Source organism: Archocentrus centrarchus, chromosome 15 (genome assembly GCF_007364275.1).
Source record: "Archocentrus centrarchus isolate MPI-CPG fArcCen1 chromosome 15, fArcCen1, whole genome shotgun sequence".
NCBI classification, from domain to species: domain Eukaryota; kingdom Metazoa; phylum Chordata; class Actinopteri; order Cichliformes; family Cichlidae; genus Archocentrus; species Archocentrus centrarchus.
Window position 1 is genome coordinate 9,815,821 of NC_044360.1, and position 130,165 is coordinate 9,945,985.

Below are 130,165 nucleotides of genomic sequence, written 5' to 3' on the forward strand. Positions count from 1 at the left end.
CTAATCAATAAACTCACTAGCAGCAAAAAATAAAAAAAAATGACTCATGAATAAATTTGTCTGACTGTACTTGGTGAGCTTGTTGAATGAAACTGTGTAGTCATTGCAGCCGCTGGCTGCAGATTAGAAGAAATGCATCCAGTTGTATTAAGCACACAACAGTTCTTTTTAGCTGCATCAGCAGCAAGGTTGCGGCTGAAAGATAAGTCCAGACACCTAATCAACAAATGATGAATGACCCTGATGGTGTGCAGAGGGAGCATGCAGCCAAATAGCCAATTAAAACACAATCACTGGTTTGGGAACCGGGTGGATCTGGATCACCTCCCAGGAACAGGTTAATGAATGAATGAATAGATTATTGTATATATATTCCCCTAAAACTTTCACTCAGCATATTACAGCAGCTGTCTTGGATAAGCAGAGGTTATAATTTGCATTTAGAATAACAGTTGCTGTTGTTGGTGCTTTAGCTTGAGGCTATCCAGTATGAGATCATGACTGGACCTGCTGTCTCTTGTTTCCTGCAGAACATATTTAACTGAGGGGATGTATGCTGGTTAAAGCACAAACTGTAACTGGAAAATACAGTGTTTAAAAAAAGACTATAGTCTGTTACATACACAGAAGATGGCATCTTTATGTGGATATATAATAATTTAAATCAGGCTCTGCTGTTAACAGATGGGCTCTGTGTAGTGTACAACAAAATGCTCATTAGATCTAGTTGTGAGCAGAATCTCACAAATGTTTCAAAATGTTATGTTTGATTGTGTCTTTGCTCATATTTGTACTGTAAAAATGCCACTTGGAGACTTTTCTTTTAAACCAAATGTGCAATTACGCTAGAAATCCCTTCTAGTCCTAGATCCTAGATCTGAAGTGCTAATGCGGTCGCATACCTGTTTTATATTCAAATGTATTTAAGATCTAAGATTTAAAAGTTTGCTGTCCTTGAGCTAAGGAGCATTTTTAGTGGCATAGCTGCATTTTTCTGCATGATGCTTGGAGAACCATGATTTTATGTGGGTAAACATTCAGAAGCATGATCAGTGAGAAGAGCAGATTTAAATAAGTACAGGAAGTTTTTTTTTAATGAAAAATAACTAAATATTGACCAAATTCAGTAGAAAACTTCAATCTTGTTGATCATATTCCTCAGAATTTTAAACTGACTGATAAATGAAGCTCACCAATATTGAGAAAATTGGTTTAATTACCATTATCTTTTCTTAATCGCATTAAAATGAAAAAGGGGATTTGCTTCAGAATCTGTGCAAATCAAATCTTTTCAAATTAAACCCAACTCTTTCATTTGGCAGCCCACACACATTGCTGCTAACCCTGTCACCTCAACCGACAATTAAACACTAACGCAGATAATGAAAACCTTTCATGGTTCATGCAGCGCCTGCTTACTCACACTTTTTTACGCACTCATTTACTGTGTGGGATTAGACCTGTGGAGGATTGGATATTTTGTAAAGCTCAGTGTGTTTGTGATTGTGTGTTTGCATTTATTTCCATTAGAGTAGCTTCATTAACCTCAGACTGAAAAGTGCGCTCCTGGCTGTTTCATTAAAATCTATTATTCATGAGGCTTTTAAGAAGTTTTGTCACAAAGCAGCATCCACCTCCACCTAATGACTCAGTGATTTAACAGCACTTCTCACACACGCTCAGCGATGAAAGCCGGAAAAACTACCCAGTGGAAACCCACCAAATGCTGCAGAGCCACATGGAGACTTCTCCTGTAGCTGGTGTGAATCTAGCCAAGGAATTTTAAAAAAAGTAATAATTATGCTCAAAGACTGCCTGGCAGCTCCTCTCTCAGGAAATTCTCTTTGACGACTGTAGTTTCCTGTTAGTTATTCCACAGGAATTTACAAGACACCACAAACATTTTGATTTGGAGCTGGGCTGATTGCTTGTGGCCTTGAATGCTTGGAATGACGAATGCTGCACAGAATTTCCTCTTTCTTCAAGTAAGATGACATATAATTAGAAAAAAAGGATTATTACTATAGCTAGAAAGTGTAGTTAAGTTTTCACTGATGAGCAGAGTTGAGTATTAAATTCTGGTACAACAGGCCAGATAAATAAAAATGGGCCACCGAATGGAATATTCTGAGTTTATGGTCAACAAACTTGAAAAACATGACACTGCAAACATCAGGATTATGCTAAACTAAATGGAAATCTGGCCTGCATTTTCCATAATTCACATTTACACAATGATTGAGCATGGGACAAAAATCATTAGAAACTACACTCACCGTCCATTTATTAGTTATAACTGTTCAAATGCCAATTGATGCAAATATCATATCAGCCAGGCACAAGGAAGCAATTCAATGCATTTAGAAATGGAGACATGGTCAGAATAACCTGCTGAAGTTCAAACCGAGCATCAGAATGGGGAAGAAAGGTGATTTAAGTGCCTTTGAATGTGGCACGGTTGTTAGCACCATGAGCTGCTCTGAGTATTTAACTCTAGATTTACTGGGATTTTCCCACACAACCTCTAGCGTTTACAGAGAATTGTCCAAAAAAAGAGAAAATATCCAATGAGCGCCAGTTCTCTGGGTGACAATGGCTGGCTGATGCCAGAGGTCAGAGGATAATGGCCAGACTACTTTGAGCTGATAGTAAGGCTGGCAACAATAACTTGTTAAAGAAGTGCATCTCTGAACACACAACACACTGAACCTTGAAGGAGATGGGCTAGAAGAGCACACTGGGTGCCATTCCTGTCAAGAACAGGAAACTTAGGTTACAGTTCACAGGGGCTCATCAAAATTGGACAATAGAAAACTAGAAAAAAGTTATGGTCTGGTGAATCTCAATTTCTACAGTGACATTACAGCAAATTCTGTTGAGTAGAAATCTGGTGTAAACATCATGAAAAAAAGTTATCCATCCTGCCTTGTATCACTTGTGTTGATGTAAAGGTGTAGGGGATATTCTCTTGGCACACTTTGGACCCCTCAGTACCAACTGAACATCATTTAAACTTCAGAGCCTATCTGAGTATTGTTGCTGACCCTGTCCATCACTTTATGACCACAGAGTATCACCTCCTAATGGCTGCTTCCAGCAGGATAACATGACATGTCACAAAGTTCAAATAATCACCAGAACACAATCCATTAGAGCACCTCTGGGATGTGGTGGAAGGGGAAATTCACATCCTGGATGTACAGCCACCAAATCTGAAGCAACTGTGTGATGCTAGAATGTCAACATGGACCAAAATGTATGAGAGCTGTTCCAGCGCATATCTACAAGGAATTAAGACAATTCAGAGGGCAAAAGGGGGGTCTAACCTGATGCTAGAAGGTGTACTTAATAAAGTTTCCAGTGAGTGTTTATAGTTATCATTCATTTTCAGAATCAATTTAATGGTAATCTGCTGAGTAGTACCACTAAAAGTTAAACAAGTGTATTTGTATTTATTCCCTGTTTTGTGTCTTTGTTGTCAGATGTAGGGAAGTAAGATAGAGCCTGTTTCTATAAATGTGTGAGAATAAAGAGAATGTTTCCCCCCATTTTGTTATATGGGTATCATTAACATATCTCCATTTGATTTTTGTCAATGATAAATACTAATATACACAGCACCCCTAAAGGTTAAAAAAACACACCAGCATATCTAGCAGAGGGATACTGTAAATGTAATTCTTGTATTGTTGATAAAGTTTCTTTTATTTGGTCAAGTGGACTTTTTTCAAACCATATCAAGTATATTAAGGCATTTTGGATAAGGGTATTAAGCCACAGGAATGTGCGCATATAAAACACATATAAAACATATCATGATGGGAACAACAGCACAAAATGCATGTTTCACAATATTACTTCAGCCTTTCTAGATTAAGTAATTCAAAGATTTGACCTATATCATTATAGTGGAGGTCACTCTGGGCATCTTCTCTTTCTCTGTCTCATCATTCCACAGGAAATCAATGCCAAGTGCTCAAATCTCCAATTTGAATGATTAAGAGCCCTGTGGCACAGTCAAAAGCCTAATTGGATAACATTATATTCATAAAGATGAGTGGCTCCCAACCCTTTGCATAATGCGAATATGTTGTAAGATGCTAATGCATGTTATAGCTGTGAGAAATAAAGTATTTTTATTTTATTGAGACATTGAAGTATCACTACTGTATATCATCATATGTAGTAGTTTAATTTTTAAACTTTTGGATTTGTATTAGTTGGTTTTGCTACTTTATCTGAATAATTTACCCCACCACAGGCACAGCACAATCTGATGTTCTCATGATGAGCTTTAATGACTGCCCATAATAGGCTTGAGATCAAAAAGTATTCAGCTCTATGCGGTCCTGGCCCTGAAGCTTTATATCACATGTGTGTTTGAGAGGCTTTTGAACTCAATAGTACTGCAGGGAACCATTATTTAGGAAATCGGGATTAAAATGTAATTGAAAAAAGTTTAGTTACATTTTATCACATAAAAACAAATAAACACTGATTTTGCTGATTTAGATAGTAAGATGGAGATAAGAGGAATTGATCCCTGTAGGGAAGCTCAAAGCCTGTCCTAGACTTTGAGCTTCCCTAGGTCTCCATGTGCTGCAGAGGGCAGCACATGGAGACCTACTCTTGCTGTAAAACAGAGCCTTTGTCTTGGAGCACAGTAATGGGAGAATTCATCTAGCATGTTTATAATAGTTATAGAAATGAGAGTTCCTGAAAGTACCAGTGCAAGGACTGAAAGAACAACAGTGTTAGCCACTAACAACATCGAGCTGAACACTTCCTAATGCATGCCCTTGTAACTGTTTTTAACCTTTTTTTTTTTTTTAATTAAAACTGTTGTTCACCATCTTCATTTATCTCTGAAACTAGTCGGTGAGATGCTGAGTCAAACTTTGGTTTGACTGATCGCATCAGCATCTTGTGTATGTGTCACGCAGAGACTTTTCCCGGTCTTCTGTGAATCATCATTCATATCCAGTAAACACACACACACACACACAAGTGTGTTTTGCTATCTTTGTGGGGAATTTCCATTGACTTCCATTCATTTCTACAGCCTAAACCTAACCTTTACCCTTTTCCTAACCCTAACCATCACATACCTAACCCTAACCCTAACCTAAACTCAATTCATACCTTAGCCCTAACTCTGACCCCTGACCCAAAAACAGGGTTTCCCCTTGTGGGGACAAGGTTCCAGTCCCCACAAGGAGCAATTGGTCCCCACAACGTAGTATATGTCAGGAAAATTGTCCCCACAAGGTATTATAAACATACGCACACACACACACACACACACACACACACACACACACACACACAGAGAGAGAGAGAGAGAGAGAGGTTTTCTAATCTGCATCCAATCAATAAATTGATCCAAAAAGGACTCAAAGTGCCTTATACGACATGCTTCGTTCATCTATATTCATACAAGCACTTCTTTCTACAGCTAAGTGCTTTCTATCTAACATTCACACTTCAACGGTTGGAGAGCACCGAGGGGTTCAGTATCTTGCCTAAGGATACTTGGGCAAGCAGACTGGAGCAGTCAGGGTTTGAACCCCCAACCTTCTGTTTAGTAGGTGACCTTACCTCCTGAGCTACAGCTACAGTTAATCAGGGGCCATAACACTGACAAAGCTAACGTGCCACTGAACTGTATGCATACGTAAGTCAAAATGAATTTCTTTAGGTGTTATACATAGAAGCCATACACTGGACAAATAAGTGTTGATCTTCTATAAGGGATTTTAATACTACAAAGTCATTTAAGGAGCCAGATTGTATTTGTCCACAGTCATCTGTAATGTAGCTGCAACAGTGCAGTGTAACTATGCGCAACTGAACCATTCAAGGTGTATGCCAGGAGTGAACAAGACATCGATTCACTGACCCACACCACTAGGATCTACAGCAATGACATCAGAATGTCATTCAGACTGGAGAATTGCAGTCAGTTGGTAACAAAGAAAGGGATGGTAGTCAGAACCGAGGGGACTACACTACCAGAAGGCAAAATTGAGGACAGCTATAGGCACCTTGGAATCCCATAGGTAAATGGAGACAATGAAGAAGCTGCTAGGAAAGCTGCAGAGAGTAAGGCAAGTCCTGAATGGGAAGAATAAGATCTGGACAATCAACACCTACGCTCTGTCGATCACCAGATACCCTCCTGGGATGATAAGCTGGACAAATAAGAAGATGGAAGCCACTGACATTAAGACAAGGAAGCTCCTTACCATGCATTGGGGGTTTCACCCCAAATCCAGCACTCTGAGACTGTATGCTAAATGGAAGGAAGGAGGCCAAGAGCTAATGAGTGTCTGAACCCCTAACTGGAAGATGGGAAGAACACTGCGAGAGTGGCAATCTCTCTCTCTCTCTCTCTCTCTCATATATTTGTGCGCGGGGGTGGGTGGGGGTGTGTGTGTGTGTGTGTGTGTGTGTAGCAGTTAAATACAGTCATATAAGAGCAATGTTTACACAGTGATGATTATTAAAAATAAGTGCTCTAAGTTATAGTTAGGATAGGTTAAAACTCGCACAGGGTATTTTTCTGCATTGAGTACTTTCACTTTTACATGTAACTATTCTTTTTTGTTTTCAAATTAAGAACTCCAACATGTAATTAAGCATTTTTTCAAGCATGGTATTCATACTTTTATTTAGGTAAATGATCTAAATGAATCACAACCATCAAGCATAAAGCAACGAGCTTCCATGAGCTGCAGTTCTTCCCTGCTTTGTTCGAAGAAAGTGGGATTTCATTATGTGGATCCTTGCCATGTGCCATAATGTAATTATCACGCTTGTGACAAAGAAAATCATGCCTTGTCAGCTCAAGTACCCAAAAGCTGTCTATACATGGCTCCTGCAAGCTTATGCGTGTCCATATCAGTCAAATCAATTATTGGCTTTTCACTTACACAAAGAATAAACGCTGAGATGTTTTTAAACACAAAGGAAGGACTGCAAGTAACCACCACTTCTCTCATGGTGAAAAATAGAAAAAAAATGTTGCAGTATTTTAAAAGCAGTGACAGTGAATTAAAAGATTTCACGTGACAATAAAGATCCTTTCAGTGAAGGTGTGCAGGTTTTTAGGATGACTCAAAATGATTGCCAAGGAGCCAGAAAAACCTCAGTTCTCACCCCTGCTGAAGCTCCTGTTGATTCTGCATGTGTGTTCATGTGTGTAACAGAGTTCAGTATGGAGTTAATGCAGGCTGTTCTGTTGTCCCCTCCTGATACAACGCAGCATGAAAATCACAAACCCACATAATCCTCTTGTGTCCTGAAGTGATTGAGAGACAAATACACACTAGCACATGCTCAAAAAAACCTGTTTGTATTTTTATCATTTACATGATCACCACGCATGAAGACCAGATACTGTGTCTTAAAGTAGTTTTCCAATTTTCTTGAAATGTATGACTGATATTATGCTTTGACTTTTTTTTTATCTTGTCAGTTACAACCATAGATCAATCAAATGGATTATCTTTATACAGTTCTGGGGCCACAGAGGTCCCTGCAGGATGGATGATTTAATGACTGATTAATATAGACTGGCAGTTAACAGATATCCAACTTGTTTGTCAATAGACATTTACATTTCTCCAAAAAGTAAAGCCTCTTCAAGGCAAACAGCACACCATCTTCCTCTCAGTTATTTATGACCCATGTAGTCCTCCAGAAAACACTAACTGGTCCATTACACAGCAATAGTTTGTAGCTCTGCGTGGTATAAATGTGATCTGGAGCCATGGAAACAAGATAACACTGGTAGAAACCTTAGTAATAATGGGAATGAGAGCTTATGTGTTTCAGTGTGTGTGTGCCTGTGTGAAATCCTGCTGCTCAGTCCTGCAATTAGCTGCTGTGTGTGCGTGTGCGCGTATGTGTGAAAGTAATGCCTAGAGATGCTGTTAATACTTCATCTGTTGCCATAACAACTGCAGCAGGCTCAGTGTTGGCAAGCTGTCTCACTGACTGACTGGAAGGCTGTTGGCTGGTAAACAAACTTCAGGACTGATCGTGTGATCTGGAGGCGAGGTCATTGATTTATTGCTTGATGTACTGACTGATGACCAGACAGGCTGTATGAATCTTTTACTGCAAGATTTCAGATTTCCAGAAGTTACTCTTCCTGAGCAAAGACAACTTTCTGAGTGTGCAAGAGAAACAGATGCAAGCATTTTTTTCTCATCTGCTGTGAAATATGATTTAGTAATATAGACCTGTTTCACAGTGACGTGGTTGGTGGTTGAGCAAAAGAAAATGTCTGCACAATTTGTTAAAAAAAACCCAACATCTTTCTACGGTGACTACATATTCCTTAACATGGAAAAAACAAAGGAGATGGTGATGGATTTCAGAAAACCCAGGCCTACAGTCCACTGACCATCAACGTGGCCACTGTAGAGAGGGTCAGCAGTGTCAAGTTTTTTGGAGTCCACCTGGCAGAGGACTTGACCTTCACCACCAGTCCTGCAGCCATGGTCAAGAAGGTCCGACAGCGGCTCCACCCACTTAGGAGACTCAGGAAGGCAGGTCTTCCCACCATCCAACTGACCACCTTCTATAGGGGCACCATCTAGAGCACTATGACCTACAGCCTCACCTCCTGGTTTGGCAGCTGGAAAAACTATGAGAAACATCAGCTGACTAGGTTGGTGAAGATGGCCAGAAGGATCATAGTTGCCCCCCTCCCCTTGCTGCTTGACATCTACAGTGAGCGCTGCATCCATAGACCCTTACCACCCATCTCTCAGCCTGTTCTCCCTCCTACCACCTGGGAGAAGGTTCAGGACCATCAGCTGTGGATCCAGCAGCCTTTTCATTAGCTTATTTCCACAGGCTGTAAGAACACTAAACAAACTATGCCAACCATGTCGTTTTTGTTGTACCTCGGAACTGCAGAAATGACAATAAAGAATATTGTATTAGACTTGTTATCATTTTAATCCTGACATCTAGTGGTAAGAATTTAAAATTGCATTTTAGTGACGCAACAAAAATAAAACTGAGGATGGATTATCACCCTGAAAAAAAATACGACTTTTTCAGATATCTCCAGATTCTCTCCACAATCACTTTGAACATAACAGTAGAAATAAAACAGACCTTCATAACCCAATATTGAACATATTTGTTGGTGCTTGCGGGAGCCATCTCTAACAAGATGGCAAAAAACAAACAAACAAAAAATAAATACATTAAAATAATAACAATAAAAAAACTTCGGAATACATTAAACTTTGACAAACTCTTCATTATTTTGTATGTGCAATTTATCTCTCCCCAAATATACAACGTTCCCATATTCTGTAAAACCCGATAGAAGAAGATATGCCATTGTGCCTGTCTTGATGTTTGCCTTGTAACATAAACCGCGGACTGAAAATAAAGAATTTTTGAAACAAAGTAATCAAGCATCAAGGAGATAAAAGTAGGAAAAAAACCTATAAAAATGCACCACTCACATCAAACCTATGAGCTTTCTTAAGATTATTACTCATTAAAAATAAACAAGCAACTTATTAATGACTTAAACAGATTTGAACGCACGTAGATAAAATAATAATAATAATAATAAATTGACAAGGATAACTGCTTTCTGAACCAGATCAAGCGGAACTGTTTTTCACCGGATGGTAGGACACTTGGATGTGACACACTCGCTTCGCTCGGTCCAATCAGAAGACGCGGCTTCCTCACGTAATTCCGTACATGTGACGAGCTGTCATGGACGCCTCCTCGCTCGCATCCCAACTGTAAAGCCTCTGACTGAGCGCGGGTATTTTTGTTGTTTGCTGGTTAAATATGAGGTACCTGCTCCGGCTGGGGCGCTCGTTCGCCCGCCTTCATGTCCGTTTATGTCACCAGAGTATTTACAGCCGCCATACCAACCTATGCAGAGTGGGAGTGGAACTCGGAGAGAAGTGAGTGGACTTTCCCAGCTTCAATTCTCTTCCATGAACTGTGAACTAGAGCGAGGGGAGATGGTTCCTCTACCTGCTGTCACTGTGCTTTTAGTCCCTTTCACTCGTGTAGGCTTTAACAAAGAGAAAGAACAGACAGCTGCAGGTGCATTATTACATGCAGCGGGCAACTAATGCACTGACAGCAACGACAGTAGTTCAATATCATTGAAAATGTAATGTGTTCTGTTCTTGTTGTTTTTGTAGGAAACTTGAAATCTCTTCAGGGAGGTTTGCCAGATTTGCTGATGGATCTGCTGTAGTACAGGTACAGAAGTATTCTCTGATTTCCTTTTGCCTTATCTTTTTGCTTCTTTGTGTATTTTTTCTACTGCTGCTTCTGTCTACTTCTCCTCTTGTTGTGGAAAATAATTATACAGCAGACACAGCTTTCTTAGCAGAAGATCTTTATTACAGAATAGCAAAGCACGAGTCATCAGCATACAGAGAATCATCACTTTTATACAGGAATCCTACCAAGAAAACATCCTTCCAGCTGGTAACAACCAGTCTGTTGGATACATTGTGGAGCCTTCCAGGAAGAATACTGGACCTGTATTTGTGCTAGTTTAATTAAATATTAGTTTATTTAGTATTACAAATCATCTGCATGTTGAGAACTTTTTAAAAACACATAGAAAAGACGGAATAATGCAGAACCTATACGGAGGCCTGTATTGCTTGAGGTCATGTGTTCACCTCATAATCCACTTCTGTGGCTGCTTATTTAAACTGAATGAAGAAGACTTATGAATAAAAAGAAAAAGTTGTTCTGTAGATTTAAATGGTGACCTCTCCTACCTTTTCCTTTGCCTGTAGCTGGGAGATACCTCTGTGATGGTAACCGCTGTGAGCAAAACCAAACCTTCTCCTTCTCAGTTCATGCCGCTTGTGGTACGTCAGTTTTTTTACAACCATGTTCTAAGTGAATTTGGTTAAAGTTTCAGACCTTACGAATCCTCAATGTAAGGAGTGATTTCTTGGTTTTCTATTGATTTAATATCCTCTTCAATTTACAGGTGGACTACAGACAGAAAGCGGCAGCTGCTGGTCGGATTCCCACCAACTACCTGAGGCGAGAACTGGGCACCACCGACAATGAGATCCTCACCAGCAGACTTATCGGTGAGTTGATGAGATATGCATTGTTATACGGTGTGTGTAGCATTGTAGCAGGTCTGCATTGTAGGTTTACTTTAAGTAGATTTAACTTCAGTACTTGGACTAACTTTCACGTTTGTTTGGCTCAGATCGTTCGATTAGACCACTTTTCCCTCCTGGTTATTTCTACGATACTCAGGTAAGTTCAGTTTTAAACACTTTTCACTATTATGTGGTGACATTGTTGCCACATTTTCCTTTTGCTTGCACAACGGTGATGTTCTTGTGAGGCTGCCTTCCATGTTAATGTATGTTCACTCCTGAAGATCCTCTGTAACCTGCTAGCAGTTGATGGCGTCAATGATCCAGATGTGCTGGCTATTAATGCAGGTGAGGTAAATCTAAGCTACAGAGATTTTTTTTTATATATATATAGAGCATAGCTTTTTTTGTTTTATATCCTTGGGTAAATAATTATATTCTGCCATTAAAGCTTCTGCTGCCTTGGCCCTGTCTGACATCCCCTGGCATGGACCAGTAGGTGAGAAATATTTTGATTTATTGACCCTCACTTCACTTTCAGTTTCTGGGACATTATTGTTTACCTCCAGCTTGGAGCTACTTATGTTATTGTGTGTGCAGGTGCTGTGCGTGTGGGCATGGTAAATGGAGAGTTGCTGGTCAACCCCACGAGGGCAGAGATGGCTTCTAGCAGTCTTAACCTGATAGTGGCCGGAGCTCCCAGCAGTCAAGTGGGTAAGTTAGTAACTGGTGTGTGATAACCAGCAGAATCTGGTGCTTACAGCTGCGTGTAGATAAGTTGCTAAGTTTAGGATTCAAGCAATAATTAATGAGATTGATAACATAGTAACATGTCAGACTGTGGATTTAAAAAAAAAAAAATCTAAATCAGTTAAAATGTAATAAAACATGTTCATGAGACCAGAGTCAGAGGCTTTGGAATGATCTTCCCGAGGAGATAAGGCTTGCAGAATCATTGACTTCCTTTATTTATTAAGTTGATTTTATGTAAATTGTCTTGTTCCTGTCTCTTATTGTTATTCCTTTATGGACATTTATATTGACATTTCTTTTCTTTTTTTTTTCTTTTTTCTTTTTGCATCTTTCACTGAATTTTACCTTGGTTTCATTTAGCTCTTTTTGGCCTAAGTGTTTGGCTTTTTGTATTAATTCAGCTTCTGGGTGTCATGTTTTTGCTGACTGCTACTTCATAAACGTTAGTCTTTAAAGGTGCTGTATGAAATGAGGTTATTACAGTTTCTTTATTCAGCCTCCCCGATTCCTGTCTTGGATACCTTCATATAGCTCGTGTTTCTCTGTCTGCCAGTTATGATTGAAGCATCAGCCGAGAACGTGCTGCAGCAGGACTTCCTCCATGCTGTGAAGGTGGGAGTCAAACACACTCAGCAAATCATACATGCCATCCAGCAGCTGGCACGAGAGCAGAAGGTGACCAAGCGCGCTCCGGTCAAGATATTCTCAGCCCCAGCGGACATGGTGGAACATGTTCGGAAGTAAGAACAGAGCTCAAACTGAGAGTGATGGAGGGAAGGGATGCTGGGAATTTAGCTGTGGATTTTGACGTGATTTATTTAATAACAAGAAGCACTCCAAGAGCACAGATCTCTGTCAAGGCAGCTCACTCTCTGGGCAGTATTTACTTTTAATCGAATAATACTGTATTTTGTATTTATTCATTTTGGTTTCTTTGTTCTTTTTAAAGGTACTTTGAGAAGTTTGTAGTGCAGTAAACATCAGATAAGGGTAGCATAACAGATGTTTTCTTTGATTACACAAACATTGTGTTAGGAGTAGGTAATAGGTAGTGATTTGTAAGTAACTGGACATTAATAAATTGAGCTTATTATATAATTTTATACTGCAGTATATTTCTAACGTTGGATGCAATCTATAATATGATATTTAGAATCCCCATATACAGCATCACTTCCTAAATTTTGCCAATGCAAACAAAGGCAGTAGAATTTTAATTTTAAGCATAGTTTTAAAGATAAAAGAATGAAAGTCTGACCTTATTAGAACATAATGCTCATATGTTATCAATACAAAAAAAAGGCAGTGAGAAACATAGTTTTTAAATAGCTCTATTTAGCATTATCAGCTCAATCTATTGACCTTGAAGGAAAGGTCAGAGGTCAAATGTGACATGATAATTTAAATCTTTATGCGGTACTTTCTGTATGTTGATAACACACACACCACACTTATAAGAATTGTAGTTTGTATTATAAGACTTTTTGTCAATTTTTGATGAACAAATCATTAAGTTGACCTTGAAGACCTTGGGGACCTTGGGGGGGGCTGTAAGCCAGATTTTAATGGATTGTTAACGTGACCCCGCTGCTGAGAAAAATAGGACTCATGTTGTTATAGCGCTCAATAATTTCTGGCTTTTCCTTTTTTCCTGTTGCAGATTAGCTTCTGAGAGAATCTATGCTGTTTTTACTGATTATTCACACGACAAGGTAAAGCCTACTATCTTTATTCAGCATTCTGCTTCAGTTTATGTGTCACAGAGGTTTACTGTTATTTGTAAAGAGATAATAATCTCATCATAATCTTAGATTTCAAGAGATGAAGCGATCAACAAAATTCGTCTGGAAACTGAAGAGGAATTAAAAGGTATCACACCTTCAAAGTTGTGGTGCACAAAGAATTTTAAACTATGCTTCAGATGTTGCAAATATTTTTATTTGCTATGTTTCAGTTCAATCAATGTCAATTGATGTCTTTGATTTATAGAAAAATTCCCTCAGGCTGAGCCCTTTGAAGTCGTTGAATCCTTTAACACCGTGAGCAAAGAAATCTTCCGTAATTTAGTGCTCAATGAGTACAGGAGGTAAGCACTTTCTGTAGTGGGTGTATATTCTGATGTCTTATTATCTTGGTTTATAAGTTATGCAAACATTGTCTGTTTTCCATTTTGTGTATTTAGGTGTGATGGAAGAGAGCTGACTGGTTTAAGAAACATTTCTTGTGGCATAGACCTGTTTAAGCCGCTGCATGGCTCAGCTCTGTTTCAAAGAGGACAAACACAGGTATGCTTAAAGCACAAAAAGTCAATAGAAATCATAGTTCATTTGGAAAATAAGTTTTGTTTAGAGTGCCACTGTGGTCAAAATTCATTTAAGGGACTGAAGATGTTTGTGATTGTTCCTAGAGTTTTGAAAGGAAAAATATTGCAGGTTTGACAATAAATGTAACAACAGAAAGAAGAACACTGAAGTAGGTTTGATTCCATAGTCAAAATAAGTGGGTATAACAGTAAAATGGCTGTTATACAGGAGCACTGAAGCATGATGAGTTTACATAAAGTAAAGACTATGATTCTGGGTTACCAGGTACCAGTCTGTGTTTAGAATTCCTCTAAAGTCCTGATAACGTTAGCCGTAACAAACTCATTCTCCTCTGCTCCGTGTAGGTTCTGTGCAGCGTCACGTTTGATTCCCTTGAATCCAGCATCAAAGCAGATATTATCACTACAGCTTTGAGGTAAAACAGTCACAACACATGGAATCACACGATCATGGATTTGTTTGTTCGGTGGCAGTGCACATTTTTCCGTCATTGCTGTTAATGCGTCAATGTTAGTCAAAAGGCTAATTTTCAGCTGTTGTCCCTCGGTTAGATGTTGCGTTAGTCATGTAAACAAAGTAAAACCAACAATATGTGAAAGTGGAATAGGACAAATGGTGTCTACATCCTGTGAATATTTTCAGGAGAGTTCCCAGTGTTGGCTCTTATTTCTTCAAGGTTATTAAATTACATTTCAGCACTCCCATGTCATTTCTGAATACTATGAGCTTCAGAGCAGTGTTTTGTGGGGAAAAGCCTAAATTATACACAGATACATGTAGTATGTAGTATTGAAAAAGGAAACTGGTGGGGTCATTGTTCAGTAACTTTCGAGGCATGTATTTCACAAGATAGTTATGAATTGTGAAGACACTGCCGGACTTCACCAACATCTGCACTCCTGTGATGCATACTTTAACTCCTCATTTCTTTTTGCAGTGGAATCAAAGACAAAAACTTCATGCTTCATTATGAAGTAAGTAAAATCCCGTTTTGGTCTCATAGTTAATCAAATATGTGATTCTTGTTGTTTTGAAATGGATCTTTAAAATTAACTTTCCCTTTCTTTCAGTTCCCTCCATATGCAACCAATGAGACTGGAAAGATAGGAGGCCTCAACAGGAGAGAGCTTGGGCATGGTTTGTTTACCTTTTACAACCTCTGCTTGTATTCAGTGTCTGCTAATCCCGCATTTCCATCAAGAATCTTTTGTGCATTGTTTGCTTTTTTCCAGGGGCTCTGGCTGAGAAAGCTCTGAGACCAGTCATTCCTAAAGACTTCCCTTTCACCATCAGGGTCACAGCTGAGGTGCTGGAGTCTAACGGTGAGTGTGGGGGCACACTTTCGTAAGTTGCGAAATAAAAGCAATCAAAATCCATTCGTTGTCTTGCCAGTTTAAGACAGAAATCCAGGGTTACAGTGACTGTGAGCTCTTATTTCTCCATATCTTCTCAGGATCCTCCTCAATGGCTTCAGCATGTGCAGGCAGCCTCGCTCTTATGGATGCAGGTACTGTTTATAATTCTGAGTTAAAAAAAACTTTATTACCCAAATTATGTAATAAATACTCACCAAACCATAAAAGAAACAGTAAAGAATTTTTATAAGGTGTGATCAGGAAGTTACTGGAAGTGGAAGGGCCTCTTTAAAAGTAACCTGTATGGAGGGTCATCCCTGGCAAGTATGGGATTTCTTTCGGAGCAATTTAAAAATAGCAGCAGTTCTGGAAGTGGTCAGGAGGTGCACAAAGAGGTGACCTTGAATGGGAGATTGGCCAGATTTAAAGCAGGTACAGTTTTTATTTTTATGGGCCTGTTCATTGTAACTTCTTCGTCACACCTTGTAGATTTTCTCCAAAAAAAAAAAAAATGTTATTAGGGATTTTAAAGTAAACAAACACAACTATTTAAACATGGTTAGCATAGGATTAATTTTACCTCAGTGTTTCTGGTCACATAATATGTGATGTGATAATATTTAGCTAGTATGTCTAAATCTGTGTTGCCAGGTGTGCCCATCTCTTCTGCTGTGGCAGGTGTAGCCATTGGCCTCATCTCCAAGCCCAACCCAGAGAAACCTGCTGAGATAGAAGACTACAGATTACTAACAGACATTCTGGTATGTACAGTACAATTATTGCTTGTTTGTGGCCAGTTATTATCACTAACAATTGGAAGAAAGACTGTAGTTGAATCCTCAAAATGCTATAACAGATGTTACTGCTGGTTTATATGACAGATGTTGAATATGAGCTTGTAACTGTTTCATAAACAGGGAATAGAGGATTACCTGGGAGATATGGACTTCAAACTGGCGGGAACAAACAAGGGCATCACTGCTTTACAGGTACTTGGGAAGAAAAATTAAATAAATATAACTGAAGGGACATCACTTTTTTATAGAAATATAACTATAGTTGGTGTTATGTAAAACATTAAAGAAGAGAGCAGTATAGATTTAGAGCTTTATTTCAAAAGCTGTTTGTTTTTAAATACATGAAGCAATTTCTTATTTATTATAAGACAATGCTGTCACTTTAACAGCCAGTCAAACAGGAATTTTTTTAGTACAAACATTGTTCTGCTATGAAATAAAAGGTCAAAAGTAAGCTGAAGATGAACTCTTTATTTTACCTCCAGGCTGATGTGAAGATTCCTGGGTTGCCTCTGAGGGTGGTCATGGAGGCCATCCAACAGGCTACAGGTAGACCCAAAATTGAAAAATATACTTTTTTTAAAATGTATTTATTGTGATTTTTTTTTTTTTTTTGCGGCATTTGCTTCAGTGTTTTTGTGTTCCAGTGGCAAAGAAGGAAATCTTGGGCATCATGAACAAGTGCATCACAAAACCCAGAGAGAACAGAAAAGAGAATGGACCTATTGTTGGTAGGTTATGTTTGAATATATGCAGAAAGAAGTGTATTTAAAGAAAATTTCAAACATGACATGTTCCGATATGCGATGTGGTTTCTGCCTTCAGAAAATGTCCGGGTGCCTGTCTCAAGACGGGCTCGCTTTGTCGGTCCCGGAGGCTATAACCTCCGCAGGCTTCAAGCTCAAACAGGTAATGTATAAGTAATAAAAAAGTAATAAAAAAATGTGATGTCGTTGGCGGTGACCTGATGCTAACCAAGCAGCACACAGAAAATTTTTTTCTCTCTCTCTCTCTTTTTTTTCTTTTTTCATAATAGAAACTGTTGTGCAGAATATAAAGACATCACCATATTTTCTTCTTTTTCTTAAGGTGTGACAATAAGTCAGGTAGACGAAGAGACTTTTTCTGTGTTCGCTCCAACACCAGGAGCCATGAATGAAGCCCAACACTTCATCAGTGAGATCTGCAAAGATGATGTGAGTCTCCCCCACTTTTAATAATCTTGATAGTAACAGTCTTTCTTTATTCAGCACGTTTTGAAACTTGTGCTTTACAAAGAACCCAAGACAAATGAAAGAGCAATATAGTACAGAGTTTATGCCAGATAGCATTTAAACAGAGAAATAAAAGCTGATCAGTGCAATCAAGTAAAACCAGGAAGACTCTCAGACAGAAGTGTGTCTTAAGAGTAGATGGAAAAGCTGTCCCTAGCTTTGGGGCTCTGACAGCAAATATAGAGGATGCTGCATGTTTTGATGCACATTTGTAAACTCATGGCTGCAACAGTAGTTTATATCAGAATGCAAATACATTATCTACATAAACAAATTGAAACATTAAGGCCATGTAGTTATATACACTCATACTGTATGTACATGAAACTGTGTGTATTTCTTTGTTTTGCAGCAAGAGCAGCAGCTGGAGTTTGGTGCTATCTATACTGCCACCATCACAGAAATAAGGTAACCTAAACTGTTTGCTTTGGTTATTTCCCCACATTTGGAAACTGATTCCAAGCATTCATATAGCTCCGATATTCTTCTGCTCTTCTGCTTTAGGGACATTGGTGTGATGGTGAAACTTTATCCCAACATGACTCCTGTCCTGCTGCACAACTCGCAGCTGGATCACAAACGGGTTTGTAAACTTGTCTGCGTAAACGGGTTCACTTTGAGCCTGTGTTTGATGGTAGAATTTCTACTTAAGTCACTACTTTTTATGTTCCTTTTAGATCAAACATCCAAGTGCTTTGGGCTTAGAGGTGGGACAAGAGATACAGGTGTGTCTCAGTTACTGCAGTCATGGCATTGTTTATTTCAGTCTGAACTGCTTGTATCTAAATCGTATTGTGCTAACAGGTCAAGTATTTTGGACGGGACCCAACAGACGGCAGAATGAGGCTTTCGCGGAAGGTTCTCCAGTCTCCTGCTGCAAGTGTCGTTAAGACACTAAGTGAGAAACAGAGCATCTCCATGGGTTCAAGCAACAGCCACACAACCAGTACAGATTCATGACACTCCTCCACGACAGCCTAACTTCTGGCTTTTCTGTCAGAGTAGACTTGGACTGAGAAGATCCTTTCCTTCCTTTTTCAAGCAACAGTTATGAACTGAAAAAGTGCTGTACATAAAGAAGGTTACTCAGCTGCTGTGAGTATGGATGTGGCTAAAATGCTGCTTGTCCCGCTGACATCGTGCCTCAGAGAAATTGCACAAACTGAGTGATGGATAACAAAGATGAGGAGGCAAACGTTTTCAAATAAATTCATGTGTACCCTTTTCATGTTCTGTTTTCTGACTGTATGAAGCAGTAAATGGTAAGACATTTCTGGCATTACACAGCAACAATGCATCTGTTATTTACGTGTAATAATGTTGCCTCTTGAGGAATGAGATCAAGATATGGACAAAGAAAGGCAAGTGGGTGAAGTGTAAGAGAGAAGTGTTTTGTTAAATTTATCTTTATATGATGTCATATTTATATTATATGTGAGTAACTAATATGTAAATAAAAACCCAGCCACAAGCGGGCCACAAGCCACTGTAGTCCTAGTGCCTTCTCCAAGCTCAGATACACTATATTGCCAAAAGTATTCACTCACCCATTCAAATTATTGAAATCAGGTGTTCCAATCACTTCCGTGGCCACAGGTGTATAAAAGCAAGCATGCAGACTGCTTCTACAAACATTTGTAAAAGAATAGGTCACTGTCAGGAGCTCAGTGAATTCCAGTGTGCCACTGTGATGCAGTTGTGAAATTTCCTCACTATTAAATATTTCACAGTCAAGTGATAGTGGGATTATAATGAAGTGGAAGTGATTGGGAACAACAAGAACTCATCCACAAAGTGGTAGGCCACGTAAAATGACAGAGCGGGGTCAGGGGATGCTGAGGTGCATAGTGCAAAGAGGTCACCAACTCTCTACAGGTCAATCGCTGCAGACCTCCAAACTTCATGTGGCCTTCAGATTAGCTCAGGAACAGTGCGTACAGAGGTTCAGGGAATGGGCTTCCATGGCAGAGCAGCTGCACCTAAGCCTTACATCACCAAGCACAATGCAAAGCGTCAGATGCAGTGGCGTAAAGCACACCACCATTGGACTCTAGAGCAGTGGAGACATGTTCTCCGATGGATGAGTCTGGGTATGGCGGTTGCCAGGAGCACAGTACTTGTCTGACTGCATTGTGCCAAATGTAAAGTTTGGTGGAGGGGGAGATGGTGTGGGGTTGTTTTTCAGGAGTTGGGTTCAGCCACTTAGGTCCAGTGAAAAGAACTCTTAATGCTTCAGCATACCAAGACATTTTGGACAATTTAATGCTCCCAACTTTGTGGGAACAGTTTGAGGATGGCCCCTTCTTGTTCCAATATGACTGTGCACCAGTGCACAAACATATGGACATCCATGGTGTGGAAGAACTTGACTGCTCTACACAGAGTCCTGACTTCAACCTGATAGAACAGGTTGAAGTCTATCAGGATGAATTAGAGCAAAATCTGCACCAAGATCAGTCTGTGACCTCACAAACACACTTCTGGAAGAGTGGTCAAAAAATTCTTTCCCACACTCCTAAACCTTGCGGAAAGCCTTCCCAGAAGAGTTGAAGTTGTTATAGCTGGAAAGGGTGGGCTGACATCATATTAAACCTTGTGGACTGAGAATGGGATATCAGTCAAGTTCATGTGTGTGAAGGTCGATGAACGAATACTTTTGGCAGTATAGTGTAAATGGGTCAGGAAGGGAATTCAGAGTGAAATTTTTTGGGCCAAATTAAATATGTGGATCATCAAGAATGAATGACTGCCACTGGCTGTTGCTCAGCAGGGTGCTGGTGGAAACTGCTGTTTGCGCCATGACACCAAGACAAATTCCTCGTATGTATATATATTTTAAAAAACTAGCCAATTCTGACTGTTTAGAGTAGACTTGAAAAACTGTTAATTTTCCGCTTTAAGTAAGTATGATGCGTTCTCTGTGAATTAAAAAGGAGCTGAACCAAATCACATCTGTACATCATGTCTAAATCAGCAGGCGGCTGTCGGTGCTGTTACCTTTCTCCACCGTAGGTGACGCGTTGGAGCTGCGGGTCTGCCATTGGACGATGCCGCCCGGAGGAGGAGACCCCGCGGCAGTTTGCGCTTGATTGACGTAGAAAAAGAAAAAGAACACAAGATCGGATTACAAGATGGCGGTCTGTGGACGTTAGCAAAGAGGCCGTTAGAGTTGTTGTGTTCTCTCTGAATGTTACAGTTTGATTTTTAGGCCCTTGTTGAGTTGATTCATGTCGTAATATGTTTATGAAATACTTACTAATATATTTTACTGCTACTGGGAACTCGATTTAAAGATGCATGTTTTATAACATGCGGGTGGAAACAAAGTTAACAGGTCGAGGAAAACACTAGACGGGTGAGGTGATAGCTTGTTAGCAGTAAGCTAGCCTGCTAGCTCCGACTCGTTTAAACCATGTCGGACACTCGGCGGCGAGTGAAGGTATATACGCTGAATGAAGATCGGCAGTGGGACGATCGGGGTACCGGGCACGTTTCGTCTACATTTGTTGAACGGCTGAGGGGGATATCGTTATTAGTTCGGGCTGAATCGGACGGTAAGTTCCCCGTTAGCATAGCAGTTACAGCGGCTAACGTTAGCATGCTAACTCCTAGTTGTTCGGAGAGAGTGCTTCGGTTGGCCACAGTGGACACCAGATTACTTTATTAGACTGTTTTTTTTTTTTTTTCCCTGTATGTGGTACATCAGTTTTGGTCATACTGCTCGAACGGTTGATTTTAGGGGCGTCCCTCAGTAAATAGCAAATATTCATTGAACAGCTCATGTTAGCATGCTCATTAGTTTGGTCCGACGGGATCTTGGTAGCATGGTACCCCTGAAAGTCTGAACCTGTAAACTTGTTATTGCTCTTTGTGGTTCATATATGTGATAAAAAGCGCGTATTGTAGTAGGGCCCAAGTCCTGCTGCAGTTTTAACTTTGTATTTAACCATTATAGTTTAATTTTTTTTTTTTTACATTATTTGTATAGTCATAACTGCTTATTTCTAGGCAGAATAATAAACCTTGTCATTAAAGAACTGGTTCTCTAACTGTCTTGAATATTTATACTCTCATATCTCTGTGCTTTAGGATCACTGTTGTTGGAGTCAAAAATAAGTCCGAATACTGCATATCAGAAACAACAGGTAAGTTTTTATTACTTGAGTTTATCTCAGCTATAGATAGCACACACGTACATACCTGTTAAGTTTTAATTATCCCAACACTGGATTGAGACTTGTTGCTGGGTAATTACCGTAATCTATGCCACACAATGGAAATTCACTGCCTGATCTGGTTGTAAACCTGGTATCAAGTAATAGTTAGGTAAGGCCATGAGTAATTACCACACATACACCACACCTGTTTATAAATCTCAGTCATTAGTCAGTTGTGATATAAAAGAATTAAGGTCAAATATTCCCTTACATATAGTAGACAAAGCATTGTGTTAAAAGTAGTTTCCATAGTTATGCAGACAAATTTAAGGAAAACAACAATAAATTGTATCACCATATTTAAAGAAAATTTGCAGTGATATTTCTGACAATATAGGAGAAAAACTAAATGTTTTATTGATGCTTTCAGGCAGCAGCATTTATAATTGTAAGATAATTGAAGGGCATTTCCATCTATTTTTCCAGTAAGCTACTGTTATTCACGACACAATGTAAGCACAAGAGTAGCTTAGTCAGTGTTTTCCAAGGAAGTTTAAGTAAAAGTAAAACATAACTGTTAACACCATTTAAAAAAAGTAACGTAACCTTGTAACTCTTCAGGTGCTGCACAATATTGTCACATAATAAAACTGAAGAATATTGTCTCCCTGGGATGTCTTGGGTCAAGCTTTTTAACCACCTGCTTAAAGCCCTGTTTTTCCACCATGTAATTGCTTCAGTAATTTCTGTCCATTGTTTGGTCTTCTTGTCTTCCAGTTTTCTTGCTTATTTTGCAATGTTGTGTGTTGTGGTGAATTGGTGCCATATAAATAAAATTTAATTTAATGGTTGGTTAACTCCACACCTAACCTGCTCCGGAGCAGGTCAACATGAGATCAACGTGTAAAAAACCACATCCCACTGAACAATCAATTTTCTGGGATAAAGCATAACACTTCTGGAAGATCGAGGGGAGTTTAGTATGCAGTTAGTAAGAGGGTCTGAAATTTTTAATGACTTACTAAAATCTGCTTCTTTCCCAGATCAGTGTCAGTAAGAAATATGAAGCAACTTTATTCCTCGTTTCTTTCCTGTTGGCTGCAAAAAGTATTAATATATTGACATGATCCTAAAACCGTGTGCTTAGTAACATGTAAAATTAGCAAGTAGGCTACTTACCACTTTGAATAGAAAATTTTTTTTAAAAATATTAAATTAGTTCTTTAATTGTCCTTAGACTGTTTCACATCGTGGAAACTGTGCCTAAAAGAAGCATCAATTGTCTCCCGCACATTTAAACAAAATTAACATCAAATCTATGTTAAATATTAATTTAGCATAGAACAGAAGTCTTCTGTCATACTGATAAGTCTGTTAACTTCAATTATCATCATTTATACAGCACACAAGCATTTGTTTATGATTTTAATGCTTTAATTTATTATTTAATAGATATAGTTGTAATATAGTACATTACATTACTATGCAGTGCTTTTCTTCTCACACATGCTGATACTATAGTGTTGGCTACAGCAGTTGTGTTGCATTAATTCTGTATTATGTGTTTAACTTTTTCATTTTGTGCTAATATTATAGTTTTCATAAAATATGCCCCTCTGCTGCCAATAGATAAACATGTTTCTGATTGGTCATATGCTGCCAACCCTGACCTTTTCATGTGGTCATTGCTAGATTGTGAAACCCTGGTTTGGCTTATTGAATTGATGACCAGCTTTGTGTGACTTCTTAGCCCAGTTGCTGATGTTAGGGAAAGTTTAACCATGTGCCAAAAAAAGATGTCCTGGGTGTATTGAACTGCCTGTTGGTGACTTTGGTTCACGTAATTTTCATACTCTGTGGGTAAGGTTGTTGTCATCCTGGAAGTATGCACTCCCACCAGGATAGAAAGTTTTATCACTCAGATCAATTTTTGGGATTTGCCCCCAAACCCTGCCAGCAAAACAAACAAGAAGGCATAACTGAGCCACCAGATCATCTATCTGTAGGGGTTAAATTTTGAGGTTTTTCTTTTAATTTGTTGCCTGTGTGTACATTTACAGGCATGTGCTTGGCGAATCCATAAGATCTCAGTATTGTGAAGTATATCTTGAATAAGTAGGCCTCCTGTGAAAGAGTTACATGGGCCATTGTTTAAAGTTTAATAATCCTTTGTCTTCATTCCAGGACACACTGATTGTCTGGTCAGAAGCAGATAACTATGACCTTGCCCTCAGTTTCCAGGAAAAGGCTGGCTGTGATGAGATCTGGGAAAGAATTTGCCAGGTAAAGTCAAACCAGAGACATATGGGGCCAAAGCTGTTTTGCTGGTGCTGAAATTCCATTAAGCCTACCACAATGGGCAAGAGCCAGTATCTGTTCATCTATTTAATAGTTTGTGTACAGGAGAAAAACTGAGAAACATTGATTTATGCACTAGAGATGTTCCAGGTTCTAATTTCTAGTTTGCTAAACAAGGCAAAAAAAAAAAAAAATTGTACTAACCAATTAGTTTGAAACTAAGAAACACTCAGATATCAAGTTAAATTTGAGAACTGTTTAATGAAAAATGTCAGAAACTGTATAAACAGTGATTTGAGACCATTAATCACATTCTTCAGTTATGAATTATACTTTTAAATACTGCATTATGAATATTGCACGTCAACAGACAACAACGAAGAAAAAAGTAAACTGATGTTAAATATATGAAAGCATGCTACTACAGTAGATGTTCACTTATTAAAATATGACAAATTAACATCCGAAAAACAAATAAATTGCAACTGAAAAGAGTGGGACATTGTGCCATGCATTATGAGTGATGCTTGTTGTTCTACAATTCATGACACCATCTCAATAAAATTCAAATATAAAGTGATGATAAAACAATAAACCATCCATCCATTTTCTTCCACTTATCTGGGGCTGGGTCACAGAGGCATTAGCCTAAGCAGAGAAGCCCAGACACTTGCTCTTGCTAGCCACCTCTTCAAGCTCATTCTGGGGAACACTTAGGTGTTCCCCAGCCAGCCAAGAGATATAATCACTTCAGCATGTCCTGGGTCTACCCTGGGGCCACTTCCCAGTAGGATATGCCTGGAATATCTCACCCAGGAGGCATCCTAGTCAAATGCCTGAACCACCTCAGTTGGCTCCTTGTGGAGAAGTAGTTACTTTACTCCACTCCCCCCAAATGACTGAAGTGATCACCCCATCTCTGAGGGAGAGCCCAGCCACCTTTTGGAGAAAACTAATTTCTGCATTCAAAATAACTAACAATAGTACGCCTAACAAAAATTTGAATCCTAGTTTAACAAAGTTATGGCATGTTTCTACAATGCTGGGGCTGGAGCTTCATTTGGTGGCATATGGGAGCATAACATTTACAATAATAATTTACTTGCATTGGGCATCAATTAAAATGTAAAACAGTTAGATTAAATGACTAGTACATCTGGTACCAACTCTTGACAATGGTGACAGTTAGCTGTCTAGTTGCACACGTCTTCAGTCTGTATAAATGTACATAACCAAAGATAATCATTTTTGTATACCTTTTCCTAGGTAGAGGTGGGGTATGGAAATTGGCCTGTAGCTGATAGCTAGGATAATGGCACCTGACTTAATACTTTCAGGTGTATTCATTTAATAACACCTTTTATTTATGGCTTAGGTTCAAGGCAGGGACCCTGCTTTGGACATCACCCAAGACCCCATTGATGAGTCGGAGGAAGAGCGCTTTGAGGAGATTCCAGAGACAAGCCACCTTGTTGAGCTTCCTCCTTGCGAGCAAGGCAGACTGGAGGAAATTGCTGACTTGGTTACCTCTGTCCTTTCTTCACCCATCCGGAGGGAAAAGCTTGCCCTGGCCCTTATGAGCGAGGGCTACATCAAGAAACTCCTGGGTCTCTTCAGAGTATGTGAGGAAGTGGAAAACAGGGAAGGCCTCCATCACCTCTATGAGATTGTCCGAGGTGTCTTATTCCTCAATAAAGCAGCCCTCTTTGAGGTGATGTTCTCGGACGACTGTATCATGGATGTGGTGGGTTGCCTTGAGTACGACCCAGCACTGGTTCAGCCAAAACGACACCGGGAATTCTTGACCAAGACGGCGAAGTTTAAGGAGGTGATCCCTATCACAGACTCTGAACTGCGGCAGAAGATCCACCAGACTTACCGAGTTCAGTATATCCAGGACATAATCCTGCCCACACCGTCTGTCTTTGAGGAGAACTTCCTGTCCACACTTACCTCCTTCATATTCTTCAACAAGGTGGAAATCGTCAGTATGTTGCAGGTAAGGATCCAAACCAAGCTATTTATGAGATGGGATTATCAACAAATGAGTGAGGTGAATATTTGTTTTTGATTAAACACAAATTTATCGAATCCATTGTGTAGTTTGGCCAGTGCGTGATTCCTGTCTGTTGTGACTAATTAAAATTTGTTTGACAAAATGCTTACAACCAGATTTTCCTGTTATGTGCGTTTATTTCTCATGTGAAATGTTAAATCAGTTGGAAAACCTCAAATAGAAAATGTGAACAGATTTAAATGTATAAGATTGTAATGACTGTACAAATAATGGATGTGGTCATTCAGAAGACTTCAGTTATTTCTTTCACATGTATAAGATGTATGTCAATTTTTGTATTGTGATGATGATCAATTAAAGCTATACACTAAAACATTTTTAATAAGTCTTAGAGTGAATAGGTTTAGGCTCATTGTAACACTTTAATGTGGATTACAATGTGGAGCAAATGTGAGGCATGTGTTACGAATAATAATTTTGTACCACAAGGTTATTTTCATGACGTAAACAGGACCTTAGAGTCCTGTCATTTCACAGTCAAGTAATTGTATTATTCTGTGTGTTTCTAGGAATCATGGGTTTATCTATTACTGGAATAATTTGCTTTTCATTCCTGTTGCACCCAAATTGCAAACCAGGATAAAAAAAAATTTCCATTTATTTTTAAGTGTGGTTTCTTTAATGTTTTGATGTCTTAACCCTACCTTGACTGTGCTACAGGAGGATGAGAAGTTCCTAACGGAGGTCTTTGCACAGCTCACAGATGAAGCCACGGATGACAGTAAAAGGAGAGAGCTAGTAAGTTAAACAAGTTTTGAAATTTTTCTGACTTTCATAACAGGGTGAGAAATGAACCGAGGAATAGAGATTACCACAGTGATTTTTATGTAAATCACCTTTTTGAAAACTTGAAATAATGCCTCATTATTTTGGTCTTTGCAACTGTCAATTCAGTTAAACAGAAAAAAAAAAACCTTGCACATTCTCAGAGAATTGAGTGCTTTTGTATATGTGCAGTATTGGACTTAAATATTTTTGTCAGTTGTTTATAGCCTGTTTATTTAATGTGATGTGTGAAATACTAAAGATCTATTTCATCTGCGCACCCCCACCCCACCCCCCACCCCCTCCCCCAGGTGAACTTTGTCAAGGAATTCTGTGCTTTTTCGCAAACGTTGCAGCCTCAAAACAGGGACGCTTTCTTCAAAACTCTGGCAAATCTAGGCATCTTACCTGCTCTTGAAATAGTAATGGTACGTTCTGGTCTGTACATGAATTTGCATATCTAAGGTGGTCATAATAAAATTCTTCTTTGGTTTGTGAATGCCCTTTTGAAATAAGTGCAAAGAATTAGTCTGTCAGTGTAGTTAAAACTCTTTCTCTGTTTAGGGAATGGACGACCTGCAGGTGAGGGCAGCAGCTACTGATATCTTCTCTTACCTGGTGGAATTCAGCCCTTCCATGGTCAGGGAGTTTGTCATGCAGGAACCTCAGCAGACAGATGATGTAAGTATCTAATTATCTTTATTAAAAAGGGATTTCTAAATTCTGTTTTTAAAAAATGTATGTAGCACAGTGTGCTTGTGATATTGTGACCATGATATTTTGGTCATTTTATATTAATCATATTCAAACTACATATTTAAATTGTGCACACCTCTGAAGTAAGTTTATACTTACTTATAAGAGCCATAGCACTTGGGATTAGTTTTCCAGCTGCTATATGATTTACATTTCATGTATAAACACACAGAACTGTTGTAGGGAATTGTTGAGACATAGCTTGATTACCATTTTTTTTTTTTTTTCTTTTTTCAAAGATGTTTTTATTCTGGCCATCTTTTGTATACAAGGCCTTAATTTTGTTTTACTGCTGCAACAGGTATACACAAGAGATATAGGCACGTTTTTCATTTAATGCCATGTGAAGTTTCTTTTAACCCTAGAAAAAAAAAAAAAAAAAAATCCCCGGGCGCCCTTTGGCTGCCCCCTGCTCCATGCTGTGCTGTGTGTACTACATACTCCATGTGTGTGATGGGTTAAATGCAGAGAATGAATCTCACTGCATGTATATGTATGTGACAAATAAAGCTCTTTCTTCTTCTTCTTCTTCTTCTTAGAACATTAATGTCAGGTGATTTTTTTTTTTTTTCACCCACCTGAGTGTGATAGTGACAGTATTACAAAACTCATGTTAGTGTTCTAGGGTTGATCTTAATATAACACTGTGTTAACTGTTTTCTCCTGTTTGTTAACTGTGTGTGTGTGTGTGTGTGTGTGTGTGTGTGTGTGTGTGTGTGTGTGTGTGTGTGTGTGTGTAATATTTGTGTTTCAGGATGTTCTGCTGATAAATGTTGTGATCAAGCAGATGATTTGTGACTCTGACCCAGAGCTGGGGGGAGCTGTCCAGCTGATGGGTCTGCTCAGGACACTCATTGACCCTGAGAATATGCTGGCTTCCACCAATGTAAGCAAAATAAACTACATTTGTGTTGATTTCCCCCACCTCCCCGTCTTTTCCCGTCACCACTCAGTTGTTGACAAAACAACTCTTCATTTAAATCAGTGGTTCTTAGAGTTTATCTGGTGTTTATATAGTGTTTCCCCACAATTTCAGTCATTAACGGTGGAAAAAGGATCCAAGTTGAATTTTAGTGAAATAAGGGTTGGCACAGTAGTGTTGTCTTGTCAGCACAGTCCTGTTTATTTACAAAACAAAGTCTATAAAGTTGTATTTATTCAACTTAGTTTTACTGAATATTTTTCCTCTAGTCATCCACACCCCTCCTTCAATGGCCCTATGTGTGGGGTTTGCCTCAAAGTTTGATGTAAAATATTTGTGCTGCCTACTGCATTATCTGACATAATCCCATATCTGTGTCTCCACATGTCTACTACCACTGCTAGATTAAAAGTGTCCATTGAGTGTCTGATACTAAAACCTGATGCACTTATAGATGTTTGTGTGTGTTTTCTTTTAGAAAACTGAGAAGACAGAATTTCTTAGTTTCTTCTACAAGTACTGCATGCATGTTCTGACTGCTCCTTTGCTGGCCAACACTGCACATGACCAAAACTCAAAAGGTGAGCTGGGAAGCACAAGTTAAACTGTTAGTGTAAAAGATGGCTAACTGTTAAAAGATGAAAAGGAAAAACTTGCTGGCTAATTTTTGTCATGCCATTTCAGATCTGCAGGAGGGATCAACAAAGATCAACCCAGTCTGTCCAGGTGGGTGTTATTTATGTTGTTAACCATTAATCACTCAACAGTAAGAAATTTGTGCATATCAAGTGGCTGGAAAGTGCTGCTCATGTAGCAAATAACATTATATTATTTGTTTTCACTTGAACCCTTCCCCAACTGACTAAATAAATGACCAACACCTCTCACTGGGTGCATGGTTCATACCTCAGTTTGTCTTTTAGAGGAGATGAAAAATAAAGTCAAATGTTACGGTAGTCAACAGACTATGAAGAACAGTTCTAGAGTTGCAAATTATTAGGACACATGCTGAGGATACACAAGATCTGGACCGACTCAAAAAACTATATATTCAAGGATTGTACAGTTGCTTTAAATTGAGTAACAGAACTATCTGGCTTGTGTTTGGAAATGTACCTGGACATTGCTGCATGTCCTGACGTGATTTGGCTTTATTTGTGTAGACAACTTCCAGACAGCTCAGTTGCTGGCACTGATCCTGGAGCTTCTGACCTTTTGTGTGGAGCACCACACCTATCACATCAAGACCTACATCATGAACAAAGACCTGCTCAGGAGAGTGCTGGTCCTGATGAACTCAAAGCACACCTTCCTTGCACTTTGTAAGTCGCCTGTGTTCTGTCAGTGTTTATTCTGTGTTCTGGTTGAACCTCATATACAGGATTTGTTTAACCATAACTGGGTTGTGTATTTGCTGTAGCTCACTCGAAGCTCACACACGAAGACAATTATTGATGTTTTTCTTCAGAGCTGGAAGCCGATGCTGCATCATTTTTACAAAGTCTCTTGTTTTTGTCCAAGGTGCCCTGCGTTTCATGCGCAGGATCATTGGTCTGAAAGACGAGTACTACAACCGCTACATCATCAAAGGGAACCTGTTTGAACCTGTCATTAATGCCTTGCTCGACAATGGGACCCGATACAATCTCCTCAACTCTGCCATCATAGAGCTCTTTGAGTTCATTAAAGTGGTGTGTAAAAGCACAAACTCTACCTTAACAAAAAGCGTTCACTGCCATTGTTTTTGCATTAAATATATGATTTTTTTTTTATCTTTTGCTTTCCAGGAGGACATCAAATCTCTCATAGCTCACATTGTGGATAACTTCTACAAAGCGCTTGAATCCATTGAGTATGTCCAGACTTTCAAGGGCCTGAAAGGTCGATACGAGCAGGAAAAAGACCGGCAGAGCCAGAGACTTAATAGGTCAGTAGCCTGATAGGATGCAGGGGTCAAACCATTGCTGTGATCTTTATCAGAGGTGTTATTATGATTTTTTTTTTTTTTTTTAAATAAATATCTTTTCTGGCAGAACGGTGGCATGGTGGTTAGCACTGTTGCCTCACAGCTGGAATGACATCTCAAAGGTCTGGGTTCGATTCCACCTGGGCCCGGTCCTCTCTCTCTGTGTGGAGTTTGCATGTTCTCCTCGTGTCTGCGTGGGTTTCTTTCGGGTACTCCGGTTTCCTCCCACAGTCCAAAGACATGCAGTTACTGGGGTTAGGTTAATTGGTCACTCTAAATTGCCCGTAAGTGTGAATGTGAGTGTGAATGGTTGTCTGTCTGTCTGTGTTGGCCCTGCGGCAGGCTGGCGACCTGTGTACCCTGCCTCTCGCCGTTATGTCAGCTGGGATAGGCTCCAGCCCCCCCGTGACCCTGAACAGGATAAGCGGAAGAGAATGGATGGATGGGTATCTTTTCTGTTTTCTCCTTCACATTAAAGTTTTTTAAAAAAAATAAATTTTATAACTCTGACGAACATGTGTGTTCATACAACTGGTTCTTGTGAAGGAACACCTTTAAAGAATTTCGCTCTGACACTGACTGATTGGATTTTAATGGCCAAATGTCAACTTTTCTAACATAATGGTTTTCAAAAAGCACTTTTGTGGCCATTGTTCAGCTTCTTAACTCAGTAACAGGAGGGACAATTGACTAATTTATATTTGATCAAATACGGAATCGAAAACACAAATTTTCCACCAATCCGCCTGGCTGTCAGAGACACAGGGTGACCATTCTGCTTGTGTAGATATCTGTATCTCATGACGCAGTTTTCCCACCTGTAGATATCGAAGAGATGCACGGTCTTTGGATGAGGATGAAGAGTTGTGGTTCAATGATGATGATGACGATGATGATGGAGAGGCAGTGGAAAAGAGAATGGGAGATGACTTCTCTGACAGCTACGGCAAGTACATGGAAGCCAAAAAAGGTAAGCTTCACTTTATTACTGTGTGCATTTTCCTGAATAGCTTTCCCCAGATTTCAGTCTGATCACAGTTTGTGTTGCTGTAGGAGCTGCCAACGGAGCTAACGGTGCCAACAACAATGGGAAAGCTGCTGCCATCCCACCTGCCTCACCAGCCGTCACTCCAAACAACAGTTCAGCTTCTTCTGTCAAAACAGTTCCCCTTCCTGCCACACCAGTAGTGAAGGTAATATGTCATGTTGAGATCTGAGGAAAACTTAAACTTTGTCTAACTTGGATAGCAGATGTTCTCTATTTGGAGACAGTAATACAAAAGTACAGTCTTTAATCGAAGTCTCATGCTGAGCAACAGTCCTGCGCCCCTGCAAAAGGTACACGTCGAAAGAAAACTGACATTTGTGAATCTTGTTGTTTCTCTTAGACTGCTCTGGTTGGTTTGGTGGACTACCCTGACGATGAGGATGAAGAGGAAGAAGATGAGGAAGAAGAGCAGTCTCCAAGGAAGCGGCCTCGTTTGAGCTCCTAAGACTAATTGTCCTCTATTTGGTCATGGTGGACGGACACTGAGTCCCTTCCAGCCCCCCTCCTCTGGTTGTCTCATTGGCCTGCCTGCGCCACCTGTGAGTCTCACTGAAGAGATGGGCAAAGATGAGCCCCTGCCTCACTTAGTCCCTCCTGGTCTCTGCACCTGCGTCTCCCTCAGTAAAAGGAGACGAAGTTTCTTTTTTAGAAAGAAAGATCAATCTTATTTACCTCATTCTTTTCAACAGCCTCTTCAGGGAGATTCCCAAATCTCTTCTTCCACCTGAGAACCTCACTGACCCTTTGAAAACTCATCTCTCGCCTCTTTCACTCTTTCGTGCTCTCTTAGTTCTCACTTCTTTCTCCTCACCCACCACCCTACACACCAAGAAGACATTGAAGTCGAAATTGGTGGCACAGGCGTTCCCAGCTCAACTGTGGTAATATTGCAGAAGTGGCAAGGAAGCCGTGGTCCTACAGGACCCCTCACCTGCTCTCAGAAAAAAAAAAAAAAAAAAAGCCTACCATCCTTATTGAATCTGAACCAATGAGCTCCAGAGACAGAGAAAGTCAGATCACAACCAGCCAGTGTATGAACTTCTCAGCAGGCCAGTCAGGCTAGCAGGACTAGCCGTCATAGTTATAGAAAGCTTGACTGGCTGAAGCTGTGTGTGCTGCCCTCCCAGAGAACTGCTTACTTTTGTCGGGGATAGAGGGACATCAGAAAAATGCTAAAATTTTTAAGACAAGGGAGCTGACCAATTAGACTGGGACGAAAACTAAGAACCAGAGGAGCAGGACTCAAACCTTCAAAAGCCATGTTGTCAGTTTGGTCAAGGCACACACAAACACACACACGCACGCACATACACACACAAGACTGTGTTAGCCAGAAAGTCCTGTATTTCATGACTTTGTTAAAAAGTACTGTACAGACCTTTTTGTTCCTCTTTTTAATCATTTGCCCCAATGTGATTTTTGAAAGGGGAACGAGACCCCCTACTTGCTTGTGTTATTTTTGTTGTCGCACAGAAGGGTGGGGTCCCCGCTCATCCTTTGAGTCCAGCTCATTTGATTCAGTGTAAAAAAGAAAAAAAAAAAAATACAGAGAAGTCACAAATGCTGGTTCAACAAAATTGCAGTAAAGTTGTTTTTGCAGCCAACATTTTGAGGATGTCTGGAATTTTGTACTAAAGTCAATTTACAAACTTGGCGTCCTCATTACAGTGCAACACATCATCAGCCCAGTTTCTGTAACAGGTTGGCAAACCCAAGCAGTTCATGTGCAGACATGTTTTAGGATGTGCAAAGTCTTGCCGCCCTCCTCCCGGACAGAGCTCAGGTTCAGAGTTTAGTTTGCATCAGAAACAAAAAAGCTGCCCAACTTGTTGGGCCACAGCTGGTATAAAAGATGAACGTAGCCACAGTGGCATCACCCACTGGTTTGTGAAGTCCTGTTATAGAGACTTGAGCTAAGCATCTTGGTGTTTTTTAAAATCAGATCTGACAAGGGAGCGGAGGATCTTATTGTGAGGTAGGATACTGCACGCTGGATTATACCCTGACTAATCCTCTTTTCTGATTCTATTAATGTCCATAATTTTACAAAATCAGCTTCATGTTTTATTCAGTATTACCTGAAAACCGGTTGAAACCATAAAGTCATCAGCAAAATGTTTACTGGGGTCACAGAGCAAGCAAGCCAAAGGCAGGTTTCCCATGAACTTTAATATTGAAAGTCTTTTTGCAACCAGAGTTGGCTCCATCCACAGTGGTTTTACTTCTCAGACTTGGAAGCTACGTCCATGTTTTCTACTGTTTTCTGGCCAGAATAACACTGCTAGATGGTGAAGAATTAGATATATTACTGTGGAGACTGCTTCTAATGAGTTGAGGTGCTAAAAGGGGCTTTTGTTTTCAGTTTGGAGGTTCAAAGTGTAGTGTTCTGCTCTGGTTGAGATCATCTTACTCCTAGAATTTATAGCTCATTTCAAGTTTTCTTCAGCCTGTTTAAAAAAACAAAACAAAACTACAGATCAAAAGTAAGTTTAATGATTTTTTTTTAAAACAGTTTATGAATGAATGGATGATCTGTTTTTATTAGTTGCGATAAATATGATTTACTTTACGCAGTCAATGCAGTGACGTTTTTAAATCAAACTGGTTTTGGTGGGGAGGTTTTCTGCCAACACAGTGGTGTGATGAAGTGGGATCATTCTATTGGGTTGGAACATTTCTTGCGTTGCTACTTCTCTCATGGTCCCAACACAAGCACACAGGAAGATGAAGGGAATCAAAACTGGGTGTTTAAAAAAAAAAAGAAGAAGAAGCTAAGATGTTTATGTACAGCTACACAAGCAGGAGGGTAGTGGACAAGAAAATGATTGCCAATGTGCTTTACAGGAGTTCAGCAGCACTTGCAGTGAATTGTCTTTCCTCCTGTACGTTGGCTCCATCCAACAATGACTGTTTCTGCTCTCCCTTGATGAATTTGTACCAAGTGCATTTAATACCACCATCCATTCTTAACATTTGTATGAATTTATTTGATAAGTTTTGAAATTAAATGTGACCCTGACATTGAACTTGTGAATCTAGCTTTGTTTAACAGCTTTGTCTAACAGTGTCTCGATTTGACAGTCTTCAAGATTCAAAACATGAGTTTTTGACCAGTTTAGTACACTTGGATCGTATTGCTGTAAATAACATCAGTTTTATGATGCTGGCAATTCTTGAAATTGATTTAAAATTACTTTTAATGCTTAGGATACCAGAAAATATTAAAATAATGGGCATATGGGCTTTGACAGATTTCACATTTCATGGCGACAGTATATTCTTTGAATATATTTGTGAAAACATGGCAACTTAGAATGAAATACAGCAGCTCTCAGGATGAAAAAGCCTTGTTGAGGTCAGAGGAGAAAAGCCAAACTGCTTTGAGCTGATACAGAAAAATAACTTACAACTAAGGTATATAGAACATCTCTGAATGTGCAACATGGTGTAGCAGACGCGCTACAGCAGCAAAAGACCACACGTGGTGCTACTATTGCTGACCACGTCCATCCATGATGAGTTCACTACTCAAATGGCCTCCAAAGTCACCAGATCTCAATCCAATCCTGTGGTGGAATGGGCATTTTGCATCATGGATGTGCACAATTCTGTCTGCCATCACATCAATATGGACCAAAATCTGTTTTCAGTATGTTGTTGAATCTATGCTATGAAGAACTGGGGCAGTTCTGAGGGCAAAAAGTGGCTGGTGAGTTTATATGACAGAAAATAAGGAAAGATGAGATCCCACTAAGCACCCGTCATTGAATTCTAGGTTTTTGTTTTAATAAACTCAGGTCTAGACTGCAGCTTGTTTCTATAAAACATTTTATTAAACAGCATACATTATATCATTACAAATAAACTGGTGCATTACAATTGCTTGAGATGAAGACTCTTGATTAGTTTGCAGATAAATACGGCACTCCTCATAGAAAACGACACACCGTTCTCTTGGCCCCGTATGAACACGTGATAGTGTGGTCATCTTGGCAACTTTCACAGCGCTCTTAACTGTGAACGATGTACCAGCTTCCCCTTTGGAACGCTAACACCAGAAAACCAGTCTGTGCACTGGCTCCAGCTAACACTACCTTTACCTCAGAGTAGGGTTCTCCCTAACAAATCTTGTACCATTATTAACAACTGTACCACAGAGTCATCACATTACAGCCATTTATGACATTTTTGACTGTCTAGAAAGAAGCAAGCCAATGTGTGTTCAAAACCACTCCTCCAGACATATAAGCTAGTTGTAAGAAGTAGCAGAATGAGATTCAGACACACCAGGAATCAGGATTTCGTGCCATTACTGACAGATGTAGTGTTGCACAACAGTAAATTTTTACATCTACTCCACTGTGTGACATTTTTTGGGGGGGGAAAAAAACAAAAAGCTCATTCTCATTATGACTCAATATGAATCTGCTGCTTATTTTCTTAATTGTCTTTCAATTTAAGAACACTGAGAAGAAATTTTTTTAAAACCCCTTTTTCTTTGAAAAGTACAAAATCTAAATTCCTTGTTTACCCCTTTGTATGTGACAAAATATATTACAATTCTCACATTTTTCCTTAAAAATTACAAATGGACTAAAATCATTAATATTTGTGTTTTGATTGGCCACCTCAATGCTAGATGTTTCTAGAAAGTAGTGTACACACTGAAAATTTTTTTTTTTATATTCCACTTTTTGAGGGAACTAATGATCTATAAATGTAGCAGTTAAACAGCACCTTTTAACCGTAGTAGTGCTTTCAAAGTAACACATTCATACACTCACACACCAACGCAGGTGGAGCTGCCACGTAAGGTGCTGGCTTGCAATCCGGAGCAACTTGGGATCCAGTGTCTTGCTCACCGACACTTTAGCATGTTATGGGGCTGTGGCTGCACCACCAAACCTGCAATTAGTGGACAACCCACTCTACCCCCTGAACCCAAGATGCCCAGTTTGCAAAGTATAATTAAAGTAGAAGCTGATAAGGAGTAATCTTGGACACAAGCACGTGCGTCTGCAACTGAAAGCATAAGTCTCAGAGCCACTGGCAGGATATTGCCTGGCTGTTCTGTGTGCTTCGGTTTGATTGATATTTTCTGAATTAACTCAGTTCAATAAAGACAGTAACTATCAGACCTTGAAATACTGTTTGGTCTGTTATGAGTGCCACTTAAAAGAGCCCATACTTATGTCTCAACCCCCCCCCCCCCCCCCCCCCCCCCAAAAAAAAAAAACAAAAAAACAAAAGTGATTTGTGTTATGAAATATGTGGCAGTATACAGGAAGCAATTTGTTTGATTACCAGAGTAAAATATTGCATTTTGAGAAGAAGTCATTTCTTGATCACTTCCTCTTTCAGCTTGTCAGCGAGGTGCTTTCTCTTCTCAAGCTTCTTTTTCTCCTCAGCAGATATCTCCTGTGTGAAGAGACCAGACCAGGAAGCAGAGTTAGCACTCACAAGCAGTGGCTTTAAACAAAACGTGGAAAAAGCAGCGACTAAAATACAACCAAGCGCGTGTGTATACATACATTACACGAGTAAGAGAGCTAAACAGAAGCAGCTATGTTTTTATTTTGAAGGTTAATAAATCACATCTAATGAGGAACAGATGATGAGTTAATTCTTTCAAGGAAAAAAAAAAAATCACTGACTTCAGTTGACAGACCTCATTTGCTTTGGTTTGTGGCAATAAAATTATTAAGTTAAAAAAAAAAAAGCTCTGTACTTGAGGGATGGAGACTTTGAGTTGGTGAATGAATGAAGGGAATGATTACTAAAAATCAGATCAGCACACAAGACATGAACAAGTACACTAGGACAGGCAGCTGATGGATCACCTTCTGATTGGAGGAGCGCTGTGCTGGAGGAGCACCATGAGAAGGAGGAGAAGGAGAAGGAGGAGGAGGAGGTGGGGAACAGGCCCCATTCCTTTGGGACTGCCCCACTGACTCCTGACAGGGCAGTCCAGAGCAGAGACAAGTAGATGGAAATGAAGAAGAAAAAGAACAAAAAAGACGGGAGGAAGAAAAAGAAAAAAGGGAGTAAATGTAGGTTAAAGAAAATATGAATAACTGTTTGGTCCTGGATTAATGAGACAATGCACAACCAGTGTTAAATGACCTTTATAAATTCTTTCGGGAACTTAAATAAGCCACTATGAGTGTGAGTGTGTGCCCAATCAAAAACAATGTGTGCACTTAGGCACATTTTCCCCCTCAATACATACTCTTAGTGCCAAAGTGCCTCCAGCAGCTGGATAAGCATCATTGTGAAGTGAGACATAAAGAAGGGGATCAGGAACAAGCTGCATTTACCGGGGTAGTGCTGGGTACCGGTGGGGGGCTGCTGGGTGCCTCCTCTGGCATGGACGACTGCTTGGTTTTCTGCTGTTCTTTTCTCAGTGCGTGGAGTTTGTCCCGCTGCTGACGCAGATATGCTGCCCTCTGCTGGAGCTGCTCCTGCTGTGACGCTGATAACTCCTGCAGGCGAGTGCAGGTGAAGTTCAGATGAGGAAATAAATGTGTATCTACCTCTTTTGATGATTGATTCACTCCTTGCTTGTTATGTCTGGTTTAAAAACACCAAGACGGTGACGGCAAAAATGCTCAGCTTCACAACAAGACTTCAGAAACTATGGGTGACGTCACTAATGTGATATCTGTCTTTTATATTCAGTCCATGTGTGAGGTTTCCTCACTTATATTCGGTAGAGAAGAATTTAATATTCCACCCAAGCAAATCATATGAAGCACAGTATATCTCAGTTGTTATGACACAGGTCATAATTTGTATAATTTTGTGATCATCTGTATTTAGAGCAGCTGGACACCATTGTACATATTTATGTTGGGGAGGCAGGTAAGAAATCTGTATTTTATTTTGTTTCCTTTCAGTTATTGATAATTTAGTTGTTTAAAACTTAAAAGGTTTTTTATTTTTTTTTATTTTTAGCCATGCTGACTCTGATATTGTCTATCTAAAAGGATACGTTAAACACTTTTGTTTGGAGTGCACTTCTGCTTTGCAGTCTCACAGACTCACAGTATATGGCTTAGAGAAGCCAGCCTCCCTGTGTGCTTCCTCCAGCCATGCCTCGCCTGCAGTCTGGCTGCTGTTGCTCTTCTCCCCGGCATGAGGACCGCCGCTGATGGAGGGCTCACCAGATTTTACAGGAGCTCTCACAGCTGGCAGAACTCGGGACCCCACACCATTACTGCCACCATCTATAGGCACATAAATAAATCACTTTGACAAGTTGCTGTTCTCTCATGTTGGTTGTGTGTTTAAAATTATACATTAAAAAGCTTAATGTGTTATCAGTAACGTTAGTAAGACTACCCTGCTTCTCTTCTAAGTTACCTGGTGTGGGTTTAGAGGAGGAACTGCTCCTAGCTGCACTTCTCTCACCACCACCACCTGTAGCAGCTGGCTTGCTCCCTTCTTTTCTAACTGGGTTGCTGTTAACCTGGAGGTAAAGACCCATTGCAATGAATACAAGCTGTAAAGATGATGCAAACACCAAATAGTAATTCTGCATGTGCATTTAAACTGTCTCCAAATAATGTGCAAACTTTAAATGCCACAATATTACCCAACAAATAGGCTGGTATAGTAGATAGTACATACAAGATGCACTGATACCTAGGCTTCTAATATCATGTCATCCTATCTGTTAGCTGAATGGGTCTACTATACCTCTGTTAGCTATTACAGATACAGCTGAAATGGCATCTTAGATCAGACAGTAAACTGTGATGTGCTTATTAGATCATTGATTAACATGCTACTACATGGCTTAGCTTCAGGCACTACATGGAAATGTAGTTAGAGAAACTGTGCGAGATAAAGTCCAACAAAAGGTATACATGGCATCCATAAGAAGCCTTATTAATTTGTACTACTTAGCTAGTCTCCAGGTCTTACTTGGCTCACACTGCTCATGATGCCTCACCTTGGCAGGATTGATGTGTTGGCTGAGAGCAGAGGAGGTATTCTTGGCTTGATCGCTCTCTGCCATTAGCTTGTCAGAGCAGCCACTGGAGGTGGAACCAACCTCTTTCTCCAGTAACAGCCTCCTGGACATTTCCTCATCATACTCCTCTTTTGATTTTCTAAAAAACAAGAGTCCAACATAAGCTCAGGACCAACTAATTGTTTCAGTTCTTATTATTTATAAATCAGCCCTCGGGACGAAATAATTTCTGACAAAGCCTTCATTCAAGAGCCCATTCGAAGGGGTTCACAGTATGTTTAGTAGTTCAGGTGTGATAAGATCCTTGGTAATTTAGAGCAGTGTTTCCCAAAGTCAAGAGTTCTGTGGCCCACTTAAAAACCAGAAAACCCCATAACTTTTTATATAAATAAATACATTTATATTAATATGCAACTATACATTCTTGTGATTTCAAACTGAATTTCTGTTATTACTTCGGCCCCTTGCAGTACCTTCACAGCCCTCCAGGGGCTAGTGGACCACACTTTGGGAACCACTGATTTAGAGGTAAGCTTGTTTCATTGTCCAGTTAGCCCTTGGCTGACAGCACTAGTAGAAACTAGAATAAGACAGCTGCATTCGGGATTTCCATGTGCTAACCACGCTTTGCCCTAACCTGCTCGCAGGCATCACCCGGGCACCACACATAGATCCCTTAATTTGATTTATTTAATAGCTTAAATTATCTCAGAGGAGACTGTTGCAAAGCATTCACTAGCAGGTGTATGGAAACACAGAGATACTGTTGCTGGAACTGTGCCTAGTCATAAATCCTGTGAGGATTTTTATAGCATTCTAAAGGACTGCCTGGTTATTGACAGTACATTCAAGACATCTGGTTTAACAAAACATATCAAAAACACTGGATTTAAAGTCATGCGAGTACAGAATAAACATAAACTTGCAGAATTAAACCTAGTTTAACACTGATCATCAAAACAGGAACTCTGCTTCAGTTATACAGCTACGATCAGAGTTGAAGGAAAACTATTCCTATGCGGTGCAACTAGGTGCTTGTAGAGAAGCTAAAAGCAGAAAAGAACTGTATCACCAGAAAATAACTGAAAATGCATCCTAGTTAACAATTTAAAGAAAAAAATGTTCCTTTTCAGTTGCCAGTATGCTGGACACACTGAAATGCATCTTTTGATTCTGTAGATTACACTGAAATTAAAAGAAACTGGTAGTAAGCTGGAAAGGAGTCGAGGCATGATGGGTGGGATAGAAGAGATGAAAATACTGTTTTTCTTAGCTGCATGTTTTGTGTCAATCCCTCCAACCTAAATTAGCTGGACCCTAAGGAGCTTAACTGTGGTCCCATTTGACTCAGTGTGTTCTACTTGGCCAGGCACTCAGTAGGAAAATCCCATTAGAAAGGAGGGGTAGGAGCTTCAGGACACCTTCAGTGAGGGTGAGGGATAAAAATGTGGAAATTTCTTAATGGTATAGTGAACAAAACAAACTCAGATTTACTTTAAAAATAACTGAATGAACTGATAAGACAGAAAAATTCCATTCAATTAGGAAGAATTAAGAAAAAAAAAAACGCACAGGGATGTGAGCTAACTCATAATTGCTACTCATATCATCATAACTCCACAATTTTTGTATTCTAAAGTTTCTTTAGTAGTTTCTGTCAGAGACTGTCCAAAACCCAGCTCACATGACTCCTAAAATATCAAATCCTTTTAACAGATGCGCCATAAAACAGAACCACAGCAAAAAATTAGAACACTCTAAAGGGGGCACAATCGACTGTGGGGATGTTTGTGTGCGTATGTGAATAAAGAGATCTCAGTTCAGCATAACCGAGGATGGCACCACGGCCCAGGGACAGTAAAAATCTTTGCTGGGCAAGGTGACTGACCAGCTTGCTTGCTCATTTTGGTTTTCACTGATTTATTCACCTGTGAATGTGTATAGCTCACCATGTTGAGCATGCAGACCATGTGCCTTAAGGCTATTGCACATTTTAAAGTGTCCCCATTTACTTTATGTCTTTCTCCCAGCTTTCCTGACCTCTCTCCACTGTCCTATCCACATAAAAGCCCCCCCCAAAAAACCCAAAACAGCTTCTTTCAGTTGCTCCCTTATTCAGAAGGAGTTGCCTCACCACAGCAGATAGATTAGCTACTGTTTTACAGCACCACAGCACAACTAAATTAAGAAGTTCCCGACCTGAGATCTCAGAAATTCTGCAGATTTCTTTTAAACTTTACTGCAGGATCACAACAGCCACACAATATCGGCAGCATTAATACCTGGAGCATAATATTTACCCCACTACATTTATTTTCAACCTTTCCAAGCTCAAACACTTAAAGAGTCAGATGAGAGAGAGGGAAAAGAGCAAGAGTTAAAAGAGACTTACTGAAGAACCTCCTGCAGGATTTTCATCTCTTGCTGCTGCAACTCTGTCATCACGTCCACACCATCAGTTAGACACTCTGGGAGGGCCCCTACACACACATACACACACTTTACTTGCAGCTTTGGCTGTGCAAGCGTGTGTTTGGATTCACTTTACATGTTAATCCAGCCTACCGTTCCTTTCTTTAATGACCCTGAGGGCTTGGAGCTGCAGCTCCATGTTCTTCTGGACCATCAACGAGCGAAACATCTGGAAGTCATCTGTAGCGAGAACTGGCTGAAATACTGCCTGAAGAACAAAAACCAGAACATCAGTGATGTAGTAGCTCATCCAGCTCATGATCCATTCACAGGTTACTATAATGTGTGAAGTACAGGGACGAAGTTATGAGTTTTGCCATTGGTTGGCTTTATTGAACAAATTAAATTAAATGACAAAGTCCATTGAGAAGTTAAAGAGGCAAACAGTCATATCCAGGAAAAAATTAAAATTCTGACCAATCCTGTAGGAGGAGCAGCAATTTCTGTGAAAATTAAAAAGTGGCTGCAATATGACCAACATCACCCTGACTTTGACCATAATTTGGGTAAAGCCCCATTGGGTGATCCCTGTATGCAAGTGTGATTAAATTCTGACCAACACTGTAGGAGGAGCAGTGATTCTTGCTGACTGTGGATAGATCTCACTGCACTGTCAGCCAAATGAGCTAATAAAAACTTTGTAAAAAATATATAACAATACCACATGATAATGATGACTGAACAGCAATGAAACATGCGTTATATATGATACATACTCATTATCATTGTAAGTGTGCAACTGTAGCTACACTGATCAAGCATAACATTATAACCACATGCCTAATATTGTTTTGGTCCCCCTTTTGCTGCCAAAACAGCCCTAATCCTTCGAGACATGAACTCCACTAGACCCCTGAAGGTGTGCTGTGCTTTCTGGCACCAAGATGTTAGCAACAGATCCTTTAAGTCCTGTAAGTTGCAAGGTGGGCCTCCATGGATCAGACTTGTTTGTCCAGCACATCCCACAGGTGCTCGATTGCACTGAGATCTGGGGAGGCCAAGTCAACACCTCAAACTTCTTGTTGTGCTCCTAAAACCATTCCTGAACCATTTTTGCTTTGTGGCAGGGAGCATTATCCTACTGAAAGAGGCCACAGCCATCAGGGAATATTGTTTCCATTAAAGGGTGCACATGGTCTGCAACAAGGCTTAGGTAGGTGGTACGTGTCAAAGTAACATCCACACGGATGGCAAGACCCAAGGTTTCCCAGCGGAACATTGCCCAAAGCATCACACTGTCTATGCTGGCTTGCCTTCTTCCCATAGTACTTCCTGGTGCCAGGTGTTCCCCAGGTAAACAACGTACACGCCATCCATGTGATGTAAAAGAAAACATAATTCCACCATCTTCCGTTACTCCATGTTCAAGCAATGTTGCTTGCATGCCCATTACTGGTGAGTTTTGGCATCAGGACAGGGGTCAGCAGGGGCACCCTGACTGTTCTGGAGCTACGCAGCCCCATACACCACAAACTGTGATGCACTGTGAACTCGAACACCTTTCTATCAGAACCAGCATTAACCTTTTTGGTAATTTGAACTACAGTAGCTAGTCTGCTAGAACGGACCACATGACCCAACCTTTGCACCCCATGTGCATCAGGGAACCATGGCCGTCCATGACCCTGTCGCTGGTTCACCACTTCACTATAGCACAACAACTCTGTTTTTTAAATTGGCTGTATTTTCTAGGCCCTAGGCTCATTTAAGATGAACTGATGTGAAGTGGGAAAACTGTCCTGTGGGATAACAAATCCAAATTTGAAATTCTTTTTGGAATTCATGGATGCTATGCCCTCCAGGCAAAAGAAGAAGAGCCAACGAAAAGCCAGCATGCATGATGGTGCGGGATGCATGAATGGAAATATAACAATATATAGATAAACAGTGCTTTGTTTTTTTGGAGAAGGCCTTGCTTAATTCAGTAAGACAATGCCAACAAAACTCTGCCCCTTTTACTACAGCATATAGAAAAAGTAGTAAGTATTAAGTACCTGCAGTCATGACCTGTCAGCCTGTTTGTGCAATATGCAGCAAAAAAAAAGAAAAAGAAAAATACAACAAAGAAGGCCCTAAACTGCCGAAACATTGTATGAAGCAATAATGTGAATGTTTTAAAAGAAGTGGAAAATCTGAGCCTGTCCAAACTTTTTTGAAACCTGTTGCTGGCATCAAGTGTAAGTGGGCTTATGTAAGCAAATCCTATCCTTGATTGTCAATTCAGGTTAGCTGGCAGGTTGACAGTGGTGTGCAAACAGGAAGCTTAGACTACCTCCAGAGCTTTAGACTTGGCAAAGGGAGAGGTACACGCATCCAGAAACTGCTGCTCGTTGATGCCAACCTCTTGCATGTAATTCTCCAACAGCTTCTCCACCTACGAAAGCAAAGCAGCTCACAGCAGTCCATTCTGACGAGTCAGCAGTGTGAAACGACTACTGAGTGATGCTGATGAGGCAATGACAACAGGCAGCTTTTATTAATCCCATTCTATACAAATTGTACTTACCAATTTCTTATACTGCTCATGGATTTCTGTGTATGATAACTTATTCTCATCTTCGTCGTCAAACACTGAAATATCGAAAACACATAGTTGATAGAAATTAACTGTGCCCACGGAAGCATTTTACAGACTTCGATATGCACACTGGCTTTAACACACATAAGTTAATAGACAAAAACCTGTTTGTTGGCTAAAGTTGGTTACATGCAGATGTATTTACTATCTGTATTGTAGTAAGAAGTGCTGTCGTTATTTCCGTTTGTATCGTGTAAAGGCACAGGAGGTGAAATTCTGGTACTACTGAGTCGAAGTGAACAAAACTATCAAATAGCATCTCTTACTTGTTAGCGTTAGCTTAGCCACAGAGCTAACGGTGCACAGCTCCAGAAAGGCTCAAGTCTAAGACTAAAACCACCGCATAACCTGTTTGCATTTTTTTTTTCACCTGTGCATTTGTTTTCCATAAAGTCCGTGACAGGAATGACCCACTCGGGACTTCCGAGGTAGCCAACGATGCTCTCTAAAACCCATTCACCATCGTCCTCAGCCATGTTGGCTGTCGCTGGGGGACGTTAGCAGCAGCAACAATAACAAAAGGCAGCAGCAGCCGTGGCACGGTGTTGTTCTTCAGGTCGGCGCAAGCAGAACAACTCACACAGATGGAAAAAGACATCTGGTTTGTCGTCCCTCATAAACTAGTCCCCATGAGTCTCAGTGGCCATTTTTTCCATTCTCGACAAGGCGAAGACTCTCCGGGTAGAAGTGCGCAGTCATGAATTTGAGAGTGGAGAGTGGTGACGCCTAATTGGTTGCTAAGGTAACCATTACGTCAGCCCGCTGCTGCTTGAGCCCTCGACAGGTACTGACACGGAGAGGCCGCTGAGGTAACTATTAAAAACTCCCAGACTTACCGATGTGTGAATAAGGTAAATACAAAATATATGTATATACGTTATTGTTCTGTGGTATGGGGGTACAAAACACAGTAGGTTAAAAATAATGATAATTAAAAAAACTTTAATTTGTATACTAGATAAGTAAGTATTATAACTGCGTTAACCTTAAGCTGCATGCTGTAATTGTTTATGATTTAGTTTCACTGCATTGCTAATGTACAAAGCACAAAACAAACTGCTTATAAACTGTACTCAGAGACTGAAGAAAGATACAGCAGTTTCTTTTAAAGGAGTTATCAGGAAAAATATCAAAGTAAAAAAAAAAAAATCAGATGATTTCTAGATGGTATTGCATGGTAGATCAAATTCGAACTGTACTTCTTTGCATTAACAATCCATCAGTTTTGACAGACATCCATCGTGTTTTACAGATAACTGTAGTCACTCACTGTTCTACTGCTCTCCTCACCTCTTCCATACACAGTGATGACGATTTAAACCAAAAATTTTAAATTTGGATTCATAAGATCTGTTGCCACTAATTTTCAGTCCAGCTCTTGAGTCATTTGGCACACCTCAGCCTTTTATCCCTCTTTCCCATCTTTAAGAATGGCTTCTTGATAGCCACCCATCCACTGAGACCATTTCTGATGAGACTTAAAGAGATGGAAGGAAAGCCAGATCTCTAAACAGGCAAACATGGCCCCACCCACACCCAGACACACAGAAACACAATGCTAAGATGCTTATTTTTTTTTTATTAAGAGTAAAAATTGAGTGATCAGATAATTCAGTAGTGTGCATTGACAAGGATATTCAATAAATATACATTCCTTCTGTATTTTTAAAGGTACAAGATTTCATTATTAGCATCATCTCTATAAAGGCTTACAGCTACCGTGCACAGTTCATAAAGGCAGGGCATGCAAGCAGCAGTCATGCTGAAAAAACAGACTAAAGGCTAGGCAACATTAAAAAGCTTTATAGGGGGTATTTGAAATGTACCTCTCAGTAACAGTGCTTTGTTTTGCTAAAATAAGCAGTTCTGCCCTTCTGTCTACAAGAAAAATAGTATCTGTTATAGAGTTTTCACTGAAAATTGAAAATTTCGCTGGAACAATGGGCTGGCAGACAATGCACAACACGTAATGCAGAAACATTCCTTTTTTTTAGTTTGCCTGGAGTCTGTAAGTTGTGTGTAGCAGATTGTAAACCACTTAAACCTTGGCATCTGTGTACTCTGTTTTCAGAGCTAAAAAATAATCCACAAAAAGTTTTGTTTTTCAAAATTACAATAGTTTAAAAACAAGAACGCGAGTAATGCAGTAGTTATGACAATCATTGATAATAGCAGCATAAAGTAGTGAATCTGACTCCAGGTCAGCTGGCAGGTAAGCAGTACAGTGTGGTGACACAATGCTTTACACGTAGATGTTATTACTGACATATTACTTCTCAAGTTCTACTCACTGTATGGAAAGATTATGCTACAAATGAAAGACCATTGTGTTCATCATTTAAGGTTACTTTTATGAAGTAATTATTATAGATAGATAAGTTCTTAGGGTAAATATAAAGTAGCAAAGAAAAGTTTTTTTTTGCATGTTAGGATTAAATATTTTTAAAATGACATTATTCTTGTTCTATATTTTGTACATTCTCGTGTGAAAGAGTAATTTCAGTTCAAGTGTCATATGATAAAGCACAAACATTCCCAAAATCCCATGATTTTGTGCACAAAATCAGCAGGAATTTTTAAAATCATCCCATCATCTTGCAATAGCAACTTTTAAGTGGAAAGAAAGTAACTGCCTCATGACATCCGCTAGATGGCAGCAGTTACCCTAGTGTCAACTGACTTCACGTTGAGCAACAAACTTTTGAAATCCTAAGCTTTTGAAATGGTATGCAACCTGAAAAATAACAAAACCCTAGATATTTTGCACCAAAAATTACATAATTTTAGGGATGCAACTACTTTTAATTTTCATTACTGATTAACTTGTTAATTTCTTTATTACTTGGCCCATGACATGGCACAGAAAATCAGTATTAGGTCCAAAACCCCAATCATACGGACTTTTAATATCAAAGAAAATCACTGTTTATATAATTAATACATTATTGCAATATTTGCCAATTAATTTTCTCATAAAATCAGACATAATACTGATGACATGCGTGCTGCTCTCGTGTTACAGCACACCACAACAACATATTAGACAAATACCTTGCTATGTGACTCTCTCTGTGTTTGCTTGATTAATGGCTTTGGAAGTTTTTTTTAAAAAAAATGCTTCTACATTATTATAAATCCCACAAGAATAAGTTCTAAAAGTTACACTTGTAGCAAAGAGTGTATAAACATGCAGTCATTCAAATGTTGCAACAAGCCTCCAGTCAAGTATAAACTAACGATTCTAGATTTTTAGCTCTATCTCCACATCATAAAGGGAACATATATTCTGTCACAGGCATGACATTACAGGCCAACATGCCCTTGTGGTTAAAATGCAGCAACTGCCTCTGTCAAGCTCTGTTAAAAATTCATTGTATTGATTTGGCTGATAGCAGAGACCCTCTGGCCCCTTCGTCTAACTGCTACTTCAGTATTTGTTCAGTAAGTCACAATGCTGGGTTTAAAATATACTATAGATATCCATGCAATCCTCCTCTTTTCCCTGGATTTGTTTATGGTTATCTATAATGATAATTATCTATAAAGACACTTCTGGATCATTAGCTCCCCCTTCTCTCACAATAAAATACCATACCTTGCTTTATTGAAAGTATTCGCTGATGGAGCCATAATACAATATGTGCATCATCTAATTCAATTCAATTCAATTCAATTCAATTCTAATTCAATCACAGCAAGCCTGCAGTGGAATGATGCAAGCACCTTTGAACTTCTGGTATTGGAAATAAAACACGGTGGACATGATTTGATTAATCCTTTAAGAGGGCCAGTTCCTCAACTTTGTTGCTACAAGACCGACGCTCATATTTAGAGGTGAATAAATTATTTGGCAGGGCCAAAAAGTTGTTTGTTTCCAGGAAACAGATTAAACTTGTATTTAGATTTATGTTTAATTGTTGTTATTAAGAAGTTTTCAAATTAAAAATTATTCTGGAGTGAATACTGCTGGAGATGCACAAACCTGTTTACTTTAGGCCAGAGTATTCAAAACCAATGGGAGTACAGAGGCAACAAGAGATCCACAAAACCCCCAATATTATGGAGTGCATACTGAATGCCAGACGTAGCTACTGCAGCTACATATGCTGCCTTGCCCCCTGTCTCTTCACATGCAGCTGTTATTACCCCTTTTAAAGCGTGATTAATTATGAATGCTTAAGTGACATACAGTGTTTAGGAAATCAGTGCAATTTGTTTCCTGGGAGATCGTAACAAGGACAAAAAAACCCAAAAAAACAGATTATATCAGTTGCATGGTTGTAAAATATTATTAGTGTATTAATCAATATTCTAAACCAAAATGTTTTGGTTTCATTCTTAAAGAATCAAAGTGCCAGCCTGCTGTGGAACATTTACTTTCCTTCCTGAGTTCTTCCTTTTTTCAAGTCCTGCAAACCACGTACCTAAATTTTAAAAGTTTTTTTCTATAAAATGACAATATTAAACTGCTACAAAGGCCCAGTGATAGTCCATTGTCACTGGAAGAAAGAAGTTCTCCAAACATTGTTTTGTGGTCACATGGCTCCATTGGAGATCTCTCTGCTACCGCTGCTCTCAGTGAACTGACTGGGGAGATCCATTGAGTTGTCAGTATTACCTTTTATTTCTACCTGTCTGTTGTCAAAGTGGCTCATTTTTACTTGACTCCTCTCTTGGTAACTGTCCATAACTGGCACAAGCCCATTGGCAATGCCTTGTCGACTAATTTTGCTCAGTCTGCTGTCACGGTGCCTTGTATTGTCTGGTGTCTGTCCATCAACTTTGTGATGATTTCTCAGTGGTGCGGGTCCTTTATCATGCTGCCCCTTTCTGATAGGCACTGGTCCATTGTGTAGTTGACTGTGTTTGATTAACACAGTTGGGTTGATCTGGCGCTTGTTGCAAACCAGGAATTTATTAGCCTGCAGTGGGATGGTGTACCGTGAAACCCAGTCCCGCTCGAACGCAGCCTGTAACTGCTCCACAACTGTGACGTTCTTGTCCTCGATGCCTTTTGGCTTACTGATCACAAGGCCAGCTCCTGCGTTAAAGGTAAACTCATCTCCTACCCAGTCAAGGTTACCTGTCAGGAAAAAAGCCACAATGAGAAATAGAAAGGACATCACAGTTTTGGTAACTTGTAGATGGAGCAAGAAACTGAAAAACACACCTGAGCTTATAGTCTGCAAATTAAGATGGACGCTGACTTTTTCAGTGTGGAAAAGTGAAGCCAAAATGTTGTGGAAATTGTATTGATGAACTAATTTGCAACCAGATAGTGATGATAAATGTAGCTTGGTTCTAAAAACAAGTCACTGTGGAGCTGCATTCAACCTGTATTCTTTCTAATGGCCAGCAGGGGGAGTCTCCATTGCTTGTAAAAAGAAGTCTGACTTCATAGAAAATCTTTCAGGAAATTGACTCTTCTGCTCAACTGCTCTATGAACTCAGTAAACAAGTTCCTGATGAGTTTATAGTCTCAGTTGCTAGCTTTAAGTCCTGTTTAATATTACATGATGTTCATTTTGTAATGTTTGGTCCAGTATAAAGTAGAACAGACAGCAAAGTTGGGTAATCTTGGCTAAATCTGGTTTCAAATACCCAATATGGTTATGGCCAAAACACTCAACAGAGATTTAAAAACAAGACTACACAAATTGATTGCTGATGTTACAGTGGCTACATTAGGTTTTATATTCAGCTGATGGGTGCCTCAATCTTCACTGTCTTGGATGCTCACAGCTGATCAACATCTAAATGGCCATTTTCACATTTTGGAGATAATTTAGCTGAATTTCAAGAGCTTGAAGACACCCCAAATTCTTTCGTTCCAGTATATCTAAACTTAGTGCAAAAAAAAGTAACAAAATTTGTGTTTGGTTGATTATTTCTTTGTTGTAAAAATGCTTCTTGGTAATGAATCTTATACTGTTGGAAAACCTGTTTGTTCCCCCTTAATTGTGCCACATTTGTAAGGAAAATGTATTTGTGGGTTGAGCAGCATAGCTGAGTATGTGGGCTGTGCTCATGAAAAACTTGCCAAGTCTTTTCTACTAATGCCAAACGGCTTATTCTGCTATTGACTCTTGTTTGGTCCGAAGAAACGAGACAGAAGGCAAGGCAAGGCAATTTAACAATTTAACAAACGGGGGCCTCAATAGCATGTGGAAGAACTATACACAGCTACAACAGCCTGGCACCTCCTCCTCATGCGAGTCACCAGTTTGATCACACACTGCTGTGACATCCCATTCTTCAACCAGCATTTTTCACAAATCAGCCAGTGTGGTTGTGTTGCCATGAACAGCACACCCAAACCCACATACTCAACTCTACTGCTCAACCCACAAATTTTCCTCACAAATGTGGCCCCATTTAAAGGAAAATAAACTTTCCAACAGTATAAGATGTATTGCCAAGGAGCATTGTTACAACAGAGAGATAACTGACCAAATGCAAACTTTCTTTCTTTTTGTTAAAGTTTATAAATGCCTACTTGCGCTACATACCCATTTGTTCTCATTTCTATGCCCGGCCTTCCCTCCCTTTTTTCTCTGGTTGTCAGGCTCTCTTAAAGGTATCGGCGGGGATCTGCCAGACCTCAGAGCAGTCACCAAGCCTCGATGAGGTCTTCCCCAAATTGTAGCCTCTGGCCTGGCTTGCTATCAAAAAACATTTGCATTTGCATTTGTTCCTTGCTAATGAACCTGGTTATAGTATTTTTGACTTTAGAGTGCCAGTTCAGCTGTTTACTCGTGCAGCCTATGCTCATCTATGCCCCACAAATTTTCATGGCTCTACAGCCCAGCACAAGAGTCGTATTGATCTTTAATTCTCACTGTAAGAAGGAAAACAAAAGAGGACTTATTTCTTAAGGTCCACTAAAAATAGATCGACATAATATGAGCAGACACATAGGCCACAGTCATAAAGTCTAGTCAATGAGCTCACCTAAATAAATGGCTCTGTCTGTAACCATAAACCTGTTGTGGTTTATCCCTTGGAGGCTCACATCCCGCTGCCCTCTGGGGTTGAAGAACTTCTGCACACACACACACATACATGCACAGCTGTGCAGTGAGCTTTGATAAAGTGTATCTGTAGAGATGAAAATAAAGCATGGTGGTCTTGAACTTACAGCTTCTAGTGAGCAGTTGGTCTGCTCCATACACAGACTCCTCAGGGACCAGATGAAGTTGAAAGTTAGTGGATGAGTCTTTTCCCAGCAACTTATCAGCAGGCGGACGCGTACATTCCTCAGGATCAGAGCCTCCCTTATGAGGCCGTCAATACGTGACCAGTACCTTGGAGCAGATACAAATACATGCAAAAATGGGCCTGCAGCCAGATGGGCACATGCATACACAGTTTAAAAACATGAATCAAAGCAAAAAGCACTCAAGCCTTTGATGATAAATGCCTGCCAAGTCACTGTGCAGTGGCACATTTGCTCTAACCTGCTAGTGCTTTTGCCAATGAGGGGCAGATAATCAGTGATGGAGATATATATGAAATGGTTGGCCTCTTGGATGACCCTGGCAATGGCTTCCAGATCACTGCTACGATGTTTGGGAATAAAAACATCCGGCGAGCTCTGTCAACAGAGAATTAGGGAATGTTAGTGTTGTGATGAGAAGATGCACAAGTACTGACAGTACAGTGCTAGCAAGAGCATTGTGTAAACAGATAATTACTGCCACAGTGACTCAGAAAGGAATCTTACTAATATACAGAGTTACCACTGTGATTATTAAAGCTGTTACAGCCATAACAACTGACTGAGCTTTCCTCGTTATGATCATTGTAAACGAGCATTAGGTTTTCTCTGAGTGAGGATTAAAGTTTCAGTTCTAACTTCTTGCTGACAGGTACTGTACCCTATGAATGATTAACTCAGAGTGTGTGCTTGTGTGTGCTTTTTGTGTCCATATTAATTTTGTGGAAATGGACAGCTCAGCCAAATCAACATTTTTCTGCTGGATCACCATCACTCATCTCCAGCAGGAAAATGACACTGAAAGACACAGCATCCTGCAGAGGACTCTGAAAAATTTATTTTCTCTTTACCAAGCTGTCACCTCCACTGTAGGCGGCTTCTACATTAAAGCGTGCTGTATGCACTTACAGACTTGTTTGATTTATGCTAATATGTATTGAAAATTTCTTCTCATTCACAGAAAGTTTTGGTTCTGGAGTAACCAATAAAGTAACCAATAAATGGGATGATTTGTAATGCAAACTACCACTTTAAATGTCACTTACAGACACATAGGCCTGGGCTTTTGTGCCATTGATTGTGAGATTCAGTGGTGTGTCCCTGTTGGAGACGGCAAAGAGACGCTTTGACCAGAAGGAGGGAATGAAGTCTTTATACTGCAGACCCCAGTAGAGGCTGAACACTTTGTGGAGATCCAGAGCCAGACAGCTGCAGTTGTACACCAACACACCCAGCTCCTTCCTCTGGAAAACCAAAAGAAAAAAACTTTTAAGAGCGATACAAGGATGGAAAATGGCACAATTTGGATGCTCAGCTTGTATCTTTTCTTTCTGTCTTTATACATTTGTCCCAGCAGTGTTCACATGAGCAAAGTATTTCTAATACATTTTCTCTCAAAGCTCTTATTAAGATCTAGGTACTAAAATCTTGCTTGACACAGTCTGTTCTATCACTTTAAAAAAAAATATGCACTTCTCAATAAGACTGAATATCTAGTCCATAACCTGACTTTTTTCATAGATAATCACAGAAATAAGGAAGACAAAGAACAATGTCGGTCTGATTGTTTAATGGTCTAATTTAAATACAATGTACTATCAATATGAGCCTGGCTAAGGAAGCATAAAAACATGCTGAACCAACAAATTCTTTTGAGTAACTACCTTGAGCTCCTTGCAGTTCATCTTTCCTAAATCAAAGGCCTCACTAACAAAAGGTTCCACACTTTAATGAACTATATCTAGCTTTGAAGAAGAGATGAAAGATCCTGCATTTTCTATTTTTGGATGCCACCACCTGCACCCATATTTGGAGACAAATATAAATTCGCATTATGTACTAATTGTTGTTTAAGATGGTTCCTAACTTTTACATAAATGTCATTTTTCATTTAAATGTATTATCTGAGGTTTCTAATGAATCCTAGCATGCCACCTTAGAAATGCATTCTTCATCACCCCTGATGTTCAATCAACCTATATTCACATGATCGCACAGTTGATGCAGATTTGTAGGCTGCACATCCATGATGCAAATCTCCTATTCCACTACATCCCAAAGGTGCTTTATTGGGTCTGGTGACTGTGGAGACCATTTGAGGAGAGTGAACTCACTGTCATGTTCAAGATACCAGTTTGAGATGATCTGAGCTTTGGGACATAATTCATTATCCTGCTGGAAGGAGGCATCAGAAAATGAATACGCTGTGGTCATAAAAGGTCAGCAATTCAGGTAGGCTGTGGTGGATCTATTGATACAAGGCAGGATGGATCCATGCTTTCATGTTGTTTACACCAAATTCTGACCCTACCTACCCTACCCTACCTCTGACCCTCAGAATGTTGCAGCAAAAATTGAGACTTATCAGACCAGGCAACATTTTTCCAATTCCACTTTCCTGTTCTAAGCTGACAGGAGTGGCACTTGGTCTGCTCTTCTGCTTCTGTAGGCCATCTGCTTCAAGGTATGTTGTTTGCTGAGAGATGCACTTCTGTATGCTTTCATTATAGCAAGTACTTATTTGAGTTATTGTTACCTTCCTATCAGCTTGAAGCAGTCTGGGCATTTTCCTCTGACCTCTGGCATCAACAAGGCATTTTGCCCAGAGAACTGCTGCTCGCTGGCAGTTTTCTCTTTTTCTGACCACTCTCTGTAAACCCTAGAGTTGTTTGTGTGGGTAGAACAGCAGATCCTGAAATACTTTGACCAGCCCATGTGACACCACATACCACAACAACCACATTCAAAGTCATTTAAATCACCTTCTTCCCCATTTTGATATTCGACTTGAACTTCAGCAGGTCGTCTTGACCATGTCTACCTGCCTAAATGCATTGAGTTGATGCCATGTAATTGACTGATTAGATATTTGCGTTAACGAGTACTTGAACAGGTGTACCTAATGAACTGGCTGGTGAGTATATATACAGTACTTTCAAAATGTTTTAGGTATGTAAGATGTTTAGATTCTCAACTATCACACAAAATCATCAGCATTTTATCAGTTTTGGTGTTTATAACAGATACTGGCTCAATAGATCACTTTAGGCAAGAACTTTAGGGAAATGTAGAATTTGCTCTCTATTAAAACTCTTGCAAATTTGTAAAGTTGAATACCAAATAAGTGTACAAATAAGGAGATTTGCCTTTTGATAATTCGTGTTACTATCCTGCCTGAGTAATGACTAAATTATAGAACTAAAATTTGGATTATTGTCCTCCAAAGTCTCTGTTAAAGTATTTGTATTTCTGCATGCATTGTATAGCGTGGTGGCAGTACGATACAGTGGTCAGAGATCTCCAGTCCATGCTGGCACTGCCGATGTAGAAATGTTTCCTGTCGACCACCCAGAAGGAGGAGTGAAGGTTGCCTTTGGTCAGTGCTGTCATGTTGACATAGTGAACCTCAGCATCTAGAAATCCAGAGAAAGACATAAAAATGGAGATTACATGTGAGACATGGAGGAGGATAAAGACAAATCTGGCCAGAGGCAGAGACTAAAGACAGGTAATGGGAAAGATGGAGAGAGACTGAGAGAATGAAAAAGTGACCGTGGGGAACAAAGGACTGAACAGTCAGATCTAAGCAACAACATACAAAGAAATGAGAGTAAGAGCTAACTGTGTTTACTGAGTTCCCTGAGCTCAGTTGAGTTGGTTATCCCGCTCGAGATCTTCAGCTGAATTCCTTTTGCTTTCAGTCCCTGTAGCCTGGACAGCAGAGCCCTTCCCTAAGGGAAACAAACCAAAAAAGCATGGCTGTCACATGAAATCCATGCAGTATAATCAGACAGACAGAGTTCAGACTTAGTGCCTGCAATTTTTAGATTGTAGTACTATCATAAGTGATAAATGTGCTATTTTTGGCCCATGCTTTCCAAAGAGCACTTGTCTGCTGACAACTACTGTGATCGCTTGTTTCCTTTTTTGTGGAGTTTTATTTTTGATCATGTATTTATACGTCTCTTACGTAATTTTCTTTAGATTTCCAGTGATGACAGTGACGACTACCTCTGCTCATTGGAGCTGTCCAGTAACGTGCTACCTCCTTTATATTTAGAAGCACAAATTTAACAAACCCACAATGAAGTATACTGAATATATTAGTATACTGTAAGATTACACAAAATAAACAGCAACGTATTCGACATAATTTACATGCAGTCATCACCTATCATTTGGAGCACAGGAATAAAACAATACCTTTCACTTAATACAAAGATTAATTTCCAGTTTCACTTTTTTCCTTCATAAAAATAGCCTAAAATCCACTCGGAATACAAGATACTTAAAGTACACTGAGTAGTACAAGGAATATTAGTCATCCTTCATTAGTTTCTCTTTAATGAGTACTGAACACAGATTACAGGACACGAATGAAGACAAGCAGCATTTTAAATAGGACTTAAAAGCTACAACTGAGATACAAATTTAGTAAATTTGGCTTCATTTCAACATCCAGATCCTGCTGTCGACATTCGGGAAGTTGTTATTTCACAACACATTAAGTTCTGTTAATGTATCACATTGAGCACTAACACCTCCTAAGGCTCTGGAGGACTATTTTCAAAATCTGTTGCCATAATGGTCTAGTTTGATAAGTTCAAACCCTGAATTGGATAAGCGGGAGAAAATGTATTGATGGATCTTAAAAATCTACTTCTTTTGACTGACCGTTGTAGATAGACAGGAAATATGTTCTGTTTGAAGAAGAGCAGAGCAGAGTGCAGAGCACTTCCACCTCCACCCCTTTAAATGTTTCCTTTTACAGTACATTACATTTTAAATTTCATATACAGTTTATTAAATTTTTAATTTAACATGCTGTAAAATTCCTCCCTGGCCTGACGGGAATGAAAGGTGCAATTAGTTTCTGACGATTAGCCTCAGGGTTTCATTAATTCTGACATAATCATTTTTTTTTTCTAAACAGTGTGAACCATGAACCGTGTGTTTTGCCAGAGTGTACACACACACACACACACACACACACACACACACACACACACACACACACACACACACACACACACACACACACACACACACACTCTCCATAAGTGGTGCACACAAAACAAGTACAATTTTCAGTATTAAAGCAAATATTATTTGGTTGTGACCCCTTACAAAAAAGAAATTTCTTGTTGGACACCATTAGCATGTTATGTTGAGGAATCTTTTAACAGTTCTACCAACCAGTAACAGTATTAGTAATTAAAAGATCTTTTTTTTAATGTTTTTGAAATGGTTAATCCACCAGTATGCGCAAGCTCTTTGATCAAAATGACATTTTTTAACACAAAAATGTAACTATTGTTGTTATCCAGGAATTTACAAATTTACTGTTTTACAGTAAATTTGAAAAAAAAAAAATAGGAATGCACTTTTTTTTTTTTTAAATTAAGATGCCAAATTACAGTTATTTACTTGCATTCCTGAAAAGAAAAACTAGTTTCAGCGGTTGAATGTTATGCTTGATTAATTTCTTCCTTCTCAGAAAAGTCCGTTGTGCTATAATATTTAATTTTAAACATGTTTATGACAGATTTAGAAAATATTTGCATTGTTTGTAAAGCACTGTAAAGGGCTCAAAAGTCACATTATCCAGTAAGTCACAAGTTTTAAAACACAGGTATTTGCTTGAATTTGAAAATCTGAATGTGACTACATGGAAAGCAAAGTAAAACAGTGCTTGTAAACTCTTATAAGCATAAAATTGGATACAATCACATATTGGTGACACATCATCTACTTTTTTATCCACTTTTGTTTCCTGTGGAAATGTGCTTTTACTTATAAGATTTTAAATTCAGGATCTTAATTTTAATGAACCTGCATTAAAGAAACCAACTCCTTCTTTCACCACCGTTAGTATGTACAGACTAATACACAGACAAGGAGACAGAGAAAATGTCACAGGCATAAAATGTAAATACTACTCTTGCAGAATTAAGTCCCAGTTGACTTGCTCTATTTTTACCTGTCTGGCAGCAGGCTGGAAACTGGATTCATTATCAGAGTTATTAAGGAGCCACAGCGGGGAAACTATCTCTACAACCCGGATAGCTTGGTCCAGTAGGTTGTACAGCCCTATGGAGAGAGGGAGGTGGGATGTGCTGTTGTCTAAGAAGGAAATGTCTTCTGGGATGTTCTCCACAAGCACTACTCTGTGAAATAGAAAGAAAGAAAAAAAATACTGAGAAAAAAAAAACACATTTATATGTAGGAACTGCTTTGTAACAGATGCACAAAGTCACAAAAGCATCATTCAGGCTTGGCCACAGAGACCTATTAATGGAGAAATGCAGGGGAAATTAATACGGGTATTATGCTCTTTCGTAAGGCAATTATCTGTGGCAGAATTATTATGAGATCCTGTGTTAGTGAAATAAGGTTATACTCCTTCTCTGTGACAAATTAGCTTACTTCAGCCTTCTTCCTCTCTCTGGATCGTTAGCTTAATGAGAGAAAGATTTTGAGACTACACATGCCCCTTAGATTCTATTAAGCTTCATTAAATTGTGTACAGGTTGCCTCTGGCAGGAGCTGAGAATGATTTGTCAGTTAATGTAGATTCAATTACAGCTAGTCAGGGAAAAGTGACACATTTTTTGCTGTAGTCTTATAGCTTCCTATTTCACACTACTCCCTGTGTGGTCACATGGTGCATTTAATGTAATGATCAGCAGTCTAGTGTTAGACTGTATACTATGTCTGCAGTAAACAGAATATAATATCATATACAGAGGCAATAAATCCTTTAAATTATCTGATTAAGTGGCACAAGATTATTTTTGTTTCTGATAAACCCGTATCACAAAGTTGAATGATGGGGAAATGTTCCCTCTGATCGTGTTTTGTTTTGTATTAATCATCCAGTGACTCAGCAGTTGTCATTTTCAGGCATCCTGGCAAAATAATAGGGGCATTAGCGCTGGAGTAAATAGATTGAATTGGCTGTGGCAGCCAGGCCTAGATCTGCAGCCACTCACAACCAAGCCATTACCAAGCTCCACTACGTTCTCTCTGGATCTCTGTGAAGGCAGACATCGATTTCAGCCAAGTGGATTTCAAAAGGGGGAAATATGAAGGGGGGAGCGGCTGTTTTATGTGAAGCTAAACAGCTTAGCTATCAGTTCGGCTGCACCTAGGTTGATGAAGTCTATGAAATAAATGTTGTCCAAGCAGGAAGCAAACAGTACGCATCTGCACAAGACTTTTATGCACTTAAGTGAGAGAACGGATTACAGTAAGAATTTGTATGGTAAATATTCTGTTGATTACTTTGGTGGTTTACCCAGGGGCGATTAAACAAAGGAAATTACAGGAAGTCAATAACCACAGAAGCTACGACTCGGCTCAAACTGCTGACACTGCAACTGAGAAACAATTCCTCTATTGTCTAAGTCACCTCTGCCAATAATGTTTTTAATGAGCACCTTTCTTCACAGTGGAAATGAAACTGCTTAAAATGATGTGAAAAATGCATTTACATGACATACAGCATATCCTGAAAAGTGGTGTGGTGCAATTTAAAAGTAACACATTAAGAAAAAAAATACACAGATTTAAAATCTGTGTATTTAAGAGACAGTTAACGAACAAAATATTAATGTAACACTTTTATCAATAAATTTCATTTTGGTAAAAAACAAGCAAAACAAGCAAACACTCCTTCCTGTTTTTTGTTTGCTTTATTTTAGGCTACTTTTGATAACCAACCAACATTTTAATAGGTTTGAAAACTGATTCTTACACAGTGTTACCATGTGCTGCATGTGCCAATCACTGGTGAATTATTTATGGTAACCTTTCCCGTAGTAACTGTCAGCAGTTGGCCCTGCAATTCTGTAGTGATGATGGTACAAGCTTTTTATCACAGCTGCCAGCGTGTTTTGGGTGGAAATGGATGTAATCAGCTCTAGAGGGGTATTAGATTGGAGGAGAATGATTTAAACCAGGTTACAGTGACTTGTAACTCAAAAAGAATTACAAGTCACTTGAGTACAAGCAACTCAAAAAGGTTGCTATTTTTGAGCAATTCTTACACAAAAAATTTGTATGGGGTTGTGAAACACATTTGAGCCTTATCGTGAAGGTGATGCAGCCTGTTAAGTATAAATTAGCCCATCAACATTAGTGTAAATGAAAAGTGAAAACAGGCTTTTGCAATATATCATATCCTTCATTATATTACAGACTGGGTACAGCAGAACTAGTTTTCATTGACTGATTATATAAATCTGATAACTGCACATTTACACATCTGCTAAAAGACTGTGGTCACAATGGCATGCTGTAACTATTCACTCTTTTTCAGGTTCTTCTTGCTTTTGCAACCCTTTTTACATTGCATGTAGAATTTGGTAATACAGCTGGGGAAATAATAATTTGATCCCCTGTTGAATTTGTAGGTTTGCTCACTTACAAAGAAATGAACAGTCTCTAATTTTTATGGTAGTTTCATTTGAGTGGAGAGAGGCAGTACATCACCCAAAATTCCAGAAAAAACACATTACATAAAATTTATACACTAATTTGCATGTCATTGAGTGAAATAAATACTCAATCCCCAAGCAAAACGTGACTCAGGAGAGATTTTGGCCCACTCCTCTTTACAGAAATGCTCTAAATCCTTCAGGTTTCCTGGTTGCTGTTTGGCAACTTGAAGTTTCAGCTCCCTCCACAAATCTGGAGACTGGCTAGGCCACTCAAGGATCTTAATGTACTTCCTTTTTAGCCACACCTTTGTTGTCTTGGTGATATCTTTTGGGTCATTGTCATGCTGAAAGACCCATCCATGACCCATCTTCAGTGTTCTGACTGAGGGAAGGAAGTTCTTTTCCAAGATTTTACGGTTCATGGCCCTGTCCATTGGCCCCTAAATATGGTGAAGTCATCCTGTACCATTAGCAGGAAAACAGTCCCAAAGCATAAATGTTTCCACCGCAATTTGATTAGTGCAAATTGAAGGCTAGATTGTGTAACTGTGTACAATATATATATATATATATTTTTATGTAACTATTCGACTGTTCCTCTTAGCCACCTGATAAAAACAGGTTTTGACACAGGAGTGATAAAAATTCTGAAAGTGGATTTTTATGATTGGTTTTATTTTGAGCTGTAGTAGACAAAAGCTTTCATCACATTGTTTTGAAGCCAATTATCTTTTCCCTGTCCATTTGGGACCATTTGTTCTACTAAAGTCTAATTTAACTTTTTTGTTTTTCAAATGTCTGGCTGCACATAGAATAGTCAGAGTTTAGGGTCAGCCAAAAAAAAAAAAAAAAAAAAACAGCTCAAGAGCTCAACTCAAGGGCACACTGGTGGGAGTACGAGCTGCAGGTGATAATGTAGTGGCATCATGCTGCGAGGCTAGTTTCAAGTTCACAGCATGAAAATGTATTCCTGGCTAAAATAAAGCAAAGTCAGGGTTTTGGAAAGTTGCCGCAGGTCAAACTGTATTCATTCTCTCTATGATCATAACATACTGATATCTCCACAGGGAAAAAAAAAAACCTGTCAATATCTTAATATCTTTAGTAAAGCAGAGCAACACAAGTGGCATTGGCTGATTTGATTCTGAGGGATTTAATTTAATGCATTTTGTGTGATCTGGCAGTCAAAGAGCTTGAGGACTCAACACTGAGAGAGAGTGAAATAAAAAAGGTACAAAGAAACCAATATAGGGAACTGTGATTATATTATAGAGCTTTACACCACACAGCATACATGGAGTATCCCTCTTTGTTCTAAATTGACAGCACAAACTAGGACAGCTGCAGTAAACACTTCACAATGAGGAAAACAAGGATGGAAGGAAAACAGATTGAAGAAGACCAAGGTTAATCTCATTCTGAAAGGAATCCTATCAGTCCACTTTAGTGGCCGTATGATATGACAAATAGTGACTCTGACCAGTTTAACCAGCCAGGCAGGCTTTGGTATTAAAAGAGAAGGAAGCAGGGAGGCAGCAGTTGTGTTTTCCGGCAGAGGATTCATTGATTTTTGCAGTCTGTGTTGTCCATGGATGGATCCCTCCTTTGTTACCCATCTGTGCACTCGTGAGTGTGATTCAGCTCAAGGCTCCAATACCTAAGTGGTGTAAACTTCAAAGTGTGTGTGCGTACACAAGGCAGCGGCACAGAAAGAAGTAAGAGGATGTCTGCATGATAATGGATTTCCATCTTCACAGTGCTGTAAGCGAGAGCAGTTGGGTCACTAAAATTTATTCTCTTAAAATTATGCTTTCCCTTATTCTACAAGGGCTGAACATAAGAACACATTTCGCGACATTACTGAGCTGCCAGAGCTCAGACAGGTTTACATGTTAAAAATACAGCAGAGCAAAAAAAACATAAATCACATGTCAACATAATGTATGTAATAAAGCCAGTTAAATGCAAATGCTTTTGATAGCGTGTGCCTGCTGATCCACATCTATAGTAAGAGCATGTTGAAAATCTCAGTGTGCCCGAGTCAGTTCCTGACATCTGATATAAATTATCCACCCTCTCACGAGCTGCCCTGAGCAGTGGGTGCGCAGCAGCAAGGACATTAATATGGGTATCACAGAAGCTGCTGCTGCTCTGCTCCCTGCATGATGTTCATTTTAGTTTCACCAGGTACAACCAAAGGGCTGCTGTCATAGTAAACACACCTAGGATGTTTATTTAAACTCATTATTTACTGTGCTGTTAAAAAAGTATTTCCTGATTTCTTAGATTTTTGCATATTTGTAACATTTACATATTTCCTCTTATATGCTTACATGTTCATGTTTGTCTAATATTAGACAAAGATAGTCAGAGTAAATAAAAAATGCCCCTTTTAAATGATGATTTCATTTATTAAGGGAAAGCTGCTATCTAAACCTACTTGGCGCTATGTGAAAAAGTAACTGCTCCCTTCATAAATCATGAAGTAACTGTGATTAGCCACATTTTTTAGAAAGCTGAGTTCAGTTTCATTAACCATACCCAGGCCTGATTACTGCTAGACCTAGGGCTGCTCTGCTGCTTCAGGACCTGGACGACTTGCTGTAGTTGATGGAACCATGACTTCTGCTCTCTACAAGAAAAGAAGGATGTCCAGCCATCACTCTGTGCCCTGAAGCTCAAGCTCATTTGGGTTATGCAGCAGAACAATGATTCGAAACACACCAGCAAGTCCACCTCTGAATGGCTGAAAATACCAAAAAGGAGGTTTTGGTGTAGTCTAGTCAAAGTCCAGGCTCAAGTCTTATTTACATGCTTTGGCTCGAAAACCCTCCAATGTGACTGAATTAAAAAAATTCTGCAAAGACGAGTGGACCAAAAATTCCTCCACAGCGATTTGAAAGACTCATTGCCAGTTATCACAAATGCTTGATTGCAGTTGTTGCTGCCAAGGGTGGCACAAGCAGTTATTAGGTTTACTTGAATTATCTTTGTCTAATATTAAAATTTGTTTGATTTGAAACATGTGCAAGTGTGACAAATATGCAAAAAAAAAAAAAAGCAAACAACCAAAACAAACCATAAGAAACCAGGAAGGGGGCAAATACTTTTTCACAGCACTGTAGATATTCTCTGTAATGGAAATTAATTTGGACTGATGGTCAGTAGTTTGTTCTGACTAATGAGTGTTATCAATACTACCTTACCCGTTAAGCACCTTTAGTCTATGCCTGCTTGTTTCAGATATTGGTTGCTATCCAATTTGTTAGGAGAGGATTTTCTCCCCTTATTAAAGATCTATTTAAGGTTTTTGATGTTTGACAATCCATATATGGTGAGTTTTTCATTTGAGCTCTAGAGGCACTAGTGGCATTTAAAGTTCACACCTAGTCTGGTTTGAACTGAAAAGGTTTTCATGAGAGATGCACCACTCCTTATAGTTCTTATAGTGGTATATACTGAATAGTGACATAAACTAAAAATAAGTTGCTTGCTTAACTGAAAAGACACAATATTAAAGTGGAAATGAAACTGGAAGTTCTTTATTCTGTACAATTTCATTAAAATGGCATTCATAGCAATGTTAATCACTACAGTAAACAGTATAGTGTGTCTGACTCAAGTATCCAACTAATGATAACACAATACATTCTATTTTTCTTTCTTTCTGCTCCACGTCTGTGTTGTGTGGCTCACTGCATCCTCTTCTAGCTCAGCCCAGAGGGTAATCTGAAGTGTTTCACTCAGATGGGTTTTAATGGCTTGGGTCACGTCAGAAATTGTCAACAGGCAAATCCACATATATTTTTTCCCCATATTTTTAACGGAAACTAGTAAACCACTGACCTCCAAACCCTGAGTGTTCCTTTCTAGGCTGACTTGATAGCTACATTAACCATCATTTCATTGTCTGTGGGTTTTGTGGTTATTTTGGGAACCTTTATTATTGAATTTTTATTTAGGATCCTCTGACTATTGTTCTTGTATTTTAGATTTTGAATTGCTTGGGTAGTTTATTTATCCTAGTGTTTATAGACTTTTTTTTCTAGTAGATATTTGGTTCATTGTACTCTCTAGTGCTTTATTGTTAATTCTCTGTCACTTCCTGTTTTATTTTGTTAGTCCTCTGTCTCAGGTTCCTTGTCTTAGTTTTACTTCCTTTGTTATTGTCTTAATTGGTGTCAGCTGTGCCTGCTATGCTGGAGATTTCACTATCCCTGATTACCTCCCATGTCTATTTAAAGCCTCATTTTGCATACGGTGTCCCTTTTGCCTTCCCTTGTTTAGGCACTACTTTTGGATTGCTGGCATTGCTGGCATTATTAACTTTAACCCTACTGCCTGAGCCACATGCTTCCAGGAAGGTTTTCTCTGAGGCCTAACAACATAAAAAACCAGTCAGGGTAGACTCTCACTCTGATCCAATCAAGCATCAATATATGTAATCCAACTCACTCCCTGGAAGAATAGACCACAGGGAAATAGGAAAGTGTAAAAGTGGAATGAGGATAAGTTAGAATCCTCTAAAACAAATTAGGGTGCAAAATGACCATGAGTTCTGTCCTATAGCAAAGTTTGTTTAAAGGTGGCTTCCAGATCTAATGATCCAGAATGCTGAATGTTATTACTTCACCCACTGACAGGCGGAGGGAGGTTATGTTTTCAATTGCGTCGGTCTATCCGTTGGTTTGTCTATGGGATGGTTGTTTACAACCACACAATTGAAAACACACCAATATTTATTTATATTTATATAAATGAATTATAGTAGGGTTTTACACTCCCATCTCATTAGTTTGTAATTACTTAAGTTGTATAGTAAAGTTAAATTTGATTAGTCCATTATACTGTATTATGCCATGTCACATTTTAAATAATGGTGCATTATAAGTGATTTACAGTGGTTTGTCAGTGACTTATAAGTTGCAGTAATTAATTTTTTTCTGCTTTCTTGAGTTATCTGTCTGCTGCTCCAGTTCTTCCTGGTTTAAGTAAAAGAGGAAGCTGAGCGTGGAGCTGGTTTAAGTGCAGAGGCCGATCAAATTAACTTAACCATCTGTTGTGACCACATGGGGGAATTGGTTCTTTTATGTGTTTTAAATATAGTTATTGTCTCTCCGGCTTCCCCTGTGGCATTTAAAATGGTTTACTCATTTACTATATAGGTTGAATGGTCTCTCATTTGGGCAGGTCAGTTTTTTGAGTTTTGTTATTTTGTCAAGCATATCTGTTGTGTAGTTTTGTTTAGTCGACCTCTTTTATGCGCTCACCCATTTCTTAAAATAGCTTATTTACTTCTTCTTCTTCCAATTTTATTCCACCATCCACTAACTGATGAATAGGGAATAGCTGGTATGAGCACTTGCAGGCATTGACTAATGAACTTGAGCTGAAGCTCAATATGTGTTTAGGATAGAACACCAAAAATAAAAAAGAACCTAAACTACTGGATGGTATTTACTGAGTTTTTGTTATCATTTGTATACTTGTACTAGTTTGAGATTAGATCAGGAGCCAGCGGTGACTTGAAGTGGTCTAGCTCTTTGATAGTGACGAGGGACTCGGGTAGTACATTCCATTCCCTGATGGTTTTCGGGAAGAATGAGTCCCTGTAGTAATTTTTAGAGCTGAATGGGATGTTTGGCTCAGGCTGTTGGAGTGCCGTGATGTTCTGTTTAGTGGCTCCATGTGATCAGATAGTGCTATTCCCACATGTCCATGGATGATATTGTGGAACATAAATAGGCGTTGTTGTTTCCGCCTTGACAGCAGGCTAGGCCATTCGAGGGATTGGAGCATGTCTCCTACACTGGAGCCCTTTCTGTACCTAGACATTACATATCCCGCTTGCTATTTTCATGAGTTTGTATTTGTTTATATAATTTTTTTGTCCTTTTTTTGGGTACAATAAAGCCCACAGTTTGGAAATTATGCCTGTGTCTATATGTCCTTGGCTGCTGTCCCAAATGATTCAGTGTTTTGGATAGCAGCTACTTTAGAGTAGGTTGCATTGAGTTATAGAAGCTAACAGACTTGATGCTAAAATCCAGACTTCATGCTGACTTGATGCCATAATTTCAGCTCTCTTTAAATTTTAAAGGGCATGCCAGTTCTCAAATTACAGTAATTAAACCAGCTTAATTAAGGTCTTAGAGATTAACTAAGGTCTTAGAGATGGACTTACAAAGAAATGAAAATGAGCTCATCCCACATACTAATACATTTATATTCATATTAACAAACTTTTAAATCTAATTTTATAAGCTATTATGTAATGCTGTTTGCCATATATAAACTTTAAACATGTTAACATTTAATGGACTATATTATGCACTCCTCCTTTACACACATGATGCACCATTTTAATCTGTCTTCATTGTGACCTCTTACTCTTAGTCTGTTCAAGGAAACATAAAATATACAGCCTCAAGTAGCCTCTCATAGCTGCTTGAGGCTGTCTCTAAAAGCGAGTTAGTCCCCATAGATGCCTATGTTAAAATGCCATATGTTACATCATTAAAAACCTTGTTTACAGCCTGGTACAAAAATGGATTTGGCCTCTACGGGTAGCTTCTCCCTTTTTAACAATTGCAGTTCAAATGGCTTTTTCACTCAGATACATAGGGAATTGTAGTAGCTAACTATCTGCTATAGGCCTCACATGTTTGTGGCGTTGGTAAAGTTCTAGTATCTTATTAGCCTGTTACTTAACATTAATGAACAGATGTGTGTCTGGGGATTGCATCTGTACAGTTAATGGATACACCTTACTAACCAAGCCTGCTAGGCTTCGCTGAAAAATGATCAGTCCATCCTCTGATCTAAATAAGGTCACTTCTGGCTCCAATAAAATAACATGGCAACAGTTTCAAAAAGCCACAAACTGATGGGCAGTGTTGTGGTGGTTAGATCCATCTGTCATATACAGATTATATGCTTTGAAATGTGTCCATTTTTTGGGATGAGGCGAGTGTAGTTCTCCAGGCATATTTTCTGCTATTCCACAGTAGCTATGGATCGATGCTAACCTTATTAGCTGTCTGACATGAAGCAATTACACATGTACACCAGGGATGGATCAGACCCCGCATTCGGACTGAATGAGATGAGAGGGAAATTAATGCTCCCACTTTGCTCCAACAACCAAACAACACACACGCATATTGTTGTATACCTAAGAGGACTTCTGCTTTATTCGATTACAATGTTCATCATCGGTAAAGAAAGTATGAATCACATTAAATATGTGTTTGATTGTACTGCCAAGAAAACATATGAAGCAACTATCTGAATCAGCGAGGACACACACTGGCAGCAATTACCATTTCATCCCGTCCTGGTCCTTGGATGCAAGAATTAGCATCATTCATTATGGAGGCCAAAGCAGATTAAAAGGAAATCTACATAACAAAACAAACAGCTGACAAATAAAAGCTGCTGAGTTGTTATTTGGGAAGCTTAAAGAGGGCTTTTAGTAACAGGAGAGTAAAGGCTACACAGCACAGGAGGCTGGTTGGCTCAGTTCGATTGTTTGGTAGAAATGGTCTTGAGTTTAATTTTTAAGTTAATCAGTAGTTAATTTTCAGAGTGTGAACATTCAGTATAAGAAATGCCAGTAAGAGCCTTTGATGCATTTACTTTGATAAATTAGCTTTTGGAATTTAAAGGGCTTGCATGAGCAAGTCTCACTGCAGCCCCATTACAAATGTATTAAACACAGTAATTTATCACTTTTCTTACCTTGTACTGGGACTTGCTTTGAGCAAAGTGCTTTATGAAATCATTAATTACATCTTGTAGTTCTTGTAAATGATGGATGTCACAGTCAAAACATCACCATTAAGCATGTGTGAAATAAATAACGGTGCACACTTAGAAATCTGATAGCACACATTTCTGAAATTTGCCTGCCAAGCCAACAACTTCTATTCATGTCTCAGATTCAAACCCTAAGTCTATCTTTTTCTTTATCTCCCTCCATCTGGATCACCATCCCTCAGTCATTCCCCCAGCCTAACATTTTTCTCTCATTCTTCCCGCTAGCCTTAGGGGTCCTTCAGAGGAGAAGGGGAGTCCAATTTATCTTTACAAGTTGGGATTGCACTTTCAGCCTTGAGTGGAAGAGATAGATGCCTGATAGAGTTCTCTAAAGGCTTGTTAAAGGCTCATTTGAGGAAGAGGAGGGAGAGAGTAAATGGACACAGACTTAAAGAAAGAGAGAAGAAGGAAGTAATTCAAGGCTGAATGTTAAATTGAATAATAAGAGTCTAATGGAGAGGAACCAGTAGGAAGTGGAGAGTAGGAGAACAGGAGTGCTGTATCAGCCGAATGCTTGCTGAGCAGCCATTTTCACTCTGGACTATGAGGACATATTGCAGTTTTTTTTTTGTTTTTTTTTTTTTACACTTGTCTGGGGATTTATAATCTTAAAATTCGAACAGACTGTAGAAACTTTCAAAAGTCTGGTTTAAAGTAACTTTAAGAACAGCCTGGTCATCATTTCCCACCAGTGGGGGAGGTAACAGAGATTTGTTACGTTCTGGTGCTTCAGACAGTAAACTCAGTAAACTCACTTATAATGCAAACAACTGTAGACAGAAGTTAAATATAAGCTATCAGCACTTAAATCGTGTCAACCAAAGCCACAGAAGATTTGCATTTTTCAATAAATGTTTTGCTCCTGCTTCTTATCACTGCTTCTTACTCAGGTGCAGACATGTCACTAATCTCAGAAATAAATATATCATGGTTCTAAGGCAGTGAATCTCAACTGGTGGCCTGTGACATGTTACTCTTTACACCAAGTTATAGCCTGTGAGCCAAATACAAATAAAGTGAAACCAAGAAATTCACAAGACTGAAATACTCACTATTGGTTAATGGGAGAAGCTACATTTACTCTCCAACACAATTTTTTTTTTAACATTGGGCTCGACAGTTGTCAGACCTGACAGAAGGTCCTATGTCCTCATAATGATGCTAGCAGTGCAGATAGCAAACTGCAGTGCATAAATAACCCACCTGACTGTGATATTGACTCTTGCTGATGCAGCATATACTGTGTGTACTGTAACTTTCAAATCCTCCTGGTAAGAGGTAGCTTTTTAAAAAAAAAATTTTATTAACTTAAACTAATCTTCCAATATGATATTTGACTAACAGGAAATGTAATGAAAAAGAATAGACACAAGCGCTACGGGTAAAAACAAAACCCCAAAGATCTTATGACAAGAATCTAAAGTGGTCAACATGCAAAAGTAACAAATAACTACCAATAGTATGAACATCAAACATAATACAATGTAGGGTTTTCTCAGTCTGGTTATCAGGATTAACAAAGGAGGCTAAAATTTGAGATGATAAAAATTAAACAAAGCCTCTTTTCTTTTCTTTTTTAGCAATTCTAGTAAAAAAGAAAAAAAATCACTGTTTAGGAATGTCCACACAAAATCCATAACTTGTGATGAGGCAAAAAAATGTAAACTGTGTGTTTACAGTTCAGTAGTTTTCACCTGCAGTCCCTGCTACAGTTCTCCTCTGTGATCCCGTCCTCGTCTTCGCCCCAAATGTCCACAGCAGAGAAAATTAAGGCCACCAACACAGCAAAGCAGCACACCAAGGCAAAGATCACAATGCACTTCTGCTGAGACTGCAAGAAATAGAAGGAAAACAACACTTATTACCAAGGTGCATTTTCTGCTCTTCATCGCTACTGCAGAAACATGGGCAAAGTTCCCCAACCTTGGCTCCTATTAACTGTCTGGCTGACAGAAGTGATTTAATGCCCAGCTCAGCAGGTCACTGCATGATAGAGGAGAATTGAACACCAACATGTAGGAAGCATGCCCTCGCAAGTTCAAGCCTTCATATAATCCAGAAGTAGGCATGAGTAATAAGGAAAGAATGACAAAAAAGACTGGAAGGTGTTTACCCTACCAATAGTATAGATATATATATATATATATATATATATATATATATATATATATATATATATATATATATATATATATATATATATATATATATATTTGCTTTGGTAATATTTACCATACCATCATGTTCTGATAAAGTCCAAATTATAAGTCCCATATAGCTCAGAAGGGTCACCTGAACAGTGAGATATACAAAGCTTGTGTAGTAGAGTCCAAGAATATGATGTAGGGTTGAGTTTATTTACTGTAAATATATTGCCTATTAGTGTAAAACCGATTGTTTAAAACATAAAATCAGGTTATGAAGCCATTACTGCCAAAAAAATTACAGCCAGAAACGCAAAGTTTGGCATCAGAATCTCTGTTTTGCTTGTTAATATTAATCAGCCCTTTGCAGAAGTCACAAAGCCAAAAGGTAATTTTGTCCCATGTATTGTGACCAATTACAGTGTGAAAGGAAATGGAATATCTCTATCTCATCAGCCAAACAACCCCCCTGGGTGCAAATCTACTCTGAAAAAAAGAACACAATCCATTATTGTTGACAGGGGGAGGGAAAGTTTCTTACTAAGAATATTTCCTAGGGGATTTGTTGACCTTTGAAAAACCTGGCAGCAGAAAATAATTGTGCAGTTTTCTGTTGCCCCGTGCACCTCCTAAAAACAAACCAGTAATGGGATAAAATATATAAACAACTGTAGCAGATAAATTAACCAGATTTATTGCATTTACTATTATTTAAACATACAAACTTCAAAATTGCATGACCAGCAAATTACATGGTACTAGTTCATGTACTGTCTTTATAAGTCCTACCACATAGTATATGACTTGTTCTTAAGTCAACACATTTAATCAATTGCAGTTGATTAGCAACAGCTGGCTGCTACTTACCCCCTTAATTCCTATGGAAGCAGTGTACTTAAGAGTGTACTTAATTTGTTACAGGACTGCACACCAGAGTCCAGTGGAAAACTTCCATTGTCACAGGACTATAGATGTCCAGAAAGGAATATTTACTTATATGGCTGTTGGTCTTACATCTTTCTAACATATAATAGTGTGTAAATTGGCAAAAATGTTGGTGATAGTTGAATCTAATAAAACAATTTTTAATATAAAACTTGTGGTCATTGAAATCAACAAAATAAACAAATCCTCTGGGGAACTCTTTATTGATTTCTACTTTAAATTGTATTCATTACAATACTATACCAGTCAGTGAAGATATAAGCTTTCACCTCATAGGTTAACACAATCCACAATTTTTTTTTTTTGTGTGCATTTTTGGCCACAGCGGCTTTTATCGGCAGTGGAGGGGGACAGGAAATGGGGGAAAGATACAGGGGAAGACACGCAGGCAAATTGGCAACAGGTTGTGACTCGAAACTGCGCCACCCTCACCTTAACGCGGCATATGTATGTGGTCGCCGGCTTCACCACTAAGCCACTCGGGCGCCCCACAATCTACAATTTAACATTATTGATCATTAGTAAATAATTAAATAATAGTTATGCTATTATTTTAAACAATATAATTAATTCTGCAACTGAGAGGGAACAACTGAGAACGTTATGTTTCTGTTGTACCCTCAAGGTGCCCTGATAGTGGGCTGCTGATGTTCAGAAGATTTGACCCATTTACAGGGACACACCCCTGCTATTTGTAAAATAATAATAAATGTATCCTCAGGCATTTGAAGCCAGAAGAGCCAAAACTAATTATCCTTGAATACAGCTGATCATTAGCATAGTCAGCTAAACTCACTATTCCCAAGAAATCTCATATCATACACCATCAACCTCTGTGAGCCACACAAACACAAAGCTTTGTCTGTTGGTGTGTGTTTGTTGTAGCTAGAGAGATGCATGCCCACAAGTCCTCGATGTGGGAATTGAATTAATCTGCAAGCCAGTCAATGGAGCATTCCCAGAGAAGCAAAGACACACTAGCAGGGATATTCAGCTTCACACTCTCATGCTCACACAACCATCTGTCTGAGCTGATGTCTGGCACGGTAATGGTACTTTCTATTTCCCAGTGGCCCTGCCGGATGAGATATTACACTGTACATGTTTCATACGTGCAGCCACAGTTTGCTCAAGTCAAGTTTATTTCTATAGCACATTTTAAAACAACAGCTGTTGACCAAAGTGCTGTACATCTAAAATAATCAAATAACATAAAACATAGGACAAAACGATAGAGTTAAGAAAAGAAATACAAAATAAGAAAATATGAGTAAAAATGACACAAATTAGTTAGAACATTCAAAGTGTCTAATGCTGGAGAGGTCCTGATGTGAGAGGGTAGTTTGTTCCACAGTTTTGGAGCAACGACTGCAAAAGCCCAATCTCATCTGTGCTTTAATCTGGACCTCGGGACAGCTAGGAGCATTTGCTTAGCAGACCTCAGTGATCTAGAGGGTAAGTGCAAATTTAAAAGGTCACAGAGGCAAGAAGGTGCCAACCCATGAAACACCTTAAAAACAAATAAAATATTAAACTCAATTAGAAAACTGACTGGCAGCCAGTATAGGGATGCTAACATGGGGGACATGTGGTCTTGCTTGTGAGTGCCAGTTAGTAACGATGCTGCAGTGTTTTGGACCAGCTGCAGTGGGCTAAGCAGTGACAGACTGTCACCTCAATAAAGACTATTACAATAATCCAGGGATCTATCCGGCATTATCAGACTGGGGTGGTTCCCCCTGGTACCGAAAGACTGCTTGCTGGTGACAGTGGCCACACTGCTAGCTAACTGTGACACACTAGCTAACAATGGGGCTAAGCAGTGACAGACTGACAGCTGAAATAAAGACTATTAGAATAATCCAGGGATCTAGCCAGAAAAATTGCCATCAGACTGGGGTGGTCCCCCTTGGTACTGAAAGACTGCTTGCGACCATTGGTTGTGCCACTAGCTAACTGTGACAATAGCAATCCCATAACAGCAGAAATTCTCAGCCCGGCACAACGGTACCTCAGCAAGGTGCAGTGCCAGGCAATTGGACACTAGCTAGAACACTGTAGTCAAGTTGAGACAAAATTAAGGTATGGATAGCACTCTCAAAGTCTCTGAAACTGAGGAATGGCTTCATATTTTCAAGTAGCCAGAGATGGAAGAAGCTAGTTTTAATGATTGCATAAATGTGTTTGTCACAAGTTAGACTACTGTCAACGATCACTCCCAAGTTCCTCGCAGAGGGTTCTTTATAAGCCTTTATAGGGCCACGGTTGTAGAGGTCAGGAGCACCAAACACAATGACATCTGTTTTCTGTTCATTTAAGTTAAGAAAATGTAAAGCCATTCATGTCTTAACATCCTCCGAACAGTCAATTAAGGCCTTCAGAGAACTCATTGATTTACTTTCAGTGGCAGGTAAATCTGTGAGTTGTCTGCATAACAATGAAATGAGATGCCATGTTTTTTTAAAGCCCAAGGGGAGGGTATGAACAGAAAAAAGAACTGGGCCAAGAATGGAACCCTGGACCTAACCTTGGGGTGAATTTGGGGGACTCCACATAAGAGCAGGCGTTCAGAAGAAAGCCAAACCACAAAACTTCTGTTGGATAAATACAATTCAAACCCATTCCCATGCAGCCCTTTTGATTCTGACAAAGTGCTCCAGCTGAGAGATAAGGATACCATGATATGGTATCAATGGCAGCACTGAGGTCTAATAGTACTTAAATGTCAGAATCCCCTGAATCAGTAATGACTAAGAGGTCATTTGAAACTTTTAAAAGTGCAGTTTCAGTCCTGTGATCAACCAATTCTCAGTCCTCCTAACCTTGTGCAAGTTGCACAGTCTATCTGTAAGGGTGACAGTAACATGAACATTAGAGTGAATAACCATAATCATCTTGACCATAATGCTACTAGTTTACATCTCAGACCTGACTGAATAAAGAAGATGAAGTAAAAGCATACTCAGCACACATGCACAGGAAAAATAAAAGTTAAATCAGCCATCTGCTGGACCTTATATGAGACATGGTGAGGTAATTGCAATTTTGGACCACCAGAGCAGTCCATGCTTCTTCTGTTATCAAATGCTGCATTCACATGTGGTTGGATGTATATGTGCATAATGGCAGTGACATGAAAAGAAAGGTCACAGCAGTGTGTACTAGGGACTATGTTACCTGACACTGAAGGAAAGCTAGAAGTCAATACTCCTTAAATCACAGGAAGTAGTCAGCAACAATAGCCTGTCAAATAAAGAAAACTTATTTTTAAGGCAATCATCAAAAAACCTGACTTAGATTTTTGAAGGATTATTGACAAAAACACACACACACACATACACACCAGGCTGGCTCCAAAGGTGAGTCAGTCCCCACAGACTCCCACATTAAAATGCCCAACTAAACAGCATTAGAAAGCTTAAAAACAGTATGGTGGGTGGTGCCATCTGCTAAGTCTCATGTTCATTAATTTCCTAATACTGGACCTTGCTGCTGTGTTTTTGGAGGTTTGTGCTTCAGTTTGTGAGTGCAGTAGTCTTATACTTAGTACTAATTAGCGTGTATCTGTTGCCTTTACTTCTGTCTTTGTATGTGTTTGTGTGCATTCAAAAAAGCAAGCAAAGAGACAGTATGAGCTGGAGTGTGTATTTGTTTTTGTGTGTTGAAATGAGTGAGTCTGACACTGTGCCATCCACCTTGCACAGGATGCAGCTCCTTTAACAACCCTGAGGTGATTTTTTTTTCTTTTAGCAATCTATAAACCCACGGTGGCTGCCAAAATACTAACATTAAGGACTCAAAATGTGGAGTTCAAAACCAATAAAGGTACGTCCTTCTGTTGCAGCAATGTCTGGCAATCCAATCGTAATGATATATGGAAAGGTTTCCTGCAGTATCTCCCCTTGAAATGTTTCCATCCAACCCAATACAGTAGTGGTGAATGGAATTCTGATTATGCGTTTTAAAGCACATTTTCAAAAAAGCAGATGTCATGGTCCTGGGCCGGTGGCCCAGTGTTTTTTGTTATCTTTTGTATTTGTCCTCAGTTTGTTATTTCTAGTTCCTTGTGTTCCATGTGTCAGGTCTGCGTCCTTGTTCCCCCGTTTGACTTCCTGTTTTATATTGATAGTCATTTGGTCTGTCTGTCATGTTCAGTTTTGCTTCCCTTGGTCTTGTCATTAGGATTAATATTTCCTGTGTTTCCCAGCTGTTCCCACTCCCCTCGTTATCCTCGTGTATTTAGGTCCGGTGTTTTCTTAGCCTGTTGTCGCGTCCTCGTCATTCGCTCCCCTCCTGTGTCCCCTCTGTGTTTCTCTGTAGTTCTTGGAATTCAGTTCTGGTTATCATCCCGTTTAGCTGCTCGCCCAATAAAGGCTAGATTATCATCCTACCTTTTCTGCGTTGGGGTCCACTTCCTGCCTGCCACACAGCCGATCCATGACAGTAGATCTTATTGCCAACAGTTTTCTTTTTTGTTTTGTTTTTTGTCTATTTGGTAGAGTTCTGCTGCAAATGTTTCAGTGTGACTGCTGTTGAATTTTGGAAATATAATTTTTCAAAGTATTCATTTATCACAGTTTTAGGTGGAAATCGCAGAGGTGGTTACATCAAAACCACGAAGAACAGATAAAACTATTGACATTGTTATTTACTACAGAAACACTTTACTATAAAACACTGTTGCCTATCCTTCCCACATTGCTGTTTCACTGTAAGCCGAGCACTGACACTGTCAGTATTATCTCTAAAGAAATATAAACAGATGAATCCTACTAGAATCTTATATCAGCTAAAATATAAAGACTTTTTTTCTGTCATTGCTTTCTTACGAAGCGTTTTTGGCTGTTTACAGTGATGGTTATGTGGTTTTAAAAAATTCCAATCTTCTATCAGAAGCAAAGATGGCCTTGAGTGACTTGCAAAAAAAAAAAAAAAAACACACCATAAATAAGATGATTTAGTGAAATTGCTGGCTGGCTGTTTTTAAAAAGTCCCCCTGAGTCCATCCAAAAAAGCCTGTGCAAGGTGGATGGCACAGTGTCAGACTCACTCATTCCTACACACAAAAACAAATACACACTCCAGCTCATACTGTCTCCTTGCCTGCTTTTCTGAATGCACACAAACACATACAGAAACAGAAGTAAAGGCCAGACCAGCGAAGGTGGATGTTTATAAGTGCAGATTAGAGGCAGATGTTTTGAGCAACACTGCCTGTCCTTCTGTCTCCAACAATCTGCCAAAGCTCTTAGTTGTTTAAAGTCTGCCCTTTGCTATCTTTTGAAAAAAAATGGCTTATTCTGTTCATCTATATAGGTAAGATGGAAAATTCTGCTTTAAAAAAGATTTATTAAAGTGTGGTGGTTATCTAAAATGGGCACTATCTTCCTTAAGTCCCACTTTTTTTGTACTGCAATGTCACAGTGTGGTATGCTGAAGAAAAGCAGAAGGACGCTAGAAATATTGCAGCAAGCTGACAGTTTGTGAAGGCATATGATCCCTGCAGCTTTGGAAGCACATTTAAGGAAATCTTAAAGTGCGCCTACAGAGAAGCAGAATGAGTTTCTCCCCAGTACAGCCAGAGAAAAGTGTCAGGGGCCCAATTATCCTCTTAGGACTGTTTCCTTGTTGTCAAGGGAAGGGAGCAGGAAGGAGCCATGTGGCTCAGAGGGGAAGACAAGTTTACACCACACCAACATTGCAAGAGAAATACGGGAACGCTATCAACAACAAATTGTGGTCTAATTTGTCTAATGAGTGCTTGGAGTGCTGCAGATGTCGTGTGCATGTTAGGAGGAAGAAGTCAAAGCTCATCACAAGCCAGCAGATATGGTATTTCAAAGGATGTGCAGTTACCGTATGTTTTTATTCACTTCAGTTTTATTTATATAGCATCAGCTGACAAGGCGAAGACCTGGCAATACTAGAGGGAGAACCCCAATGATTTGAGACATCTATGGTGACCAGCTGGGGGATGAGGGGGAAGGGATGAGAGAAAAGAGGGGACAGAGAGTAAACAAAACAGGACAAGACACAAACTACTGGATGGAAGAAGAATGATTTTGGATTAATTTTTAATGATGTTTTTGGATTTTGGGGAGAAATATGAACTCATTTTGTATGATTTTCACAAAGCTTTTCAGGGAGCTTTTAGGACTGCCTGATAATAAGGGGGAAATACATGGAGCAGTTTTTCAGTATCTCTCTGAAACAAGATATTCCTAATTTTGACAATATTGTGCAGAATACTGTGGAAATAAGACACTCCCAGAGATTTTTCTAATGTGTGTTTAATGGATCCCTAAACACAAATGTTTGTGTTAGTAAGAAAAATAAGGAAAAGAAGTGGAGAAAGAGTTATAGATCAGTCAGGGCATTTCCTACAACAGTGGGAAAATACTCAAATGTATTTTGTCTGTTGTTTAAATATATGTACAGAAATATCAAAAGTGCCCTTATAGTAGTATATAGCATAGTATATGCTGTGTAGTATAGTAACATACAATTTGAAAAGCAGTTAAGTTTAGTTTTTTTGTTTGTCAGGGACCATGCAAAGAAATACTGACATTTATGTCAAATTTCTGTCTGCAGTTTCTGTGAAAATAGACAAGTACAGGAGAAACCCATATATTAAAATCAATTTTGCAACCACACCAAGAGTCAAAATTTAAAGCCAAACTCATTTTATTCAGCAGCTTTACCTACATTTTGATCAGGCTCATCTTCTAGCTGAGTCCTTCTGTGTGAAAATACATTTTAAATCTAGACTTATTTATTTATTTTCAGGTTTGATTGTGTTTACAGTGCTTAACAAATTTATTAAACCACCTTTCATAAAAACAAGAAAACACAAATATTTTAGAATTCTGTCAAAAGCGTGTTTAAAGCTAAATATTATAAAAAGTGGGAAAGTAGAAACGTAACAAACTGAATTCATGTTTTTATACCCAAATTTGACATATGTGAGAAGTCAGAAACTAATCAAGCGGAACATTCAACCATTAAAACTGTCATGGTTCCGTGTGACCCTGTGTGTTTGTGTTTTGGCTTTATTTGTCTGTTCTGGGGTTTTTTTTTTTTTCTTTTGTTGTGGGGTTTGATTATGGTTGATTTTCTAGTTCCTTGTGTTTCCTGGTGTTCAGTGTAAGTTCTGCATCTCTGTTCCTTTGTTCAACTTCCTGTTTTATTTTGATAGTATTCTAGTCTCTGTGTATTGTGTTCTGTTTTGCCTTCCCCTGTTCATTGGTGTTATGTTGTCACCTGTGTTCTCACCTGTTTCCTTTTCCTTCATTATCCTCTAAGGTATTTAAGGTCTCAGTGTTGTCTGCTTCATTGTTGTGGTGTTGTCATTGTTAACGTTGTGTGTAGTAACGTAGTTGTGTGTCTCCCAGTTTAGTCTTCCCCCTTGTTCTCCCAGGCTTGTTTTGTGTTTACAGCCCTGGTTGAAATTTTGTTGTATTTCAGATTTTTGTTTGTTTATAATTTGTGAGCCTCCAGCAAATAAAGCTGTTTAGAGTTAAGCTCCAGTTCACGTGTCCTGCATTTGGGTCCTACCCTTTCCAGCACACAGCCCCGACCATGACAAAAACTAATTATTCTGTTCTGTAATGCAAGTAAATAACTTTCTTTAATTTCCCTGACGGAATCTTCCTGAAGGGATTAATAAAGTTTTATCTAGTCTAGATTTGATCTCTAATTTGGTATCTTCTGTAGTGTTTTGCTATTTTTTTCTGCTTTTTTTGTAAAACAGTAAGTTAAAAAATGAATGGGTAACAATAATTATATTTTGAATTAAAAACATCATTTTGATTAGTGCACTTGCGCATACTGGTGGATCAGTCACTACAAAAACATAAAAAACTTTGGTAATAATACCAATATTGTTAATTTAGTGTTATGATTTGTTGAGCCAGCATTTTAGATTGGACTTTTTGAAATCTTTACTTTTTATTTTGGCATCTGAGTTAATTTCATTATTCTCATGAGTGGCAATGCGTTGATGTTTTCTACAGTATGTAGTATTGAGGTTTTCAGGCTTTCTTTGTTCTAGTTAACCTATCCCAGCTGTCATAGGGCAAGAGGCAGGGTACTCCCTGTACAGGTCGCCAGCCTGTCGCAGGGCCAACACAGAGAGACAGACAATGATTCACACTCACATTCACACCTATGGGCAATTTAGAATCACCAGGTAACCTAACCCCACTAACTTCATGTCTTTGGACTGCGGGAGGAAACCGGAGTACCCGGAGAAAACCCACGCAATTCAAGTTTAGCTCTTTCCTCTGGAGTCCTGCTTAGGGGTCCTCTGCCTACCTGATACAGCAATTACATGACACTTAGAGCAGCTGTGGCATAAACTTTTGGGTGGTGGTCTAATAAATATGTCAAGCCCTGTATATAGACTGATCCTTTAGATAACATTTTATATCATGTGTTTAAATCTGGTCTGAAATCTTCATTAAATGCTTTAGTCTGCTATAATTTCTTTGTTTTGTATAAATAAATGAAAACAGTAGCAATAATAGCAAAATTTAACCTGAATATCACTGCTATGGGAATCCAGGGTTAACATTTCTACACACAAACACGTCGTCAGTAGCTTCATGTCATTTTGTGCGTGCATCTTTTGAATGCCAGAGGGGCACAGTGACTGACAGTAAAAAAATAATATCAGACGGCGTACTGTCACGCTCTCCAAGTAAGTGCTGAGAAAGCAGCTTTCTTTATGAGGTTGTATATCTGTGCGTGTCTCGGAGCTTTGAGCAAAATGCTGGGAATGCAGTTCATTTCCAGTCAACTACTACTGCTTCCTCTCTCAGTTACCTTCTCTATTTGGCACTATGTGTTGAGATAAGCCAGATTTTTATGCGAGTTGTGTACAGTCTGAGTTGGTATCTGTGTTTCTGTCTTGTCGCCTCTATTTTGGTCTTTGATTGTCTTCTTTCTTTTCAGTGTATTCATCTATCATTACCTTTATCTTTCCAAGTATCAGGGGGGAAAAAAAAGAAGCAACAGAAAAAATGGTGACATGTTCTTGTTGAGTTTATGTCCTCTAAAAAATAATGACTGTATGACTTCACTAGAGGGGGAAATTTAACTGTTAAGTGTGTTTTCTGGTGGAGAGTTAGATGAGTAGGTCAGCATCACTTTGACACTCCAGTTGTCTGCCTCCTTGTGACTGAGTTTTTTCCTCTTGTGTTTTTGCTTTGCTTTGCTTTGTTTCACACGCCCGTAAGTTAAAGTAACTTTGTTGTTTTCCAGCCTCTCTGCCTCCTTGGTGTCTTTCACTCATCCCCTTTTAAACTGTCTGTAAAACAGAATACATAGGCATGCATATTTCTGTGGTTTCTCAAATGCCTGCTTTTTTGATGAGATGGCGAGTGCTGCTGATCCTAACTCAATTCTTATCTCCACCAAAAAATGCTGCTTGCATTTATTAGAACATAATCCACCTGTTTGTGCTGCAATTTGGTCAAAATATGAAGGAATTCATTTCAGAGGCAGAGCTGGATGATTTTTTTTTGCTTCATTTTAAGGATGCTGTTTATCTTCACGAGTGCAATAAGTCATTTTACGAGTCTGTGCTCAAGGTGACAGCAATCATTCACTGTGGGCTGTGAGGAGATGATAGAAAGTTATCAAAGCTGAAAGAACACCTTCTGAAGCGATGCTCAAAGTCATTAACTGATAAATAAACTTTCTCTGGAAGGATAGTGAAAATGTTTACATGTTTAGAAACCATTCAGGTTCAAATTGAAAGACTGAGCAACAGACAGGAGATGTGCTGATGTCAATCATTTTGCTTTTGAAAGGCTGAGCGTGCACATAGATGATAGACACAGAAATCAATGTAAACTGACAACACAGTGGCAGCTAAAAAGGACTTTGGTGTACAATGGGATATGCATTTCTGAACATCTGTATAGACACTCCTCTTACATGCATCCATAGAGTTCCTTATAAAACACACTTTCCAAAACAGCTATAATGTGAGTGCAAGACAAGAGGCAGTTTAACAGAATATTTCTAATGAACATGACAGTATACTGATAGGACTGTTTTACTAAACCTCAAGTTTCAAAACCACAATGTATTCTCTGTTACAGGGACTGCAGCAGAGACTTTTAAAAGGTTCACTGAAAGGCATTTTTAGCTTTCCAGTACATAGTGTTCATGTGCAAAGACACATGGAAATACAGTATAAGGCAAAAACAGAAGTTGTGCAGTTCTAGTGAGCTTGAAAGTCAATATTTGGTATGACCACCTTTATTCTCCGACACAGCCTGAACTCTCTCAGGCAGCTTTCTTGTAATTTCTTTAAGCTGTCGAGGTGCCTTTTTGTGGCTCGGTGATTCATAGGTCAGCGTTAAGTGGCTTAGCAAACAAAAAAACATTCCTCTGAAAACGGTCAGGTACAAGGACTGAACTGAAAATAAGTGAAAAAGCAGCCAATGTCCGAAGAAAAACTTGATAGACTTTCAGAAAGCCTGGAGAACTATTGCTCAAGACACTTTAAAATTACAATAAAGTTTGGCTCATTGGAAGCAAAATATAAAGAAATTAGGGGTGACTCAAGACTATTGCACAGCACTGTATATAGGCTTGATTGCATGCAAGTCAGTACAGATTAGTGATTAGCATGACTGCCCCAAGCGTTGTTAGTGAACTGAAAATGTTTCTGAACCAAATACACAGGCTTATTCAGATGCATTCATGGCCATTTTTAGTCTGAGTCTGGCAAAAGGTGTTAAGATAAACAGCTAGCAGTATTCTTGGTGATATTTAATAGCTTCTCCTTGTTACATTACCGAATGTAGTTATTATCTCCTTAGAGCCTTTTGTTAGATTAGTCAGTGTCAGGCTGCACTTTATTGTATTTTTCCTTTAGTGAGACACTGAGAAAAAAGACAGAGAAACAAAACAATGAATCTGTTTTTCTCTATCTGAAAAATGAGTGTTCTTCTTCAGTCATGCCATCCCAGCTTGTCACCTCTGAGCTGTTACCTGTTCCTGCTTTTTGGAAAGTTACATCAAGTGCTCCTCTCTTGGGAGACTGAGTGCTCTTAGTTCAACTCAGACTGTCTACTCTGGTCTCCGGAGTGAATCAACAGCTAAAAGTGTTCTGCCAGCTGGATGAGTGGTCAACCAGGCCTGCCTTTACTGAAGCACAACCACTAAAGTTTTCTAAAAATGTGATTTCATAATAGAGTTTATGAAGCTTTCCTGTTGACTAGGTCATGGGCATTTGAGTAATAGAAATGCACCAACTGTGCCGAGTTGAAAACAGTTTTGAAGCACTAACCTAAAGTCAGAGCAGGAAATATCTTCAAGACCACAGAGTAAATCGAGTTAACTTTCAATTAAAGAGTGCAGTAGCTGGCTGGCCAAGAGCCCTTTTTCCATCTCTGTTCAAGTTAAAAAGGAGCGATCACCTCAGCTTGACACCTTTAGTCAAATAAAAGAAAAGAATAGATGACCAGATTCTTGGCTCTTGGTCTGTAATGGCTGGAAGCCCAGGGGCTACATGTCTTTGAAGATTTTCCACTATCAGTCTGTTTGACTGCTCTGTCAAGTCTTGTGGATTTATGGATCTTCTCACATTCGTGTTGATGTCTGTGGAGCAGGAACTATCACTAGAAACACTTGTAGCTTTAATTAATTTAACTGGTGAGACATAAGCCATACATACACAATCACATGCAAATGTTTTGGTCACTTAAGATGGTTTACATTTTTTCCACACCACACAATAAAAGCAGGACATGATCAGTGCCGAAGTCATTCTGCGGTGTGACAGTGATCTCAGACATATAGCTACAGTCATTAAGAGCCATTATTTTACAAGTGTCCTGCAATAGATAATGCTGCCCCTCAGAGTACTGATCTCAACCCTATCGAATGAATCTGGCATTAAATAAAGTGCCAGAAGATTTATGGCAGACAATACTTGGCACAATCTACCTACAGGACACCTGAAAATACCTTTTAAAGCATTTTGGGGCTGTTTAAATATATGGCCACCAAATTATTTGACTAAAAGATCTTAATTTGCCCATAGTTTTTAACAGAAGAATCTATTTCAGCTGACAATGTGCTAAAGAAGGGGCACATCTTGGACAGGTTGACGGTCCATCGCAGGGCTAACACGGACAGGCAACTACACCCTCTCACATCCACACCTTGAGCCAATTTTGTGTCCGCAATTAATCTAACAAGCAAATGTTTGGACTGTGAGAGAAAACCAGAGCACCCGGAGGAAATCCAAACAGATACAGGACACACTCTGCACAGAGAGGTGTCGGCCAACCAGAAGCCTGTACTACAAAGCAGGGTTTGGTGCTTAAATAACTCCATAATTAGTTTTTTTGACCCTTTGGCAGCAAGGAATTTTGTAATTTTCTATGAGCCCTAATATAGCAATGTTATCCTAAGCTTTGAGCTTCTTGACTATATATATTTACAATTGAGTCCGCTTACAGTTTTCATTTATAAAAGCATCTTAAGCTAATAATTAGTTCTTCTCATGCCTGTTAGGCGCTGCTGCTCATTTTTGATCCAGCTTATCCATCGTACTGTACAGCACTTGTTTGCACCACACTGCTGTTTTGACTGCAGTGTCTATGTTTGGTATATTGTTTGTTTAACCCCTTTTTTCTATTATTACAGCTTGCTCTTTTTTCTTCCTCTGTGCTGCTCTGCTGCCAGTACACCTATCCATGTTTGTGATTGGTCATATAGTGCCAGCACTCCACTTTCAAGTAAATGCCCTTATAATTTGGTGGGGTTCTCTGTGTTGATATCCAGCTACATGTGACTGCGCCAATGCTAGGATAAATCAATCTATTGACAAGAAAGAGGGGAAAAAAAAGAGCTGCTGTACTTCTGAAGTGCTGTAACAAGAAAAATACACGTTATTTGATGTTACATCAGAAATGCCATCTGAGCCTCTTTACTAAGCTTTAGTCTATTTTGTTCTTTTACTTTGACTTTGATGTGTTTATTCCTGCCTGCCTTGAGTTGCAAACACTTTATTCATAATGTTCATCCAAATATCTTGACATTTTGGGAAATATGTTTATTTGCTTTCCTGCTGAGAGTTATGCGAGAAGATCAATATCACTCTTTGTATCTGTGCACTGAGGACCATTAGCTTTGGTCAGGAAAGGGAGAAAAGTGAGATGAAACTACTCGGCTGGCTCAGTCAAACTCAAAGTGACAAGAACAGCAATAACAACTGAGCTGTGGGGATTGTGAAGACCATAATGTATGACTCACACATCAAATGCTCTGCATGGAAGCATCTGCATTTGTTATGATAATCACTCTATGTCACATGTCCCATCATTATGCCTCTATTGTTGCTCTGCCTCGCTATATGGTAATTTCAAACTGTGTCATAGTATTTTGATGCTTTTTGATCCTGCAAGCTCAAATGTGACTAACTGGGGATCCAGATGGCCTTATGCATGCACGGCATAAAAATTCTTTTACTTTTTGTGTTTTGGGGGGAGACAGGTACTTTGATCAATTGCCTACAATGCCTTTTTAAAATGTCTTTAATAAATAAATACTAGAATAAACATTAAACATTTGCCATTATTCTCCACTTTAGCCATCTTTCGGCCTCCACACAGACACACATATTCATCTTTTTTGGTTTGCTAACAGTAAGAGTTCCTGGCTTAATGCCAACTTATGTCTCTTTCACTTTCAGCCTGAATCCATCATTGGAGCCAATCAATAGAAGAGGTACATCATCCATCTTTAAGGCAGGTACACACACAGGACAAGAGTATGATCCGGAATACAAAGTGGGCAGAGCAACTGTAAAAGGCATTTCACCTTAATACTTCAGCTAAAGCAACAGGGTCACAATTCTCAAATCTAATTTTCTACTTTAATGGAATGAAATACAGCTTGAAGCATCTATGATGTGTAGCTTGGAGGCTTAGCTACACTATTTAGAGGCTAAGAATAAGAATCGTATTTGACTTAAAAATCACATTTCTGCCAATTCTTAGGAAAATAGCCGCATTATTCCTTTCTTCCATTTGATTTGCAATTGCATTTGTTTCATTAAAGCACAGTTTAATGAAACAAATGCATTAAAGTACAGCCATTAAAGTACAGTTATAAAGCTGTGTGAGTTTTTTCACTTTGGTTTCATTGCAGCTTATTATTCTCTACAATGTTGTGTAGTTAGCTGCTGCTCAGAGCTAGCATGAACCACAGAGATGAACTCCTGAACATTTAAGCGTTGTGTACTGGACAAATTGCAAGGTGTTACTGAAAGTTGGCAGTCCATAGTCCAGGCCTATCCTGAAGATGTAGTCTGGATGAGAGAGTTGTTCTAAAACCTGTATATGCCTTTTAGTATTGATGGAGCGACTCCAGCAACCATTGTTGATTGTCTTCCAGGGACCAGAGCAGGCAACATAGAAGGAACCCTGAAACTGCTGGCCAAGGATAAACATAAATTTCATAAAATAATAATTCATGTCAGCAGTGATGACACCCAGTTAGGTCAATCAGAGATCACTAAAGTTAATACTGAACTGGTGTGTATTTGTATTGAACTGAAGCTACGTGAATCAGGCTCAGACCACTATCTGATAATAGTAAAAAACCAACTTCCACAAAACAATAATGGAGTCATTTTCTGAGGGCAGAAACTTATTAGTTTTCTGTGCAATTGTCACTCTTACCCACAGCTTTCAAATTTATGAACTCATATCCATTATTAATAAAAAACTACAATAATTTATTAAATGTGTAAATTTATTAACAATTTAGAGTCATCTGTAAACAGAAACTGCGCTAAACTACACAGAGAAGATTAGATTGCACAGAGAACAACCTGCTGTAATTTCCAACTTAAAAAAAAAAATTCTGGAGCTCACGTACACAGACTCACATTCTGCACTTGACCATAAAAAACAATGACGTTTGCAAAGCTACTAAGATGTATAAGAGATGTACTCGCTTATCCTATTTCTTCAGGTTGTTTTGTGTTCCCTGATTTAATTTTGGTGACAAATGACTTTATAAATACACTGACTTTTCATCAGTTGTTCTAAATTTAATTGCTTCTGCTTCGGTTAGCAACACAAAAGCAAGGCCATCCATCACTTCCCAAGGCAGTTTGGGAATGAAAAGAGCCACAGCTAGACAGTCCCAGCAGCTCCACTCTCCTTCAGATTTACTCTGACTCTTGTACTTTCATACCTACACTCAGTAAAAAAAATCTCATCAGTTTCTACTCAGCTGGGACTTGTGCTGCCATCTTTCAGTGTGCTTGTTCTTTCTCTCTATTTCACCCTTCATCCCTGGATCTATTCCCTGATTCCTTCTTGAGGCTGACGGCTAGCACACTGGGTTGTTCAGAGGCCTGCTGAAATTATCGATCATACAGTTTAATCCTCAGTGTTATGTCTTCAGATGCTATGAGCTTTGTACGGGTGTAGTTTGTGAAGGAAAACATCTTTTATGGTTTTATTTGGAACACATGGGTTGCAGAGTGGATCCATGCTGACAGTTTGATTGATGTGTGAGGGGTTGACGGGAATGACAACAGAAACTGTAACTGATGCAAATTTCTGTCCTCAAAACACTAGAACTGATTGATTTTTATGATCCAGTGAGAGTGTACCTGCTGGCTCTGGTTCTGTGTCTCAGTGTTGGTGGGACATTTTTAAACTCAGCGGTGGCCAAGTTATAACTTACTTCCTATCTATACATTTGACACATATAAAGCTATGTATGTGTCAAATGTACAAAAAGTTGTCACTGAAAAATGCACATTACAAATTTTAACGCAGATGAGTTTTGGCCGTCTGGGTCCTGCACTGCAGAGAAAAGTTTAAGACTAAAGTATATGCATCTCAAATAATTACCTGTGCATCATCCTTTAAAGGTCAGGCAGGTGAGGTACTGCAATCTGTCCCTCCCTCACCAAAGCTTTCAGCTGACCTTTTCCTTGACTTTTTCTTAACAGAAAGAGGTCATTGTCCATCTCTGAAGACAAGCACCAGCATTAGCCTTCAAGCTGACCTGCAAAGGATGATATACACTCCTAAGCAGCTGTGTTTGTGCATCTGTGTGAGACAGGAAGTCAGACACAGATCTGAGAGACAGGAAGAGAGAAATCATTTTGATTCATAGAGAAGAAGCATGACAAGTTTACAGAGTGCTGTTGTTTTTGTGTAAATCTACTGATCCTTAAATCCCAGGAGAAGGCCAGATTCTTATGGCTTATGACTTATATCAGTGGTAGCAGTCTTTAAGAAGAAACATTTGAACCATTCCCACATGCCTGTTTCCTGTGCCATGAAAAAGTATTTGCCCCTTCCTGGTTTCTTAGTTTTTTTTGCACATTTCTCACACTTACATGTTTCATATCATCAAAGATAACCCGAGAAAATACAAAATACAGCTTTTAAATGATAATTACATTTATTAAGCTATAAAAACTACACAAACCTACCAGGCTCTACATGAAAAAGTAATTGTCCCCTAAATCTAATAGCTGGTTGTGCCACCTTTGGCAGCAGTAACTGCAATCAGGGGTTTGTGATAACTGGCAATCAGTTTTTCACATTACTGTGGAGGAATTTTGGCACACTCTTCTTTGCAGAACTGTTTGAATTCAGCCACACTGGAGGGCTTTCGGGCCATTTGTTTTGCAGGACGTTTCACAACATGCAAAAAACACAACTTCACATCATATACAGATCCAATATCTGATTTTAAAAATGAGGACATTACATGTAAGCTTTAAATTTCCAGTTTATCACATCACTGAGCAGTCCTTACCTTAACCTCTCTTCTTCCTCTCTTGTCCTGTCTTTCTTACATATTTCTCCATCTCTGAGTGAAGTTATCTCTCATTCTTTTCTCTCCCTGGAAATACAGCAGCTGAACCTTTTTCTAGCAGACACACGGTGTGAACACAAACAGTTTGCGCGTTTGCATGCCAAAGTGTCCTTGGGCAAGATACTAAACCCTGAGTTGCTCCTGATGTTGGAAACTGTTAGAAAGCACTTAGATGTATGACTGAGACATGCTGTATCAAGTGCTTTGAGTACTCATGTAGAGTAAAAAAGCACTATATAAGAACCAGTCCATTCACCATGCCTGCCCACTCATCCCACCTGTGTTATCAAAATCAATAAGTCATTCACAGTCCTATTAAAATGACACAAGAACCCTGTTGACCATGATGAGACTTGAGTCCACTGTTAACCCGCCCACTCAGTGCTCTATCTGTTCATTTAATCAGCTTTTATCCAGTCAGCTGGGAGCACTTGCTTGCTTGGCACAGACTTACTGTATGCACTGTCTCTGCGTTCTGTTGGCTCAGCAGTAAGTGCTAGGACTTTATCATCTTTGGTTCTTTTGTCAATTTTGATTTTCAGTATTCACTGTACAGTTTAATTATATTCAAAGAGCACGCTCTCTTGATCATCTGTTTTTCAGTATTTTAAAGAGACGGGAAGAAGTGTGCTAAAGTTGGTAAGCTAAAAACATTACTTGCATATTTGGTTGGGGGTCATTTTTGGTAGAAATAAGCTGTGAACATGACAGTGACTAGCCTTTCTAATGCGATGGGGCAAACTCATTAGTAAACAGATGTTTGTTTCAGACTCCCAGCAGTTACAGAGCAACATTACATTCAGTAATCACGGTCTTCTCTCATTTTAACCTTCATAGCCGTAACTAAAACACATTAAGAATGCTGCAAAGCCAAAAGGAGCTGAAGTCAGGAAATCATTCTCAGTAGTGTCTCCACTACAAGTGATCCATTTCATAATGCCATTAATATTTCTTATTCTAAATTATAATAGAAGCTTTGATAAGAAGTGCTGTTTTCTGTGCTGGACATAAAGTGTTGGATCTTCTGTATGACTTGTTCATCTGGACTTCTAGTAAATTTGGGGATACATGGATATGTGATTTAATATATGCATATTAGCAATTATTGAGGGTGTAACTATCTCCAGGGTTGAGAGAATGAATATTTTTTGAGTTTATAAATGACTACAGTCTTGTTTTCTCAGCCATTTGGGCAGATATTTTCCAAGAGTGCAATACACTGGATTCAGTCCTACCCAATGCAAGACAATTTCCACTCAGTGCCTGCATTTGAATTAAATTGCATATTTCTAAGTTGTACTATTAGCTTTCTGCAGAGTTGAGTCTCCACCATAGTTGCTCCACCACACACTCATATAGTGTTTAATAAGAAGCTCCTTCTGAATAATTGATATTTAAATTATTTAAATCTACTTTTAATACTATTTTATTTTCCATGTGTCTTATTATTCCTCGTACACTTGCGCTACTATAACTATTCAGAAGCAATGACACTGCCTTTATTCCCTCCATCACACACAGAAACACAAAAGAACTCCTAAAAATAAACAATCCATGATATCACACTTACAATAAGCTGCTGTTGGTGTAGCAATACATAAGATATGCGCTTTTGTTGACTACAGTACTACAGCAACCACAACGGTGCTCCGATCTTACTAAAAAGCAGATGTTTTGCAGACCGCTGCATTTTTCACCACATTTCCGACCACCCGACTGGCATTTCCTGACTCTCCTCTGCATATCTTTAATAGCAAATGTATCCTATTGCCACTGGTCATGTCACTGCACTTCACTGCTTGTGCATGTGTGTGTGTGTGTGTGTGTGTGTGTGTGTGTGTGTGTGTGTTTGTGTTTGTGGCTCCATGTGTCTGTGGTGGAATCAGCAGGATGTTAAATTACACTGGCTCAGCTGGTGTATACAGACACGGACAATGGTTTATGAGTACCCATACTTACATGTATCTACTCAAGCACACACATACTTTGTGCACCAAAGTGTTTCATTAAAGCTCTGCCAGCAGAGCTGCTTGGGCATGATCCCCTGACAAGCCACAGGCCTGGGCTAAATTACAACGATGGCAGGGAACAAAGAGGGAGCACTGAAAGAGTGATTCACAATACGGGCTCATCTCTCTGTGTACACTTTTTTAAATTCATCTGGACCTTTGAGGGCTGGCTTTAAAAATGGGATATCAGCCAAACAACAAGCAAAGTAATATGATTTGTGTTTGAACTTCTAGGAACTATCAAGCTCATGAAAGCTGAGGACAAAGCTTTTTTTTTTTTTTCCTGTCATAACAAAAACTTTCCACACAAATTCATTCTCTGCTGATTAAACTTAATTCAGGGCTGCAACTTAATTTTTTTCCTGCATCAAAACAGGAGTTGTTATAGCATGAATAATGTTATCACCTTGGGGACAGACAGGTGGATGGGGCTCCAGTGCAATTAAACTGAGCAACAGCTCCTCATCACGATCTTGTTAAAAGATTTGTGGCCACAACAACCTTTTGAATGCACAAAACGTGAGAGTGCAGCACTCTTTGGGTTTGTACCTTTGGTGCGTGTGTCAGTGTGTTTGTAATTTGAATAAATGAATAAGTAGCAGTTCTGTGACAAAGTGTCATTTAACAGGAACAACACGTGTGAGTGTTTATTGGTCTCTGATGTGAGTGGATTGTATGGCTGGGTGTCCGTGCTATGCTGTCAGACCATCAGCTCCGTGAGTGTGTGTCTGCAGCATCCAATTATGATGTAAAGACTTGGTTTTACTTGAGGGTTTTAATGTAAGTAAATATAACATCCTCTCAGGTGGTGGAAACGTCTCTGTGAGTTTTTATGGGTGTATGAAAGGACAAAGACATGTGGCTCTTTGATTAGTTGTTTTTAAATAGTACATAGTAATAGCAGTATGGATCAGGTCATCTTTTTACTTCATCTAATTATTGTATTGAAACTTCTATCCACACTACCAGCATTTCTGTGGGAATAGGAATTTCAGCCATTGAGCTAAAGTTGAGGAGAGTATGCAAATCAGTGGGTGACACCACAGTGGCTACATCTATCTCTTATATTAAGTCTATAATTATATGACATATAATTATATGACAATTATATGATATATTATATGACACTGTGTTATAGTTATTCCTGGCGTCCAGAGAATGAATCCTGATAACTTGCATGATCATCTGACTTTTTACCTAGAGATACATTATTTTTTTAATTTTAAATAAAGCATCTCAAAAAGATGAACTGAAGCTTTTTATGTTGAGCCATCATTAGATTTTATCATCCCTGTTGTTATTTACACAAGCATTAGTTTGTTAACCTGCTGGCTTCTTAAATATGTTTGAAAAAAGGGTAGATCTGTGAGAAACACGGGTCAAATTGGCATTGTCACCTGTCCTTCTTATGATGTAGAGCAGTCTGTGCTGTTAGACACTGATTCTTTTATATGACACTATTTTACTTGGAGCAGAGTGCGTGGCAGGAATTTTATTATGTGCATAGCCCTGACAGCCTCTCAGTCTTCTCTGTCTCTTGCCTTCCATCCCTTTTGCAGGCTCCAGGGACGCTGATGGTCACAGTAATGAGCCAACACATCAAGAAGTTTAGTGGCAGATTTAACACCAGGACAGGGAGCTAACTTTAAAATCACTGAGTCTACACTTTTTTTGCACTCTTAATAACACTGTCACAATAAACCTGACCTACTGTACATCATCTGCACTCGTGCTGCAGCCCATTCAGATGTGGTTGTTTGATCATGTTGAGTTACATTTTTCTTCCTCTGGCACATGAGGATAATAATTATGATTTTTTGACATCAAGTGAGCAGTACAAGGAGTACCCCCAAATTAGATAAGAGCAGATTGGAAAAACATTGATTTCTGTTACAATATTCGTACGGTAGCGTCTTCCAGGGAAGAGACAGACAATTACACTCTCATATCCACAGCATCAGCCAATTTAGAATAACCAGTTAACCCACAGTGCATGTCATTGGACAGTGGGAGGAGTACCTTGAGAGAACCCCACACCAGCACATTGAGAATATTCAAATTCCACACAGAAAAGCCCCTGCCCCTGCTGTGAGGCAACAGTGCCAACACTTACGAACACTTAAAATGATATCAGCCAATATGTTTGCTTTTTAAAGGACTGATAAACTGCTCTTTTCCTCGCCTTCAACAACTCTCTGTACCCAGCTGTTCCTCATCAGTAGTCAGTCTCACAATCTGTACAGGGCTTTGCTAATGTGTTGCCTTTGATGGCAGCACTATTTGTTTTCCCTAAAATGCTGTGCTACAAAGATAGTGCTTGCCTATCTCTTTAATTAACATTTTATTGTACTGTAGGGTGTTTTTTTTTATTGTTTTACTTATTTTGTAAAACACTTAAATTGCTTGTGTGTATGAAATGCACTACACTAATGGCATATTAATTTTTAATGTTTTATCATATGAGGAGGAAAAGCAAACAAATTAGACTGACTAAAGACTTTTTTTTCCTCACTCCACATGCTTAGATATGTGCACAAATCTTAATTTCTTGATGTGTAAATGCTCTAAAGTACAGAGCCACTGTTCCCATTAATCATTTTCTTCAAGAGAGCAACACATCTTTTTTAATGAATACATCATCCCTCTGCAGGTTGTGTCACCTTTATTTGACTGAAGTAGTACCTTTTCCAACAGCGACAGAAACTTAATGAGAACTGATGTAGACTGAAGGTGTCATACATGTGAAAAAGATGAGCTTCCACACCTGCACTGTTAGAGATACAATTCAAGGACAAAGTAGATCCCAGACTACATGTAGGAGCAGTGAATAAACACACATAATGCTGTTGTATTATTACTTTAGTAAAAATTAAGCTGGATCACTCTTGCCTCCAAGTTATGTAATGAATTCATACTGTAACAATGGCAGGGAACAGAAATGTAGCTATATTAAACAAAGAGTCAACACCCTCTCCTCTCCTCTCCTCTCCTCTCCTCTCCTCTCCTCTCCTCTCCTCTCCTCTCCTCTCCTCTCCTCTCCTCCTCTCCTCTCCTCTCCTCTCCTCTCCTCCCATCCATTATTAATACTTTGCTAAATCTCATTCTCTCCCACTCTCTGCTAAGATCTTTGATGTTCTAAGAGGTGTTATTTGTTTTGCCTGGTTAAACCCTTGTTGGTGCAGTGTTCGTGATGAATGATGTGTCAATCAGTATCAGCGAGAAGGAAGAAAAGAGAGAACCTGATGTTGTCGACCCACAAGGCCAAGACCATGTATATGGTCATTCTCCACTGATTACCACACCTATCACCAGTCCTTCAGAGGAACCTTGAATCTGAAATAAATTAAAGTCTCTCAGATACTGTAAACTTGTGCGGGAAGAGTTATGCAGGCCAACTCCTCAGCTCTGTGCTCTAGGCCAGATCATGCATTATATCAGTGCATTTACTGTTAGACAGCAATCTACCCTTTCATATCACAGCTAAATAAATGTAGTCTTTAAGCTCTTAGGTGAAAACCTACTTGCAGATAGATCTCATACAGCCTTAAACTTGCCTGAATTTTTGATATATAACTAAAATCCATCTGTCTGTACCAGAGATGATGCAAACAAGACCCCTGGGCATATCAATATGACAAAACAGATTTTTTGCAAACAAAAATATGAACTTTTTCACCAGCATGGAGGCATAATAATAAATCATGCAGGTCTGGATACTGCTGATGCAAAATTACACTTTAAAAGTCTGTCAGAATGAACAGTGAAGACATCACAATGCTGCTGCAGAGCTTCTCCCACAGTTTCTTTTTTTCAGCTTTTTATCATACTTAAGCATACTCAGCATGCAGGTAGCAACCTGAGGGCTGTCCCAAGGTGACATCTTCAGAAGAGACATTATAGCAGAATGAGGTTCATGAAATGATTTACACATATTCTCCACACTTTTGCCTCTATAGTACTAAATGTTTCATCATGACAAACTGCAACATAGTAACCACTTAGAGAGTGCATATTACTCACTCTGCTAAATATGTGGCATTATTTCAGTAACAGAAAGTACTTAAAGCAAATTCATTTTAATCTTATTCTGCAAATCAGACCAGAAGATCTTACAGTGCAAAATATAATTCCACAGTTTGATTGTGGTACAAAAACCTAATATTCCAGCACAGGATTAAGACCCCAAACCATGTTTAAAAGATGCAATCATGATTTTAAGCTTTGTTTGGCATCTATACCTGAATATTTTGTGGTTCATAAATTACCTGCATCAGCATCTACACTAGGAGAGGTAAATGGTAAAATGAACTGCAGTTCCATTCACCCAGTCCGTGCAATTCCACAAAATAAGTGCCTCACTTCCACTATTGGCAGATGCAACCTACAGATTCTGTTCCTCATGATTTCTTTCTAACAGTAATTAGCCCAACCTCTGCCAGCAACACTAATAATACCCAGTAAACAACAGCAACACTGAATAACTGGGTTGACTGTCTTCTCTCAATGTTCAGTCTTGGTTAAAATGAAGATCCAATGAGACCTAAGTAGATGTCCACGATATAACATCATTCTTGACTGATTTTCTAACAAAGAAAAATTTAGGTACATGAACTTTTTTATTCTATCTTTTCAAGAATGTGAACTAAATAAAGCAACTCAGGCTTACATGTAAAAAGAATAAGAAGCTCATGAAAACATCATTTTCCAGTTTCTTATCTTTCTTAGCCACTGAGCTAACGGACTGACACCAAGGAGGTTGCAATTATTACATGTATACACTTATTTAATTTTTCACAATGTATATATTTTTATACATTCTCTTATTTTCAGTATTTTTAATACACTTTATTTTCTGTATATATTTTTATACATTTTATTTTCTGTATATTTTATACATACTGTTTTATTTTCTGTATATTTTTAGATTATATTAAATTATATTTTTATTTAGAAAATTTGTCTTTCTATTGCATGGAATTGAATAGGAGTAGCCCTCCAATCTCACTGTACATCCTGTATAATGACAATAAATGCATTCTATTCTATTCTATTCAACACAGGGACAAAGAGGCAAGGGCCACAACAGTCCAACAACTAAATTTACCATACAACAAATATGACAGAAATCACAGCTACTGTAGATGTACTAATTGCAAAAATAGCATAAACATGTAAGGGATGGGCTGTCTGGACCACAACTGTAAAGAACTTTAACATCTGTTCATTTGTGGTGCTGTTTTTGCCACCATACAGGGGCCATTTTTGACTTGGAAAATGTTTTCAATATTGCAGTGATGCTTCAAACTTCTCAAAATGTGGGCTGGTTCTCAAAAGGCAGCATGACAAAACTGGCACCAGCACCACATTGGTAAAGAGGTATGTGACTTGGGGGACTGAAGGAGATCGAACCATCACTGTTCCAGTTAGTGAACAGCCTATCCTACTTCCTGTGCCACAGTTGTCCCACAAAACCTTTCCTTATGCAGAGTGAATGTTCATCTGACTTTTGATTATTAACACGCACCTTGTTAGCTTGATCTAACAAGCTAACAAGGTGCTTGTTAGCTTGTTAGAACAAGCTAACAAGCTAACAAGCACCTTGTTAGCTTGTTAGCTAAGAGAGGCACTATCTCTTTGTTGCCAAAGAGATAGTGCCTCTTTGGCACTATCTCTTTGGCAACAGATAGTGCCAAAGAGGGGAAGACTCTGCACAGAGAAAATGCAGTAAATCAGACCGCTTTAATCTTGAAGTGTGGCTAATCGACACTCCAACATTTAATGTAGACATTCTTCTTCAGCAAATCAGATTTGGCCAGACTGACCTGTCCTTGTAGAAATATGACTCGTAGATAATGCACAGACTCTTCTGGTTTGGCTAAAACTCAGGAGCCAGTAGTTTGGTTGCCATGGATACCATTTCAGGTGTTTTGGGGCTCTACTGTCTGCTGGTGCTTTGTACACCATGGTCTGATGGCTTCTGAGTCTGTATGAGTCCTTGTGAGTGTGTGTCTGCGTATCCAGCATATTGATGTCTGTCTTTTTCTTTTCAGTCATGCCACATTTATTTCTGTAATCATATTCTTCCCACACTCTCTTCCCTTCCCATTTCCACCCTCATATATGTTCTTTACCCCACCTGACTCCTGATCTCTCTACTTTGCCGTCACCACATCCCTTCTTCATTTTCTTCCTGTTCCCCATAGATGTACAGAGTATAGTAGGCCAGACTTGGCCAGTCCAATTTGGCCCAGCAGCCCACTTGCCAGCCTGTGCTCTGTGTATCCAGCCTGAAAGATGGATGGTACCAGGAGACAGAGAGAAACAGAGATAGAGAGGAAGGCTCAGGCACATAGAGTACTGGTATAGAACATGTTCTTTTAAAGAGCCTGGGATAATTTATAGTTGTCAGAGCTTCACACACCATATAAAATTTCAGTAAACCACAACAGGACAGGCTGATATCTGTATGGGTATGAGTCATGCTCTGTGCACTGATCAGTGATTCACTATAAAACAGCCAGGCTGGCCACCAGTTCACGGTGAGGTAAGCCTGGCTGTCCTCCGCCAGCATTCGTTGATTTAATTTGTGCTGTGATTAAGTCTGCTTTGTAATTCATACTTCTGTATTCAGTAAAACAAAAAAAAAAAAGCTTTTTGTAAGATACGCTGGCTTTTGTTGGATGGTCATTAATTATGTTAATAGCCTAACCATAATTGAGATCTAAGCCATAATAAATAATAACTTTATTTTACACTAATTGCTAATTCCTAACCCTATGCTGGGAGAATATACAAGCTTTTTATGTCTTTTTAAAAAAGTTTTTATGTTAAAAAAGAAGAAATATCCAGAACAATATATTAGAGTTGAAAACAAAGCAAATGAACTGTCACCCCATTAGTTATAAATTAAGTATACACCTTACTGTTCAGCAGTAACTACTTATCATAAACATTGAATTAGCCGTATATTTTCTAATATGTAGACAAATGAGTCATAATTCATACAAAATTAATATGCATACCAATTAATGTGTGTAATGTGTGTTTGAGTGCTTATGTGCTAAGCAGTCCAGTGGTGGATGCATTCCTGCAGCTTTGTGTGGCGTTGATTTGTTATTGATAGTTGTTCAGAGCTGCAACTAAATGAGGACTAATCTCATCATCCAACATACAGTAAAACTGCAGGTATATTAAAACAAACAAACAAACAACAAAACATCCATTACTTTGTCTGATTCTGTTTGGGCAGGGTAGAAAAAATCTGAACGCTTCCTTTGATAGTGTTAAAGCTTCTCACTCACAGTCCTTGTTTTTTGTTTGTCCACATTTTTATTGTTTTTACTGCATCCATTCCACAGAGTGTGAATGCAGCTGAATGAAACAATATAAACAATACACCAGTTACCTTAACCCAACTGGACTTCTTTAGGTTAATGAACCTACAAAGACTTCCCTCAAAATATAATAAGATTCGTACGAACAGAGAAATGTAGAAACTCTATGAGTTGATGGACCAATAAATGAATGGCAGTTCTAAACCCATTTTCTACAGCAATGAATAAAATATTCACAGGACCAAGTCAATACAGCATGATTTTCTAGGCATAAGTGTGAATGAGTATGAACAGAGCCAAAAACCACTGAAGAATTCATCTTAAGGGAGTTACATGAAATATTTCAGGATATTTTTGAACTACTTCTTATAAACAAAGATCCAAGCAAAGAAAAGACAAAGTACAATATCCCACACCACCACCAACTATCCTTGAATGCTACACTATATAATGCTACACACACACACACACACACACACACACACACGCGCGCGCGCGCGCGCACACACACACACTTTGACTTAAAAAGAAAAAAAGACTTGACTGCAAAACACTTGCAGACAAAGAACAGTCAGAGCACTTGACACTAAAAATGAGATGTATTACTTTCTCACACAGCACACAGGTTGCACCGGTAGCTAGATACTGTAAACAGACAGATACACTCGCATGCTAGGATTACATTTTATAGCAAAGAAAACCCACCTTCATGACGCATCCCTCCGTTGTTAGTCCACTCTGAAACACATGTGCTCTTCTGGGTGTGTGAGATGAAAGAAACAGAAAGAATGTGTGTGTGTGTGTGTGTAAGCTGCAAAATTTGCCGCCTCCCCTCTCCCCCTGGAGTCACAAGGGAGGAGAGTCCATCCCTCTCCGCAGAGAAAATGTATGTGTTGGTGTTTGTAAGTGCACATGCATATGTGTGCGCATATGTGTGTGAGAGAGTGGCAGAGAGGGAAAGCGTTGCTCCTCCTATCCTCTCCTACTACTGCATGAATGAAAACTGTAACACAAAAGGACACCTCTGTCTATCTAGCCATTCTCTTCTCATACTTTTTCTTCCTCTCCCCTTTCCTCCCTTCTCATGTCTTCCTGACTTTCCTCTTCTCCTCTCATCTCACCATATCACATGTTCGTTCACCTCCTTCTCACTCTCCCTCTCCCTCCCCTCTCCTATCTCATCACCCTCTCTCTCTCTAATAGAAAGCTCAGATTTCTCTGCTCTCCCATATAGACCCACAAACCAGGGAGGGAATAGAGAATAAATAGATGTTCAGAGTCTCCTCTTTTTTCACTGTCCATTCACTTGCCTGTCCTGCTTATCTTGTCTCACCTTACTCCGCATTGCTGTGATAGTGAGCTCCTCCACTCATACATTTCCTTAATTAATCACATTGTTATTAAAACCAATAAACCTGAACAATCTATTTTGTTTAGATGTTACAGCTGAAATACAAGAAACGATGTAAATGCAGAGGCGCAGCATGGAGCAAAGTGCAGGCAAAGAGCCTAGTGAAAAACAGCCAGTGCAACTGAAACTCATAGGTTAAAGAAATTTCACTGGAGTTTAGTTTACGGACATCAAGCACAGATATCATAAAGTATTACTACTCTACACCTCTTAGTATGCAATAGCGGTAGATCAGCAGCACATTGAAATGCAGAGCAGCTCTTGTTTAGATGCAGAGTATGGATAGTAAATCTTTTAAAGTCTGTCTGCCCTGCAGCTGCGTACTGACAGAGAGGAGCCAACAGAGGGCGCTAGTATACTTCACAAGTTGGAGATTATTGCAGTGCAGTAGGCACAAGAAAACGAGACAGAAAGAGAAACAGGGCTTTGGGGTGGCATGATTTGGATTGAATAAATGATCGGCTGTCAGTTTCTCTCTCTCATTGCTTATCTTCTCTTATGATTATGGAGCAACAGCTCAAATTTCTGGGATATCTTGTGATCTGTCAGTATTCAATCTATCAATTATCATTTGTAAGAATTGTTAAATCTACCACAGGCTGAAATGAAGAAAACTCAGACGTTATATGAAGCCATTTTTAAAACAATGAAAACAGACCAACAGAGAATGGAGCAGTTTATTGGTTTTCATTGTTGGATGTCCTTACAAATAGATTCTCTTTATGTCTTTTATGGTCCACCTGCAGTTTACTCCCCCATAGAACAACTTTATTGCACTGGCACTGAAAGATCATAAACAAACACTACTACAGCACCCAAGCAATTTAGATAAATCTTATACATGGCTACAATGCTGATCATTAACTGAGATTTAAGATAGTTTAAAATCCTTAATTTTGGGGATATTCTTGATTATTTAACAGGTGAAAAGACATAATAGAAGCAGTGTAATAGGTCCATTACAGAGGATTAAACATATGTGTTGGAGGCTGCACTGGCAACTTAGAGTTTTACATGATAAAAATACAATTTTCAGTATCATAAAACCATTAGCTTACACTACAGATAAGGAAAAAACAATAAAATGCAACCACTGCACTGCATGTAAATTTCATAACTTGACAGCTTGACAGTTTGCTCGGTCAGACACAGTTTTTTGTTAACTTAAAAAATGTAGGCATATTTTCTGAGATGTGCAGATTTCACCCTCTAAATCACTCCATTACAGGTGTCCAACACACAACAGGTGAAACGTTACTCTAGAAATGGCAGAGATTATTTTGGTAACAATGCCCAGGACCAAGCTGATTGAGTATAACGTGTTAATACTGTAACTACTAGGTTCTGCATACTTTCGGCCTGCTGGCTTCTAACAAGCCATCTGCTGATGTCCCGACTTCTTGACTCAGTCATATGACAGCCAGCAGTGATGGACACACCAGGCTGCACTGCTAAGTTACTAATGTTGAATGTCAACGTAAACAAAATAAATTCTTAACTTATGAACTAGCAGTTAGCAGATTATATTTAGCATTATATCATATTTAATTTATATTTAATTATATTTAATCATTGTTATCTGCTCCACTCACAACTGTCTTACTTTTTTCTCATCTTCCCCTTTTTTTCTTTTTCACTCCCAGAAGGATAACTCCTCTTCATTTTCATTGATTGGCTTCAGTCATTAGGTTAAACAGAATCATAAATGCCACTTGTAATGGCAATGCAGGAGTCAGGAGTGTTTCCCCCTTAGTGTGTGGGCAGGACTGTCACTGCAAACTTGGCCACTGCTGTAGTTAAAAATTTGCCAGCTCCCAGGGGCTCCCTACTGGCTGGGGGCTGCCTGCCTTGCCTGGTGGCAAGCTGTGCCTCTGCCAGGCTTGAACCAGGAGACTGCCTTATTTCAAGGCAACAGTGCTAACCACATCTTACTGTCTACTGCAGTGGTTTAAAGTGGGGGTACATAACATGTACTAATCAGTGGACACTATTGCCACAAGCAGTATTTACTTGATAAAGTCACATTTTGCCTTGAGTTTAAAAACATTACAGTGACCTGGCTGACGGCAAGTGGAAAGTGTCTCTGGGTGAGGTACAATATATGATTTTTTTTTTTTTTACTTATGGGAGAAAACCAATGAAATGTTTGTTTGTGACTTGTTAGCACACAGTGTAACTGTAGGACACATAAGGAAGAGCCAGGAGCTGTTTTCACACATGCAGTGAAGCCTTGAACTTTTCTAAACATTACCCAAAGGAGGTGCTGTCAGTGTCCTGCTTCCTGCCCGCTGTATCCAGGCAGCCCTCCCGCCTAAATGTGTTTGGTGTGAACTATCTTGTGCTGCATTCTGCTAGAGGTGAAAAAAGACAAAAGACAAAATCTTAACATGATTCTCTTCTGTAGCACGAGTGAAAATGGCTTTACACTGCAAAGCCTTCTGTGTAATACCGTTTATATACTAATAGAAAGCTAATAAATATTAAGCACGATTGTAAAAAAAAAAAATTAAATTAACATTAGCCATTATATGCTATAGCCATTTGCTTCTATACGGTACATTAAGAAGCCTTTCTAAACTTCCAAATCTCTTTAGTCTCTGAAGTCTGACTGAGCACAGAAATATCAAGCATAAGTCTAAAAGCCTATCAGATATAAAGCATTAACCTCATCTGCCCTTACACAGGATAAATGCATGTCTCGCTTAGAAGCTCTAAGGGATATATAAACTGTTGATTAGTTTTCTAGATGTTTCAGCTGTAGCTCTACTTGCTGTGACTGAAATCCATATCAGGGACATATTAATCCCAAACGAGGTCATCACAGCAGCCAAGCACACCTTAAACAATATTTTAATTACACAGTATTTATAGAAATGCTAATCCCAATTCTATTAAATACTTTTGGATAGTTTTAGGATGTGTTGGTTTTCCTTCACACACTAAAATAACTAGAGCATCTGTCACAGGCATTACTGATGCTGTATCAGCACTCAGAATTGCCATCCATCTGCTGAAGTTGGTGTGTTTTTGTTTTGGTATGCACTGCAGAACTGTGAGTTTCAAGCTGACTTGGCACTGTGCACAACAAAAAAAAAAAACCCAAAAAACAAAAAAAACAAAACAAGGGAGACTTTGTTTGGTCCTGTCTTAGATTGACAGTTTTGTGTGGGATTCAGATCATTTCCCAGCCAGCCTTCTGGTATCAGCTTCAGATTGCCCTTGCCATGCTTCATGGAAGGGTCAAGCTGCCTCTCTCTTGCCAGTGTCAGCTAGTGCAACATGTGTACTAGCTGACAATGTGATGCCTAAATGCGTGTGCAGCAAATAATACAAGAGGGAGATGCTGCAGAGGTTTGACCACTCAGTGCGCTCTCTATTCTCCTATATCCACTGCTCAAAAACAAAATCAAAGGAACACTCTGAAAACACATCAGATCTCAATGGGGGGAAAAAAAATCATGCTGGTTATGGACTGGATAATGTGTTAGGAATGAAAGGAGCCACATCATTTGATGGAAATGAAAATGATCAACCTACAGAGGGCTGAATTCAAAGACACTGAAATCAAAGTGAAAAGAGGATGCGTCATGCTAGTCCATTTTGTCAAAATTTCATTGTAGCAACTCAGAATGGTACTCAGTAATTTGTATGGCACCCACATGCTTGTATGCATGCCTTACAACATTGGGGCATTCTCCTAATAAGACAATGGATGCTGTTCTGGGGAATCTCCTCCCAGATCTAGACCAGGGCATCAGTGAGCTCCTGAACAGTCTGAGGTGCAACCTTGCAGCATTGGATGGACCAAAACTTAATGTCCCAGAGGTGTTCTATTGGATTTAGGACAGGTGAGCGTGGGGGCCAGTCAACCCAGGACCCACTGCACCTTCCTGATACCCAATGGCAGGTAAGGTGTCGTTGCCTAGCCTGTAGAGGTCTGTATGTCCCTTCATGGATATGCCTCCTCAGACCATCACTGACCCACCACCAAACTGGTAATGCTGAACAGTGTTACAGACAGCATAATGTTCTCCACGGCTTCTCCAGACTCTTTCACTTCTGTCACGTGTGCTCAGGGTGAACCTGCTCTCATCTGTGAAAAGCACAGGGCGCCAGTGGTGGACCTGCCAATTCTGGTATTATGTGGGAAATGCCGGTCGGGCTCCATGATGCTGGGCGGTGAGCACAGGCCCCACTAGAGGACTTTGGGCTCTCAGGCCACCCTCATGAAGCCTTTTTTTTTATTGTTTGTTCAGAGACATTCACACTAGTGGCATGCTTGTAGGGCTCTGGCAGTGCTCGTCCTGTTCCTCCTTGCGCAAAAGCAGACACCAGTCCTGCTGATGGGTTAAGGACCTTCTACAGCCCTGTCCAGCTCTCCTAGAGTAACTGCCTATCTCATGGAATCGCCTCCATGCTCTTGAGACTGTGCTGGGAGACACAGCAAACCTTCTGGCAATAGCACACATTGATGTGCCATCCTGGAGGAGTTGGACTACCTGAGCAACCTCTTTAGGATCCAGGCACCGCCTCATGCTATCAATAGTGACACTGACCTAGCCAAATGCAAAACTAATGAAAGAATATCAGAAAAAATGAGGAGGGGAAAATGTCAGTGGCCTCCACCTGTAAAACAATTTCTGTTTTGGGGGTTGTCTCATTGTTGCCCCTCTAGTGTACATGTTAATTTCATTACCAAAGCAGCTGAAACTGACAACCCCCTCTGCTACATAACTGACCAGATCAGTATCCCAGAATATTAATTGAGTTTATGTTAAACTCTGATTAAAATGTGTTCTTTTTGAGCATTATATTTCTGGCATATCACAGCTGCACATTGGTCTGGAATTCCATTTAAACATGATACTCAAGTAGTGCATTCAGGTTTGTCTCTGCTCCACAAATTTGTTGCCAATGACTTGGCAAAAAATCAGAAAGAAAGATAAAAACACATTTTACCAAACAATGTAAACTGACAGTGTGACTTTACTGCAACTTTAAAACACAGCTTCATTGAGCAGCATTACTAAGATATAGCCAACAGGTTTGCCTATTAGACTACTTATTTTCTCATTATGTTCTATTTAATAAGACTTGAATCTAGTGAGTGAGGCCATAAACCTATCAGAAATGTTTTTTACCAAAGGCATGGAGCCTATCCCTTCATGTATATGTTTTGAACAAATTGTCAGGGACATGCAGGCATGAATAGTTTTAATGAGAGAAATTGTAGTATCACAGCTAAGAGTCTCTTTATTATCAATGTAGTCAAAGCAAGCATCCAATAAATGAATCCCTGCTAGCATATACAAAGATATTCCCCTTCAGTAGTCTCATGAGCTGTAACCACTCTTATCTCTGCTCTGCTGTATTGAAATTTACTGAAGCGTGAGAGTGTACTGAGCCTCTAGCATTGGAACTATGTGAGCTCTGAAGTGTTCACTGGTGAAATTAAATAAAATGCATTTCTGCAAACCAATGTAGTTGGGAAGGATAAAGAGAGTATCGAATTAAATTATAAAATGTCAACATGAAAGCTTTCTATTTGATCTCCATTTTGAGCTACAACAGAGCTTCTTTCAAAAAAGATGTAGAGATGATAGCACAAAGGTTTCATAGAAGGCTTGAATCCTTCTGGACTTTTAACGGATTTCACAATTCAGTGAGCACTCTGCACTCATGTAACACTTTTTCAGCTAAAATAATTTGTCTTCATGGTACAGAAACAGAGCTTAATGAGCGTCAGCTAATTGCCTAATTAGTTCAATTCATGAAAAAGCATGGTTATGGCTTCCAGTGGATTTTTCCCATTACTCTGTCTCAGCAGGTGATTTGTGTGTGGGTAGTTGTGTATGTGTAAGTGTAACCGGGTTGGGTAGAAATGTCTGACATCCGAATGGGATTATGTAATCAGATTACAAAAGATAAGTAAATAATCAGCCCACATTATCATTAAAATACAATTTCAGTAACCATGTTAGGGATCCTTTCATTATATTTTTATTATATCTTCAAAACTTTGGGAAAGGAATCATTTATAGAAATGTTTTTCCATGATAAGCAATGTCATTGATTTACTCAGCAAAGCATATATAAGGTTTTTATAGACAAGGGCTTCACCACTCCAAAATAGTCCTGTCTGGCAATATCACAGTCAACCTCATCATCTGTGTCGAGTGCAATTTATTCAAACCAAAAATAATGTCATGCAAAGACCTCACCTAAAGTAGAGGTAGAATACAATAAAGTCCTTCTTGTGATGCCTCTGAATGCACACATTGCCCCAGGCCAGCTTTGTAAGGCTGAATATGCTAAATGCTTTCTGTCTGCGCTGGAAATATTTCAAGATCTTTGTTGCAGCATTTACAAAGCTTGATTTTGAAGAAATTGCCATGTAATTTGTATTTATTGACTGACTACATTTCAAAGTAATCTGAGCAAATCCAGTTGTGAAGAGAAAGAGGAAACAGGCTTTCCTCTTAGATGCCCTAAGGCAAAGAAACAAAGAAAAGAGAGAGAGGAGAAAAGCCAATTAAGCTAAGAGAGATTTACAGCTCATATATAGTGAACTGTCAGCCAGCATGCTTCAGATTGTCAGATCCTGGAGAGACATTCAATTAATTAGTGTTGAAACAGATGGTGTTCATTACTGTGGTACTGTATATACATCACACACCTGCAAACTGACAATCTGATTTGTGCAGTGGGCCAAAACATTGTAGCTACAATCCTCTAAATTAAAAATCTACCTCAATTTACCCAATGAGTTTGTTTTCATATTAGGCGATAGCTCCCCCTACTGTTCCTATCATTTACACACTGTCAAAGCAGTCGCAGCACAACTAATGACTGTGTGGACTTACAGCCTCACAGCCCCCCAATGGAAAAGTGGGTTAATCTCACTGGTTGATGGATGGCTCTGTGAATTAACATTATAATGTCCACTGCATGGTAATTTATTGAGAAAGTAAATAAAACAGGCAGGATTATAAAAAATAGAATAGTGTATTAAGAGTGGATGTGTTTTAAGAGGTGTGCGAGTGCATAAATGTGCATGCATGTGTGTACCAAAACAGATTTGTGTTCAGTCAACCTCTTACAACAGAGAGAGAGAAAGGGCAATTACAGGGTAACCCTTTTATTATATAATCCTCTGTTTAATAGCTAGTAAATAAGTGGTAAATTATAGTTTCATTTGGGGTAATTACCACAGATAATAAAAGAGTAATACTTGTTTAAATACAGTTTCCCAGCCGCAACTAAAAATATTTTATTAGATGCTTTTATTAGGTAGTAAAAGCTGACACATTGACTGGTCAAACACACTTTTTTTTTTTTTTTTTTTTTTTTTAGATGTTTACATATCTAAGGTACCTGTATCAGAGTATTAGTTTGATGCCACTGCAGCTCAGAGACAGTGAGGGAAAAATCAATCAGATATTTCTCCTATAGTTGCAGCCTCACACATTTTTTTTTTTTTTTTTTGCTGTGAACAGGCACAAGGTAAACTTTAATTAAGCATGAAGCCTCCGCACAAGGTTAAGTTGGCGCTGAAGTGAAATCAGGATGAACTTGTGCCAAGCCGTTAAAAAGGTGCCAAGCACCCCAAGCATCAGTTTTAATTGGTCCTCGGTATTGAACTCAGTGAAGAGTGTAGGTGATTGATGATAGTAAAATTCTAGCCAAAGGCATCTACATACATACAAGCTCACTGATTATAAAGTCTGATGGCACTTAAAACAACAACTCCAACAGATATAAGGACATTCTGGGGGATTCTTGGGTAGTTTAAAAAAAAAACCCCAATATAAATCTTGTTCAACTTTTATCAGTACTTCACAGCGATTTCAATGTGTTGTCTTTCATTTTGCTGACCTCCCTTTGCTGTGTTTCTTCCATCCACTGCATGAAGGGAGCATTCTGTCTATAAGGAAACACCTTTAATCAACCAGTCACATTTTTAAAATATTTTCATTTAACACCTAATGTGTCTGTTTGATAGATGAAAGTGAATCGATGGTGTCTTTTTCGGGCACTGGCACATCTTATTGAAAGATCAAAGCCTTCCAGCAGCAGTACGAGGAGGCTGCTTTATGGCTGAATTTAAGAGCTAAGAAACAGTTTCAGCACAAACTTCAAGATGAGCCTCTTCTCCTGCTGTCAGATAAAGCTCACCAATTAAAAACAAAAGGCATGCAGAAATGTCCATGTCTAACTGAAGAAGCCACGTCTTACTGCTTTGAAGACGGAGACAAATGCCTGAGGTAATCACCAAGTAATGGGGATGAACTGCACATCTTTGTTCAGCTTGTAAGAAATGCCCGCATGAGATGGCAGCATTAATGAGGCTTCAGTTTCTCGATGGAGAGCAACCCGTTATCTGAGGGAGGTTAAGGATTAAAAATGATGACAAGAAATCTTTTAGGATCGCCTAAAGGAAACAGATGTGTTCCTGAGTCCTAATGACTCATTACTGTGTTTTTGTGAATGTATTCATGTCTGTCATATATAAACTGCTGACAGCTTGCTCTGTAGATTGTCCACAGGACACATTTTGTGTCAAAAAGGTGCTGGAGAATTTTTAAAGCTGTGGAATCCCATTCACCTCCATTAGGGTTGGATGATACGGTCCTAGAGAGTATAATGAGAAAAAAACGTATCTATTAGACTGCACCAGTGTCTTCCTGACTTTTACTCTCAAGCCTCCCTTTTAAGCACTTAACTTGACTGATAGGAAACAAAGGGACAAAAGGAGTCAAGGCTTTCGAAATACACTAATCGTAAAGAGCAAGACAGACATTATCATATTTCTCTTAGTACAACTGTAGGAAAAATAGGATTGATTTTCCATCTGCAGTAATTTATATTTAGCAGTATGGCCCTGTTCTATTCCTATGTGGAATGCCTAAAGGCAGCAATCCACAGAGCAGGAAATTACATCATTTTGATTAGGTCAGAAATGGCATGAAATGGAGGAGATGTGGGTGGAAGTCGGTTTGCAAAGCAGCTTGCAGTGGCAGCAGCATAAATGTAAGGGCTTTTCTAATAGGATGCAGAAAAGAGTGTCAACTTATGCAGGCTGAACTGAGATCAGATGATCAACAGGGAGTGCCAGGCAAGCATGATTCTGTGGCCTGCCTGAACTAACATTATGCTCAGTTTTATGCACCATAAGATTAAAGTTTCTGTCAAATTTATTTGATTGTTTTAAGTTAGTTCCCCTGGTTTGATTATTACTATTTTAGTAAATTTTATTATTTGAATAGAGTTATAAACTGTGCCACCCTGCAAGGTAATGGAAATATTGGATTTTACTCTGATTTCTTTCATTCACTGCTTATCAAATATATTAGACCTCCTGTCATCAAAACAAGAATATTTCAGAAATCTGTCAAAAACTTGCTTAAAATTAAAATTGGCTAAATTCACTGAACTGAAATGACTGAACTTTTTGTACCTATTTATTAGAAAAATAACATAATTTCATGTCTTTAGACCCAAATTTGAGCTGGCACACTGGACATCTCTGAGAAGTCAGATATTAATTAAACATAACATTCAACCAGTAAAACTGTTCATTTAGATCAGCTGTGGCAAAAATCCTACATTGGGTGGTAGTCTAATAAATATGTTAAGCCTTGTATGCTACACCGATCATGACCACCTTCCCAAGAACAAGTTGGTCCCCCTAATGCTGCCAAAACAGCCCTGACCCATTGAGGCATGGACTCCATTAGACCCCTGAAGGTGTGCTGTGGTATCTGGCACCAAGATGTTAGCAACAGATCCTTTAAGTCCTGTAAGTTGTGAGGTGGGACCTTCGTGGTTCTGACTTGTTTGTCCAGCACATCCCACATAATGCACATATGATTGAGATCTGGGGTAATTTGGAGGCCGAGTCTAAAACTCACCATTGTGCTCCTAAAACCATTCCTGAATCATTTTTGCTTTGTGACAGGGAGCATTATCCTGCTGTAAAAGGTCATCAGGGAATACCGTTTCCATGAAAGGGTGCATATGGTCTGCAACAAGGATTAGGTAAGTGGTACGTGTCAAAACAACATCCACATGAATGCCAGGACCCAAGTTTTCTCAGCAGAGCATTGCCCAAAGCGTCACACTACCTCCGCTGGCTTGCCTTCTCCCCATAGTGCGTACTAGTGCCAGGTGTTCCCCAACAAGAAAGTGTGATTCATCAGACCAGACCTTCTTCCATTGCTCCCTCCCCTCATTCTTCAGCCAAGTCACAGTCCCATTCATCCCTTCCAGATAATAAAGTTAATCATAAGATATAAACTCTAATTATATTTTATACTATGACTAATGTGTCTTTTCCCTAACCATCACCATCACTCACCCAGCAGACATAAATAACAGCTGAGGGAGATAGAAAAAAAAATTAAAGAAAAAACATAATAAACTTATATAAGTTTGTAGTGAGGATAGATGTCCCCTGGGCCCTACGTAGTTTGACCAATAATCTCACAGAGATGGGTCTATACATCAGCACTGCCACTATGAAATTGAAAATGCAATCAGTGTGTGGAGCCAGCTGTACTTTAAGCTGCCAATTCTTAAAATTCCTCTGGGAGGTTTGGCTATCTTTGATTCAAAGTTAGCCTCCTGCCCTGGCTGTCAGCTGCTGATTCATCTTCTTTAGGACCATCTTATGAGCATACAGATCCAGTACTAGATCCAGTAACTGCCTTAAGAGAAACTTTAAATGGCAGTTGACCTACCTAGGCGCAGTGTGCACCTTAAACCATCCATCCAGCCATCTATTTTCTTCTGCTTATCCTATGCACCTTTACTGGATGTGTGTAATATAAGCTATCTGTACAAGGTGCAGGATAATGCATTGCTTGAAAGTCAACACAGAATTGCCCAGTTACATCGAGTAGCATTGATGTAACATGTAGTGAGCCGGTGTAGTGTCTAATCTGCCCTAAGTCTGGACACTACAACAAGAGAGAAGACATATTACCTTTTTCAACTATGTAGCCTATGATTCTCACCTCTTGTTACTCATGTAGGATTGCATGTAGTAAAATGAGCAAACAATAAACAGGATTAACAAAACAGAAGACGCCAGCACAGAGCCAAGATCGTGCACCTTCTCCAGCTGATCAACATTCAGATTGTTTGCTGAATTAATTGTTTATTTGCATGATTTTGTATTTTGTTTGGCAATGTTAGAAATTAAACTATGTCAGGAGAAAAAGCTAACGTGCTGTATCAAGACCCCCCTTCTACAGTAATGTATTCCACATACTGTATTGTATGTTCAGATGCACTCACATAATCCTATAAAAGCAACCACAGCAAATGCATCTGGTTTCAAATGAATGACTCAGCCCAGATAAGAGGAAAGAGAGAAGATTAAGAGAAAGCACACATGCATCGCTACTGACTAATAACTCTAGATGCAAACTGATGCTCTGCTGAGCAGTAAAATTCTTACAAGTTCAATGAGTGCCACGTCGCGTGAGATTGGTCAAATAAAGTCACAGGCATTTCAGATGGTGTAACTGCACCGCTTTCATACTTTTAAAATATAGTAAAGAAGTAAACTTCGCCATGCTGAGGCTCATGAATGAACTGAAATGAGGACAAAACGTTAGAAGCTGCGATCAGTCTCATTTTCATTTTGCCAAAGTTGCGACTTGACTCACACCCCTGTGAGCGGGACTCTGTGTCCCTCAGGCACTCAGTATCCAACTTCTTATCTCGTTCTCCTCTAACTTACACCACATTTATCATTTCTGTCAGCAGGAAAACTCTTGCTCTGGTAAATGTATAGTCAAGCTCCATCAGTTAAAGAAAATCTCATTATAAAACAATAATGAGTTTTTCATGAGTAGAATGACAAATTGTATCTGTCAAATGCTGCCATCACATCCTGGACATTAGATGTGACTAGAAAGTAGCTTCAGAAAAAGACACAGACTTAATGTTTGCAGTTACAGAAAAAAAAAAATCACTATACACTGTAAAGTTTGCTTTTGTCCTTCACGCTATAATGTGTCTTGAATAATGCATAGAGTGTGTGTTAAACCGTGCGTCTGCTTGGTAGCGTATTAAAGTGCAAAATTCCTTTTCTGTTTCCAGGCTTTATGGCAAACTTGCTGGACTCTGTATGTGCTTGTGTGTGTGGTCTGACAGTATGCTTGTGCATGTACGCCTGTGATTCAGTGCCCCTGTAGATGTGTGTGGGTCTGCAGAAAGGGGACAGGCTGCTTCATCATTCTAGTTAGTTATGCAGACAGACTTAGCGGCAGTTCTCTGGACGTGACACTGTTCCCCTCCAGCATCAAATATTCAACACACACCTCTTCCATTCCTTTCCCTGATGCTAAATCTCTACACCTGAAGGGCCTCCACAGAATGTTGATTCAGTTTACCTCCAAGCAGCAAGTCTCTCGAGGACATTATAACTCCTTTCTAATAGAAAACAAATGTAACTGTTGAACAACACCAAAGGTATAAAAGAAAGGTGTTGCTGAGCATAAAGTGGAATTCAGCTTGTTCCTCCACTTAAAACAAGAAATCTCCCTCAGCATGCAAAATTTAGGGACTTAAACTGATGTGTTATACAAGCAAAGGTTTACAGCTGAAGTGGCTCAACACAGTGTGAATGTAACCTGACAAATATTTTATAAGCATACAGCAGGTCTACATATACACCCCCCCCCCCCCCGCCCCCCTTTTTTAAAAAAATCTTTTTTTAAACAAGTGAGCAATTTTCCCTCTGCTCACAGTAATTGATTCAAATGTCTTTTTATTGCCAACAACAACAACATGAATTCAATTTGCATTTCTATGAAACAGACATAAGCAGCAAACTCCTGCAGTGGAGATGCACTTGTCAAAATAATTAGATTTCCATCAGTGAATGAATTGTTCAGTGTTTCAGCTCTGCATGACATTCCAAATTTTACCTCTGCATCATGGTCACCAAATGGTCCACAAATATATATCTATATTTTTTGCCCAGTGATTCCAGATCAGCCGCTGGTTTCCAGCAGCTGCATACTGCATACAGACTGCTTCTTCTTTTTAACACTCTAACCCTGTACCCTGGGTGTGTGCAGTCACCAGAACCAGTTTCCTCTCAGATATGATCATATTGGAGCGGACTGATGTTATCAGTTTGTTATGGTTAAACACATAAAGCCATTCTTGTGCCAACATATTTTATCCACTTTGATGTTAAATGTTCTGAAAAGCCTAATTAACCACGGGGTTGGGGTTGAAGAACATGTCCCAGTGGATATGCACAAGTGAGCGTTTTAGTCAAGAAAAATACCTCATATGCAATGTGTTTTTAACAGTTTTTGAACTCCACAGAATATTTGTCAAAGACTTAGGTATAAGCATTACTGATTCTTTAATTGTGTCTGAGAATTTCACTCTTCTTCCAACTATTTCTAACACCTCAGAACTTACATGCTCCAGTTTATCCCTCCTGCGAAGCCAGACGCTGGCTGAGTAGTCCTGCTGCTGCACGGCCGTTATTATGGAGCTGGCTGGAATCCCGGTGGCTGGATAGCCAAAACCTAACCCCTGAGCCTTTATATCCTGGCCACCTATTGGCCCACGGATCCCTCGTGGCTCCATGGCTGGGTGGTTGGGCAACTTGTTCAGTGGTCTCCCAGTCTTGGCAAAAAAAAAATCAATTAGCTTTTTGATCCTCAGCCAATAGGTTAAGACAACGCTTCCATCTTCAGATGCATGGTGTGCACTCTGCTTGACTGTAATTTTAACTCCCTTTCCACATTCTGAAAAAAATAAACACGCTTATTTATCTGCAATTATAAAAATGTGTTGCTATTTTTCCCCAAAGTAATTTGTTGCAAATATTCAGCTCTGACGGGGGTCCTCTTCTGGCAGTGTCTTCAGTTACTTAAAAACACAAAATCCCAATTTGAAGCTTTGCATTCCTCAAAAGCATCAATAAATAGCTTTCATTCTCATCATACCTCTCTGCTCATAAAATGAGAGCATCCCTGTCTTCACCACTATTGGCAAATGTCCACAGGCTGTAAGAAATCCTCTTTCCAGAGCTTCAGTATTTTCTAAGTAAAGCCAGACTGGGTTTAGTCAAGGACCGACCTGTTAAGCTCAGCCCTCAGCAGACCAGGGATTCCGACAATACACTGAACAGGACTTCCACCGATTCAGGCATCCCCAGTGTGAGTGCATGAGTGTGAGGAACAGGATAAGGGAGGGGAAGAGGAGGGGTTGAGAAATATGTAGAAAGAGGGAGAAAGAGAGGGGACAGACACAAGCAGAGGTAAAGCTGATTCATAGTCAGAGAGGAACGAAAGACCCCTCCTTGAAACATACTCTATTATCAGTAGAACCTGACAACAGAGTGAATGGACACACCCATATATATCCCATAAATCTTTTTCACTCTTTTTCTTTATCTTGATCCTCTTTTTATCCCTTCAACTCTTTCTCTTTCCACTTGTTTTGGCAATTCCTTCATACTAGGCTATAGCAGTGTTTTCTTCTTTTAACAGTTTCTTCCCATCAAACCAAATTCAATGCTGTTTTTTTCCCCCAGTTGTTTCTCTTTCCCTCAACTCATGACACATGTACCTCTGACTACACTCACACACATGGACATAGACAGACACACACACACACACACACACACACACACACCCCTTGGTGCATCACAGCAGAGTGGTGCAGTGAGGCTGCAGTACCTTTCTTTTCTTACCTTTGCTTGTCTCATTGTTCCAGAGAAGCAACAGAGCTTAAAAACTTTAATTGGCATCTGGGAAAACTCATACATAAGGTATACACACACACACACACACACACACACACACACACACACACACACACACACACACACACACACACACACAGTCTGTCCCATTTCCAGTCAGAGGATACTTTACATTTTACTTTCTATTAATTTAATTTCCCTTATTCCTACTCCAACCCTAAACCTCTACATGAAGTCTTCACCCTGAAATTTAATGAGCTACAATGCACAGACTTGCTTTCTTGTATCCAAAAAAGAGGAGGCAGGTCCCCATAATACAAGGAATACACATTTTGCCTCACACACCATCTAAACATTGAAGTGATTAGTGGTAGATAGCCAGAGCACTTTACTTCACTGAAATGAAAACAGCTCATTTTAATTGCATGCCCTGACTTCCGTTACTGTGGTTAAAATGCCCGCAGTCTGCCAGAGACTGACAATACATGCATTCTCTGCTTATTATAAAAATGGGAATGCCAGTTAAATAGAAATAAAAAAATAAAGAGAACTATATATATATATATATATATATATATATATATATATATATATATATATATGGAAACTGTTTTCTTCAGTTTCCTTCAGTTTCCATTTAAAACAAGTAGTCAGTCAGAGCCACAGACTGGTTGCTGCTACCATGAAGTCACCCATTGTGTTTTCGACTGCACATTTTGAACCCTTTGGCCACTGCCATGTTGGCTATTTGGAGCCAGAAGTTTCTAGCAGGATATGATTGGCTTAATTGGCAAGCTACGATTATGAACTGTGTGGGTGCAACACACAGACACCTATCTGCTAAATAGTGCTCGGTCACAGAATAAAACATTAGAATTTCACTCACTAAAACTATTCAATTCAATTAAGTTCAGTTGTATTTATATATTTATATAACTGCAACAGCTGCTTCAAGGTGCTTTATTGTATATTGTAAGGCAGAGACCATGAGTGAAAGAGCGACCACAGGAAGAAACCTCTGGCAGAACTAGGCTTGGGGAGAGGCAATCATGTGCCTCAGCTGGTGTGTATGTTCAATGTGAAAAGTACTGGTCACAGCAAAGAGCCCTGTGGAACTCCATGAACAACTTTGGCATGTGAAGAATACTCCCCATTTACATACACAAACTGGAATCTAACAGATCTATCAAACAGATACCACGATTTTACTAATAACATCACTGCAAAGTAATGACAGTAAGGATCTCTCCTTGTAGCTAAGAACATCCCATGAACCCAGAAATGGCCCTCAATACACTGTGCTCATTCATATGTTACTTGGCTAAGAATTATCCCATGCGACTTGCAATTCCTTTTGCCAGATTGGGTCACAAATGTTATGACCAGTGGTGCTGAATGCTGCATGGAGGTCTAGCAGGGCAAGCATGGAAACTATTCCACTGTTAGAAGCCCTAAGAAGATTATTAATAACCTTCAATAGCAATGTTTCTGTGCATACTAAAGCCCAAATGTCTTGGATGGTCTGAACCACACAGCAGGCCATAATATTTGTCAGATAATTCTATAAAAAAGCTGCAAAGGGCACAAACAATCACTATATCATTTTCCATTTAGAAACACTTAATCCATCAAACAAACTTTAATTTAACTTTGATTATGGATGTGATTAAAGATTAAGATCTAGTTTTTTGAAAAAATAATTTACAGCAGTTCATCTGCTTGCCATGTCTCAGTGCTGTACAGTTTTGGCATTGCAAGAATACTATAAAATTTGTGTTTGTCGAATACTTAGTTTTCTTTATTCCTGTATAGAACAATAACAGGCTCATGTCATATTAATCTTTGGTTAAAGGGTGGTTACATGAACTACTTTATGCCTCACACTTTAGGTTGCTACAGCAGGGAGCTGAGCTGTTCACACAAATGTTGACATGCAGCCTGAAAAAAAAAAATCAGTGTATATTAAATCACGCAGCCTCACACTCAATAAAGTCTGACCTTTTCTTCTGTTATCTAAAAGGTTTAGAAAACTCTCCCTTACTACACATCGAAGACTCTGAAGCCTCCTTCACTTATCTGCTAAATTAGGCAAAGAATCCACATTTGAATTAATCTTGTGTTATTTTTCAAGTGGCCAATAATTTTTGGTGGCGCCTTAATACATCTAAACATTGCTGAGTCATGTGTATCTGTGACAGAGCTTGCATCTCAAATAATCCCAGTCCTCCTGCAGCTCTGTTTTCTCCCGATGTTTTCCACTCGCATTTCTCTCGGCTAGTGGCCATCAGTGGAGACGCCTGCTGAATACTGAGCACTGAGGTTAATGAGGGAACTCAAATGAACAGGGGCCAACTCAGCCCACAAGACCACTACACCTAGCTGAAAGGCTTTTAGGTTTTAGCCGTGGGGAAAAGCATCACATTAGCTGGGACACTACAAAGGAGTTCGGCTGATGAAACACTTTAGGTTTATTAAAATGGATCAAAAGTTATCCCCAGTTGTAACCAGATTGAAAAATAAGACAATAAAGCGCAGAGTATTAACCGAAAAGCTTTGCTTGTTAAGTGCATCATTTCCTTTTGAATAGTGCCGTGCAGCACAACGGAAACAACCAATTTACGCACAGTGATCATTGATAACATCCAATATGGTGTAGTGCAGAAGCAGCAGAGCACACACGGCATAGAGTCAGCACCGCGCTGCTTAAGCCATAACACTCCTGAAGCAGGGCTCAGGTTATGAAACCATAACTCAGTGCTTTTGACACAAGAGGCAGCGGGGGATGAGTTTTATACACTCTGTGATAAAACTATCAATGTTTCAAGTACCTTTTTTCTAAGAAACAAGTGAGTTTATTGCCACATTCAAGCTGGTTACATAAAAATACAACAATTTACAAACTAAAGGGAACACACGAAGCATAAATCATAAAGGGTGAGCTGCTGACAAGTTATCACAGAAAGCGCTAAAGTAAAATTGATGCCTTTAGAAGCTCATATAGTATTTCATACTCTGATTATCAGAAGAGCATGTACTCCCATTTGAGGAACACATGAAGTCAACATACTACTTCCTGTGTATCTAAGTGCTCCAGAAGAAGCTTCTGAAATGATAGCGTTTATGTGTCTATTAGAGAAACTCACATCACACTTTGAATTATTGCTTAAATCACACTGCAAAAAAGATGACTGCCCTCGAGTCTGAAAGCCAGTGTCCACAGAGCTTTCTTTCTTTCAACTATAATAGCTACATCTGCACAAACAACTCATGTTATTGCTGTTTGGGGTATTAACACAAACTGCGTTCATTATGCAAGAGAAATTTTTCAGCTAGGCTTGTTGAATAATAGATGAAGCTTTAGTCACAAAGCTATAAAAGTCAAAAAAAAATTTTTTTTTGACATACTCCGAATATAGACAATTTTATTGTTGTTTTGAAGGTTATTTTAGGCGTCTCGTGACATCGCTACGATTATCTAAATTTAAAATGACATGCTGCACATTTATGGTCTGCCTCCGATGTTCACGGTATGTGAATGCACATTTCCCTAAAGCACATCTCTGTAATGAATGCACCATAAGCTTTCATGACCTTTCCAGTACAGAGGCGTCCAAAGATTAGTCAGCCAAACATCCCTCAGCCAAAATCAATACGCCCCCTGAACCATCAACAGCACTGAAGCTCAGAGACGCCTTACCTCCATCACTCCTTCCGAGTCACCTGCAGTCCAGGGGAGTGTGAGCCCAGTCTTTCATCTCGTGCAAAAGTATGCAGACTGTTTTACATCCAGCGTGAAGTGACCATTAAATACTGTGGTCCATATCAGGTTGGTTTTGTGATAACCTTAAACAAGAAAAGGTTAATGGACTCTCTGTCCTGCCTGAGTGTGAGGATTAAATACTTTTAAGGCCCTTCGGAGAAACAAAAGGAACCAGCAAGTAGTGTCTAAAAAGTAGTAATTTATGTTTTGGCAAGATTAATCTTAAATGAAAAGAAGGTGGAGACCTTTAAACATTTTTCATTTTGCAATTTTAATCTTTTTGTCTCTTCCTACCTTTACATGAGATGGGAATAACTCAAGTTCTCTAGTAGGTTTTTAATGCTTTCTCCCGCCATCTTTCTCAATCTCTTTCTCATCTCCTGTGACTCTGGGCTCTGCCATTCACTCTCACTTTCACAGTCACTGGAAATTACACTTGTGGTGAATCAGCTATGCTCTCGGCAAGTGAAACCATAAATCACACAAGGTTTTAAATCTGATTCAGTTCATGTAATCACTTAGACTATGTTATTGTATATCTATGGGAAGATACTTATCTTAATACTTATTAATCTCTACAATGTTTATTCCCCGTTCCCACTGTGATAATGAGAGATAATGAGTATCTCTCTGTTTCTGTGATCCTCTATCCCTTTGCCTCGCTAATTATTTACCCCAACTCTTGCTCACACTTTCATTTTCCCATAATTTGGCTCTACTGGACTGTAGAGAATAAAACCAGGTTAAGACTGATACTTTGAGGTACCTTTCTCTCCTCTGCCTAGGTGTTTGAAAGTAAATGATCACACATATTATGACAATATTTCAGCATCGTAATCATGTGTGATTGTGTGTGTGTGTGTGTGTGTGTGTGTGAGGCCATTGTGACCATGTGAGCTATATTTTGGTCAAACTGTTTTTGGAGCTTCCCAGTTATCACAACCCTCAAACAGTGTCCAAACATATAGCATACCATGCCCGGGAACAGAATTATTTACTTCCTTTATCTTTATGTCATCTTAATGAAACTTGCTTATTATGAAGAAAATTTCAAAACCTCAACTGCAGCACGGTGGCGCAGTGGTTAGCACTGCTGCCTCACAGTTAGAATACCATCTGGAAGGACTGGGTTCGATTCCACCTTGGCCCAGGCCTCTCCCTCTCTCTGTGTGGAGTTTGCATGTTCTCCCCGTGCTTGCGTGGGTTTCCTCCGGGTACTCCGGTTTCCTCCCACATTCCAAAGACATGCACTTACTGGGGTTAGGTTAATTGGCTACTCTAAATTGCCCATAGGTGTGAATGAGAGTGTGAAAGGTTGTTCGTCTTTCTGTGTTAGCCCTGTGACAGGCTGGCGACCTGTTCAGGGTGTACCCTGCCTCTCGCCCTATGACAGCTGGGATAGGCTCCAGCCCCCCCCCCGCGACCCTGAACAGGATAAGCGGAAGCGAATGGATGGAACTGCCAAAAAATTATTGCTAATATTTAAACGTCTATCAAACATATCTCTTGTGAATGATATCGAGCTATTTTGATTCAGAAACAACATTCCTGTCACAATGTAGAAACTGCACTCGCTGTTCGGCATATTGACTTTTATATAGCCTTTATTTATCCAGGTGAAAAGTCATTGATATCAAAAATATATATTTTCAAGAGAGAGCTGACCAAGAGGGCAGCAGAAATACAACATAGCAGTTCTATAAATATATTTTAAGTGGTCAAAAAGGACTGGATTAATTACAGTGTAGAAAACAGAGTAGGGACATGAGCATCAGAGGTGGATTCAGCTGTTCTACGAGAATAAATACCCAGGGTCAACCACCCAAAGCCATGGACAGCACACAAGAGAGGTGACAAAGAGTGTGCAGGTAGGATGGAGAGGGTGGAGACGAGTGTCAGGGGTGATTTGTGACAGAAGGATAGCAGCAAGAGTGAAAAGAAGGGTTCACAAAATTTGAGTGAGACCTGCTATGATGTATGAGGCAGAGACAGCGGCACTGACAAAAAACCGAAAAAAGAAGAAGAGGTATCTCGGAGTGTACCAGTGGTGGGCAGTAGACTTAATTTTTAAGCAAATCCACTAGAAAACGAAGAAGAGGAGCGTCAACAGAGTGCAACCAACAGTCATTGAGTGGAAATATGGCAAATGACAAGGTCTGTCTCAAACCTCTTAACATGAAGTCAACTTTTAATAGTTGATAGGCGTTAAGTTTAACTTGCGTTTTGCTTCCAACAGTCAGTTAACATTAACTGCTAGCTTGTGGGGTCTGTGCGTAACACAAAGTGTGGCGTCCTTATGGTAGCTAGCGAAACTGTTAGCTCATTTTGCGATTAACCGCATGAAAGCGACTGACGGTATATTAATTTCAGGCGCATTTAACCAAATCCATAACGCTGCCAGTTTAACCCAACGCTGACGCGGTGCACTAGCTTTTGAAAAGTCCGCTAACCTTGAGACGACCAGTTAGCAAACAAGAAAAACATACCTAATGCTACTTGTAACATGAAATATTTTCACGACACAAAAAAGGCACTCACAGTAAGCTTGGTAACCTGTTGAAAATAATAGTCATCTAACACGTGCCGTACTTGCTACCATGACTGACAGTGCGATAGATGAGGATGGTTTTAAGAGCCAAGCCCTTGTTGATGTATTCAAACATGCGCTCTAGGTTTTTAATCGTACGACAATCATCATTATAAATTAGCTGCGGTGTAAGTTACCCGGTTTAGTGAGCCTCGGACCTGTACTGCATTCTTAATAGTATCAGCAGGTTTATGGGATGCAGTGTTTTGTTTTGTTTTTTACACAGAGGTGGAGAATCTAGAGCTGATATAAGCCTAAAAACAACTTGCTGCACAAACCGTTTTAATGTTGTTATAGCTCTTGTTTTGTTGTATTTACCCAACACATTTTTTTTTTGATCGCCTTGTTTTCTGATTCAAAAAGATAAACTAAAAATTGTGTATACAGCTGCTGTCAGAGTGGATCTTATTTTTTCAATTTTGCCATGAAAACTAGCAGATGGATTTGCCTTTGAGTTATAACAGTGACATTTTATTAGCAGTTCTTTTGGTTGTGAAATTGTTGTAAGAGCTACACAATGTCCACATTTTAAACTATGAAAACAATATGTAAATTACACATGTGTATCATAATCATTCCTGTGCCCTTCTGATATGAGTAAAGGAAGTTAGTTTCTCACATTAAAAATGGATAATTTGCAGTCACCAGAATTTCTGTTGAGATACAAAAACTCAGACCAATAAGTCTCTGGAAGGACATCCGTCAGATCACTTTAAAAACTTTGATTTTACAACCGACATCTTCAATGGATGTTCAAGTTCAGTGTCAAATATTTACACACAGTTTGTACTTTGTATATAGTTTGTATAATTTATACAGCTACCTCCATTGTTTGAATTCTGCCCTATTGCCTGTATTTATTGTGCATGTTAAGCTGCTGGATGCCCTAATTTCCTTCAGGCTCAATAAAGTATCTATTTGCTGTGTGTGGTCAAAATACAGCAAGTTATGTTTATCATTTCTAGATACACGTCCAGTTTTAGAAAACCGTGGTTGCCTCCACTAAACCTTTTGCTTTTTTTTTTTCCTCTTTGTTTAAATGTTTCTGTAGAATCCACTGAACCAGCTCAAGGACCTCGTGGGGTTAAAAGACCAGCTGGAGGACATTCAGAAACGGGTAGAAGATGAGATACAGGCTGGAGTTCCTCCAGTAAGGCTCACATAAGCATTATTAGATTTGTATGCTATATGCCATCCATTTATATAACTATAGAAAAGTTATGATATGCAGAGGTATATATCAAAACAATACACCAGGTGTCATCTCTCTTCTCCTCTCTAGGGTGGCAGTTTGCTGGCTTCTCCTTTTTTGAAGGGTTTTCTTGCTGGGTACGTTGTTGCTAGGCTACGCTCTTCAGCATTGCTGGGTGTTGCCGTAGGAACCTGTACAGGGATGTATGCAGCTCAAAATTACGCTATTCCCAACATCGAAAACACCATCAAAGACTACATACGCACCCTGAAAGGAGGACAAAAGTGAGAAGCAAGGAGGAAAATTGGAAGAAAAGAAGGGAGCAACGAGAGAGAGACATTTCATGGGATCAGAAATGTATGACAAAAGCTTAAAACTTTACAGAATTTAAGGTGGTCTTTTTGTAACCTTCCATATTCATAAATAACATATAAAAAAAGCAAAATGAAAATTAAAAAATATTGAGCTTGGTGTATAGGGTAAAGTGAAACAGCTATTCTCTTCCTTTTCATATTTTTTTAATTGAGTTGATCCCATTCAGAAGACAGAATATATTAACATGTATGCAGTGGCTGGAATTTAGACAAACTGCTACTTGTAAATCCTCATAGCTGCTATCATTGATTTCTGAAGCCAACGCTGTGTTTGTTGAAACTACAGCAGGTACTTTCTGAAACCAGTACACCAGTACCAGTACACGGGCTGGTTGGTCGGGCTCTGTTGACCTTTCTAGCCTAGGCTCACTATAATGAAACGCATTCAAGCAAATTCAAGAAAAGATATGAATTTTGTGCTGTTTGGTAACTTCTGCCCTCTAGTGGCCAGAAATCAGTAATAGAAGCCTTGACAAAATAGCACTTTATTTGCTCAGGGTTTAAAATTGCCTCGCTTCACATCACACTGCTTCTCTGCAAAACCTGTCAAATCCCATTGTGGTTCTTGTTAGTTTTCACGTTGTTTGCAGGTGTCAGAGCAAAAGTCTGCAGTGTGGAGTGATGTCAGTCTGCAGGTACAGTACTGTTCCCCTTCTAGGTTATACGTCTAATCTCTGTACAGGTTAACGCTTTTCAGAGACCCGTCTTTTTTGAAATTATGTTATATAATTGACTCCAAAAAGCTCTCGTTTTCAAGTATTAAAAATTATTAAATTATGTAGCCTGTTTTATTTAATATAATCATTGAGATTTCAGTCTGAGCAAGGAATACATGCCACTTTTTCACTAGTATTTACTCAGCTTGACTCGACTTGGGGGTTTCCATTAGGCGGCAGTACCTGGTATGAGGTACTTGTTTAGGATCCACTCAGGCACAGTTCCAAGTGGGCTGAGTCGAGCTGAAAATGTGATGTCAACAGAATCCATGCCACTGATTGGCCAGGCAGTGATGCCGCTAGGTTAGTCATAAGAGCTACTCCTTCAAACCCAGTGTTTTTGGAACCTGGTAAGAGGGAAATGGGTATACAGACGTTTTCATACTTGGCTGCCAGAGGAAGCTGGATAGAGCAATTGTTGTGACATCATGGGACTTTTGGGCTGCCTTGCTGAGGTGGTACTCGATTGCAATGGAAAACTGAGTCGAGCCAAGCCACGTAGGTATTAGTGGAAGAGGCAGTAGACTGTCTGGAATGAAAGTATATGCCAAAGCTTTTTTTGTTTGTTTTTAAGATTTAAATTGTTCTTTTGTCTTTATAGCAAAGTTGGGGAACGTGTGTTAAAGCATTTTATGTAAAATATATATGAGTGCCTACTTTGGTCTGAGGTTGACAGTATCATCTCAGTAGCCTTTCCCTTGTAAGAGTTGGCTGCCTGTTTTTATATGCTGGAAACTGATTATTTGCACTTGTGTGGATTTTATGGATCTAAAGCTGTTGCTGATTTTATCTTGTGGATTTTCTGTCAAAGGAAACAAGTGATGGCAGTTTTACTTACTTAGATTGTGCTGTTTGCATCATGGATTTATGAGTTTTACTTTTTTAATATTAGAGGTTTAAGCTGTAAAGTTGATTAATATTTTGTCCATAAACTATTGCGCCTGCTGCAGGACACATTCTAAAAATCTAATATATAAAACTGTACAAAAGAGTTGCCACACTTGAGAAACAAGCATATAGTTATGAGTGGATTTTCATTTTGCACAGCAGATATTTAATTTAAATGGATAACCTGTTTTTAGAAATGGATATCCATCAACAAAAATGTAGATAATCCACTTTTTCAAAAATAAATCAGTAAACACTACAGTATTCAGTGATTCTATAAAATATAAAGTTTTTGTAGAGTAAGTGCACTAATAAACAGTCATGTCTAGAGAAGGATTTGTGATGTTTTTAACACGTTGGCAACATCCAACCGAACATTGCCCAACATTGCATAATTAGACCTATAACACAGATTAGATAAACAAGCCATAAAGGAGAAAGATGTGAGTTGTTGCCGCTTGTGTTCACATGTTAGTTTTTGATTGAATGTTATATCAGGCAAACATGTACTGTATGAATGATGACTGGAATCCAGAAACATCATGTGCCTACTGACAGTCATTGTGTTGCTGTCTTATATATTCTTATTGCATGCTGTTAGTGTTTACTTTTTTTGTCTTGTCTTTGCATGTTTTTAAGTAATAACCTTTGTGCGACATAGATTAAGATCGGTCACTTTATGGTGCTAAATTCTATCGACAGTTTTGGTCTTTGTGTGTTTTTGTTCCTGCACATCAGAACAGAAGTATTCATTGTAACTGTTTATAATTGCGCTGTGACAGTATCAAGAAAGAAAACCACCAAAACTGTCTTTAACAGATTTTATTTGTATTCAAATAAATTTGGAAAACTACAGTTGTCTCATGTATCCTGATTGTGTCCAAATATCCTTAACATTAAATAATCATTTTATTTATTTCATTATACCTTAAGCCAAATATTCCAAAATTAAAAGACCAAGCTGCTTTGTAATGAATATCAGGGAGGAGTGCATCTACATATTGTCTGAAAAATATTCTTAAAACTATTTATTTTTGTCAGTACCTTGTTTAGCTTCTGTAATTTTTTTTTTTCCACTCCTTACTTTTTCAAGCCTCCCAACACAAAAACCACATTCTTGTCAAATCATCGCAGGATGACATTAAAATAAAACATTTAAACCTTCACACACTGAACAGTTATTATTTAATAGCATTAGAAATCTGCAAATCAAAATCAAAAGGGCCTGCTCTCGGTATAATAGTGATTGCAATAAACTAGTAAGAAGATAGCAAGCAGATATTTGGTTACTGTTCGGTAATTTATCAGCAATATAGAAAACCCCATTAGCTTGTTAAGTGTAGATGTGGTGATTAGGAGTCGGCAAAGTTGTAACAAGGTATTGGGAGTTGAGCCGATGTTGGTTTCTGGAAAAGATGGAATCACCTTCTGTTGCAAAAAAAAATAAAAATTTAAGTACAGCTGATTCATTGGTTTAGATATACAATAGAAGATGATTATACTAAGTCCAGAGCTTGATATACACTTCCTATTTACAGATCTCTAAAAAGATGTAAATATTTTACATATGATATAGCTCATACTAATAGTGTGTGATGTGTAGAATATGATAAATTTACGCACCACAGTTTTAAGCGTCCACATCGGGCAAAGTCATCACTTTGCTCATGCTGCCTGGAAAGACAGATGTTGAACTGTCAGTTACATTGTAGTTTCAATCAGATCCCCAATGTGATCAATATGTTACTGGTTCAAAAAGGTGAATCCAGATCTGTATCCACATATTGGAATCACATCACGATCCTCTTATGAAAGACCAATAATTTGAAACAAAAAAAATCTCAGCTCTGCACAGATTGTTCTGAAAGTAATGTTAAAATATAACGCTACAATGCATATGAATTAATAAATTAAAAATCAAAAAAAGGTCAAATGAAATGACTGAAGTGTGGCTTCTGGGTTTAAACAACTACATAAAATAAAGCATAAATGCAACAGAAAAACATTTGTATGAAACTGAATATGGATTTGTAATGATTCTTTTTTATTATTCCAAATTTAATGATCAAAATCCGTTATCTTGTCTCACCACGAAGGAGGGGCAGATTGCATCTGGCTTCTCCTTGAAGCTCGCTTCCAGGGATCTGTTCCCCAGTGGCTGTGTTCACACACCAGCAATGGCCCATGTAGCACTGCTGGGCCTTGTAGAGGCCGCGCTCGTCACAGGCGGGGCGGAAACCTGGCACCTGCACAAGCTTCACACCAGCAGCCTCCAGCTGGCAGCTGGTGGCGGGAGGGTCTGAGGTAGGAGGGGAGAGGTGATGAGTTGATCTAAATTTTACAAAAAGTTGTAGAAGACAAACTGCAACAGTCTAAACTTTAAGCCTTTGAGAGGGCAGAAAAAGAGGATTCCAATTAAAAAGTGTTTTCAAGCCCATGAACAGATGAGTAAATGATTAATGCATACACAGAATATATTTGAACAAAGATATATAAAACATACTAGAATCATCTGGGGTTCCAGTCGAAGCTTCCTGCAACACAATCAGTTAAAAAAGACAAATGAGAAAAGGACAGAAAATACATGAAATTATAAGTGTATCAGGATTCACTGAAGTCGTATTTATCTAACTGCAAAAAATGAACTAGACTGAAAGTTATAGAAGCTTTCTTTGCCACTGGGGGGGGGGGGGGGGGGGGGGGGGGGGCTGCTGTCTGTAAGTCAAAATCTCAGGTTATGATGTCGAAACTTTCATGTACTAATTTTGTCATGGTCCAGACCCTGTGTTTTGTTTTTGCTTGATTTTTGTCTCTTCTGTTTTGGGATTGGTTGTGGGGTTTGGTTCTGTTTTGTTTTCTAGTTCCTTGTGTTTCTCTGTGTCAGGTCTGCGTCTTTGTTCCCCCGTCTGACTTCCTGTTTTATTTTGATAGTCGTCCGGTCCCTGTCTATCGTATTCAGTTTTGCTTCCCCTTGTCTCCTCATCATTGTGTTCAGCTGTGATCCCAGCTGTTGCCTATTCCCTCATTATCCCTCTGTGTATATATTGTCTGTGTTCTGGTTAATTCTTTGCCAGGCTGTTGTCTTTGCGTTGTGTGCCTTATGAGTCATGCCATGTCAAGTTATGCCAAATCATGTCACGCTTAGTTTAGTTTAAGAGTTAAGGTTGTGCTGCTGGCTCCCGCCCAGCTCTTTTGGTTTCCTTCTGTAAATAAAGCTAAGTCCAAGTAAAGCCTTCGCCTTGCGTGTCCTGCTTTGGGGTCCTCCACCTTGCCTGCCACAGCGGTACATGACAAATTCAAATTTAGGATTAGAGTTAGGTTTGGTCTGAGACTTAGTAACTCAAAATGCTGAGACAATAACTCAAAATTGATGAAGAACTTGAAATAATAACCTGAAATTTTGACTTACAGATGACAAAAAGTGTTTGTTTTTCAGTGGCAGAAACAAGCTTTCATAGGAATTGCTGGGGTGATGTAAAGTTTCTAAATAGTTTATAAGTATGATAAGCTTTTTCGTGGTCAAAAACTTAGTTTCAGACGTTCCAGTTTAGGACTCTCTTTTTTTTTTTTTACCTTGTCTGTGAAGTCATTCAGCACCATGGCGTTCATGGGCACATGCATCTTCATGGGCACGGAGACTACGGACAGAGAGAGAAAAAGTGTACAATAAGTGACACAGAGATAAAATTTTTAAAAAGGAGCAATAGTATAAAATAAGCTGTACAACAACAAAAAGCTGTAATTAGTTTGTGCATATAATCCTCAGCACTGATTTATTATAAATCTATGTCATGTTGCAGGTAACAGGGCATTTTTGTGACATTTTCTCTTTTTTTTTTTTTTTTTTTTTTTTTTTTTGCCACATCTGCCTAAATCCCAGCAGAGCATTCTCACCAGAGCTTCCCTTTGTCATCTGCGTCTGAATTTTTTTGTTCTGATCCTCCAGAGACTGGATGTCACTCTTCTGGCTGAGGAGGAAATAGGCAGTCATTGCCTGGCCCACAATCAGCACACAGGCCAGAAGGGTCAATCCTGCCACCTTGTAAGCCCGGGAGGAGCGGCCACTGGAAAATAATTATAGAAAGAAGGCAGTGAGAGCAATATTTCTTTATTCATGACTGTCAGGATAAAATCTTTCAATGGGAGGAAGATGAGGAGTAGGCAAACAGAAATGTTTGTGTGCATGAAAGAATTTGAAGAATGAAGAACATGGTTGGCTATCTTGGAATTTTGGTTGGCTCAGATTTAAGGAAATTTGGTGTAACAGGAACTACGACCATGGTGCTCTGCTGTGTACATAAGTAATAAGTACGTAATGGCATCAGCTGTTGTCAAGCAGACACCTGGGTGAAAGTTAAGGATTTTTCTGTGTTCATCAGGGCGGGGTTTGCATAGTCCTTAATTTAATCGATGTGTTATCCCTGGAATGGCATTGCTATCTCAGATGACTGACTTACTGATTCCAGAATAAATGCATCCTAAACTCATGAAACACAGATTTTTTTTTTAGTATTCTAATAAATAGTCCATATTTTCAATTAAAATTTGGTATTTAATTCTAAAATAAAATACACTTCTATGACATCCATAATAGTCTTGCAGTATTATAACACACAACTCCATATCTAATACACATTGCTGTTTACAATTTTTTTCAGCCTAAACTTCTGTTTCTCCTTTTCTTTTCATACAATATGAAAATCAATTAGCAGACTAAAAATGTGTTATAGATTGGTAATCCACTGCAATGAATAGTTCAGTTTTTGTTGTTTGGCAGTGCTTTGTCCTGGTATTGTTTTTACAATGGCTACTATTTTCTAAATCATCAAATTTTTTTGATCCCAAAAACGCGCAGGATCCCCGAAATATGACTGTAAACACACACACACACACGCACGCACAAACAAACAAAACAGAACTAGACACAGGAGCTCTACTTTGTCTTTTTTTTTTTTGAGTAGTCTATAACAAAAGCCAGCACAGTTTCCAAGTACATCCTTAATACTTACCTCTGTGCCGGCGCTCCTACATTGATGGCTGTTTCATGGCTGGCAGCGCCGATGAGAGGCTGGGTTGGGGTCTCAGGGTCAGACATCTTCGCACAAACACAAACCTGAGAGCAAACATAAAATTAAAAAGTAGTCACAAAAAAATGAACAGAGGGAATAATGCTTTGAGAAAAACACACGCACAGGCACACTGAAACTGGTTGGATACCTTGTCGTAGGTCAAGCTGAAATCTGATTCACAGTATGAGTGACCGAATCCAGACAAGTTTTACCCTTAAGTCTGAAGAAAGGCAGAAGGAACTGAAAGCTGAAGGAAGGGAAAACCCACACTGAATTTCTGATTGGCTGGTCGTGATGACTCATCATCTGTTGCTAGGGGCAGAGAATAACGACATTTAGCTTTAATGAAACAGCCAGATGACATTTCTATATAGTGTAGCATATGCAGTATATCTTCAAATTGTCTTGAATAGCTGTAAATAATAATAATTATATCTTCAAATTGTCTTAAGTAACTGTAAATAATAAAAAAAAAAGAAACATTGTTTAACAACATGAAAATGACCTTTCCATTATGAGTCCTGTAATTTTTTTACATCCTTAAATCACAGACTCTTGAAGATTTTATGGCCCCTTTAACATATAATCTGCTTCTGATTGTCACATTTTGCACAGCAGACCTCAGTAAATAGACAGTTATAAAGTCGTTATAAAAGAAAGTACTGTACTAATGTTTTTTTATTTAACTTTTATTTGTACAGTTAGTCCCATTGAGACTCAGTATCTCATTTGCAATGATATCTACATATTTCAAATAAATATCCACACATTCAGCTTAGAGATCTGATGTGCTCATTTCCTTCTGTCCCTCTTTATGTCTGTTGTAAACTTGCATCACTTTATGACATCTGATGCCTGGATACTTCTCACATAATAGACAAACGCAACAAAGCGAAATCACTGGGTATTTCTTGATTTTGAGTTGCTGTGATGTCTGAGCAATAAAAAATGTAGACTCAATTGAAATGATTAAAGGAAGTGAAAGTCCACCAGGCACCTGATTTGATGAGACAGTACTACAAGTCAAACAACTGGCCTGAAATCAGATGAAATCCCAATTATGGGTGGTCTGGCAGAGGTTATGATAATGTGTTAATGTCTTCTGATAGTTTGAGCGATTCTTAATTTTTTTTTTTTTAATCAGTCTGAGTAAGTGTGTGGGCGATGGGGATGACCCTCTTTAAAGAGGAAGAAAACGCAAGGGCTTCAGTAGTCCCATAGCTTTCAGGAAAGTCTTTATACTATATTTAATGGGAAAACCCCATCAAAATGTTTTCAGTAGGGGAACACTCTGAAGGATGTTAGTGTGTTGTAGTAAATAAGTCAGAGATATTGGAGCATTACTGTACTTTACTTTACTGACCAGAACAGGTCCCGCTCACTCAGAATGGCATTAATGTGTTATTTTGAAGATCCTCCACACCATTACACCAGCAGCAGCAGCTTGAATTAAATCAAAGCAGTACTTTGTTCCGGGGTGGACAACTACTGTACAGTTTTGTGGCATATATTCAACAAGGTGCTGCAAACATTCCTCTGAGATTTTGGTCCATTATAGCATCACACATTTCCTGCACATCCATGAGCCACAGGAATTGTGGCTTACTGGATATTTTTGCTTTTTCTGACCCTTCTCTGTTAACCCTACAGATGGCTGTGTGGGAAAATTCCAGTAGATGAGCAGTTTTTAAAATACTCAGATCAGCCCCTCTGGTGCCAACTGGCATGCTGCATTCAAAGTCACTAAAATCACCTTTCTGCCCCATTGTGATGGTCAGTTTGAATTTCAGCAAGTCATCTTGACATTTAGGCATGTCTTACATGCCTAAATGCATTGAGTTGCTGCCATGTGATTGACTGATTAGATATTTACATGAATACACAGTTGAACAGGTGTAACCTAACAAAATGGTTAGTGTATCCAATAATTATTTATTCAGATTTTAGACAGCTATGTTTAGTCATCTGCCCAAATAAATGTCCCAAAACATTTGTAAATG

At 39.1% G+C, this 130,165-nt stretch overlaps 6 protein-coding genes across 9 annotated transcripts; 3 read left to right on the plus strand and 3 right to left on the minus strand.

Annotated features, from left to right (window-relative positions):
* The first annotated feature begins 9,831 nt into the window (after positions 1–9,831).
* On the plus strand, positions 9,832–19,139 carry pnpt1 (polyribonucleotide nucleotidyltransferase 1). The gene is made up of 28 exons (XM_030748009.1): positions 9,832–9,950; positions 10,197–10,257; positions 10,809–10,883; positions 11,009–11,114; positions 11,240–11,289; positions 11,417–11,480; positions 11,584–11,631; positions 11,733–11,846; positions 12,439–12,625; positions 13,546–13,597; positions 13,697–13,754; positions 13,875–13,971; positions 14,068–14,170; positions 14,554–14,624; positions 15,147–15,183; positions 15,280–15,346; positions 15,442–15,531; positions 15,663–15,716; positions 16,216–16,325; positions 16,482–16,553; positions 16,847–16,910; positions 17,009–17,092; positions 17,187–17,270; positions 17,451–17,557; positions 17,988–18,043; positions 18,140–18,218; positions 18,313–18,360; positions 18,440–19,139. Exons 1-28 carry the CDS (start codon positions 9,832–9,834, stop codon positions 18,593–18,595), a joined length of 2,313 nt encoding a protein of 770 aa, XP_030603869.1. The 3' UTR covers positions 18,596–19,139.
* A 1,514-nt stretch (positions 19,140–20,653) lies between these two features.
* Positions 20,654–34,650, plus strand: ppp4r3b (protein phosphatase 4, regulatory subunit 3B). Its single transcript, XM_030747706.1, has 16 exons — positions 20,654–21,189; positions 21,725–21,780; positions 23,977–24,075; positions 25,466–26,089; positions 26,828–26,905; positions 27,244–27,360; positions 27,497–27,613; positions 28,443–28,574; positions 29,089–29,191; positions 29,295–29,336; positions 29,774–29,932; positions 30,132–30,301; positions 30,398–30,537; positions 31,401–31,546; positions 31,630–31,769; positions 31,965–34,650. The coding sequence occupies exons 1-16, from the start codon at positions 21,048–21,050 to the stop codon at positions 32,067–32,069; spliced, it is 2,370 nt and encodes a 789-aa protein (XP_030603566.1). The 5' UTR covers positions 20,654–21,047; the 3' UTR covers positions 32,070–34,650.
* Positions 34,651–36,840: 2,190 nt separating this feature from the next.
* On the minus strand, positions 36,841–45,379 carry cfap36 (cilia and flagella associated protein 36). Of its 2 annotated transcripts, XM_030747963.1 has the most exons (11): positions 45,020–45,379; positions 44,578–44,642; positions 44,344–44,445; positions 42,165–42,279; positions 41,992–42,079; positions 39,579–39,738; positions 38,987–39,092; positions 38,669–38,850; positions 37,942–38,106; positions 37,465–37,578; positions 36,841–37,042 (listed from the first exon to the last, which is right to left on the minus strand). In XM_030747963.1, exons 1-11 carry the CDS (start codon positions 45,123–45,125, stop codon positions 36,959–36,961), a joined length of 1,287 nt encoding a protein of 428 aa, XP_030603823.1. In that variant the 5' UTR covers positions 45,126–45,379; the 3' UTR covers positions 36,841–36,958. The 2 variants fall into 2 exon arrangements, with proteins under 2 accessions (XP_030603823.1, XP_030603824.1); XM_030747964.1 differs by lacking the exon at positions 37,465–37,578 and having other exon boundaries at positions 36,842–37,042.
* Positions 45,380–46,248: 869 nt separating this feature from the next.
* LOC115793308 (inactive phospholipase D5) lies at positions 46,249–112,460 on the minus strand. 2 transcript variants are annotated; one of them, XM_030748229.1, is made up of 10 exons: positions 112,286–112,460; positions 69,819–69,955; positions 57,846–58,032; positions 55,488–55,596; positions 55,151–55,278; positions 52,912–53,109; positions 52,107–52,243; positions 51,788–51,953; positions 51,601–51,691; positions 46,249–49,732 (listed from the first exon to the last, which is right to left on the minus strand). In XM_030748229.1, exons 1-10 carry the CDS (start codon positions 112,454–112,456, stop codon positions 49,185–49,187), a joined length of 1,872 nt encoding a protein of 623 aa, XP_030604089.1. In that variant the 5' UTR covers positions 112,457–112,460; the 3' UTR covers positions 46,249–49,184. The 2 variants fall into 2 exon arrangements, with proteins under 2 accessions (XP_030604089.1, XP_030604090.1); XM_030748230.1 differs by lacking the exon at positions 112,286–112,460 and adding an exon at positions 98,134–98,212.
* A 6,714-nt stretch (positions 112,461–119,174) lies between these two features.
* Positions 119,175–123,891, plus strand: LOC115792873 (SLC35A4 upstream open reading frame protein-like). Its single transcript, XM_030747459.1, has 3 exons — positions 119,175–119,493; positions 120,978–121,076; positions 121,209–123,891. Exons 1-3 carry the CDS (start codon positions 119,479–119,481, stop codon positions 121,404–121,406), a joined length of 312 nt encoding a protein of 103 aa, XP_030603319.1. The 5' UTR covers positions 119,175–119,478; the 3' UTR covers positions 121,407–123,891.
* A 542-nt stretch (positions 123,892–124,433) lies between these two features.
* On the minus strand, positions 124,434–128,441 carry cd74b (CD74 molecule, major histocompatibility complex, class II invariant chain b). Of its 2 annotated transcripts, none has more exons than XM_030747462.1 (8): positions 128,314–128,441; positions 128,106–128,209; positions 126,991–127,160; positions 126,670–126,734; positions 125,600–125,630; positions 125,186–125,395; positions 124,720–124,770; positions 124,434–124,524 (listed from the first exon to the last, which is right to left on the minus strand). In XM_030747462.1, the coding sequence occupies exons 2-7, from the start codon at positions 128,189–128,191 to the stop codon at positions 124,727–124,729; spliced, it is 606 nt and encodes a 201-aa protein (XP_030603322.1). In that variant the 5' UTR covers positions 128,192–128,209; positions 128,314–128,441; the 3' UTR covers positions 124,434–124,524; positions 124,720–124,726. The 2 variants fall into 2 exon arrangements, with proteins under 2 accessions (XP_030603322.1, XP_030603323.1); XM_030747463.1 differs by having other exon boundaries at positions 128,289–128,393.
* Between the last annotated feature and the right edge of the window lie 1,724 nt (positions 128,442–130,165).

What these genes read in the sequence shown, in the direction of transcription:
- pnpt1 (XM_030748009.1), top strand. Translation starts at nt 9,832, where the DNA reads ATGAGGTACCTGCTCCGGCTGGGGCGCTCGTTCGCCCGCCTTCATGTC. An exon ending in TTCAAAGAGGACAAACACAG is followed by an intron (nt 14,171 to 14,553) that starts GTATGCTTAAAG and finishes TGCTCCGTGTAG; the next exon opens with GTTCTGTGCAGCGTCACGTT. An exon ending in AGAGAATGGACCTATTGTTG is followed by an intron (nt 17,093 to 17,186) that starts GTAGGTTATGTT and finishes TTCTGCCTTCAG; the next exon opens with AAAATGTCCGGGTGCCTGTC.
- ppp4r3b (XM_030747706.1), top strand. Translation starts at nt 21,048, where the DNA reads ATGTCGGACACTCGGCGGCGAGTGAAGGTATATACGCTGAATGAAGAT. An exon ending in AGTTCGGGCTGAATCGGACG is followed by an intron (nt 21,190 to 21,724) that starts GTAAGTTCCCCG and finishes TCTGTGCTTTAG; the next exon opens with GATCACTGTTGTTGGAGTCA. An exon ending in AACCTCAGCAGACAGATGAT is followed by an intron (nt 27,614 to 28,442) that starts GTAAGTATCTAA and finishes TTTGTGTTTCAG; the next exon opens with GATGTTCTGCTGATAAATGT.
- cfap36 (XM_030747963.1), bottom strand. Translation starts at nt 45,125, where the DNA reads ATGGCTGAGGACGATGGTGAATGGGTTTTAGAGAGCATCGTTGGCTAC. An exon ending in ATGAGCAGTATAAGAAATTG is followed by an intron (nt 44,446 to 44,577) that starts GTAAGTACAATT and finishes TTGCTTTCGTAG; the next exon opens with GTGGAGAAGCTGTTGGAGAA. An exon ending in CTCCTCTAAACCCACACCAG is followed by an intron (nt 38,851 to 38,986) that starts GTAACTTAGAAG and finishes ATGTGCCTATAG; the next exon opens with ATGGTGGCAGTAATGGTGTG.
- LOC115793308 (XM_030748229.1), bottom strand. Translation starts at nt 112,456, where the DNA reads ATGGAGCCACGAGGGATCCGTGGGCCAATAGGTGGCCAGGATATAAAG. An exon ending in TCCAGCCTGCTGCCAGACAG is followed by an intron (nt 55,597 to 57,845) that starts GTAAAAATAGAG and finishes TGTTTCCCTTAG; the next exon opens with GGAAGGGCTCTGCTGTCCAG. An exon ending in ATTGGCAAAAGCACTAGCAG is followed by an intron (nt 51,954 to 52,106) that starts GTTAGAGCAAAT and finishes ATCTGCTCCAAG; the next exon opens with GTACTGGTCACGTATTGACG.
- LOC115792873 (XM_030747459.1), top strand. An exon ending in TACAGGCTGGAGTTCCTCCA is followed by an intron (nt 121,077 to 121,208) that starts GTAAGGCTCACA and finishes TCTCCTCTCTAG; the next exon opens with GGTGGCAGTTTGCTGGCTTC.
- cd74b (XM_030747462.1), bottom strand. Translation starts at nt 128,191, where the DNA reads ATGTCTGACCCTGAGACCCCAACCCAGCCTCTCATCGGCGCTGCCAGC. An exon ending in GATGACAAAGGGAAGCTCTG is followed by an intron (nt 126,735 to 126,990) that starts GTGAGAATGCTC and finishes CTCTGTCCGTAG; the next exon opens with TCTCCGTGCCCATGAAGATG. An exon ending in TGGAACCCCAGATGATTCTA is followed by an intron (nt 125,396 to 125,599) that starts GTATGTTTTATA and finishes CTCCTACCTCAG; the next exon opens with ACCCTCCCGCCACCAGCTGC.